Genomic DNA, 144,179 nt, shown 5'->3' on the forward strand with positions numbered 1-144,179 from the left:
CCTGGGGGAAGGGCACCCACCATTGCTGAGGCTTGAGTAGGTAAACAAAGTGTCCGGGAAGCTGGAACTGGGTGGAGCCCACTGCAGCTCAAGGAGGCCTGCCTGCCTCTGTACACTCCACCTCTGGGGGCAGGGCATAGCCAAACAAAAGGCAGCAGAAACCTCTGCAGACTTAAATGTCCCTATCTGACAGCTTTGAAGAGAGTAGTGGTTCTCCCACCACGGAGTTTGAGATCTGAGAAAGGACAGACTGCCTCCTCAAGTGGGTCCCTGACCCCCGAGTAGCTGAACTGGGAGGCACCCCCCAGTAGGGGCAGACTGACACCTCACACGGCCAGGTACCCCTCTGAGATGAAGCTTCCAGAGGAACGATCAGGCAGCAACATTTGCTGTTCAGCAATATTCGCTGTTCTGCAGCCTCTGCTGCTGATACCCAGGCAAACAGGGTCTGGAGTGGACCTCCAGCAAACTCCAACAGACCTGCAGCCGAGGGTCCTGACTGTTAGAAGGAAAACTAACAAACAGAAAGGACATCCACACCAAAACCCCATCTGTACGTCACTATCATCAAAGACCAAAGGCAGATAAAACCACAAAGATGGGGAAAAACCAGAGCAGAAAAACTGAAAATTCTAAAAATCAGAGCCCCTCTCCCCCTCCAAAGGAATGCAGCTCCTCGCCAGCAATGGAACAAAGCTGGACTGAGAATGACTTTGATGAGTTGAGAGAAGAAGGCTTCAGAACATCAAACTTCTCCGAGCCAAAGGAGGAAGTTTGAACCCATTGCAAAGAAGCTAAAAACCTTGAAAAAAGATTAGACGAATGGCTAACTACAATGATCAGTGTAGAGAAGTCCTTAAATGACCTGATGGAGCTGAAAACCATGGCACAAGAACTACGTGACGAATGCACAAGCTTTAGTAGCTGATTCGATCAACGGGAAGAAAGGGTATCCGTGATGGAAGATCAAATGAATGAAATGAAGCTAGAAGAGAAGTTTAGAGAAAAAAGAATAAAAAGAAACAAACGAAGCCTCCAAGAAATATGGGACTATGTGAAAAGACCAAATCTACGTCTGATTGGTGTACCTGAAAGGGACGGGGAGAATGGAAACAAGTTGGAAAACACTCTGCAGGATATTATCCAGGAGAACTTCCCCAATCTAGCAAGACAGGCTGTATTTCCAGCATTCAAATTCAGGAAATACAGAGAACACCACAAAGATACTCCTCAAGAAGAGCAACTCCAAGACACATAATTGTCAGATTCACCAAAGTTGAAATGAAGGAAAAAATGTTAAGGGCAGTCAGAGAGAAAGGTCAGGTTACCCACAAAGGTAAGCCCATCAGACTAACAGCTGATCTCTCAGCAGAAACTCTACAAGCCAGAAGAGAGTGGGGGCCAATATTCAACATTCTTAAAGAAAAGAATTTTCAACCCAGAATTTCATATCCAGCCAAACTAAGCTTCATAAGTGAAGGAGAAATAAAATACTTTACAGACAAGCAAATGCTGAGAGATTTTGTCACCACCAGGCCTGCCCCAAAAGAGCTCCTGAAGGAAGCACTAAACATGGAAAGGAACAACCGGTACCAGCCACTGCAAAAACATGCCAAATTGTAAAGACCATCGAGGCTAGGAAGAAACTGCATCAACTAACGAGCAAATTAACCAGCTAACATCATAATGACAGGATCAAATTCACACATAATGATATTAACCTTAAATGTAAATGGGCTAAGTGCTCCAATTAAAAGACACAGACTGGCAAATTGGATAAAGAGTCAAGACCCATCAGTGTGCTGTATTCAGGAGACCATCTCACATGCAGAGACACACATAGGTTCAAAATAAAGGGATGGAGGAAGATCTACCAAGCAATGGAAAACAAAAAAAGGCAGGGGTTGCAATCCTAGTCTCTGATAAAACAGACTTTAAACCAGCAAAGATCAAAAGAGACAAAGAAGGCCATTACGTAATCGTAAAGAGATCAATTCAACAAGAAGACCTAACTGTCCTAAATATATATGCATCCAATACAGGAGCACCGGATGCATAAAGCAAGACCTTAGAGACCTACAAAGAGACTTAGATTCCCACACAATAATAATGGGAGACTTTAACACCCCACTGTCAACATTACACAGATCAACGAGACAGAAAGTTAAAAAGGATATCCAGGAATTAAACTCAGCTCTGCACCAAGTGGACCTAACAGACATCTACAGAACTCTCCACCCCAAATCAACAGAATATACATTCTTCTTAGCACCACATCACACTTATTCCAAAATTGACCACATAGTTGGAAGTAAAGCACTCCTCAACAAATGTAAAAGAACAGAAATTATAACAAACTGTCTCTCAGACCACAGTGCAATCAAACTAGAACTCAGGATTAAGAAACTCACTCAAAACCGCTCAACTGCATGGGAACTGAACAACCTGCTCCTGAATGACTAGTGGGTACGTAATGAAATGAAGGCAGAAATAAAGATGTTCTTTGAAACCAATGAAAACAAAGACACAACATACCAGAATCTCTGGGACACATTCAAAGCAGTGTGTAGAGGGAAATTTATAGCCCTAAATGCCCACAAGAGAAAGCAGGAAAGATCTAAAATTGTCACCCTAACATCACCATTAAAAGAACTAGAGAAGCAAGAGCAAACACATTCAAAAGCTAGCAGAAGGCAAGAAATAACTAAGATCAAGGCAGAACTGAAGGAGACAGAGACACCCTTCAAAAAATCAATGAATCCAGGAGCTGGTTTTTTGAAAAGATCAACAAAATTGATAGACTGCTGGCAAGATTAATAAAGAAGAAAAGAGAGAAGAATCAAATAGATGCAATAAAAAATGATAAAGGGGATATCACCACCAATCCCACAGAAATACAAACTACCATCAGAGAATACTATAAACACCCCTACACAAATAAACTAGAAAACCTAGAAGAAATGGATAAATTCCTCGACACATACATGGTCCCAAGACTAAACTAGGAAGAAGTTGAATCCCTGAATAGACCAATAACAGGCTCTGAAATTGAGGCAATAATCAATAGCCTACCAGCCAAAAAAAGTCCAGGACTAGATGGATTCACAGCCAAATTCTACCAGAGGTACAAGGAGGAGCTGGTACCATTCCTTCTGAAACTATCCTAATCAATTGAAAAACAGGGAATCTTCCCTAACTCATTTTATGAGGCCAGCATCATCCTGATACCAAAGCCGGGCAGAGACACAACAAAAAAAGAGAATTTTAGACCAATATCCTTGATGAACATCAGTGCAGAAATCCTCAATAAAATACTGGCAAACTGAATCCAGCAGCACATCAAAAAGCTTATCCACTATGATCGAGTGGGCTTCATCCCTGGGATGCAAAGCTGGTTCAGCATATGCAAATCAATAAACGTAATCCAGCATATAAACATAACCAAAGACAAAAACCACATGATTATCTCAATAGATGCAGAAAAGGCCTTTGACAAAATTCAACAACGCTTCATGCTAAAATCTCAATAAATTAGGTATTGATGCGACGTATCTCAAAATAATAAGGGCTATTTATGAAAAACCCACAGTGAATATCATAGTGAATGAGCAAAAACTGGAAGCATTCCTTTGAAAACTGACACAAGACAGGGATGCCCTCTCTCACCACTCCTATAACATAGTGTTGGAAATTTTGGCCAGGACAATCAAGCAGGAGAAAGAAATAAAGAGTATTCAATTAGGAAAAGAGGAAGTCAAATTGTCCCTGTTTGCACATGACATGATTGTATATTTAGAAAACCCCATCGTCTCAGCCCAAAATCTCCTTAAGCTGATAAGCAACTTCAGCAAAGTCTCAGGATACAAACTCAATGTGCAAAACTCACAAGCATTCTTATACACCAATAACAGACAAACAGAGAGCCAAATCATGAGTGAACTCCCATTCACAATTGCTTCAAAGAGAATAAAATACCTAGGAATCAAACTGACAAGGGATGTGAAGGACCTCTTCAAGGAGAACTACAAACCACTGCTCAATGAAATAAAAGAGGACACAAACAAATGGAAGAACATTCCATGCTCATGGATAGGAAGAATCAATATCGTGAAAATGGCCATACTGCCCAAGGTAATTTATAGATTCAATGCCATCCCCATCAAGCTACCAATGACTTTCTTCATAGAATTGGAAAAAACTACTTTAAAGTTCACATGGAACCAAAAACGAGCCTGCATTGCCAAGACAATTCTAAGCCAAAAGAACAAAGCTGGAGGCATCACGCTACCTGACTTCAAACCATTCTACAAGGCTACAGTAACCAAAACAGCATGATACTGGTACCAAAACAGAGATATAGACCAATGGAACAGAACAGAGCCCTCACAAATAATACCACACATCTACAACCATCTGATCTTTGACAAACCTGACAAAAACAAGCAATGGGGAAAGGATTCTCTATTTAACAAATGGTGCTGGGAAAACTGGCTAGCCATATGTAGAAGGCTGAAACTGGATCCTTTCCTTACACCTTATACAAAAATAAATCAAGATGGATTAAAGACTTAAATGTTAGACCTAAAACCATAAAAACTCTAGAAGAAAACCTAGGCAATACCATTCAGGACATAGGCATGCGCAAGGACTTCCTATCTAAAACACCAAAAGCAATGGCAACAAAAGCCAAAACTGACAAATGGGATCTAATTAAACTAAAGAGCTTCTGCACAGCAAAAGAAACTACCATCAGAGTGAACAGGCAACCTACAGAATGGGAGAAAACTTTTGCAATCTACTCATCTGACAAAGGGCTAACATCCAGAATCTACAAAGAACTCAAACAAATTTACAAGAAAAAAACAACCCCATCAACAAGTGGGCGAAGGATATGAACAGACACTTCACAAAAGAAGACATTTACGTAGCCAAAAGACCCATGAAAAAATGCTCATCATCACTGGCCATCAGAGAAATGCAAATCAAAACCACAATGAGATACCATCTCACACCAGTTAGAATGGCGATCATTAAAAAGTCAGGAAACAACAGGTGCTGGAGAGGATGTGGAGAAATAGGAACACTTTTATACTATTGTTGGGACTGTAAACTAGTTCAACCATTGTGGAAGACAGTGTGGCGATTCCTCAAGGATCTAGAACTAGAAATACCATTTGACCCAGCCATCCCATTACTGGGTATATACCCAAAGGATTATAAATCATGCTGCTATAAAGACACATGCACAGGTATGTTTACTGCAGCACTATTCACAATAGCAAAGACTTGGAACCAACCCAAATGTCCAACAATGATAGACTGGATTAAGAAAATGTGGCACATACACCATGGAATACTATGCAGCCAGCCATAAAAAATGATGAGTTCATGTCGTTTGTAGGGACATGGATGAAGCTGGAAACCATCATTCTCAGCAAACTGTCGCAAAGACAAAAAACCAAACACCGCATATTCTCACTCATAGGTGGGAATTGAACAACGAGAACACTTGGACACAGGAAGGGGAAGATCACATACCAGGGCCTGTCGTGGGATGAGGGGACGGGGGAGGGATAGCATTAGGGGATATACCTAATTTAAAAGATGAGTTAATGGGTGCAGCAGACCAACATGGCACATGTATACATATGTAACAAACCTGCACGTTGTGCACGTGTACCCTAGAACTTAAAGTATATAAAAAAAGAATGAGATGATAGAAGACTATTTCAGTCTTTTACGTACCCTATTTTAGGGTAGTAGCCAAAAAAAAAAAAAGGAGATAAAGGGATGAGTGGATGGATGGACAAATGAATGGAGACATAGATGGGTGAATAAATAAACACGAAGATGGATAACATGAAGATGGATAACAAAATGGATATATGGAAAGTCAGTGAATGAGTGGATGATTGCAAGAGCTGTGGAGGTAAGCTCAACACATGAAAGAACTGGAAGAAAGAGGAATTAAATATAACATCCGGTGCTGGAACATCTAGTAAAATCTGACAGCCTTAATGAAGAAAAACACAAGAAAGAACAAGTTGCAAAAAAGTGGGGGAAGAAGTCAGTTCTGTGACACAGAATAAAAAATTTTTATGGGAATTATCTGCTGAAACATTGCTAAATGTGAATATGCTTGAGCACTGGATGATTTGCACAGACAGAGCAGCCTCTTTTTCCCAGAGGTAGGTTTTCCTGCTGGGTATGGACAGGCAAACTGGCTGGCCCTCAGCTTGCATGGAAAAATTTGAGCCAAGACGGTCACAGAAGTCACCATCCTGCTCACATCTGGATTCTGACGGAAGCAGTCAATTAGTGAAAAAAAAATTGGGACATAAATTATTCAAATGCTTGGCAAGCAAAAGAACAGGTTGTTTCTCCTTATAAACTCTGTGTTAGAGTCATGTGAAAACAGATCACCCATAAAGAATGCTTTCTGAGGATTCTGGGGGTGTCTTTCAGTTGGTAAGAATGTTCATTCATATTTGAGGTCCAGTTCCAATGTAAGCTCCTGTCTGAAACCTTCCTCATCTGTATGGACTTGACTGGGTCCACTTAGTTCAAGTAGACTTATGCCTCCTAGAATTTCCTTTCCTACATTGTTTCAAGTTAGCATGGGTCATAGGAGACATTTTGCATGAGTTTTGGAAGGTTGAATTAAAGCAGAAGCCGTAGTTAGTTAACACTCAGAGGGTCAATGAAGGAACACCAAGTGCTATTGTAAACCACGTCCATTGCTACTTATCTGCTTGCAAACCTTGTTGGTCTGGGCCAACAGCCAGACCAGCAGCAATTCCACCTCCCACTGGATCCTTCTTCAGTTTTTTTAACTCCTGACTTGCATGTGAATTTAGTGCATGAAGAGACACCACTTCTTCAGGACTCAAACATTACTAAAGTTAGAAGCTGGAAGACAATGAGAAATTGAGGCAGATTCTAGGCCATTCTCCATCTTTGCAGGCTCCAGTTCATCCTTGCTCTCCCACACTTCATATCAACTTCCTTGCCCAGTTCTCTGTCCTGCTGACTTCAGGCTCTAGAACTAGTAGTGGCAAAGAAGGTCACTACTGCGCAAACTATGACCTGCAGAGCAAATCCAACCCACGGCCTGTTTTTGTAAATGCAATTTTATTGGCATGTAGCCAGACCCATGTGTTTATTAATTGCTTGGGGCTGCTTCTGTGCTACAGAGATCATATGTCTTCCAATGCCTAAAATATTTATTGTCTGCTCCTTTAAAGAAAAGGTTTGCCAAATCTGAGCAAAGACAATAACCATACACAGACTGTTAAACCAACTGCCACAATCATGTAAGGTCAAATCCCTAAATGTGCATGTGCATATATATGTATGTACATTCACGTGTGTATGTATATATGTATGTACATTCACGTGTGTATACATGTATATTATATATACATGTTTGTATGCATGCATAAATGTATATGTTTGTGAATATACATATATTTATCAGTTTTATTTCTCTGATCAAACCTTTATTATCACACAGTCTCTACTCCATTAATATTTGGAAACCAAGAAAACTGAATGCTTCCTTCTCTGTTGCCACAGTATTTTGCTATTAGAGCACTTGCCATATTGAATTATAATTGGTTTGTATCTCTATTTGTGTCTCTTTTACTAAATAATGAAATCTTAGAAGTGCCCTTTCTCCAATGATAGTAAAAAAGAATAACTGAATAAGGAAATGACTAAGCAATGAGTGAATGAATAAATGTAGAAAAAGACAAAGAGATGTTTTTCTTTCCTTCTTTTGGCCTTTCTAGCTTTTGTGCATCCCCATGGCCACATACCAGCACACACAGCCAGAGTTTGGCAGCCTAATGTTTAACTCTGGGCAGCTCCAACTGGGCTACCCTCTGCCTTGATGCTGGCGCAGCCTGCTCAGCATGAGGGACCGTGGAGTCCCTTTCCAGGTTGTATTGTGCTCTATGCCTTGACAGAAACCAAGGCCAGCTTTGGGCAGGCTGTTCTCCACTTTGACAGTGGTGCGGTTGCTGCAGACGGCCTTAAATACCTCCAGTGGCTGTGGCCCCCTGCCAAGGCTGCTGTAGGAGCTGGCAGGTGCTGGAGAGGGGCCTCTGGCATTTGGAAAGCACCTGGACTTTGTCAAGCATTTTCATTCTCATGGACTTAGTTGGAACTTATGAGGGCAAAGGACTTAGAGGAGAACTCAGTGAGAACTGGGGTTCCTCCACGACCTTGGTCAAGTCACGTAAACTGTTTGTGTTTCAGTTTCTCTACCAGCCAAGCTCTGAAGTGCTATGATTTTGTGATTAAGAACTCAGCATCAGACTGATGGCTTGTGGCTCCTACTTATAGAGGTTTTCTGTGTCCCATGTTGCTTCTTAAAAAGAGGCCTCTTCCAGAGGTTGCAGTGAGCCAAGATCACGCCACTGAACTGCAGCCTGGTGGACAAGATTGAGACTCTGTCTCAAAAAAAAAAGACAAAACAAAACCAAAAAAAAAAAAAAACCAGGCCTCTTCAGAGAGGAGAATGGGTAAGAGGTACCTAATAAACTGGAATTTACTATACTGAAAGACGTTTTAAATAAAAATGAGTGTAACTAGCATTTACTGAGAACTTACGTGCCAAAATCTCCACTCAGCATTTTAAGTGTATTACCTTAAGGAAATTAGGATTGGTTGCTACCGCCTTCAGAAGCTGGTGTGTGGTGTGTGTGTATGTCTTAGAATATTCTCCATATGGAGCAGCAACAGTCAATTCAAACAGTGTGTTAAATTGTTTTCACTGTTCTAGGTCATATGTGCCTTTTCTGCATGTATGCATGCATGTCTCCAGTATTCGTTTTTAATAGCAAAAAGAATCACACTATGGTGTATGGAGTACCTGCCACGTACTAGGCACCATGCCAAGCTCTCTACCTTCATACGATTACATTTAATCTTCTAACAACCTTCCATAATGGGTATTATTCCTATGTTACTGTAGAAGAAACTAGGGATCAGAGAAGCTAAGTAATTCACATGAAGTCACACAGCCAGGAAGTGACATCCTAAATTCAAACTCAAGTCTGTTTGACTCAAAAGCAATGTTATTTCTCCTACATTGAGCTGCAGCCCATTGCAATGTGCCTGGAAAAAGTCAGAATATCCTGCTGATATGAACATGCCCCTAAATGCCTCAGCGCTAATCCTATGAGCGAGACCTTTGTGAGCATCTTAATAGGTAGATCTGTGGCTACAACCCATAGCCAGACATTTCAAGAATTGTATTAATTGTCTACAACACAAGAGAAAGATTATTTATTGTCAAAGCTGTGAGGGACTTACTTGGGGAGTAGCACTCATGTTTTTCCAGGTAAGGACACTGAACCTAGAGAAGTGAGCTGCTTGGCCAAGTTCACCTGGAGTTAGAGCTTAAATCTAGGTTTCTCTATCTGTCAGCTCATCTTTCTACTCCACTGCCACTTCCTCCCTTGCACTTCTGCCTTCCTCAGAAATTTTAATTGAGCATTGGAGTGTGAGAGTTTGTGTGTGTGTGTGTGTGTATGTGTGTGTGACAGAGAAAAAAAGACTGCAGGAGAGTGCTGACAGGGAGGAGACCAGGTTGGGAAAGAAATGCAGAAAGACTAGTATATTTTAAAGCCAGATATGGCATTTTTAATGGCAGTATAAGAAAGGCAATCTCTTCCTGATGGCTTCTCATGATAGACTGAAGCAGAAGCCAGCCTTCCAGTGCTTTTCTGAGGCTTTCTGCCACAGCTTTGCAAAACCTAGAATTGAAAAAACCAATTAATGAATGCCCTGGTGCTTTGGAGGTAGCAAAGACAAAGCAATTGTGTCACAGGGAGCTGAAGCTAGGGCTGCCACTTCATTTCCTTTCCCATGGGAAATCGGAGCATTACCAGCTTTGAGGAGCCTCTGTGATCCTCCGAGTCTGTCTCTCTGCCCCCTCTCTTCTGAATGCATTTAGAATCTAATGATTCTTCTCCTGGCATGAATTGAAGTGATCCACTCCACACACCCTGACTCCAGTCAGCAAAGATTTGTCAGTGAACCCCAAAAATGGTAGGCAGTAAGAGCATAGGATACAGGAAGATACCAGGGTGCCCCAGATTCTAACCCTTCAATATAATAAATAACACGTGAGATGGGGCTGGGGGTGGGCAGGGAAAAGATGCATCATTCACTTTCATCGAGGTCACACTGCCCTTCTCTGCTCTTTTCAGAGAAAAGCTTTTCTTTATACATGCACGCCACACTCACTCACACATGCACACTCCCTGCAAGAAGCCAACAGAGCATTTTGGTCATCTATAGGCCACTCAGCTTCTTCAGAGTTGAGTAAGATTAAAAAAGCCCGACATCTCCAATATTCCTCAGCATCGGTTTATGTACCTGTATAAGCAGATGAAAAAAGGGCTTGGGGATGTATTAAAAAACATGCATGTATATGATGGATGGGGAGAGAGAGAGCATGCAAGCATCTGATACAGATTAATGGCTCTCTGTATTTTTGGAGTCTTTTTGTTTCCGGCCTATAGTTGTGGTGCATTGGAAGGGTTCTGGAATTTTAGAACACAAAGTAGCAGTTTTAAATAATGAGAGAAGATTCCACATGGAACGCTCATCTGGCTGTGGCAGCCTGTGACTGAATGAGAGAAAAGTGCCCTAGAAGCTATTCATTACGAATTCACTGGAAGCTCTCAAACGAGGCTGGCAGAAGCTGAAATTGAAGTGGTCTCTGACCTAATTTTCTTCTGCATGAAACATCTGCATCAAGGCTCTCTTTGATGTATTCCACTTGGCTCTGTCTACGGGATTGTATCACATGGACTCGGTGTTGCCTCCTTATTGAAAGACATTTCCAGCCTTTGCAAGGTAATGCGATGTTACTGTTACCCAAGCTAATCACTCAATGTGCTCCTAAAATAGAAACAATAGCAGTTCAGAGACAATGTTGTCTGCTGGCTGTTCCTGCAGCTTGGGCTCCTGGTTTTCCAACTGAAATCTGTGGCATTCGCCTCCTGTAATTCCAAAACAAAGGAGAGGGAGAAGAAGGGCAAAGCTATGCAAGATAATGTTGAAGGACCAGCAGCATTATGTGTGAGAAGCTTCATCTTATTTGGTCCTTCAAGCCATTGGGTAGGATTTTGGCACCATTTAAACTACACAGAGCAATACCATAAGAGGTCTGCCTTAAGAAAGAAAAAAAATCTCTTTATTTGGATGTTGCTTTTATTCCAAATTCTGATTGACACCCTCCGCTGAGAGAGAGAGAGAGAGAGAGAGAGAGAGAGAGAGAGAGATGTGTGTACTGAATGTTGAGTGTTTTGTGATGCTTTAGTGATCTATGAACTACTTTTAAAAATTGTCTTTCCCCTCTTAAGCTCTCCCAACCTAGGTGGAATGCAGGAGTGAATTTTAAAAGGAATAATGATAATAATCTTTTTTAAAAGCAACTGTAATGAGGCATCTTCTTTATCCTGGCAGAACAGCTCTTGCCTTTCTCCATAAAGGTTTGCTGCACCGTCTTCGTTAATGGTATGCTGCTGTTCCCCACCATCCCAGCATTATGTGAATAACGGTTGTGCCTTTTGTGTCCCACCCCCTGAAGAAGAAACCTTTGAAATTCTAAATGACTGTGCTGCAGGTTTTAATGTCTGCTTCTGAGAAAGAATTGAGAAATGCGCACTCACTGAGCAAGATGCAGCATGCCTTTGAAAAGCCTTTCCGCCTGACTCCTCTGTCCCACGAATTTAGATGAATGTACATTCTTGTAGATGCCGTCTAGTTCTCGTTATGCCAGGAGAGAATGACAGATGTGATCAACAGCCTCCTTTTGCCCAAATATTGATACTCCCATGGACAAATATGTAGTCATTCCTTTCTAGTGCTTTCTAATCAAACAAAGCAATGAGATATGAAGCATTTGGGGGCAGTAGAATCTCTGAGGTCGGTGGTGATCTGGTTCTCCAACAAGAAGAGACTATGGGTGCACACTGACCTACTTGTTATGAACCTTCACAGAAGACCCAGGGAAGGTGTTAAGAGTTGGAGCCACCAGGTGGGCATCTTTAATCATCCTCAAGAATTAAAGCAGATATTCGCCTCCTCCAGGATGTCTTCCCTCATTATCCTCCCTGTACTGGGGCCTTTCAGGTATGGAACATGACAGAACAACCGTGTTCTTCTCCTCAATCAAAGCACTGAGAATTGTGTATGGTCTGTCTTCTCTAACAGGCTGTGCTGTCTGGAAGGCAGACACTATTTCTTATCTTTGCAGTCACAATGTCCACCACAAATAGGCTGACCAACTCATCTGAATTTACCCAGCACTTTTCTGGTTTTAGCACAGAAAGTCCAGTGTCCTGGAATTTCCCCTCATTACTGGACAAACCACTGGGTACATATCAAGTGCTCAGTAAATGTGTTAAATGAATTAATATGAAAAATATTGGCCGGGCGTGGTGGCTCACGCCTGTAATCCCAGCACTTTGGGAGGCCGAGGCAGGAGGATCACCTGAGGTCAGGAGTTCGAGACCAGCCTGGGCAACATGGAGAAACCCTGTCTCTACTAAAAATACAAAATTAGCCAGGCATGGTGGCACATGACTATAATTCCAGCTACTCGGGAGGCTGAGGCAGGAGAATCGCTTGAACCAGGGAGTTGGAGGTTGCAGTGAGCCGAGATCGCACCACTGCACTCCAGCCTGGCGACAGAGCAAGACTCTGTCTAAAAATAAATAAATAAATAAAAATAAAAATAAAAATGTTGTATCACCTTTATCCCGTGAATAATAAACTCTAGTGTTAGTTTTAAGAAACCTTCATTACCCATGCTGTCTCTCCAGCCATAAGGTTCAAACCTCAACAGAGCCCAGATCTCCCAGTTGTCACACTCACTCAACAAGCAACAGACCTGCCAAGTCCTACAGTCACAGACTCAGAGTCCTGGACTAAGAAGAGAACTTGATGCTGCCTGATGCAAAATGCTGTTCTATGTTCTGACTTCCATGAGTATTATAAACAAAAAGGAGCTATCTTATCACAGAGGCATGAGTGATAAGGTACAGGGGTGTGAAGAGACAGGAGAGAGAAAGAGACTGTGAAAAGAAGAGGAGAGAAGAAAGACAAAACTCAGAATCACTTTTGCTCAGGTCTTTTGGGGATCCAAGGCTTAACACAGCTTGCAAGGCCTCAGTTTTTCTGTCCCAGCCCTGCTTTCTGCTCTGATCTCCAATCACTGCTCCCACGTTCAGTGATTACTGCTCCAGCCACAGAAGCCTCCCTGCTACTCCTCCAACTGAGAAGCAGGCTACTTCTTGGTCCTTGTACTAAGTACTCCTTGACTTGGAATGTTTTTCCCCGACATAGCCATGGAACTTGCACCCTGTATTCATTCAGTCCCTGGCTCAGAGCGCCTTACCTTAATACCCTGTAAACATGAGCCCTGTCCATCTCTGTTCATCCTCTGACCCTGCTTGGTCTTCACAGCCCTTATCACCAACAGACACATTATAGATTTGTTTATTTTGTATCTAGAGCAATACTAATAGAATGTTTTATGGTAGAGGCAACACTCTATATCTGTACTTTTCAATACAGCAGCTAGTAGACGTATGGTGGCAACAAAAGTACTTCAAACTCAAGTATTTGAGTACTTGAGATCACCTAGTGAAATTGATGAAATGCATTTTTAATTTTAAAACTTTTCTTAATTTCATTTAAATTTACGTAGCCACATGTAGCTAGTGGCTACCATTTGGACCTTGTGGTTATAGATGAATCTTGAAAGCAGTTTTTTTCTACTTCGCCTTCTGACATACCTCTTATGAGCAGTTCCTGGTATATAAAGGGCTTTCAATAAATGTTTTTAAATAAACTTATGATTCTAGGCATGAAACAGGCATCTGTGGCTGGGGAACAACCCAAGGAGTCAGACTAATTCTGAATTCCAATCAACCCACGTCATGAGAGGACCCTTCAGACGTAGAGTCATCAAAGGGATGTTCTCTGGCCAAATTTCATCATCTCCCTAAACCTCATTTTCTTATGTGTTCAATAGGAATATTTACTTACAGTATCTAAGAGATCTGTCAGTGACTTGATGTTCAACACACCTAGTTCTGTGGTGACACAAAAATCCTATGTGTAAGCACATGGCTATATATATAGGAAAGCACTTTGAAGAATGCTAATTTGTGATATTCTTGCCAGTGATTACTATTTTGGAGGAGGGGGATAATTTCTTTGCATTATAAAATAATTCTTTGCCTAACAAAAGAACCTATAACAGGATTCTCTCAAAATAGCTAACGCCATGATGCATTTCAATTAAGAATATATTCTGACAAATCCAGGGTCCTTGCAATTTATTGCACAATGCAAGGCTTACCTGTATTTTCAAGAATGCATTAGGATGTTCCTTTGACTTGCCTGTGTTCTCATAACATCTCTTTTTCTAGGATTTGGTTTGACTTATTAGTTGCAATCTTGGAAGGGTAGAGCATTCATTCCTTTTATTGGTTCAACAAGTATTTATTAAATTCAGTGTAGTGCCAACTACTCTTCTTGACACAGGGAATACTTTCACATAATGAAAAATTGAAAAAGATAATCCATGTAAAGCTTTTAAAATAGTACCCAACACACACTAAGCATTCCATAAATATTAGTTGTTGTTTTTCTTGCTGGTGTTATTATATAGAACTTACAGTCTAGTGGAGGCAAGAGACAAAAAGCAAACATATATATGATCAGAATTATCTCTAATACAAAGTGCTCTGGCAAATATAAAACAAGTTATAACCTGTAGCCTTAGGAGCAGTACCTGAGATCTGAACCCAGATGGTCCTGCGTTCAGCCATTGGGTAGTAGGATTTCTGATTCCAATTACAAAAGTAGTAACATTATATTTCTGGAATTTTGTTGAGTCTGCCTCCTGTGGGCTTTTATAAAAGTGTAGTCAGACCACTTAAAAGAACAGAGAGCTATGATTTCATCTTGCTAGATGAACTATTTTTTAACCTACCAGCTAATAAATATGGTATATTAGTAAATGTCTATAGACATGGCCTTAAAAAAAAAATCAGCTAAATTAAGTGATCAAGAGTTCCTGGAGCAGAAGCCACTTTACATCAGTCAAGGAAGGCTGCTCCTAGGAGGAGGTACTCTCTGAACAGGAGGAGCCAGATCCAGTTGGAAGGGGCACAGGGTAAATTCCATGTAGTAGCATTTACTGAGTAACTGCTTGGTGCAAACATAACACCGATGGCAATGGAAAGACAAGAAGGAGGGAAAGACAAGTATCTGCCTTCAAGAACGTTACAGTTTGCAGAAGAGTTGAAATGAGTCCACTAATGCTAAGAAAGGTAGAGGCCGTAGGAGAAAGCCTGAAAACACTGAGCTGGAATGGAGAAAGGATCTCGCTTCCCCATCTCACTTGGCTGCCTACTCTTTTTCATCTTGCTGCTGCTTCTCCCTTCCCCCTCCAACAATGCCAGAGTTTGCCCTTAGCCTCCCCAAGGACAATAGAGAAGCATCCCTTGATGAGGCTGGAGGATCCTCCTGTCTGCCTCCCAGCACACACTTGCCTTGCTTTGACTTTGCTCTATGGAAAATAAATCACAGACACTCAATTCCCAGTCACCATCCCCAGGGAGCTGAGACCTCACCTCCTCCCTGGAGCCTGCCTGTAACAGGGGATTGTCAGGTACAAAGAGAAAACCTTCAGAGACCCACACCCCATTTGGAGAGCGAAGAGGGTCAATGGGAATAATTGCTAGCAGTTGAATGTGAGCGATTGTAGAGGGATTGGAAGGAAAAGGTTTCAGGAAGGGAAGAAAGAAAAGAAGGGGGGAAAAAAGCCCTCATCCCCCAACCTCCATAGTCTGTGCACAGAGAACTGCATGGTGGTCTGGGTCCTTGTAGAACATTTGTGTGCCGGACAATAGCACAGCCTGGCTTCAGATCATCAGCTGCTGTTTTCTGGTTAGCTCTCCCTTTATGTGAGTGCACAATGCAAGCCTTCAGTCACAGTGACTCTTGAGAAATACATCTGGTTTTTTCTTTCAGACGCTCTGAAAAGGTCAGCCTGTTCGTTTCTTAGACGCGAGACACCACAGATTTTTTTTCTCCCTCTGAACTGGAAAGACAGACCTACACCTTTTCTTGCCTCCTGGTACATAATTAGACATGGTACGGCTCTAGAAGCCAGCTAGCCCATCCTCGGCACTCTTTCAGAGACGTGTCGCCCAGCTTCGTGGCTGCCGAACTTCTGCTCTGATCACAAAGGCTCCAAACAGTCCTCCTTCCCCAGCCCAACACCCTGGGGTTCTCTGCTTGTTGTTTTGTTAATTATGACAATGACTCCCCACAGCCTGCTACCCAAACACGGTTCATGACCCATGATGCTGTCCCTGGCAGAGGGAAGACTTGAGAATTTCTGAAACAAAAACAAAAACAAAAACAAAAAAAACAACAATAACAAGAAAACCCCACATTTTAATCATTTTCACTCCAGTGACGGTAAAGATTCTTCATGCACACTGTAACATAATAATAAATGTGCCCATGAGGAAAGAATGATCAGCAGCTGGTGTCTGACAAATTATCTCATTCCAGACAGGCAAACAGTCCACAGTGGGGAGAGGCTGGAGCCTGAAGAGGCAATTTGGCACACGATTGGGGTTTACCTCTCAGATGATGGAGGTTCAAATGGCCCACTGCGTCTGGGCCTGGGCCTCCGAGGTTTTCTCTGGCTCTCCTATTCTCCCATCACCTCCCGGAGCTCCTGACAGCCATAGAAAGAGGGATTATTCTCTGGGCTTAGCCAGCTCACCTCTTGCCTCTCCTCCAGGGCACTCATATTCCAGCCATAAGAAGCAATTACAGTCCACCCCCCCGCCAGGAGTCGTGCTGTTTCCTCTCCTCATAATGCCCTGGCGCCCACAGCACACTCCTATTCTGTGTTCAAAACCCATCTAGATTCCTTCTCTCCTTTTGCTAACGAGTGTTAGTCATTCTGTCTTCCGGAAGCTTCTAGCACCTTTTCTTAGTACTTTTATTACCCCACTTTGTAGCTATTTGTTTTCTATGGACTTTCTGATGGCAGCTACCATGTGTTTCTAATGAACCTTGAGTGTAAGGTACAATCCTGTGTTTTTCTTCTATTAGCTTGTTTAATCCTCATGACCCGAGCAGGGAGGAACTCTCCCCATTTTACCATGAGGAAACTGAGGATTAATTTATTTTGCACCACTGGCCCCCACATGATCCCTGAAGCAGTGTGGTGGAGGTAGAAAAGCACAACTTCACCTCTGCTCCTGTCTCCTAGCAGCCTGGTGGGGCTTACTGACTTCTCAGGGCTCATCCCCATGTAACATGAAACACCCTGTACCTGCTTCGCTGGATGGCTGTTATGAGGTTTCAAGGTAATATGCTTTGTCTATGTTGTTCTTATCATGGGCCTTGTCTGTGACTTTATTTTTGATAACTATTTTTAATGTCAGTTTCCTTCCAGAATGGAAACTCCAGGAGGGTAAGGACATTGCCTGCCTTGTTTGCACCTATAGTCTCAGTTACTAGAGCACTGCTTGTCACCTGTAGGAGCTCCATACATTTTTTTTTTTAATTGAGATAGTCTCGCTCTGTCACCTGGGTTGGGGTGCAGTGGTGCCATCTCAGCTCACTTCAACCTCCGCCTCCAAGGTTCAAGCAATTCTCCTGCCTCAGCCTTCCAAGTAGCTGGGATTACAGGCATGTGCCACCACACCTGGCTAATTTTTGTATTTTTAGTAGAGACAGGGTTTCACCATGTTGGCCAGGCTGGTCTCAAACTCCTGACTTCAAGTGATCGTTTGCCTCGGCCTCCCAAAGCACTGGGATTACAGGTGTGAGCCACTAGGCCCAGCCAGTGCTTCATACATTTTTTGATGAATGAATTGAGCAATATTAAGATAATAACACAGTCTTATTTTTAACCTGGGTCCCAACAACAGCCCACATCCTGTAAAATAAAGCTCTGGGATAAGATAGCACACACTGAGAGCTAAAAACATTTTAGCAATTATTCCTTGGGTTTCTGACTTAGAGGAACCAACCCAAAGCCCTCCTGAGTATTATTTCCCCTGCTCAGAGTTCCTGTTGGTATGAGCGGCAACATCACGTAGCATTCCCATCATTGTGGGAGAAAATGGAAGTTGCTGGCATCTGTCTCTTAACGTAGGCTTTTAGAAATGGGTCTAAGAAGTGGCTATTCGGCAGCGATGACTTGCGTCTCTACTATCTATGCTAGGCAATTACAGAAAGTGAGAAAATTGTCCCATGTGTGAGTATGCAGACCATGTCTCCCCCAACCAATCTCCATGTGAGCACAATATGATTATCCTCATTTTACAGATAAGTAAAACTAAGTCTCAGAATGACTATACAACCTGCCCAAGATCTCACAGCTTTTAAGGCAGAGATCAGAAACTCAATTGCCTGTAATACAAATAAGAAACTTGAACGCTAAGGTCAGAACATGATATGAATTCTGTGAAAAACTGTCCAATGGGCCTGGCATGGTGACTCATGCCTGTAATCCCAGTTTTGGGAAGCTGAGGCAGGCAGATCCCTTGAGCCTAGGAGTTGGAGACCAGCCTGGGCAACATGGTGAAAACCCATCTCTACAAAAAAAAAATTTTTTTTTTAAATTAGCCAGCTGTGGTGGCACATGCCTGTAGTTCCTGCTACTCAGGAGGCTGAGGTGAGAGGATTGTGTGAGCCTTGGAGGTCGAGGTTGCAGTGAGTTGTAATCGTACCACTGCACTCCAGCCTGGGTGACAGAATGAGACCCTATCTCATAAACAAACAAACAAACAAACAAAAAACCCTATGAAATAGAAAGTTTGCAAATCTCAGTAACTTATGTTGATGAGCGTAATTAGAAAACCATATGTTTGTATCTGTACCTTTGAAAAACAGAACAAAGAAGAAAAATAATAGGTTGCAGACATCTTCAATGGTCAATACAAACAAGGGTTTGCTCATAGTTGAATCAGGCAACTGTAATACATATGCTTACAGCAAGTGCCCAGAGATGGGGACTAGCCCCTACCTGGAGTATTCCCCTGTTAAACCTATAAGGAAAAAAGGTATCTCAGTTGAGTTACCTCTAGAGAGAATCTAAAAGAATTTAGTCTGTTATGTTGTATCTCACAGTTGAGAGCTAAGATCTGGCTTTTCGGTTTCATTCTGTAATAGCTTCCTTTAGTTTGTATTTATGTTACACATATAAAAGACTCACAGTCTCTCCCAGGTTTAAAAATGGCCACATCTTCCACTCTTATATTGCAATTTGGAAACAGTGAAGACTAAAGACCAAGAAGAGAATAGTTTCTGGTATTAGATTGCTTGATTGGTTTAAAACAAATATTATTATATTTTTAAATAAAAACCCAAGGGAACTCAGCTTGGTCTATAGCCACAATCACTGTAAATAGTAACTCTAGGACACAGAAGGAGTAGTTGAAATCCTCACTAAATCCCCACTATGGGAGTAAACCGCACTTACATGGTTACCCTGATGGCTTGATGTGTGCATTTCCTTTTGGAATGCTGGGTTTGCAAAGATCTTATTTAAATTCAGACTCCTTTTTATACTGAGTTTTGAAAAATTGGGATTTCTTTTAAGTGGACAGGAATGTTAATAGGCCCTGAAGCATCTCTTGCTTAGATCGGCCTGGTTGAAGCCACATTCTGTAAGAGGGACAGCTCACTTTTTTCAGACACTCTGGTCTGTGGAATTTTATCTGAGGCAGAACCAAGTTGAGATGGAGAGCCATGGGAATACCCGAAGAGAGTCCTTCAAGTGGAGCTTAATGAAGCCTGCAAAAGGATTCACTGAGCATCACAGAAGGCCTGGTCTGTGCAGAACTAATTAGTTTGTTAAGTATAACCTGTTGTATTCAATATACGCAGTGCCTTATGTGATACACAGATAACAATGGATTTTTCATGAGAACTTTCCATTCCTCCTCTAAAACTAAAAATATCCTTAGACAAAGATGGCAAAAGAGGAAAAAGTCTCTGGCTGGCCTGGCCTGGATTTCCCATGTACAACTTGCTCACCAAGTGGTTGTTTGTGTTACCATGGGCTACTAACATTGGCCTGTTTCCTCTGGTTCCAACTACAATTGCTCAAAGTTCACTTGGAGTATCTAGATTTCATCAACAATAATCTTAAGACACTTTTCTCCCTCAAATACTCTCCAATGTTGTCTAGACTGGGTATATTGATTATTATTCTGGATAGGATTTCTCTTTCTGTTTGCTCCTAATTACAACTCTGAAACTCTAATCTCGTTCTGTTCTACAGAAATATAATGAGAACTACAAATATAAACCACATATGTATTTCAAATTTTCTAGTAGCTACATTAAAAAGAAAGGTAAAATTAATTTAATAATATATTTTGTGGAACTATATATAGTATCAAACATATTATATCAGCATGTAATCAATACACAAAAACCATTAATGGGATGTTTTACATTCTTTTTTCCCTGTCAGACTAAGTTTCCAAAATCTGGTATATATTTCATACTTGCAGCACATCTGAATCTGGACTGGTCACATTACATGTGCCCAAAAGCCACATGTCACTAGTGGCTACCAAATTGAACAGCACAGCACAAATCTGTTCTAGGGGCCTTGGATTCTAACCAACTGCTTGTGGTAACAGAGAGATTTTCATGTTGCTCACATTTCAGTGGGATATATAACTTCCTGAGTCAGATCAACCTGAAAATAACTCCCTACTTGCCCACCAAGGAGATGCCCCATGACAATGCCTGTTGATTAAACTCCACAACTTTGTTCACCCCAACTTCCTTGCATTATTCTTGTTTAATCACTGCATTGGTAATTACCATGTTGAAGACAGTAATGCAAAAAGTATTTCCAATTTCATAGCTTTGACTGCATCATACTGTGTTGTTGTTGTTTGTTTTTACTTAAGTAGGGTGAGAATGTCAGGATAAAAGGATTCTTTTACTTTACTGTTTCACTTCACTATTTCCTTTTCCTCTTTCTTTGTTTCCTGTGTGTTGAAAATGTTGTCAACTTCCTTATTCCATGGTTTATGGAGTTTCATGCCTCCTCTTCTTTCTGGAGGTCTTTGCATGCAGAATGTCGAGTAGATCATGTCTGAGGTCTCTTTCAGCCCCTCTGGAGCCTGCTTCCTGTCCACAAGTAGGGTAAGAGAAGAGAGGCTAGACAGGGACTCAGGGCTGAAGGCAGTGATGTGAGGAATACCAGGGGGTAGAAAGCAAGGATAGGGAAGCATGATGGGGTAGGAGGAGAAGGGAAGACAGACAGAAAGGAGTCAAGTATGTGTAAAGCATAGAAAATGGCTGGCGATTACATAGAGAAGGGTATTCTAAAGCTGGTGGGACGATCAAAATATACGAATTGTAAAGGTTAAGCGAAATGTTTATTTTATTCCTTTCTCGTCTTCAGTCAGCCTGACTGAATACGATTAACAGGCACACTGCGCTAGCTGCATACTAAAATTAGGTGTTAGTTCGACTTCTCACTCACAGCATTAATGCACAGAGGGCTCTTACACATAAATGCCTTTCTCACCAGGCTCAGGCACCTCACATCCTTCCTCAAAGTTGTACGTTAAAAAGGAAACATGGAGCTTTTGTTCAGTTGGCCTGCCTGTGTCAGTCAGTGCCTTGTGCTGGAGAGAAAAACATAGCAGAGTGGAGCATCAGACCTGATTGAGGTCAAATCCTGGCTCAACAACATCCTAGCATTGCAACCTTGGGCAAGAATATTTACCTCGCTTAGGCACAGCTTTCTTATCTACTCAAGGGACATACACATTTCTCTTTCACCTGCCTTACAAGGATTTGGGAGAAAATTAATAAGATAATGCATAGGGAAGTATTTAAAATTTCTTAAATCTTACACAAAAGGACTAATATAATTGTGTCTATGTTGACCATTATGTCTAAACATTTGCCAAGTTGCTCCCAGTTTACAAATAGAGCAAGAAAGGCTCAGACAAGTAACATTGGCTCACTCAGTATATCCCAGAAACCAGTGATAAGAGATGAAAACCTAGTCCGCTACCTTCCAGCCACAGCCTGTGTTCTTCAACCATGTTGCCTTTTTTTTTTTTTAATTACTATACTTTAAGTTTTAGGGTACATGTGCACAATGGGCAGGTTAGTTACATATGTATACATGTGCCATGCTGGTGTGCTGCACCCATTAACTCGCCATTTAGCATTAGGTATATCTCCTAATATCCCTCCCCCCTCCCCCCACCCCACAACAGGCCCCAGAGTGTGATGTTCCCCTTCCTGTGTCCATGTGTTCTCATTGTTCAATTCCCATCTATGAGTGAGAACATGCGGTGTTTGGTTTTTTGTCCTTGAGATAGTTTACTGAGAATGATGATTTCCAATTTCATCCATGTCCCTACAAAGGACATGAACTCATCGTTTTTTATGGCTACATAGTATTCCATGGTGTACATGTGCCACATTTTCTTAATCCAGTCTATCGTTGTTGGACATTTGGGTTGGTTCCAAGTCTTTGCTATTGTGAATAGTGTCGCAAGAAACATACGTGTGCATGTGTCTTTATAGCAGCATGATTTATAGTCCTTTGGGTATATACCCAGTAATGGGATGGCTGGGTCAAATGGTATTTCTAGTTCTAGATCCCTGAGGAATCGCCACACTGACTTCCACGATGGTTGAACTAGTTTACAGTCCCACCAACAGTGTAAAAGTGTTCCTATTTCTCCACATCCTCTCCAGCACCTGTTGTTTCCTGACTTTTTAATGATCGCCATTCTAACTGGTGTGAGATGGTATCTCGTCGTGGTTTTGATTTGCATTTCTCATGTTGCCTTTTTGAGAAAAATATTCCTCACCTCAACTCCATTCTAATATAATGTCTGTTCAGCCATCAAGAGAGAAAAGACCAAAGGTATTTTTCAGAATTTTTTAAAAAAACTGTCTTTAATAACTCTTTGAAAGATTGATGTCGAAATCATTTTCTTTCTGAAATTTCTTTATCTTCTCCATCATTTATATATATTACTTTGTGCCTACTTATAAAAGCTGAAATACATGGAATTTTTAGCCTAATGATAATTGAAACATGTGTCCTTGGGTTTTTTTCCCTTTGTTAAGTATACTTACCCCAAAAATATATGAGTTTTTCACTTGTTCAACAGTCTCACAAATAAACACTTCTTAATGAATTAGTTTTCAGAAACAATTTATTTCAATTCCCTGATAGCTTACATATACAAAGCCAATGACCAAGTTTATGTTCACATTCACTGTGTACAAAAAAGCAGCTAATACTGCTTAAATATGTGTTCCTTGTATTAATACTTGATCTCATTAGGTGACATGCAGTAATGACAACACTGCTGAGCTTCAGAGCTGGTTCAAGCCCCAGAAATGCTTCCAGCTAAGACCTTAGGCTTATCCTATTCCCCCTTGAACCTCAGTTTCATCATCAGTAAAGTGGAAATAATATCACACCTGTGTCACACAATTCTTGGGAGAAATAAAAGACGTACTTTTTATGGAACAGTTTTATGAAATTCAAAGTCTTGTAGAGAATTTATTTTTTCTCCGTGTAATTCTTTCAAGCGATAGCTATATGAGGCAAGAATATTCAATCTGTGCTGTGCTGTTCCCCAAGGGTCATGTTTCCATTGTGTTGATTACCGATAAGGAAGGATAAAAGCCTATGACATGAAAGAGGGTGGGAATCTGAGAGGGTGGAACAATCATCCTAAGAAATATGGCCTATAATTCCTGGAATTAAAGGACCTTAGAGATGATCTAGTCTAGCTCCTAATTTCTCAGTTAAGAAAACAGGACAGGTGGTGTGGAAAAGATGGGCTTCATTTTCAGCAGTGCAAGAATAAAGACCAAACCAAAAGCACAGAAAATGCTTTATTTTTCTGGAGCTAGCTATTTCCCTACACTGTGTTGTCTCATTTATAAGGACCAAATATCACATTCTCTGGGTGATGGCAGGGCACCCGTGGATGATGCAGCCTTGGAGAAGTCACTCAGGGACTCTCAGAAATAGAAGGGTGATATAGTTTGGACATGTGTCCCCTCTAAATCTCATGTTAAATTGTAATCTGCAATGTTGGAGATGGGAAGTGAATGGCTCATGGGGATGGATTTCTCATGAATGGTTTAGCATCATCCTCTTGATGCTGTCCTCGCAATAGTGAGTTCTCACAAGATCTGGTTGTTTAAAAGTGTGTGGCAGGCCGGGCACAGTGGCTCATACCTGTAATCCCAGCACTTTGGGAGGCCAAAGTGGGCGGATCACGAGGTTAGGAGATCAAGACCATCCTGGCTAACACGGTGAAACCCCGTCTCTAGTAAAAAAAAAAAAAAAAATACAAAAAATTAGACGGTCGTGGTGGCATCTGCCTATAGTCCCAGCTACTCAGGAGGCTGAAGCAGGAGAATTGCTTGAACCCAGGAGGCAGAGGCTGCAGTGAGCTGAGATCGCACCACTGTGCTCCAGCCTGGGTGACAAAGTGAGACTCCGTAGTTAAAAAAAAAAAAAAAAACAGTGTGTGGCATCTCCCCATCTCTCTCTTCCTCCTATTTTCACCATGTGATGTGCCTGCTCCTGTTGTACTTCCCACCATGAGTAAAAGCTCCTCAAGGATTGAGGACTTCCCAGAAGCCAAGCAAATGCTGGCACCGTGTTTCCTCTACAGCCCGGAGAACTGTGAGCCAGTCAAACCTCTTTTCTTGATAAATTATCCAGTCTCTGGTATTTGTTTATAGCAATGTGAGTACTATACAACTGGCTCTGTAATCAAACCTGTTATACTGACTCCCTTACAAAATCCCCACCAAGTGTCCACTATCCTCTCTATACCTCTGGCGATGGCACACTCAATGCCCATCTAGACCATCCTGACCTCATTTTCAAACACATTTTTTTAATGAGAATGGATGCATGTTTGCTGTTGGCCTCTGTCTACCCTCTCTCCTACTCGGCTGAGACCCAGGCTGCTAGGATAGATTCATCCAGCCAATATATTCACACCTGCCTGGGGCTGGACTTGGGGATACCCTGGAAAGCAAAACAAATGGCAAGCCTGTGAAAAGGGACAAGCATCAAATAAGTCATTGCAGAATTAGTTACTTCATTGAAGTTGCAATGGGAGTTCTAAAAGAAAAGAACTAGATGCCATACATGAATGTAACAAAGGGATCAAATATAGGCTTGGGGTCAGAACAGAGTTCCTCAAGAATGTGGTGATCGAGCAGACCTTGGTCCAGTGAAGTTAGATGAGTGTGAAAAGGGAGTTCCAAGCTAAGAAAATTGCTGCTGTGAAGGCCTTGAAGGAAAAGAGCCCAGAGAGTTCTGGGCAAGGAAGGAAGGCCAACGTGGATGGAGGAGAGTGCAGAAGGTGGGATGGGGAGAGAGGTCAGGAAAGCTACCCCACACATCACTCAAACACTTTACAAGGACTTGCTCCTTAGTTTTTCAAGTTTGTCTATAATCCCCTTAAGCAGGTTCCCTGAAAAGAGCATAAGGGTTATGAACACCAACTGTATTTCAGACTGCGTAGATACAAATTCTGGCTCCATGAATTGCTAGCTGTGAGACTTTAAAGTGGTTCTGTATTTTTCTCTGTATCTTCACCTATAACTGGTCCTAATAGTTGTACTCACTCCCAATGTCTTGAGAATTAAATTAGTTCATATACACAAAGTTTCTAGAACAGCGTCTGGCATATAAGTGTTGCCTAAGACCTACTTATTACTATAATGGGGCAATGGCCTGACTCCTATTTTTCTCTAGCTTTTTAGTCTATGTCAATTCAGGTTCTCTGGGGAGCAGACAGACTGGGTAGGGAGAGCTTCTGGTGCAATATCCATCTGAGGAAGTCTTAGAGGACCCACTCAGAAGCTCTAGAACAGGTTCCCTGAGCAGAAAAAGTCGGGTTCTAGTAATGCTGCCATGTTTAGTATGCTGAACATAAAGATGAAATTTAAAAGTTGAAGTTTGAAAGCTGGTTTTACCAGAGGTTATGGTTTGAATGTTTATGTACCCCTGAAATTCACATGTTGAAATCTTAGCCTCCAAGGTGATGGTATTAGGAGGTGAAGCTTTGTGGATGGTGATTAGGAATGGGATTAGGGCTCTTGGGTCTTGGGCCTAAGGGAGTGTTCCTCCTTTTCATTATGTGAGGGCACAGCAAAAAGGTGCCATCTATGAGCCAGAAAATGGATGTTTACCAGACCCCAAATCTGCCTATGTCTTTATTATGGAATTTCCAGCACCTAGAACTGTGAGAAATAAATTTCTGTTGTTTATGAGGTACCCAGTCTATGCTATTTTATTATAGCAGCTCAAAGGGAGTAAGACAGAGTCCAAGGAGTGCACATATCGCTGTTATAGCTTCTAACTCATTGAGTAGCTCCCCCCAGCTCCATGACCCTCCTTTGAATCTCCCAGACTCTCAGCCGAATTACACTGTCTACTGTCCCCTGGCCCTCCTGGCCTATTTGCCTTGAATAATCCCAAAACCATCCCCCCATACTGATCCATGGAAAAATTCTCTTTCACAAAACTGGTCCCTAGTGCCAAAAAGGTTAGGGACCACTGTTGAAAGCCTTTTTCACACCTAGCAAAGCTAAGTTATCATTATTTATTTAATAAATAATGTGTGTTTTTACATGTGCACATGTATGCATGTTTAATACAAGCAAAGGTATTTTGGGTAAATAATGGTTTACCATGGTTTGGGTATATTTGGGTAAATAATGATTTTCAGGTCAACTGAAAGGGATATTTGTGTGTGTGCATGTATGTGTGTGTGAGAGAATAAATAGCATATTGACAAAGTCACCTGGGCCAAATCACAGAATACCTGATAAGCAGTGTGAGCCATTGGATAATATTTCATATGCAATGATGGAGTGAAGAGTCAACGGCTTTATTCATGATCCAAGAACTAGGGTCATGAGAAGGCAACCAGGACCAGAGTAGGGAGATCATGAGAAAATCCCAAAGCCACAGTCCACAGTGGGGCCCAGACCTTAAGAACCAAAAAACTTGTCCTAAAGACACAGAAACAGAAATGGAGCCTTGTGTTAGGCTTGATCCTGTCAACAATGGGGCATCAGTGAAGGCACTAGAGAGTGATGGTCACATATATGATGGAGAAAGAGCCCAGCGAAAATGAACCTAGACAGAATGGGGAAGGGAGAAGCTGAATCTGGGAGACCAGCTTGGCATTTATAGTAACAATCTATGCTGGAGGAAGATGACAGTCTTTGAGGAAACATAATGAGTTCATTATAGGACAAACTATACAAGACTCATTAGAGTGTGAGTGAATTGTAGGACATGCTGAAATGCTGACTTCAAAGGACTGGGAGATGGAAAAAGAGAGGGTGCAATCAGGGAGGAAGGAGAAAGCAAATGACCAAGAGAGGAGTGTCAAAATGCAGAAATGTTTGATCTCTTCAACATGATGGAGAAGATGAGCAAAGTTTGCACTGAAAAAAAGCATGCAAGATTTGGAATTGTGTTGGTCCCTGGTGATCATGGATAGAGCAATTTTATAGAAGGTGGTGGGGCCAGACCATATTGTGGGTGGATGATGCATTAGTGGGAGGTAAGGATGTGAAAGCAGATATGTGATGTGGAGTGCAGTGGAAACCATGGCTGGGCTTTGATTTCCTCCAGCCATGTTTGCTTAACCTTTTCTAGTCTTCTTCATACTTTCTAACAGTTTCACTACATCCTGAATTTTCTCTACAATCCTTCTTCATGTTGTCCTTTGATATATGGTCTCTATTGTATCTTTGCTACAGCCCTTTTTACTCCTGGACTCCTTCCCTCTTGGGATCCTCTACAGGTTTAGTCAGAGCTGACTGTTTGATTGTTGCTTCACCTTCTCTTTCCACTTTCCCTGCTCTGAGTGGCATGTTGTAGAAACATAGCTGGTCATTCTCTGAAATTCTTAAATCAGCTTTTCCAAAGTCCAGGGACATACCTTGAGTTTCGTCAGCCACACACATAACCTTACTTTCAGAAGACTTCCTGCTAGCATTCCTGAGAATGTCTGTCATGCAGAACAAGTGGGGTCTTGCCTATGTCCCTTTGCTAGTTAATCTTTATACAAGAGTATATAAAGATACCTATGTATCAAACCTGCACGTTGTGCACATGTACCCTAGAACTTAAAGTATAATAATAAAAAAAATAGAAATAATTAACAAAAGATACATTTGTGGCAATTATCATATTAAAATCAGCATATAAAATAACATTAAATCTGTAGACCACATAGGGATGACAGGTCATTTCAGTCTGTGAATGCCTATCTTGTTCGACCATGGATTCTAAGAAAGAGAGAACTCTCCTCCCTTCCTTTCTCCACTTGCAATGTCTCTGAAATTAGTACCGCTCACACAATCCCAAAAAACTCATAGAACTCTTTCTTGCTGGGAACACAAGCTCTGCATGCTACTTCAGGTCTCACTAAGATTTTTGCTACATGCCAACCTCTAGTCTATAGCATACACTTAGTATTAAAGTGGATAATGTAACAAAAACTTGGACCCACTCAGAGAACTACCATACTTTTTTTTGGTTATTACTTCTTGCTTAGTCATTATTTCTCCAATCTGATAACAAATGTATTAGGTTGGTGCAAAAGTAATTGCAGTTCTTGCCATTGAAAGTCATGGCAAAACCCACAAGTTACTTTTCTGCACCAATATAATACAATTACCAGGATTAGCTGGATGCCCAGATTCCTCATCTAGAATGGCATGGTAGCTTTCTCCCAGATCTCTGTGTGAGTATATCCTGTGTTGATCAAGATATAAAATGAAGTTTGATAAGGATGCCAAGACCATTTAAAAATGAAAGGATAGCCTTTTAAACAAATGCTCCTGGATAAACTGGATATCTGCATGCAGAAGAATAAAGTTGGACTTCTATATCACACCATATACTGTACAAAAATTAACTCCAAATGGGCAAAAGACCTAAATGTAAAGGCTAAAGCTATAAAACTCTTAGAAGAAAATATGAGAGTTAATCTTCATGACCTTGAATTAAGCAAGCCTTATTAGGTATGATACCAAAAGCACAAGCAACTAAAGAAAAAAATAAAGTGGACTTTATCAAAATGAAAAATATATGTGCTTTAAATAATACCATCAGGTACATGAAAAGACAATTCACAGATTAGAAGATATTTGCAAATCATCTGTCTGATAAGAGACTTGTATCTACAATATAGAAAGAAGTCTTAGAACTCAATAATAAAAACAAAAACCCCATTAAAAAATTGACAAAGGATTCCAATAGACATTTCTCCAATGAAGATATACAAATAGATAATAAGTCACATGTAAAAATGTTCATCATTAGCCATTAAGGAAATGCAAATCAAAGCTACAGATAAATACAACTTCATACCCATTAGGATGGCTTTAATTTAAACAACAGACAGGAACAATTGTTGGTGAAGATGAGTAGCAACTGGAATCCTCTTACATCGCTGGTGAGAATGCAAAAAGATGTGGCTGCTTTGAAAAACAGTCTGGTAGTTTCTCAAATGTTAAACATAGAGTTGCCATACAACTCAGCAATTCAACTCATAGATATATACCCAAGATAAATAAAAAATATATGTTCACACAAAAAGCTGTATACAAATGGTTATAGAAGCATTATTCACAATAGGCATAGAGTGGAAATAATCCAAATGTCCTTCATCTGATAAATGGATAATCAAATTGTGATATGTTTTATTCAGCCATACAAAGAGATGAAGTGCTGATACATGCTAAAATATGGATAAGCCTTGAAAATACTATGCTAAGTGAAAAAATCAGACAGAAAAAAAAAACATGCAATGTGTAATTCTACTGATACAAATCTCCAGAATAGGGAAATCCATAAAGACAAATTAGTTTTTGTTTAGGGCAGAGATGAGGAGCTTAGAGAGTGATAGCTAAAAGCTATGGGCTTTTTTTTTTTATGGGGGAGGGTGTGGTGAGGAAAAAAATGTTCTGGAACTAGACAGAGCTGATAGTTGCACAACTGTATTATTAATACACTAAAAACACTGAATTGCAAAATTTAAAATGATGAGTTTCACGTATCATTCATCTGTGATGTCAATTACACCTCAATTTTAAAATGTTAAGGTGGAGGAGAAGAAAGGGGAAGAGAAGCAAGAGGGGAGAGGAAGGGAAAGGATAGGAAGAATAAGAAGGAGAAGAAGAGGGAGGAATTAGAGGAAGAAAAAGAGGAGAAGGAGGAGGAGGAGAAGAAGTAGTAAAGTGAGCAGGACAATAACTTCCAATTTTGCAGAAAAAGTTCCAGGAGGCAAGTTAACTACTTTGCCAGTAAAGATTAGATTCATTAAAACTCCAGATTTGACAGATCCTTTCAACCTACCAACAAGTAGCAGGGGCTATCTTATGCTGTCCCCATCAGGTGTAACATCATTACTAACGTATTAACATTGAGCTTTTGAGCTATAGATGCTGTACATTACATTTGGACAGATACTCCATGTGCCCAAGACCAGGTGATGTGTGCTGCACAGATTTTTTTAAATTATAATTCAAATCTGGAAAGGATTTTAAAGATTGTTATAATCATGATCAATAACAACTAAATTTGATACAGTATAAAATAAATATTTATTTGATGGGGGTGCCCTCTCTGTCTCTTTGAATTTCTGTAACCTTGAATTTTACCTGTCTTGTGGCCCTTATTTCACCCTATCTTGTTGTATACTGTTTTCATGTCTGTATTATCTCACTGATAGATTATCAATTCTTTAGTGCAGTATCATCTCTGTAACCCTCATACCTAGCACAGGGCTAGCCAACAGTATCCTGGACTCAGTTGATGTTTGTTGGTAAATGTATCAATGAACCTCTAATTCCATTTGGAACTGGACAGAGTACACATATAAGGGAATTTTCTCAAAAATAATTTCAACTTTCATTTTAGATTCAGAGCAGGTTTGTTACATGGGTATATTGCATGCTGCTGAGGTTTGGGATATGAATGATCCTGTCACCTAGATAGTGAGCATAGTATCCAACAGTTCATTTTTAAAATCTTGCCCCACTCCCTCCCCCCTCTATTAGTTCTAACAGTGTCTATTGTTGCCATCTTTATATCCATGAGGACCCAATATTTAGTTCCCACTTATAAGAGAACATGTAGTATTTGTTTTTCTGCTCCTGCATTAATTTGCTTGGAATAATGGTCTCTAGCTCCATCCGTGTTGCTGCAAAGGATATAATTTTGTTCTTTTTTATGACTGCATAGTATTCCATGGTATATATGTATATTCTGTTTATCCAATACACAATTACTGGGCACCTAGGTTGATTCCGTGTCTTTGATATTGTGAGTAATGCTGTGATAAACATATACATGCATATGTCTTTTTGGTAGAACAATTTGTTTTCTTTTTGATACACATATAAGGGATTTAAAAAAATAATATAAGAATGTTGTTATATTGGGGGTAGAAGGACTATTGCCTATACCCACTCCCTAAATTAGGCTCAGTTTCCCCAGTGACACAGCCTCCAACTCTATCCTATGTTGAAATGACTTCTATTAATGTTTTTGAGCAGCCATTTCATGATGTACAACTGGAACATGGTTCCCCTTTATAACACTAGTTAGATTTTGGGAATTGTAGAAAACTTTGGCTGGGGTTACCATTTAACTATCTGGGAGCAGTTGCGTTCTTTTATAGATGTTCTTTGAAATATAGATGAATCCAAAATTCAGAATGCAGATCAGTAATTTTCTTTCTGGATCTCCTGTGGCCACCTCAAGAGCGCCCCTTATGAGGCCACTACAAACCCCAGTGTCAGAGCTCTTCCTGGTTCCGAAGAGCAGGCACTTTCAAGGGAGTCCTGTGGGGAGTGAGTTGTTCAAGGGGAAAGCAAGGCATTGTTCAGGATTTAAAGAGCCCCAGAGATCTGTGAAGACCTTCTGCTACTGATGTCTTCATAGGCTTTGGTACGATTTGCTTTCTCATCCCATAGCAGCTGGAAAATATTTTCAGAAATTTTGTTTCAATACAAAATTTTTATTTAGATTTTGTTTTTTTGAAGAAGGGAATTCAGAATTTTGTGAAAGATTTAAAATATATGCAATGTGTTTTTGATATCTTTAGACTTTTAATGCCTATTAAGTTTTAGAAATAATTGTGGCTTTGACAGAATTTGGTTTGCTCATAATTTATCACATTTGATGCTTTTCTTTAATTACAATAATATATGCAACCACCTTCAGGCTTATAAAGTGCTTTTTCAGTCTGCCCTCATCACAAGATGACTAGGAACCTCATTTTATGGATGAAAACATTGAGCTTAAGAGAGGTGCCGTGATGTGCCAAGCTCACACAGGTAGTAGCAGAACCAAGACTTCAAAGTCAGGCATCAGGCTCTAGATTTTATCTTTTTCAGCACCTCACCTTATCCTATTCATATTCAGATATGCGAAGACTAGACCTCAGAGGAAGTCAAACAGAATTTGAGGGCATACAGTCCAAAATTAACATGGACAGAAAAAAGTAAGCCAAGCCTCAAGATACAGACAAGATGCATCTTACGGGTTTTAGTCTCTCTTTTTGATTCAGAATCACATCTCCTTTCTTAACACAATGCAGACATTAGGTTTTCCCCAGACTGAATTTACAGATAATAAGAATCCCAGCTCTTAGGTCTGGGATTCAGACATTCTCCGAAGGCAAAGGTTCAGTGCCTTACGTACTGGTATAAATGGAAATGCTATAACATTCCCGTATGCAAACAACTTGCCAAAACAGTGTAGTGTTTCAAAAGCCATGTACTGAATGGAGACAGGATTTCTGTACAAGCTGTGGGAGCAGGGTGAATTTATGAAGCAGAAAGTATGGGCTGAGGAAGAGATCAGCCCAGTAACAGTTTACTGGCCTTGCCGTTCTCTTAAGAGGCACTAATGGTAGTGGACTGGTGCAATGGAAGTAAACCCAGCTTCATTTAAGGCAGTAGCATGAAATTGGTTGCAATAAAATTATGCATTAAGTGTGCATTATGTTTAATAAGACTGGATTGCACTTCCCATGTTTACTCTGTGACTACTGAGGCTGATCCAATTTTCTAAAGTTCTCCAATTGGTTGACGATCGAGTTTTCGGCCAGAAGGTCAAATTTCCCTCGCTGTTATTATATGTCTCTATTACTTTACTATGGCATTTACACTTTATATTCATTACTTTTTTTCTGTCTCCTGAACCTTTCCCATTCCAAAATGTTCCCTGTAGATGGCCCGTTTGACACAAATTAGAACAACCTGGATAGCTGTCAACTGGAGACTATCTGAGAACAAAAGGACATTATTGCAAACCAGCAATGGAGGTAATTTCGTGCTTTCTCTGAAGACTTCTTAATGGCCTTTGAGAAATAACACAATTCAGATCTGCAACCAGGAGGCAGGGTAGATGTTGGACAGCATGGGAAACATGTGACTTGGACTTTAGATCCTACCATCTAGGGGTTAGGAGTATTATCATTAGAAAACAGAAATATCTATTTTTCATTTCACACATATTAATTAATTCATCTAATTAGAAACACTCATTGGGAACCTACTATGTGCCAGATAGTGTGAATCTGGTGAGGATACACCAATGAATAAGACATGGTCCTGTTGTGATTTTATAGTATAATAGGGATGGGAAGTAGGGATGGTGATACATTAAAATATACTTTCAATTCACTGAGATATATGAAATAGCAGAGGAAGAATTTAGAAAGTATAATTAGTATTTCTGGTGGAGAATAGACAACCTTTGCAGAAAAGGTGAAAGAGCTTTCTAAAGAAAAAAAAAGGAAAGAAAAGAAGGAATAAAAGGCATTCCAGGCGGAGAGAATGGCATATGCAAGACATAGAGGTGTGAAAGAGGATGATATATTTAGGAAATCACAAGTAGATCACTGGGGGCCATAAATGGTATGGGGACTAGAGTGGAATATGAAATGGCAGGAAATGAGGCCAGAGTGTGAGGATTGCTCAACATAAATCTGTCAGGGGTTTAGACATTATCCTGTAGTCATGAAGGCATCATCGAAAAATTCTCCCAAACAAAGATTTTTAATCTTTTACTTCTACAGATTGGTTCAAGTTGGGTGAAGAATAAATATGACCCCTTTGAAACATCTTTCTGAAAGAATACATTGAGGGAAGTGTAAAACAATGCATTGGTATACATATGTGTGTGTATGTGAATAAACATATATCATACATACATATATGCATATCACATACTATATCATGTATATAGTATGTATACATATTATATGCGTATAACATATATGCATATGTATCTGTATAGATAGACAGATATGGCAATACTTTCTTGTAACCTTTTACGATAGTCATGGACTTTAGCCATGTTGAATTAACGTGCATCATTCTTACACTTACCTATCATTGCAAGCAACTCTAAAAGAAGATAAAAGTACATGAAGAAATCGTTTTCAGGCACTGGACAAAAAAGAGTGCAAAGCTATAATCTTGAGAGCAGGAAACACACAAGGTAAGCTCCACATTCATATTGTGTTCCTACATGAGAATATTTTAAAATATTTTATATAAGTAGACCCCAAACAGAAAGCATCAGTCTCACTAGAGAAAGGAAACAGAGATCAGAATTCAGACTGCTGTGGCAGCTAGAATTTATAAGGCAAGGTACTAGAAATAAGAGAACTGTACCAAAAAGACCTCCAGAAATTTCCATTGAATCTCTTTAAGTCTTTGCCCAAATACTAATCTGTATGTGAATATGGCAAGATTTGGTCGGGCACAGTGGCTTACACCTGTAATCCCAGCACTTTGGGAGTCCGAGGTGGGCGGATCACCTAAGGTCAGGGATTTGAGATCTGCCTGACCAACATGGTGAAACCCATCTCTACTAAAAAAAAAAAAAATACAAAAATCAGCAAGGCATGGTGGCCCGTGCCTGTAATCCCAGCTATTCAGGAGCCTGAGACAGGAGAATCACTTGAACTTGGGAGGTGGAGGTTGCATTAAGCCCAGATTGTGCCACTGCACTTCAGCCTGAGTGACAGAGTTTTGCAAAAAAAAAAAAAAAAAAAAAGCAAGATTCAACAAAGACTGGCATGGAATAACTACATGCCAACTGTGAGCTGATGAGCGATCACAGAGGTCACACAGTACAAACGGAGATCGGATTTCCAGAGTAGATTGTCCTCAGTGAACACCTCTGCCACGAATGTAAGTCTTCAGAAAAGATACGTGTTGGGAGCAGTACTACTACTTTAATCATGGAGTAAGAATTAATTGAAAGCCTGATGCATCTGAACTAACATCAAGCCTTGACAAGACCAAGCTGATCTGCTTGTGTGTAAATTAGCTGAAATGCAGACAGACAGACAGACAGACAGACAGACACACACACACACACACACACACAGAGGGAGAGAAAGAGGGAGAGAGAAAGAGAGGGAGGGAGGAAGGGAGGGAGGGAGAGGCTGATAGAAGCTTTAAAGGGAAACAGCAAAACCCAGACTGTCAACAATGTAGGAACCACAAAATCTAAATAACCAAAACTTACTAGCCATGTAGAGGATCCAGAAGATATAAACCACAAATGAAGGGAGGCGAAAAGTAAACAGAAAAAGAAAATAGACTACACATATATTGGATTGAGTAGATACGGACTTTAAAGTAGCTAGAATAAATGTACTCAAAGCTGTAAAGTACAAGATGAGCATGCTGAATAAACAGATGAGGAATCTCGGCCAATCAAAATAATTATTTTTTTAAAGGGAGCTAAAGGAAAATAAAATTCTAGAAATAAAGAATACGGTATCTGTAATTAAAATTTAATTGAAAAGTTTACTGAATGACCTTCATAACATATTAAATACCACAGAAGGAAAGATCAGCAAGCTTGATGAGAGATTAATAGAAAACATCCAAACTGAATAACTAAGAATGAAAAATACTTTAAAAAATGGATCCTCTGTAATCTGCAGGAAAATATCAAGTGGATTCTTATTGTAAGTGTACCTGGAGTCTTAGAAGAATATAAGAGAAGAAAAATAAATTTTTTAAATGGCCAAAAATTTTACAAAAGCAAATGAAAATATCAACCACAGATCCAAGAGATTCAGTGAATGTCTGGAAGAATAAACACACACACAAAAAAACATACCTAGGACAAAATTGTCAAATTGCTGAAAATCAAAGATAAAAATAAAAATCTTAACAGCAATGAGAATAAAATAACACATTATTTAGAAGGTAACAATGATAAGATTCACTGCTGACTTCACATCAGAAATAATACAAGCCAGAAAATAAGAAAAAGGTATATTTAAACTAGTAAAACAGAACAAAACCTATTAATCTAGAATTAGATATGCTTCAAAAATAAAGATGAGATAAAGACATCTTCAGGTAAGTTAGAGCTAGGAAAATATGGTGCCAGTAGGTATGCATTACAAAAAAAATGTTAAAAAGATTTCAAGCTAATGCCAAATTAATGCCAAATTGAAATGCAAACCTACAAGAAGAAATGAAAAGCATTGTAAATGATAAATATGTCGATAAATACAAAATACTACTTTTTCTTTGAATTGCTTTAAAATACTTTTTAAAAGAAAGACAATAGGTGGCTCACGGCTATAATCCCAGCACTTTGGGAGGCCAAGGCACATGGATCACCTGAGGTCAGGAGTTCAAGACCAGCCTGGCCAACATGGTGAAACCCTGTCTCTACTAAAAATACAAAAATTAGCTGGGCATAGTGGCAGGTGCCTGTAATCCCAGCTGCTTGGGAGGCTGAGGCAGGAGAATCGCTTGAACGCGGGAGGCGAGGTTGAAGTGAGCAGAGATCACACCACTGCACTCCAGCCCGAGTGACAGAGTGAGACTCTGTCTCAAAAAAAAGAAACAAAGAAAGATGACAGTATATTGTGGGTTTTAACACATATGTAGATGTAAAAGATACGACAACAGTAGCAGAAATGATGGAATGGTAAATGTAATTACATTTGTTACAAGTTTCTTACGTTTCAGTGAAATGATAAAAATTATTTTAAATGGGTATAAATAAAAGGCAATAAATTAAGTATGATAGATATCTGAAAAATATTCAAATATTTGTGAATTCAACACACTTCATAAACAAGCCATGAGTCAAAGATATCACAAGGGAAATGAGAAAGTATATTGAACTGAATGATATGAAAAACACAACTTACCAACATTTGCAGAATAGAGATAAAGCATTGCTTAGAGGGAAATGTATAGCTTTAAATGAATACATTATAAAATATGAAAATTTGATAATTAAAGCTCTAGAATTTCATTCTGAGAAACTCAAAGAAAGAGAGAAAATTAAAGAGAGTGAAAGAATGAAATAATAAAGAAAAATGGAAATCCATGAAATAGGAGGTGGTTAAATAATAGAGAAAAATCACTAACTGCAAAAATATATTTGAAATAAATAAATAAAGTTGATAAACCCCTAGGTAGATTAATCCAGGAAAAAATACTAATATCCAATATCAAGAAAATATTATCTTCAATAAAAGAGATTACCAATATCAGAACAAAGGAAAGACATCACTGTAGATTCTACAAATAATGAAATATTATGATCATGCCAATAAATTTAATAACTTAAAATGCCAAAAGCACGAACCATGAAAGAAAACATTAATAAGTTGTATTTATCAAAATTAAACTTGCTGCTCATAAAAAGTCATTGTTAAGAAAATTAACATGCAAACCGGAAGGAAATATTTACAATACAGATTCCGACAAAGGACTTGTATCCAGAGTATAAAAAGAATTCATACAAGTCAATAAAAACAACAAAAACAAAGTGTGCCTCCAGATGCCAAAATAGGATTAGAAGTGCTAGAGATGTATTGGTTGAAGTATCTGTGAAGATAAACTGATGGGGGAGTGGTGGCACACAAACAAGGAAAGACATCTATCCCCAGGGCAATTCTGATACCTGTCCAAGATAAGAAAGAAAGAAAAATTGGCTAGGAAGGGCCTCAAATTGCAACACACTCTGAGAATATTTTAATCAGGCTGATGAATAATCTTTAAGCAAAAGTTGCCCTTTAGAGGAATCCTTGTTAGGTGGGCATAGGTTAGACTCACATTCCCCAGTGCTTAGGCACTGGTTGAAAGCAGCAATGGGGAACTGTCAATCAATTATATTTCCCAAAATAAGCTTTCTCAAAGGAGATCTGAGCCGCACACTCCTATGGATGTCAAATCACACAATTTAAAGAAATAGGCAAAAGAATTAAACAGACATTTCACAAAGGATGATATATGAATGGCCAAAAAGAACATAAAAAATTGCTCTACATCATTAGTCGTGAGGAAATTACAAGTCAAAACCACAATAAGATACCACTGCACACCCATTAGAATGGCTGTAAATAAGAATGTTGACAACATCAAATACTAGTGAGGATATAGAGCAGCAATAACCCTCATGTATTACTTGTGGGAGTATAAAGTGGTAAAACCAGTTTGGAAAATTGTTTGTCAGTTTTCTATAAAGCCAAATGTATACTGACTCTATGATCTAGCAATTTCGCTTCTAGGTATTTACCCAAGAGAAATAAAAACAAATGTCCATAGAAAATGTTTGCTTAAGAATGTTCGCAGCAACTTTATTCATAATAGTCTAAAATGGAAACAACTCAAACATCCATTAATGGAATATTACTCAGCAATAAAAAGGAATGAACTATTTATATACACAATAACATGGATAGAGCTCAAAAACATTTTGCTAAGCAAAAGAAGTCAGACACACGAGTACAAAGTGTGTGATTCACTTACATGAAATGATAAACAACATTTTTTGTAATGATGAGAAATAGATCAGTGCCTCAGATAAGAGGGTACAGTAGTAGTTCACTGAGGAGCGGCATGAAGAAACTTTCTTGAGTAGTGGAAATGTTTTGTGTCTTGATAAGAGTTTCTGTATTCTTTGGAAGTCATAAAATGCACATGAAGAGAACTGTGAATGTATATATATACACATACATATACACACACACATACACACACACACGTATGTATTATCCACCAATTTAAAAAAAAATTAGGTACAACCCTAACCATAAACATCTAGTAGAGTCAAAAGTTCGCATATTACACTAAAATATTCTAGGAAAATATAAGTTCTTTGTCTCATGATCTGTTCTTTCTCAAGAATTCCCCTCCTATAGCTCTCTAGGTAGCTGGGAAACCTAGAACTGGACATTTACAATATCTCAATCTTTTTTCCACTTTAGTCTCTTTTCACATAAAATGTTGGATATATTTTAAGTTCACCTTCCTCTTAGAGATGGCTTAAAGTTTTCCTTATTTCTGGCTGCTCTTTTACTTTAGGTAAGTGTTTCATCTTATAGTGTCCTGAACCCTCCCTGTACTTTATCCTGAGATGATTTCTGGATCTGATGACAAGGCTTCTTTGCATACTCTCGAAGCAGACAGAAAAGGCGTAAGTTCCAGCAGGTGTCCTTGGATCCTCTCTTATCTTTACTGGGAAGCGTCTGGTCTGTTCTGATACCTGGACTGATCACTGCTGAGGTGTTATTGGCCCCATCTAGAGCAAGGTGCTGCTGTTGAAAACTGGAATCCACGGTTCTGGTCATATGTCCCTGTTTGGAAAGCCCCTAAACACTGTGCTGTCTCTCAGCTCCTCAGTGTCTCCTCAGCGAGGCTCATGGAAAGTTCTGGATCGATTACCTGACATAGCTACAGACAGCCCTGTCTTTCACCTATTTATTTCCTCCCCAGTCATCCCTGCTGTGTATAACCCCACACCATATTGAAAGTAGCCTTGTGAGGAGACTTCTCCCAAAAGCATATGACCTTCCTCTACTATCCCCAAGGTTGCTGGTGACTGTCTCCTCTCTACATCCTCCCACCATATTTTTAAATTCTTTCATGTCTATCTGGATATTTCTGACTCATCTCCACCCACATCTTCTATTTTCTAACTGCTGTGTGTCCCCTATGTCATATCCTGAGTTCTTTCTACTCCCTTTGTTCTAATTGTCTAGGACTGACACTAGTTATGAAAGGCACAAGCCAACCTGGAACAAGAGCTCACCGTGAAAAAAAAAAAAAAATGCTGCACATTGCCCTAGTATCATCAAAATATTGTCCCATTACACACAAAATATTTAGTTCGGAGTCTATCTTTTTAAGTTGGACAGTCAAACTAGTTTTAATGGGTTTTATTTCTCTTCTATTTTTCTGGCCAGTTCTCCTCCAGGCTTGCTAGTTTTTTTTTTTTTTTTTTTTTTTTTTTTTTTTTTTTTTTTGAGACAGAGTCTCGCTTTGTCGCCCAGGCTGGAGTGCAGTGGCACGATCTCGGCTCACTACACGCTCCGCCTCCCGGGTTCACGCCATTCTCCTGCCTCAGCCTCCTGAGTAGCTGGGACTACAGGTGCCTGCCACCAAGCCTGGCTAATTTTTTGTATATTTAGTAGAGACAGGGTTTCACCATGTTAACCAGGATGGTCTCGATCTCCTGACCTCGTGATCCGCCCGCCTCGGCCTCCCAAAGTGCTGGGATTACAGGCGTGAGCCACCGCGCCTGTAAAGGCTTGCTAGCTCTTTAACCAGTAGCAGACACGGTGGCAAAAAGTGCCATAATGTAAATCCCAGCAGCGCAGCACCTTCTAGGCAATGTGATGCCCATACTAGTCTGATTAGGCTGGCAAAGTTGTGACTCAAAGTCTTTTAAAAAATGGAGGAGGGAGAAGAGGAGTACTAGGCATGATTATACAAACATAAAGTAGGAAATTAAATTCACCAGCATCAAGTAAAAAAATCTCAAAATGCTTAAAGATTGAAAATAGAGACATTTTTATTATAACAGTTACCTGAGAATACTCTCCTTATAGAGAGAGGGGCTTACTGGACAGAACCGACTAATCTGTGTTCTCCTCACCCCATCAACATCATATAACACCATCCCAAGGTACCATCATACTGTTCTGATATCCCCAAGGAAAATTAATCAAAAAATTATAATAATCAAAATTAATATAAAACATCGAAAGTACAAAATTTCAACTACTTGCCCTGTGAAATTTTGACCAAGGCTCTATTTGTTGTGTAACAATTTAAAGATCACATATTTTTCATCATGATGTAATATAAATACCAAGAAAAGCCATATCCCCACCTTCCTTGTTTTAGCAGACAGTCATTGGCATTTCATTGTGGTACATTTCACAGCCCTAATGCAATCACAACCAGGAGCCGTTTATGAATTAAATTACTCTGGCATTGCCTAAATTTCTGCGAGAAAGCAGATTTACCCCCCTTGAATGTTATTAGTGCAATCCTGGAATTATTTGTGTTTTCAACTAGTGAGACCGAATATAACCTTTCTGCTAAAATTCTGGTAAAAAGACACAGCAATATATCTAACTTACACATGTGTGTTCATGTTCAATGCAAATGCCTTGGCAAGGAAACTTAAGTCAGAGGCTCCAATCAATCACTGGGATTTGAGATTTTGACTGGACTCTGCAATAGGAACTCATTTGTGGCCTGAACCCTCTTTATTAGACATGTCTGCATAATACCAAGCAATGCCCCATTTGATCAGTTGAAGCAACTGACCAGGTCAGATTGTTGTTTCTTGTCTTGCTTCTGTTTGTTTAAATAAAAGAACTATAGCACTGCAGATAAAGTTGAAGCCCCTTTTGTTACCCTTCACGGGAGCATTTATTTCTCTTCCTCTCTCCCTGAGCTACCACACTCAGGAATTTACTGTGTATCCTATTTCATATGTTTATAATTTTATTACATCTATATGTGTCCCCAATACATTTTTAAATGCTGTCATATAGTCTGTAAGATTCTGCAACTTTTCATCCATTCAACATAATGTTTATGAGATACACCCATGTTGATACATGCGGACTTAGTTCATTTTAACAGCTACATTTGAATTCCATCACAAGCATATAGTGCAATTTACATATCCATTCTCCTATTAATGGACATTTCAGTTGTTTCTAATTCTCCTCTATTACAGACAATGCTGCAATGAATGTCCTTGTTCAGGTCTCCTTGGTGTACATGGGCAGGAACTTCGGTAGGGGATCGCTAAAGGCAGAATTTCTGGGTCCTAGAGCATATGGATTTTCTCCTTTCTTAGTGGATATTGACAAATTAATTTAAATTCAAGTAAAATAGGATCTTTACTATAGCTTATACAGCCCACTCCCTTTTTTTTATTTTTTCATCTGGGTGTGTAATTTGTATCCCAAATAACATGGGCAGAACAGGACTATTTTTCCATATCTTACGCTGCAATCAAATTGTTCATTCCCTAGGCTTTTCCATTTTCATGGATGATACAACCATCCATCAGCTCAACTGCTCAAGCCTAGAACCAGGTGACATACTTAACTCCGAACTTCCTCTCACCTCCCACATCCCTTTCATTTCTCCCCACCACCACCATCAACACCAGTGTCCCATCATCATTCCTGTCTAAGTCACCATCATCTCTTGTGGACCTCTGTGCTAGCCCTTGACATTCTTCAGAATTTCATTCTGCCTCTCAACACTTAGCAGCCAGAGTGAGTTTTTTTGAAACATAAATCTGAGCCTGTCTTCTTCCTTGTTTAAAATCACCCATTGTTCTTGGAACAAAATCCATACTTCTTAGCCTGTAAGGCCCTACATCATTTGAGCTTGTTCCCCTCTCCTAATCCACCTAGGCCCACTCTCCCACTCCACTGCTCTCAGTCCATGCTGGTCCTCTATGCTCACACCTGCCAAGCCAACTCCTGCCTATGGATTACTATAATATTTCCTTATTATTTTATTTTTAATTTATACATAATAGTGGTATATATTTATGGGATATATAGTGATGTTTCAATACATATACTGTATAATGGTTAGATCAAGGTATTAGCATATCCATTGTCTTAAACATATATCATTTAACATTCAATATTCTCCTTCTAGCTATTTGAAACTATATATTATTGTTAACTATAGTTATCCTACAATGCTATAGAGCACTACAACTTATTGCTCCTATCTAGCTATAATTTTGTTTACTTTAACAAATTTCTCCCTACCCCCTCTTCCTCCAATCCTTCCCAGCCTCTGGTATCCTCTGTTCTAGTTTTGATTTCTATGAGATCAACACTCTTAGCTTCCACATATGAGTGTGAGCATGTGGTGTTTAACTTTCCGTTCCCAGCTTCTGTCACTCAACATAATGCCCTACAGTTCCACTCATGTTGTTGCAAATGACAGTATTTCATTCTTTTTATGGCTGAATAGTATTCCATTGTGTATATACCATTTCCTAGAATGTTCTAAATTTTTGCTGGGCTGGCTTCTTCTTGTCCTATAGGTCTCGACGTAAATATCATTTCATTGAGAGGCTGTTCCTAATCACTTAACCTATAGTAGTTATATTGCAATATCCCACTTTAATTTTGTCAGAGTTATCATATTTTCTTGTGTTTTGACTTGATTTATAGTAATTTTCTTATTCTTCCTTTTAGAAAGTAAACTCCATTAGAAAGGAAACTTGTCTGCCCAAGGTTTCATCTGTATCATCTACAGTAGCACATGGCATATAGAAGATTCTTGGTGATTATCTGGTCTGTGAGTGAGTGAGTAGTAATTCAAGAGAATTTTTCATTTTTCTATGGCTTAGAGTTGTCTGTACACAGACAAATATTTGATGGACATGGTTAGGATACTTTCATATGATAAATTTGGAGAACATATAATGTCCCTTGTTTTCTCCTTTAACTGATTTTTAAATTCAACTTTCTCAAGCTTCTTTAGCCAGAATAGGGTATCCTTCTGTGGTATCCTGAAGCATTTTAATAGCCATTCTTAATACCTTCTATGGTACTGCATTGTGGTAATTTATTCAAATGTCTGTTTTTCATACTGTGCTGAGAGTTCCTTGAGATAGGCACAGTGCTGGGTCCATTTCTGTATCCCCAGAGCTCAGTGACTTGAGTGAATGAATGATGGCTAAATGGGTGGATAGATGAAAAATGTCTGCCCAATTTTGCCATGACGGTCAGAACCAAAACTATAAAAAATAAAAAGGAGACAGACCTACAGTACTCTCCAAAAGAGGGAGCAATAGAGTTATTATCACCTGGATAGTTCTCAAGATCTGCAAATCGAGCAAAGCCAGGAAACTCAAATTTTCGCCAGATAAGCCCTTGGCTTGCCAAACATATTTCTGTTTAAATCATTTATGAATCTGCTTATAGTACATGATAAACTTTTTGTTTTATACATCTCTTATTTTAGCATTCCATATTCTTATAAACATTTACAAAATCTTTCTTTCTGTGCTATGGATATTGTGTTGTGATTCTGCTGCTAAATTTGCTACTTTTTAATTAAATCAGTTTGGTTGTCATCTTACTAAGTCACTTCTTTCCATTTTTCTCCTCAACATTTATTACTAAATTTTCAAGCACACAGAAAAGTTGGAAAAATTGTACAATTAGCATTCACATATTCACCATCTGAATTCAATAATTATCTTGCCATATCTATTTTATATCTCTATATACATATATACACATGTATTTATATTTTTGCTATAAGTAAATTATAGGAATTATGATACTTCACCACTAAATATTTCAACCTACATCTCCTAAAAACAAAAGCTTTAATTTACATAATCTCAGTAGCATTATTTTATCCAGAAAATTAATAGCAATTCCCTACATCCGTTAATAACTAGCCCATATTTAGATTTTCCCCAATTGACCCCAAATTATATTTTATAGATTTTTTTTTTCAAACTAGGATCCATGAAGGCTCACATATTTTTCTTGATTTTTATGTCTCATGTCTCTTTTACTCTACAAAAGCCCCTCTCACAATTTTTGTTGTTGTTGTTGTTGTTGTTGTCATTACACTGACTTTTTGAAGAGACCTGATCAGTTGCCTTCTAATAGATCTACATTCTGGATTTGCTTCAGGATTTCTCTGTGACGTCATTTAGCTGTTTTCTCAGCTACCTGTGTTTCCTCTTATTTAGAAATTAAGAATAGAAGCTTGACTGGATTCAGGGTAAATATGTTTTTTGTAAGAATACTTTAATGGTGATGCTAAGTATTCCGTATCTTTACAGAAAGCACATAATGTCAAGCTGTTCTATGATTACTGATGTTAAATTTGATCACTCCATTATAAATCTAACATTTTGCTTTTACAATGAACAATTAGTTGCAACATAAGCACTTAATAGAGCTGTCATCAGTGAAATGCCCACTATGTCCAGGTGCAGTGCTAACAACCCTTCATAACAATCCTAGAAGGAAGAATAACTTCACTTAAAGATGAAGAAACTGCATATGGCTAGCCAGTTTTCCCAGCACCATTTATTAAATAGGGAATCCTTTCCCCATTTCTTGTTTTTGTCAGGTTTATAAAAGATCAGATAGTTGTAGATATGCGGCATTATTTCTGAGGGCTCTGTTCTATTCCATTGATCTATATCTCTGTTTTGGTACCAGTACCATGCTGTTTTGGTTACTGTAGCCTTGTAGTATAGTTTGAAGTCAGGTAGCATGATGCCTCTAGCTTTGTTCTTTTGGCTTAGGATTGTCTTGGCAATGCGGGCTCTTTTGTGATTCCATATGAACTTTAAAGTAGTTTTTTTTCCAATTCTGTAACTGGATCCCTTCCTTACACCTTATACAAAAATTAATTCAACATGGATTAAAGACTTAAATGTTAGACCTAAAACCATAAAAACCCTAGAAGAAAACCTAGGCAATACCATTCAGGACATAGGCATGGGCAAGGACTTCATGTCTAAAACACCAAAAGCAATGGCAACAAAAGCCAAAATTGACAAATGGGATCTAATTCAACTAAGGAGTTTCTGCACAGCAAAAGAAACTACCATCAGAGTGAACAAGCAACCTACAGAATGGGAGAAAATTTTTGCAATCTAGTTATCTGACAAAGGGCTAATATCCAGAATCTACAATGAACTCAAACAAATTTACAAGAAAAAAAACAAACAACCCCATCAACAAGTGGGCAAAGGATATCAACAGACACTTCTCAAAAGAAGACATTTATGCAGCCAAAAGACACATCAAACAATGCTCATCATCACTGGCCATCAGAAAAATGCAAATCAAAACCACAATGAGATACCATCTCACACCAGTTAGAATGACGATCATTAAAAAGTCAGGGAACAACAGGTGCTGGAGAAGATGTGGAGAAATAGGAACACTTTTACACTGTTGACGGGACTGTAAACTAGTTCAACCATTGTGGAAGACAGTGTGGCGATTCCTCAGGGATCTAGAACTAGAAATACCATTTGATCCAGCCATCTCATTACTGGGTATATACCCAAAGGATTATAAAACATGCTGCTATAAAGACACATGCACACGTATGTTTATTGCGGCACTACTCACAATAGCAAAGATTTGAAACCAACCCAAATGTGCAACAATGATAGACTGGATTAAGAAAATGTGGCACATATACACCATGGAATACTATGCAGCCATAAAAAATGATGAGTTCATGTCCTTTGTAGGGACATGGATGAAGCTGGAAACCATCATTCTCAGCAAACTATCGCAAGGACAAAAAACCAAACACCGCATGTTCTCACTGATAGGTGCGAATTGAACAATGAGAACACATGGACACAGGAAGGGGAACATCACACACGGGGGCCTGTTGTGGGGTGGGGGTCGCAGGGAGGGATAGCATTAGGAGATATACCTAATGTTAAATGACGAGTTAATGGGTGCAGCATACCAACATGGCATATGTATACATATGTAACAAACCTGCATGTTGTGCACATGTACCCTAAAACTTAAAGTATAATAAAAAAAAAGATGAAGAAACTGAGGCTCCAATAGGAGAGAATCTGCTCTCAAAGCTATATCCCCTACAACACTAATGGATGTATATGGAGGAGGCAATGCAGTATTTTCTGGTTCCTAGTCCGTTTCCTTGGTTTACCTAAGAACAACCATGGTAAGACATGGTCAGAAAATAGTAATTATTCTTTTTCTGAAATGAGTAGTTGAGTCTTTTTAACTAAAAACTCTTTAAAACTAACTTTAGATATTTTAATTCGTATTTCAGCACTTTCTACATACAAGTGTTTACTTCCAAGCACTTGAATGCATGATTGTTTGTTTATTCATTTATTGATTTTATTTTTTGGGGGTGTGTGGGGGGTGTGGAGTTTCACTCTTGTTGCCCAGGCTGGAGTGCAATGGCACGATCTTGGCTCATTGCAACCTCCGCCTACTGGGTTAAATCGATTCTCCTGCCTCAGCCTCCGGAGTAGCTGGGATTACAGACATGTGCCACCATACCTGGCTAATTTTGTATTTTTAGCAGAGAGGTGGTTTTGCCATGTTGGTCAGGCTGGTCTTGAACTCCCGACCTCAGGTGATCCGCCCACCTCAGCCTCCCAAAGTGCTGGGATTACAGGCATGAGCCACCATGCCTGGCTGATTGTTTATTGATAGAAGTAGAAATTAACATTTTGTCTTACATAGTTATTCACATTAAACCACAATTGTGGAAACCCATTTTCCTACTTGAATTTGGTAGACGGGAAATCAGGAACATAAGTGATACTATCTTCCCGTTACAGCTGTGAGAATTATAGAAATCACAGGAAAATCTATCTCAGGTTTCAATGATAATAAAAGTATTAATTACTACAATTATATAAGCATTCTCTTCCATCTTTAGGGGGAAAGGAGACACTCAACATTTCAGATGCAAACTTTTCCTTTCCTTTTCCCTCACACAGAGTCAACCTAAAAAAAAGAGCCTTCCCAGCCGGGCACCATAGCTCACACCTGTAATCCCAGCACTTTGGGAGGGCAAGGCGGGAGGATCACAAGGCCAGGAGATCGAGACCATCTTGGCTAACACGTGAAACCCTGTCTCTACTAAAAATACAAAACTTACCTGGGTGTGGTGGCATGCACCTGTAATCCCAGCTACTTGGGAGTCTGAGGCAGGAGAATCACTTGAACCCAGGAGGTGGAGGTTGCAGTGAGCCAAGATCGCGCCACTGCACTCCAGCCTGGGTGACACAGCGAGACTCTGTCTCAAAAAAAAAAAAAAAAAAAAAAAAAAAAGCCACCCCATGAGTTGTAGCCTCTGAGCTGTAAATATCTGGAGTCCTGACAGAACATACAGGGTTGAAGGTAGAGAAGTTGCAAGGGGCAACTGTTGGCTGAACAAATCAAGGAATAATTTCTATTATGTGAGAATTTACATACTTACATTTTTTTTAAAAAGTCCTTATACTTAGAAAGGTTGGGAAATACCAGACTGGTCTATACTCAATGTCTTCATCTCTTACTCAATTCCAGACAGTCTGGCTTCTGCCCCTATCAACTTCACTTACAATTGTTGAGTCCTTATATTACTTGCCTTTTCTGTAACCTTTAATTATGTTGCATGCTCTTTACTTGGATCCTGCTCTCTGTCTTCTTTTGGCATTCCAACATGTTCTACTCTCTTGGCCTTTCTCCTATTTTTCTGACCATTCTTTCTATAACTCCTTTGCCAGAATTCTTTTTCTCTGCCCATATTGCACACACTGGTATTCCCTGGGGTCATGTTCTTGGCCATCTTCTCAGTTTGCATGTTTTTCCTGAATGATCTCACCCCTGCTGTGGCTTCAACCATGGCTTGTGCCTGGATAAATCCCAACTCTACCTTAGGGATACAAATTTCCATACTTCTCTCATGGGCAACAGACTCATAAGCATAACTTTCTATGGTACATATCCACTCTGGAACCCCAAGGAAGTTTAGCATGCCCCAAACTAAACTAAACACACTCCCTCCTTCCATCCTACAAGTTGCTCCTTCTCCCTTTTTTTTTTTTTTTTTTTGACAGAGTTTCGCTCTTATCACCCAGGCTGGAGTGCAGTGGCACGATCTCAGTTCACTGCAACCTTCGCCTCCCAGGTTCAAGCAACTCTCTTTCCTCAGCCTCCCAAGTAGCTGGGATTACAGGCATGTTCCACAATGCCTGGCTAAATTTTTTTGTATTTTTAGTAGAGACGGGGTTTCGCCATGTTGGCCGGGCTGGTCTTGAACTTCTGACCTCAGGTGATCTGCCCATCTCGGCCTCCCAAAGTGCTGAGATAATGGGTGTGAGCCACTGTGCCCGGCCTCCTTTTTCCTTTATTTGCTTGAATGTACCACTTTTCTCATATTCCCCCAAGCCACACATATGGGATTCATCTTTGAACCCTCTACTCTCTACCTATGAAGCATCAGAGCCTATGAGATGATGATTGAAATTCTTATTTCGCCCTTCTCTTTCTCTTCCTACCTATAACCCATTGCCTTACTCCATTTGGGGGCTGGGTTTCTACAAATTTTCTAACTGGTCTCCCTGTCCCAGTCTGTGTTCTCTCCCATCTCCAACAACTAGCTTTCTATGGTGAGGGTGTCTACATAAACCACAAATCCGATTATGCTACTGAATTTGAATTGGCCTCCTGTTGCCCTTGGATAAAGTTTGAGTTCTTTTGCATAGCATAAAAGGTTCTTCATGATCCGCCTCCTGCCTCCCTTCTAGTGTCATGCCTCAGCACAACCTCCTTCTGTCATATTGAACTACATATTCTTGGAATGGGGAGTGTCCTTTTTTGTTTTTGTGCTTCTGCACATACTTCTCACTTTTGCTGAAGTGGCTTTCCCAACTTTTCATGCCTAACTCACACATGTCCTCCAAGATTAAGTTCAGTTGTCACCATATCCAAGAAGCTTAGCAAATAATCTATTTTGGCCATTGTCTCATCTACAGATTTGTCCGGATACAAGTAAGGAAACATTCCCCTTTTTAGCAATGATTGATCTACCATCTAAAATGTTGGGTTCTTATAATACATGTATTTACTTAGTGTATATAAAGGAATTTTGACTCTCTTCCCTCATTATCACTTTACTTCTTGTTGGTAACAGAGTCCAGCTCTCAACCTAAAAGGCTTGGCTGAGTCCTGGTACCTTGCTAGCTCTAGTCTACACCCATCCCTGAAAAGCTAAATGCTGCCCACATTTTACAATCATTTTCCAGGCAAAACTGCCACATAAAATTGTGTAGTTTGTGCACTACATACATTCACAACAGAACCTGTATGGAGATCCTCTTTCAAGCCCTTTCTTTGTAGCAAATGATCACCTGAATTTAGAATGCCACAATATACCACTGAAGCTTCAGCCACATTAAATGAATTGGGCCCTCTTGCATGATGAGATTGTTCAGTTTTAAGCCTTGTTGGTATTTCTTTAGAAAATTATATTTTGATTAAATAGTTGGCTAGCCCTCTCAAGGATGAGCCTATGGCCAGCAAGATACAGCAATGTGTGTTAAAACAAACAAACAAACAAAAACAACTTGCGTTTTGAAGTCAGCCAGATCTGGGTTTGAATTTTTGTTCTGCTAATTGTGTAGCCCTAGGCAAGCTTCTTAATCTCTTTGATCCTCATTTAACTTCTTCATTGGACAGTAAAACTTAACTTACAGAGAGATCATAGTATTAAATAAGTTAATATATGTAGACCACCCAGCACTGACCCTGACTGGTTTATGTTTGCTCTTCCTCCTCATTGTGGAGGAACAGCACAAGGTGCTCTGTACCACAAGGTGCCATACATTAAGGTGCAACAAACACATATCATCTATTTACTTGACAATTCTATGTACTCATCTCATCTAGGCATCTATGACATCCAGGGCATCAAAGAGGACATTGGTTATAAATTTTCTAGTGATATGTCCTAGGTTCAAAGGAAGAGGAGCTTCAGGCTAAAATTATTGCCATTTACATTTTTTGGTTTTGCTGCAATATTCTCTTGCTTACTTACTGCTTTCATTGTGTAAGTTCTTAGCAAACGTTTGATTTCTCTCAGCTGCCACTGTTTCTCTCACTGCCATTGCTACTATAAATACTGGGACTAATTGATTGGAGGAATGAGAGGCTTTAGGATTCTCTTGTCTGTAATAATTCATATTATTTTTTAAAAAACACAAAGCAAGGCAGCCCAGACTAGAGATTCTTGAAGACACAGGGTCCACAGGATCAAAAATGGCATTTGGGAACAGTAAGGGACAATGTTTCAGGGTTTTGTGAGCAAGCTGGTGGTAGAGCTGGAAGGATGTTTCAGTGGCAGATGGAATGTGTTTCCTCTGTGGAGAGAATAACTATCATTCCTTTGAACTAGTGTTCCAGGTAAATCTTTGAACAATTCATCTGAGAAAACATAACAAGGTTTTTAATAGTTAAACCGTCTCAGAAGAGCCCCGTCCAGTGTTTTCCTGCCAGACCACACTGCCACATGAAAGGGGAAACTAACTTATGTTAATGTCCAAAAGGCTGGGCTCTGGGAAAATAAAAGAAACCAAAAGACGAAAAGATGAGTGTCAAGAAATCCATGAAGGATTTTTCCAGCTAGTTGAATTGCTTATGCCAACTTCAGTCCTGATTCCATACTTAGCATGAAGAGGCAATGAACTCAGTGGGAAGGACATGAATTTGCTGTGACAGGAGTAATGAGTTGGAATCCCACCCCCCAGCACTATGGCAGTCACTAAGGCTGTGCACAGATAGTCTAGTTCTCGCTCCTGGGCTGCAGCCTAAGTTTGACCAATGAAATGTGAACACAGTAAGGCGAGTCACTTCTGAATGGCAGATTTAAGAGCAGATGCATCCTCTTTCTTTTGCTGTTATGATACCCAATATGCCAATTCTTGCTTCCCTGTTAGCTTGGGCCCCAGGGTGTGGAACATGATGATGCAGAGCCAGCCTCCCAGGAACTCTCAATCCCACATTCAAGTAGCATAAGAGGGAAGTAAACTTTTATTATTTGGTGTCCCAAAGACTTTGGGGTTGTTTGTTACTGCCACATAATTTAGTCTACCCTGATGAATACACACACTTTCTGCAGATTATTGAGCATAACTCTTGTTCCTTTAAACATCAGGTTTCTCATTTCTAAAATGGCAATATCTGTAAAAATAGCTACACTCATCCAAGGGTCTAAAATTTGCACATAAACAGTAAATCCTTTTAACAATGGCAATTCTTTCCCTTGCCAGATCTCCATTAAAAAGAATGGAAGAATTTGTCTTCCCAAAGTGACTTCAGAACATATTTCCTTCACAAAGGCTAGCCTTGGATGATAAGAATAGTACCAAAGATAACAAAAATCTCCAATGAACTTTATCATCAGGCTTTCATTAAGGAGCAGAATCCACTGCTTAAACATTAGCTGGTAAAATCTGAGGCTTAAAACTAAAGAATTTTATAGTTGAAAGGTGTCATATCCAAGAGATTTGCATCTCAATGACCAGCCGAGTAGGAGCTAATAGAGCAGCAGAACATCTGGCCAGAGTACTTTCCTGTTCCCAAACCTGAGAGGACGTCTTGCTACCTGCAAGGCTCTGTGAGCCAGAGTACAACCAGGAAGCTTGAACCTTCCATCTGGCACTATTAAATATCAGTCCTCACTGCTCCCCACTATTGGATTTCATTCTTTGCATTATATGTGTATGTCTGTGTCCCTTAGTAGACTAAATTTCCAGACCACCTTCTTTTCCTACGGGCAGTTCCTATTACAGCATCTATCACGGATGGTCACTAGGTCAGACTTTAAGCATTTCCTGTGAATGGGGACCTTACTGCATCCCAAGACTTTTCTATCTATGAAAAGAGTCCTCTTATTTTACATACCAGGACAGACCTCTTTAGAATACTCCCCTACTTCAAGTCCCATCTCCTAAAATAAAACAGAATACTTCTGCACTCTCTTCTAGGGACATTAGGAAGACAATTATCATGTTGACCTTTAATCTTCAACTCTCTTCATGGGATCTAATGTCTAGACATCTTATCACTTTTATCAGGTGTAGACTCTAGTTTTCACAGTCTCTCTTAAAATATGGTGCATAGACCTAGTCTGTCAAGTAACGTGCAATTACTTTAGTGCAGAAATAGCATCTATTATGGTAATGGTTAATTCCTCAATGACTGACAAGATTTCTGGCTCATTACAGAGACTCAACAAATAAAACTAAATAAATGCATAAGTATAAACAGTACCCTCTGACGTGGTCTATGCCAGTTCATCTGAGACCACATCTTTTTATCATGACCACAGACCTCTCTCCCACCAGTTTTCACTGCACTTCCTTTTCCATGTGTGACCACACAGGAAAACATCTGACTGTTCTGTGTCTTATCAAGCAGTAGACTGCATGTGAGGCTACCCTCAAGATCATCTTCCTAAGCACTCTATGCAGCTGCTTTGCTGGCCTCCTCCCTGCTGTCATAACCTAGGAACTATCTCAGGACCTGCCACATCCCTGGGCAACCAAAGTGGAAAGTAGGGTCTTTCCCTGGCCTAAAAACTCCTATGAGGTCTGTTCCCTGCCTCCTCTAGACTCATCTCATTTCATCCACACACCTCCACCCTGCAGCTGTGCTCCAATCATACTGCTGTCTTCTGGCTCCTCGAAGATGCCATGTTTCTTTCTGCCTCAGGGCCTTTGCACATGCTGTTCCTGCTGCCTGAAAAATTCTCTCTCTCCCCTTCTACTCCCCTTCATCTAGTTAACCCTTGCACACATCTGCACTCAAACATCATTTTCTCAGAATAGTCATGCCAAACCACCACTCTAGGGCTGGGTGTTATTTGGTCTTCCTAGCACTGTATACTTCTTTTTCAGAGAATTAATCATAGTTCATAATTATGCAGTTTCTATGTTCCTCTCGAAGTTTTGTGAGTGCAGAAACTTTACTTATCTTGATCATTGTGTGGTACTCAGTGTCTAAAAGAGCACCAGACATGTAGTAGATACTCAAGAACTATGTGTTAAAAGAATGTGTCTGCAACTTTCTCCTTAACTCAACTTGCAAGCTGCATGAGGGTGGATAGTGTTATTTTTGCAGATCATTGTGTGCCTTAGAGAGGACCTACACAGTAGCTGGCACAAAGTGGGTACTCAATAAGGTAAATAAATAAAGAAGGAAGGCAAGATGAGGGGAAGGAAGAACAGGATGGAGAGACATAACCAGTAATAACACCTCCTTTACTCTCAGAAGTGTCTCAGTTTGGACAATAAATTACATGGTCACTGTATTTATGTCTTATTAATGTTTTGAAGATATTTTTTAGGTCAGAGAGCAAGGTATGTGAAATAAATTAGGACTTGGAAATATGCCTTATCTCTACAGAGGAGTTACAAGGCAGTCAGGAAGCCAGATAGGACAATTCCATTTCTTATGGTCCCTAAGAAGTCACAGGAGTCTTACGGGTGTTCTGAGTCTCAAAATGGGCTGTCTCTATCCACCTGCTTGTGGAAGCTCAGATCTGAACTTGATTTCTTTTTTATATTAGTGGAAAACCAACATATCTCCAAAACATTTCCCTACCCTATAACATACACACACACACCACACACACAGATGAAAGATGTCTTGGCTCGGCTCAGTGGATCATGCCTGTAATCCTAGCACTTTGGGAGGCCAAGGCGGGTGGATCACCTGAGGTAAGAAGTTCAAGACCAGCCTGGCCAACATGGTAAAACCCCATCTCTACTAAAAATACAAAAATTAGCTGGGCGTGGTGGTGGGCACCTGTAATCCCAGCTACTCAGGAGGCTGAGGCAGGAGAATTGCTTGAACCTGGGAGGCAGAGGTTGCAGGTTGCAGTGAGCTGAGGTTATGCCACTGTACTCCAGCCTGCAGGATGGGAGTGAGACTCCATCAAAAAAAAAAAAAAAAAAAAAAAAAAAAACAGAAAGAAAAAGAAAAAGAAAGATGTGTGAGTCCATCTGGGCTGCTATAACGAAATAACATAGACTAGGAGGCCTATAAATAACAGGTTTATTTCTCACAGTTCTGGAGTCTGGGAAGTCCTAGATGAAGGCACTTGCAGATTTGGTTTCTTGTCTGTGCCTTCTTGCTGTGTCTTCACATGGTGGAAGGGGTGAGGGATCTCTCTTGAGATCTGTTTTTTTTAACTGTTTTTTTGAGACGGAGTCTCGCCCAGGCTGGAGTGCCATGGCGTGATCTGGGCTCACTGCAGGCTCCGCCTCCCAAGTTCACGCCATTCTCCTGCCTCAGCCTCCCAAGTAGCTGGGACTACAGGTGCCCGCCACCGCGCCGGGCTAATTTTTTGTATTTTTAGTAGAGACAGGGTTTCACCGTGATCTCGATCTCCTGACCTCGTGATCTGCCCGCCTCGGCCTCCCAAAGTGCTGGGATTACAGGCGTGAGCCACCGCGCCCAGCAGAGACCTCTTTTATAAGTATCCTACTCCTGTTCATGAAGGCAGGGCCCTTATGACGTAAAGGCCCCACCTCCAAATGCCATCACATGAGGGATTAGGTTTCAAAATATGAATTTTATTTTATTTTATTTAGACAGTTTCACTCTTGTCGCCCAAGCTGGAGTGCAATGGCACAATCTCGGCTCACTGTAACCTCCACTTCCCAGGTTCAAGAGATTCTCCTGCCTCAGCCTCCTGAGAAGATGGGATTACAGGCGCCCTCCACCACACCTGGCTAATTTTTTTATTTTTAGTAGAGACGGGGTTTCACCATGTTAGCCCAAAGTGCTGGGATTAGGCATGAGCCACCGCGCCCAGCCAACATATGAATTTTGAGGGGGCACAAACATCCAGTCAATAACAGGGGAAAGCAGAGAAGAGAAATATGTGACTTTTATGTTTTCACCAATCTCCAAAAGTCATGGCTTATGACCTGAAACTTTCCCTGTAAGGCTAGTTCATATTCCCTAGGACGAGACTGATGAAAATCATGAAAGAGAGAGGTATGTTTGAGCCCAGATCTAAAGAAATGAAAACTATTCTGTCTTGTCCCTCTCCCTCACCTTATAGTAAAGCTTTCAGAGCTGAAGTTCTCAACTAGTTTGTTATCAAGTTTAATAGAGAACAGAGTTCATTCCTGACACTTAAGTTCTGGGAACCAACATAGTTCTCAGAGTCCAAAATCTATCTCCCAGTGTCCAGTGTAGTTTTTTTTCCCCAAAACTTCTTGCTACCTTGGACTTATCTCTCTATGTACTATAGTGATAGTTTACTGTAGCTAGGGTGCCCAGGGAGTCACTTAGACCCACTCCTTTCACATTTCAGTGTGAGTTACTGAGCATATTCAACAGGAGCAGATACTTTCCACACACAAACACACACATGCACACACACACAGCCCTTACCAATGTGTCTCAGTTCCTTCGAATATTAACACATATATGCTTACATTTAACTATAGGAATGTTTATAGGAATAAATGTTGCCACTCATGATATATAGACGTGGTTCGGCAAACATATATATCTACATTTTATTCATATATATCAATTCATTCATTCATTCAACACATATATACTAAGTGTTTTCTGAACCTAGCTCTGTTCTAGTTGCTTAGAACATTAGTGAACAAACATAGTTTGTTTCATGAACAAACCAGAAAAATAGCCCTGTCCCTCCTAGAGTTTACATTTCAGCTAGGGGGGGTTGAGGGAAGGGGAGGAGAGTAATAATAAAAAGTAAACGTAATAAATAAGTAAATTATATGATATCTTATAAGGTAATAGGTGCTAGAATAAAGTAATTCAGATAAGCGCATGGGCTGGAATGAGTGGGCTGCAATTTTAAATAGAATGATTGAGTGGTCATATAGATTTCATTGAGAAGCTAATATTTGAACAGAGACTTAAAAGAAGTGATAAAATAGTCCTCATGATATCTCATGGCTTTGGTGTCTTCTCCGGTATCATGACCTAAGATCCACAGTCTGGTGGATCTGGGATGGGTATTTCATTTACAGGGAACAACCAGTACAAAAAACTCTAAGGTGAGAATGTACTTGACATTTGTGGGACAGCAGGGAATAGTTTGGAATATAACGATGGAGGGAGAAATATTACAGTCATAGGGGAAATAATCAGGGATGATGGGGACCAGATCATGTAACTCACATGGCTATAATATATAGATGCTGTGTGTGTATGTATGGTACACATACCTGGATATGTTTGTATTTTTACTCTTAAATGTATTTTTAGCTTACATGTATTTTCATATAAATGCCTATTGTAAATGTATAGAGAAATATAGTATGTTATATTTGCATGACACCATCTATTAGATTATGCAGATATATGCTTTATCTTGCTAATAGATGTTCACTTATGTATCTATTGTGCGATTGAGTGCACATGTGAATTTATGGAATATGAGTAGCATCCTGTATGCATGTGTGCATGTGTACTTATATACTATATTACTGTACCTGTCTACTAATAGCCTGCATCATTTCAAATGACAGAAAAGTCTCATGGGTGTGAAATTTTGTGAAATATCCATGCATTCATGGTTTCTCTCTGCAGACACTTGGCAGGAGACAGAAACCCATGTCATTCCTCCTGACCATTGCTCCTCCAGAGAGAACCTTGTTCCCTGGCAGAAAGCTTCAGTGCTAAAACTAGCAAATACCAACGGGTTTCAAAGACTATGGACCTTAAGTCATCAGACTGGAGAAGACACCAAAGCCATGACCATTTGATTCTGGAAGAACATGCAAGGGTTCTATGACATCGATAAACCATTGGCCTCATTCTGGTGTTTGGCCATTTATCACAGTAGTTAAAAGTGCCAGCCTGTTCTTTGTTACATCCTATAAGATAATTTCTTTTCTTTTCTTTTTTATCCTTTTTCTTCAACTTGTTGCTGGCAAATAAATTGCTGATACATTCAGATTTCAATTTGAGATTTTATTCTTAAAAAGCTTTGTGTTATAGGGTGAGATATGAGATTGCTTTTTTTCATTTTCCATACTTGCCAAAGTTGTAAACCTAAGGCCAAGTTAATTAAAGTCAATGGAGAATGTATTTTTTTTATTAAACTTTCTCTTTTTATTGATTTTTTCCTCTCATACAAATAGTACAGACTTAGCTCTCGAAATCAAAAACACTGTAGAGCAAAGAAACGGAATAATTGGGCTCCCAAGATGATTTACAAACTCTGACATAGGATTTCAGAGATGGCTAAGATTTCAGAGTGGCTAAACTGGCAAGATGGTGAGAAGGTCAGCTAAGGACAGACAGACCCAGCTGTGTGCCAGCGAAGGTTTGTGAGGCCAAATTCCCAGGTATATTTGGCTTATAAAAGCTGTGTTGGTTTCTCCATGGTGCAAACATGTGGACCATTGCAACAGCCTCCTAGTTTTTCTTTCCACTTTTATTCAATTCCCTCAAATCCATTTTCTATCCAGTAGCTGGATGTATCTTCCCAAGGAATAATTCCGATGACGCCATTTTTAGGGTCAAAGTCTTCAATGGCTTCCTTTAGTCGAGGGTCAGCAAACTACAGCCCATAAGCCAAATCCAGCTCAATGCCTATTTTTGTAAATAAAGTTATACTGGAACTATAAGGAAGAGCTTTCTCTCTCTCTCTCTCTCTCTCTTCTCTCTCATCAGTATGAACTCAAGGATTCCTATTTTATGCAACGAGTGGTTGCATAAAATGTTACAATCATTATTTATTTTGATGGTTAAATTGTCCTAGATTTGGCCAGCAGGAGCCCTTCAACCTTACTCTTATTTCCTTTGACTTGTTACCATAATCTTTGAACATTTTTCTATTTTCCTACTTTCTGGTGCCAAAAATGTATTGAGCTCATCTTACACTTTTCCTGCCTCAGCCTTGGAATCAACCCTTTTTCCATGGGACCTTGTTTCCTTTTAGCGAAAAATTATATTTGGAAAGCAAGATATGGGAGCCGGGTGTGCACGTTGCTACTGGAATGGCATTGTTTTTAGGTCCTTTCAGCAGTAAGAAATATATGCATATGTATATACATACATTAACACACATGCATATACATACATACATATATATACACATCTATGTCTATTTCTACATCTATGTGTGTGTGTATATATATATATATATATACATATTTTAAAACAAAGCTATGAGTTTACTCCTATATCTCCAGTTTCAATCTAACACTTCAGGTTTCTCTCTAGACTTCCCCTTTCCATATTTATAAATCTCTTCTCCAATTATGCTCAATATTGACTCTGATATTTTAACAAACTTAAGAGCAACGATCTTTTCTTGCCTTTGCATTCACCAGAGAGCTGCCAATGTGTTCAAAATTCAGGGACTCGATAAATCAGTGCTATTCTTTAGTGCCTGGGCCAGGGGCAACCTTGGCTTTAGAAACAAAACTACAGACTGGAGAATTTTCAAGAAATCCGGAGGCTAGTTGTGTGCCTCACTGTCTGCATGTGACAAGAGATCTCTTTAACTGACGTTACGGGCTTCTTAAAATGAGAAATGAAAAAAATATTCTCAAAGTCTCTCTGAGACTCTCCAGAGACAGGTGCTGTATAAATTTAAAGTGTAATCATTGTTGCTGTGTGGAAAAAATGTTCTCCATCCATCTTTTTCTACAATAGATGGAGAATGTTCTCCAGGATCACTGCTCTTCTCAGGCTTCTAAACAGGTAAAACAGCTAAATATTGCATTAGATGTGATGGCATCAGTCAAAATGAATTATAAACAACACTCAACTCTCGTATTTTTAAAATTTATTTTACTTAAAAAAATGCAGCACAACATAGGGAATACACATGAACCTATCTTGTTACTTAAAGTAGGGAATGCTTTCAGCTCAGGTCAGATGGGGCATGCTCTCTAGGGTGAAGCAATAGACAATAAGCTAGAAGTGTCCAGGTGGCCTCAACCAAAGATAACTCTGTCTTTTCTTCAGTTTGCAGCGTCACAGAAAATGATGCTCTCTCCTGCCAAGTCCCATCTTTTGGGAGGAGGAAATTGATTAGGTCCTGGAGCTTTTCGTAAATGCATCAAGTGACTTTCTCAGCATCATCTGACACAGTAAGTGAAGAATAAAGACTCAAAGAATGCTACCCTCTCCATTTACCTAACAGCTGCTTTCTGGCCTCCAGATGTAGGTTTCTTAGAGCATGATTATTTATTGCTGGCTATATTTCAGTCCATTAAACTTAGAGACTCATATAGACGTAATCTCAGTTTCAAGCCCTGCCTAGGGTCAGACAGAATAGCCAACATAGAAGGACCTTTAGGAAACTTCTTGTCTAGTTGCATCTCTTTATACATGAGAACATTTTATAGATAAGACTTGTCCAAAACAAGTTCCGCTCTACCATGCTTTACTTCCGTCTCCCTTGTGATTTGTCCTCCTGATTTAAAAGCTGTATCTTGGTTAGAGGTCAGCTCTGGGTTTAGCTACTTTTCAAGATATCACAGTTCCTCAAAATAATTTTTGATTAACAGAAAATGATATACTAAGATTTTGCTCTCAGTCTCAAACTGCATGCTTGGCATAAATGGAAAATGCATTAAAATGACTCTTATTCTAACACTGCCACCAACCAGTTGAGTGATCCTAACCTTTCTGAACCTTAGTTTCCACATCTTTGAAATGACGGTATTGGATTAAAATATCCACTCATTCCCCAAAAACATATTGAACAAAATAGAAATCCTTCCCCCACCTACTTTATTTGGCACCGGACCTTGGGCAAATTACTAAACCTATCTGTAACTCAGTTTTCTCATCTGTATAATGAGGAATAATAGAAGTACCTACTTCATTGCTTTGTTGTGAGGATTGAATGAGATGCCCACACAAAGCACTTACAACAGCAATTAGTGTATATGGCAAGTGCTCAATAATTGCTTGCTGCTATTATTATTATAGTTATCGTTATTATTATTACTACTACTCTTTCCCTGCTCCTATTCTTGGCTCGTGCTGTTTCCTCTGCCTGAGTTGATCTTACTCTCATCTGCACGTCCAAATCCTACCTGCCCTTCAGGGCCCAGTTCAAGTACTCTCCCAAGAAACCCTCCCTGATTCTCACCAGCTTCTTCCCTGGAACACCCACCCATGGTACACTGACATCACCATCTCATTTAAATATCATGTATACTCATCTATTATCTGTCCTTCAAGGCTTCTTGATGGCAGGGTTTCCATCTGACTCATCTTTGAGTTCAAGTGGCTGGTGCAGAACCCAGCAACTTGTAGGGAATTAGTAAATATTGGTTGAATGAATGACGTATAACATTGCTAAAATAGTATGTCTACATTGGTTGTATAAATGGTTATATCAATCCAACCAAGAGACATTTTTTTCTAAATGTTGTCAATTAAAAGCTGAGGATATAGAACCCCCCCCCCCCAAAAAAAGAAATCTACATTACTGATCCTAAATGCTAGTCCTTAGACCAGTTCAATCCGAATCATCTTTGGAGTTCTTTAAATATGTGAAAACCTGGTACCCATCTCCCAAACATTCTCATTCAGTAGGTTTTTGTAGGAATGGAGGTGACTCAAAAATCTTTATTTTTAAAAGGCTTCACAAGGGATTGTGATGTACAGACAAAATGAGGATGCTCAAGTGTATATTATGTCTAACAACTTTAAGGTTTCCTCCCCCAAATGACTGATTAATTTTAATACGTAACCATAAAGTCTGAGAATTTTTTGCTCTTTTTATGTTGTCATAATCAATAGGTTTTTTTTTCCAGATTGAAGATCCTAAAAAAATGATAGCAGCTTTTAAGAGGGATTATAGTGGAACAAGCAATATTCTAAGTGACAAGAGACATAGATTCTAGAATAAACTTAGCCAAATATGTATGAACTTGAACAATCTCCTTTGCCTCTCCAGGTTTTAATTTCCCTATCTTTAAAACGGGAGCAATGACAACAGCAGCATGCAGCTAGTTTGGAGATTTTGAAGTCAGATTGGCTATTTAGCATTAACCCACCATGGTGCTGGTTGATCTTGCTAGATACAAATCTGTCGTAAGTGAAAGCATCTTGACGGTGTCTTGGAAGCTGACTGGGAAAATACTGCTTTTAGCAGTACCTTTAAAGCAACAGGAGCTTTTCTGCATTGCATAGAGACAGAATGAGCTTTGTGTAAACTGTGCTGTAGCCACATTATTCTGCAAGCCCATTGGGAAGATGCCAATAGTAATTCAGCTCAAATAATCTCTATTAGCCATAACCCTTTTGGTTGCAAGAGACAAAAACATGACTGAATTATTTTTGGCTAGAAGGATCGAGGAGACTTGCAGCATAGCTTTGAGAACAGCTGAAATTAAAGACATGAATGCTGCAAGTGTCTCTGCTGTTCTTCGTGTATTAACTTTATGTGCTCAGCCTGGCTTCCTCCACACTGCAAGGGATATGGCTGTTGCTTATATTTTCATCTCCATCTTTGCCACCAGAGAGGGACTGCCTTTTGTCTTGTTCCAATTTGGGAATTCCTGGGGAAGGACTACTCTGGCTTGGGTCACATGTCCACACCCTGAATCAAACATCTGAGGTCATGGAGAAGAAGTATACTAATTGGAAGATCCTGCTAATATTAAAAAGTTTGAGGAAGAGAAGAAGCAATTGCCTCTATAAAGGGATGCTACTCCTAGAAAAATGATGGGTGCTAAGAAGGCCAAATGATCAGTGCCTACTGAACTGTCCCATAGGTATTTAGGTAGATATGGGTAATAAAGTTCTTGTGAACTAGCCCACTACATGGAATGCAATGTAAGGAAACACAGCTTGGTGCTGACACCAACTAGCTTTGTGACCTTGGATCTCATCATTTGTCTCTCTGCATTTTGATTACTTGTATAAACAACTGTCTTCCCCCTCACCCCGCCTTGAGTAGGGCTCTTTGAGATTGGACAGAAGGTATTCCTTATATTTACATCTGTAGAACTGAGTACAAAGTATAGCCCTTAATTAGTACCCCATGATGTGGGTGTTTTTTAAGTTAATATCCAAGCAAAGTTTTTGATGTTGCTTACTGAGATACTTGTAACAACTAGATTTTTTTAATGAAGAAAAGGGTGAATGGAAAATAAACAAGACAAAGCCAAGTGCGTACCATAAAGTATTGTTAGAAAACAATGATGATATATTTGCCTTTAAGCTTCCTAACCGTCAGAGCAAAGATGGGAGATGAAAAGACACGCTATAATTAGAGTTGCCAGATATAGAAAAATAATAACAGAAAGCCAAGTTAAATTTGAATTTCTGATTAAAATGAATAATTTTAGTATTCTATATTTATGCTGTATTAAGGATACATTTATACTAAAAAAATTATTTAGTGTCTATCAAAAATTTAGCTTTATCTGGATGTCCTGTATTTTATCTGGCAGCGCAATCTATAATCAGGTTTTCCATACCCAAAAGACAAGGACCAAACGAGTTGTTCAGGTGAAGTTGAGTTTTTCCTAACACCAGATTTCTCCTAATGAAAGAATAATGGGATGCCTAATAATACTTGGTTAACTGAGCTTTCCTAGACTCTTGGTTTTCTCCTCTGTACAATGAAGGGGTTTGAATCAACAGCCTATAAGTCTCCTCCTTGTACCAATGTCCTGTGATTGTTTGTGATTTTTCATACCCTTGGATTACGCTTTTTGACTAGATGGCTCTGCTGCAGCCAAAAACTACCAGCTGGAGTACTTTCATTTAGCTGAATTATTTACTTCACTCAAGGTGGTGATGTAGCCATGCTCTGATTCCCCAAACCTTTTGTGCCAGTTCTGGCTGGTGGCTCTTGTGCCCAACCCAAAAGGACTAGAGAGAGTTGCTTTCCCTCTGTCACTCATTATACATATGCATTTTACTGCTAACCTCCTAGGCCCAGCAGGAGCAGTGGTGACTGTAGCTTTCCTGAAGGAAGTTAAACTGAGGGCTGGAGTGTAAGTACTGCCCAGGAAACAAAAGGAGACTCAGGGAAACAAAGCAACTAATCCTGGGTGGTTTGGCCAGTAAGTCATTGAGTGCTGACTTATATCCAAATTCTACAGCCTTTCCACTATGTAACACTGTCTCATAAAGAAGCTGAAGCCCAGAGCCTTGGAAAAATTTGTTAGTTTACTACAGTAGGACCCAAGTGAAGCATTTATTGCCCTAGTGAAGCTCTCTGAGTTTAGATTCTTTTCTTTAACTTATTTTTTTTAATTATTTTTAAAAGCCTGCATGTTTGAGAAAAGAGAGTCTGGAAAATACTTTCTGCTCTCTGAAATCAAAAGTTTTTTTGTTTCATGGACCAAACTGGTAATATTTCAATGAAAAGATGTCAGGCTTACAAGATCAGGCCTCTAGACCACACTTCCAACCTTCTCACTTGGTTTCTGTCTGCCCTGAGATGTCCTAATTCAGTAGTCAGACAACTGTTTGCATTTCCCTGAAGATACCACATCCTCCCAAGCCTTTGAGCCTCTCCTTACCTTTTCCAAGACCCAGCTCAAGAATCACAGCTTCTGAGAAATCTCTCCTAGTTCTCTCAAGCAGAGCAAGGCATTGTCAATCAGCTCTGAGTGCCTACAACTCTTACTACATAAGATTATGATTCTTCGTTTACACATCCTTTGTCCACTAAATCATAAGGTCCTTATAAAAATTTTTGCTTTTTTATCTGTTTATTTTATATCTACATACCGCCGGCATTGTAGCACCTAGCATAAAGTTCAAGCTCAGTAACTATTTGCTGAAGGGAAAAAAGAGGAAAAGGAGGAATGAAAGGAGGGAGGCAGGAATGAAGAAAGAGTATTTGTATTAGAGTTCTTCAGAGAAAACCAAGAGAATCTCTCTCTCTCTCTCTCTCTCTCTCTCTGTGTGTGTGTGTGTAGCGAGAGAGAGAGAGAAAGATTACGAAGTATTGGCCAACATTCATCGATGACATAGGCCAGGTAGTCCCATGATCTGCCCACTGTGAACTGAAAAACCAGGAAAGTTGGTGGTGTAATTTGAAGGCCTAAGAGCTGGAGAGATGATGGTATCAATTCCCATCTGGGTTTGAAGGCCTGAGACAGGATCGTCAAGGCAAGGAGAAGATCGATGCTCCAGTTCAAGCAGACAGGCAGAGAGGGTGAATCCTCCCTTCCTTTACATTTTTGTTCTATTCAAATCCTTAATGAATGGGATGATTCCCAGCCACACTGGAGAGGGCAATCCACTTCACTCAGTCCACCAATTCAAATGCTAAACTCTGGTAGAAACTCCCTCACACATAGATACACTCAGAAATATTGCTCGGGCAGACATCTGTGCATCCCATGGACCGGTCAAGTTGACACGTACATTAACCTATCACAGTATCTGTGCAGTCTGCAGAAGAAAGGAAGCCCACTGATGTTTTGTTTGTTTCTTCTATTATTATTCTCTCAGTGACTTCTTTTAACAGTTTTATTTGTTTGTGGGCTTTATACATAACCAATTTTTAATAAGTCCGCACCGTTTTTTAATATCGAACCATTAGGATTAGGACTTACAGTTGTCTGGACTGTGCCACAAGGTCTGAATCAAGGCTTGAGATACATTGAGAGGAAATCTGTCATTATCTACCTCAGTTTTTTCTTTGGTTTGCGTCTTCTCTCTCTGTACTTTCAGGCATAGGCTCAGTTAGTTGCTCATAATATAAGGATAAATGCAATGAAAGCAATTTGCCAGTGCCATTCACTTGCACATCCAGTCATGTCACTAAGTGCTGCCAATTTTCCTTCATAAATATTTTCCATATCTGCTTCATCTTCTCTAAACACCCTGCCACTGCGTTGGGCCAAGCTTTCCACCTCTCTCTTCTGAAGGATTGCCACAGCCTCATGGTGTTCAACTAGCCTCTCCACTTCCCTACCTCTGATCTATCCTCTATCCAACCACCAGAATGAGTTTGCTAAAACTCAGCTCTCAATTGCTTAATTGTCTTTACTTATCTTCTATTAGTCTTCAACAAAAAGAACTGGTTTCTCTGAGAATAACAGCGTTCGCATTGGATGAGGGTCTACCCTAATAACTTCATTTTAAATTGATTGCCTCTTTTAGGACCCTATCTTCAAATAAGGTGACATTCTGAGGTACTGAGGATTAGGAGTCCACCATATGAATGTTGGAGGGGCATGGTTTAACTCATAACATCACCCATCCAGCCCCTTTCATACCTCCTTGTTTTTACACACATTGGTTCATTTGCTTGAGATTCTTTTCCTCCCAGCTCCTAAGCGCCACAGGTAGATTTGAATAATTAAAATCTTCTATTTTCTCTTCATCTTGTTCATCATTTTCTTGTATTCCTCTTCTATTATAACCTTTCTTTCAATGAATAATATCTATTGGTTTCCATGTCTATCTCTCTAATTTGCCATTTTGTTCCTAGTGCCTAACAGTTTTTGGCATAGTGTGGATAATTAGATGGGTTAGAATAAATAAATTAGAAGGGATGAGACACAGAAATTGACACATAAAGTGAGCCCCCCAAAAAGCTTTAAAAAGTTATCCAAATGAAGAAAATGAGGAAGAGCTTTCCAGGCCTGTCCAGAGAAGTGACACAATATGATGTGTTTATGGAACTATTAGTATATAAATTAGTGAGTTAGAAATTATAGGAAGTGTGACTAGAAATGTAGGCAGAGACATATTATAAAGGGCCTTGTGAGCCAAGGAGTGTGGTCGGTATCTTACACTCATTCATTCATTTTATACACACACACACACACACACACATTTACTGACTTCCTAGCACATCATGTTAAATCATTGAAAAGTCCCAAGAAAGGAAATGACATGGCCACATTTGTTTATTAGAATATTATTAGTTTTGGTAGCAAAGTAAAGACAGATTGAAGAGAGTCAAGACTGGAAACGGGGGCCATTGAAGAAGTTGTTGCCCTGGCCCAGGCCTGAGATGATAAATAAACCAGCACAGATATTACAGAGATTGGGGCGTGGGGCAGGGGGGAATCACAGTAATACTTAGAAAATAAAAGCAAATAAATTTGATGGCTGATGAAACAAGAGACATAAGAGAAGTTAAGGAGGAAAAGATAAATCCCGTGTTTGGCTGGGTGATTGGTTGGATGATAGAGCCATTCCTAGACACTTCAAAGATAGAAGAGAATCCAGCTGGAATGCATTTAGAGGTGGGATGGAGTAGAGGATAAAATACAGAGGAAGATAAAAGTTGAGTTGAGTTGCAAGTGCTCAAGAAATATCCCATGGGAGATAGCAGGTAGATGGCCATCTCTACCAGTCTGAAACTTGAGAGAGGTTTTGGCTAGAGATGTGGATACTGTAGTCATCTATATAGAGAATATAACTGAAGTCATGGTAATAGATCCATATTTCAGAGAAAATGGATATAGTGAGAGGAAGTCAGGACTAACTATCAAACTCTAGGCTTAGTAGCAGTAATCCACCAGCTTTGGCTTTGTCCTATTTGTTGGTAACACACATATTTGGAAGACTACAGACTTTGTAGGTTCATATTGAATATTGTCATCTAGGAATACATTAGTTTATGAAAACAAATACAATCAAATCCATGACTTTGAAGAGTGACAACCAGAAAAAAAGCCTCTGGTGATCTCATTTTATTTTGTTCATTTATTTTGCTGGGTTTTTTTTATTTCGAGTAATGCAATGTATTAAAAATATAGTCATTATTCATAAACCAAATCTCCCCAAGGAATTCATTCAAAGTTATAATTGCAATAATTAAGTTAGATAAAACAGGTAAGGGTTATCTAACCTCTCTTTTCACCTCCATGAAAGAAAACATAGAAGTACATGAAAGTAAAAAAATCTTTACCTGGCAGGGACCTTATTCAATCATCACACAAAATGGGAGGGCTGGAATCCCTCACTTTGAGGGATGAAAACCTAGCTATCAATAATGGGCATGTCACAATTGATCTTTACTAGTAGAGTCAGCCATTTGCAGATTCTATTCTGTCAAGCTACATAACCATGTTCTCTCCCTTCAACATCTTGTTTTGTTTCCACTGTCCCAGTGCAGCCATCCAGCCCAGAACACAACAAGAATAGAGTTGATGAGCCCTCTTTTCCTCAACAAACACCTGTGGTAAGCGAAGGCTGTGTCTACTTCTTGACTATTGTATTAATATTTGTCTATTCTTAAATAGTCTCTCCAAATTCTCCAATGGAAATTGTACTGATTTTTCTACCTAATACTCTTGCATTACAAACTACCTTTGGGTATGACTGTTTTCCCTCTAGTAAAATCATTGATAGCATTTTTTCTGGCAGGTTAAGCCTTTCTAATTCCTTGGTTGTGGTATCACAATACCCTTGACATAAAAACCCCACTTCTCCACATTATATTGAGAAAATAATCCAAAAGGAAGAGTAAATTTTGTGCCATAAACATTCTTTGAAATATTATCTATCGTAGAAAGATGATATCTCACAACAGGAGATTAATTAAGTAAATATTCACTTAACAGAATTGTATGCAGCTCTTAAAATGGCATATTTATGAAGAAAGAACTAAGAGGTGAAAAGATAAAGGTGATAGCCACTTATATTTCTATAATAATCATAGCTATATGAAAATGATTTAGTCATTTAGGCAAGGACTTTAAGAGGACATTCATAAATGAATTTTTAAAAGTCAAATTCTAATAATCTTGTGGTCATCCCTGCTATTTCCATTTAACGGAAGAGGAAACTGGACTCAGGACTTGCCCAAGACCAGTTTTAATATGTTGAAGTAGCAGTATTGTGAGTGGACTGTTTTCTTGTCATTGTGTCTTCCATTAATGATGGAATGGTTTTATGCAATTTTTGTTTTAATATTTGGATGATTTTATGCAATTTTTGTTTTAATATTTGCTAGAAAGAAGACTGGGATAATGAGTTCCATCTTGTAATAGGTAAACAACGTGTTCATTTTTAATTCTGCAATTAGAAGTATAAACTTTAGAACTGGGCAGGCTCCGTATTCCTTTGCTATTGTGGAAAATGCCTCACAATCATTTTGGAGGTGAGTTCCTCCCACTCTCCATGTCCTGGGTGCTCAAATGGAAAGGTCTATTCACCCCCCTCCTTTGTCTTTTCCCATAATCACTCATGACAGTGGCTGAGAATCTCTGTTGATCATTAATTGGATCAAAGAAATAGGCTTGAGCCATCTCTTTAAATGAAATTGTACCATTGTGGTGAGCCCTATGGCTCTCTCGCTCTCTCTAGCTTGGCTGCAGCCCCTTTAAGACTGCTCATGCAAGCTAGCTCAGCACATCGCTGAGAGAAAACTTGAAGACTCACTTAAATGATTGACCTATTTCTGGGCTCTCTGTTGTTGCAAATTACAAGAATATACTGTGTGCATTTTCAGGTAATTTGATACTATTACCTTAAAACTCACTGGTTCCGCCTCCCCCTTCCCTCCTCTGTTCAGATGGAATATCTGACCTTTTCCCTTGGCAGGCTGCTTCTCTTTTCCAGGTAACTGATGATGATTTTATACCCTGGATGATAATCAATATGTAGAAGCTGTCTTTATTGATTTGGATAAAACCACCAATTATGGCTATTTTGAGCAGAGCTCAATGGGATTAGATGTGATTACATGGCAATGGGGTGTGAGCCCATCAGCAACTCAGGGGCTGCTGTGAGGCTATTTAATTGTTACAGATGAAATGCAAATGGGTGCTTATAACCACTTCCCACTCAGAAGACATACCTGCACACTTCACAGGGCAGAACCTCCAGGCTGGACCACACCTGGCCATGCACTTAGGACTCTGAGTCTGGTTCACAGACAGCACAGATAAAATGGTTCAAGGAGAACCAATGGCCTTCATTAATCCTGTTTACTCCAGTCTCAGCTGTGTCATTTATCCAGAAATCAGAGGCAGCAACATTTCCAAGAATATATGGATTTCAGGCAGATCAGTAAGAATGTCAGGCAGCAGGAAGAGAGAACACAGCAGGCTTTAGCTCAGGCAGTATCCTTAGCTTGGAATGTTGGAGTGTCCTTCCCAGAATCCCCATCCTGATAGTCCCAGATTCTCTGCTGCCTCCTCTGAAATCTTTCCTTGTCATCTTTTCTGGAAGATGATTCTATATCCTAGTCATTAGGAACATAGATCTTGAAGTTTCCCTGTTACTTCTTAGCCAAGTAACTTTACACAAGTTACCAAACTTTTCTATGAACAATTTGTACAATAGGGAAAATACTGAAATACTTAAAACTATACTTGGCCCTCATCCCCAGCCTTCCATTTGCAATGAAAAGAGTTGGAGTCAGAGATTCCAGTGCACATCTCTGCTCTCTATACTTCTCAGCTATGTAACTATGCCTACATTTCCTCATCTGCAGTAGTTACATGATTTAGCATGTGCAATGGCCTCAGCCTACCGAAGGTGTGCTCTCTCCCTGATTATTATTTTTCTCCTCTCAGTCAGTTACTGAGTGGATTTTCTGGATCTTAGACATCTAGGACCACACATTTCCTCCAGTCACTGAGGGCTTGGTAGCACAATATGATCATAATAATAATAACAACACAGTCCTATTCCATTCATTGATTCATTTATCCATCCATTCATTCAAGAGGTGTTTATTGAGCATTTATTAAAGGAGGGACTATTATGAGCACTGGGTTATATGGCGCTGAGCAAAACAAATGAGGTGTCTGAAACAATGGAGCCTACATGCCAATGGAAGGGGAGAGATACTAAATATATGGAAACAAATAAATGGAACAAGATAATTTAAGTGCTGTGGAAATATAAATCAGGGTTATGTGACCAAGAGTGACTCGGACATGAGCATTGGGAAAAGGCTGTTGATTTGATTAGACAATGCCTCTCTAAAGGGATGACATCAAAACTATGACCTGGAGGCCACAAAGGATCCTTTCAGGTGAGTTCTGGGAAGAGTTGCAACAAGGTCATTAGGCGGAAACAGACTGGTATGTTTAAGGAATATCAAAGGCAATCTGGACAGTCCATAGCAAGCAATGGGGAAATCTCCTTGAGCAAAAATGCAGGTGCTCCTGGTCCACTGAAGTCATTAGCTCCTATTTATTTCAGGATTCCTGCACTGACTCAGGAACAATCATGACTCAACTCCTGGCTCCCTTATGGTGACTCTCCAGAGTCACACTGAATGTGGGGCCTGGGCTTTTTGTTCCTGCAGTTTCTGCTATGCCATTTGATATCACCAGTGTTGACAGAGTTCTAGCCACTGCCCTGTTCTCCTTCATAATCACCACACTAGAGCAAGGACAGAGATGCGTGTTTGGGGAACAGAATATTTCTTCTTATGTGTATTGCACTCAAGATTTAGACCACAGAGCAGACTTGTGATTAGTTCTCTTGCCAGCCCTAATTGAGTAGAATCTATTTATATGATCTTGTCTTCAGTTCATTCAGACTACCCTAGAAGTGGCATCCTAGAATGCTTTTACTAATTTGGTAGTTCAAGACATTTAAAACGTATGGAATCATGCTCTATTCCACATAACTCTTCTCTTTTCTAGTATACTTAGTGGACAGGAGCCCAGACGTGGAGTCAGACGGACCTGGGTTCAAGCCCCTTTTCCACTGATTGAGTGAACCTGAGCAAGGGAAATAATCTCCCTGTGCCTCATCTTCCTCTTCTGTAAAATAGGGAGAGTAATAATAACTGCATCATAGCTTATAAAACACCAGTACAGGACCTATCATATAAAAAGACACAATAGTTTTTCTTCAGTGTTGTTACTTTTGGACCAAGATGTGCACCTCCTTGACCTTCTACTTTTTTTTTTCTTCTTTTTTTTTTTTTTTTCTTTGAGATGGAGTGCAGTGGTGCAATCTCGGCTTACTGCAACCTCAACCTCCAGGGTTCAAGTGATTCTCCTGCCTCAGCCTCCCAAATAGCTGGAATTACAGGAACCCACCACCACGCCTGGCTAATTTTTGTATTTTTAGTAGAGACAGGGTTTCACCATGTTGGCCAGGCTGGTCTCGAACTCCTGACCTCAGATGATCCACCCACCTTGGCCTCCCAAAGTGCTGGGATTACAGGTGTGAGCCACTACACCCGGCCCTAACTTTCTTCTTTTAAGAAGAGTTCCTTCCCATTTCCTGTGACACTAAGATGTGATTTTTATTCTCCATGGTTGGGACAAAAATGAAACACACCCATTAGCTGGTTTGTTGAGTTACTGATTTCTTAATTACTGAGTTACTGATCCCTCCAAAGAGGATCCCCAGACCCTCATATAAGTAAAACTCTTCTCAGCAGTGCCTGAATTTATAGGAGATAACACAGCTGAGTTCCTTTTTTGGAGTTCCTTAAAACTGCAAAAAACAAAACCCAGAGCTCAGACTATACTAGCTACTCTGATTTGTGCAGACACCTGGACATGCATTAAATTCACGGTGTCAGAAAACAAGCATGGAAGATCCACTGAAGCACCAATCCATTTTTTCCTCTCTTGCTTTTCATGTGCTTTTGAGTAACCAAAGAACATTCTTGTTTAAAGTAAAAAACAAACAAACAAACAAACAAACAAAAAAACTAGTATAGTTTGCTTTTGGAGAGAACTCGTTATAAAAGCTGCAGGCTTTTGGGGGGCTGAAAAACAGAACAATTGGAAACTCCAAGTGTGACTTCTGGCCCTATCATTTAAGGCTGAATTCTTCTGAGATACAGTGATGGTTCCCACTGCATAATTTAGACTCTCGCCATGCACTTAAGTCCTATTCACAGGAAGAGTAGCTCACTCAGCCTGCAGCAAAGGTAGAATATGCAATAGTTCTGTGGTGTTGTTGGAACAGGGCTGACGAGAGAGAATTTTCCTGCTAATCCTCTATCCATTCTGACACTAGCCTGGCATTTGGGAAGTGGAAGGGAGATAAAGATTAGGACTATGTAGGGTGAGCAGAGACATGTAGCAGCCTATATGCAAGTGTCGCTTCTCAAATACGAAACTGAGAAATAGATCACATTTTACACTGAAATTTTGCACTGCTTCTGAGCATCTTGCCAAGAGCTATTCGAAAGACAGCAAATATTTTAGGATTAAGGGTCTCCAAATCTGAGCAGTATAGGCCCAGCCGTGGAGTAGGTCAGCACTTCTGAGGCAGTTGCTTTCACTTTTCATGGACATGTTTGTATCCATGTCATGACTGAGTCAAGAAACCCGCCTGTTCTGTTTTGTTTTGTTTTACCAGTTTTGGTTGTTTGACCATCAGATTATACAATCGCTGAGACTCAACATGCTACAACTCAACTTGGCTGCAAAGATAGCAAAACATAGCATTTTTAAAAATCTGCCAGTCTTTAGAGAGTTGAATTGCATAATGTCTGTAGCTTACCAAGTGTTTTTCCATCTTCAGTCTGATACAACCAAACTGAACAGTCTTGACAAGGTGATGTCTATGGTTGCTAAGACAGAAAACAATTCCCACCTTAAGCCCTGTTCCCTCTTCCCTCTGCTTGCTCCCTGGGTGACTTCCTTCTTTCCTTTATTTAGTCATTCAATTGGTTTAAACTTCATTTTAACAAATGAATTCATTCCAATATGCATGTGGTTTTAGCCACCACCTGATGCTGACAGCAGCCTGCTCCCTCTTGTCATCCACAAGTGAGTACTACTATCTGCTGCATGCACATTTCCACCTGGCTGCCTCATGAACACTTCTGCTCACCCTACATAGTCCCAAACTCTGCATTCCTCACACTTAAATGTAAAGCTTAACTCATTCTCTTTCCTCCTTCTTCTTCTGAATTTCTAATTGATGGAAAGCTATGAGCACATTTTGCCCAAGCCAGAATACTAGGTATAACTATTGATCCAGCTCCCTCACCAATCTTATACAATTGATTAATAAAACTTGCCCACTCTGCTTGTTAATATCCCTGAATTCTGTGCCTTTTCCTGTTGTCCTGTAGCTCAAGCCAACATCATTTCTTACTGGGATCACTGCATCAGCCTCCCATCATTTCTTCCCACCTCTATTCTTGTCCAATTTCAATAGATTCTATGCAAGTAAGAGTGATCTTTCTGAAATGCTTATTTGACTATGTTACTCACTACTAAAATCTTTCAGTGGCTCTCCGTGGCCCTCAGCCCAAGCTCCTTTGTTTGGCTTAAAAGTTTTCCATACCTTAACCCTTTCCTACCTATATAGCCCTGTTTTCTACTGCCATCTGCCTACTTCTACCCTCCAACTCTCCCCCAGTCTCTCTACCCCACTCCCCAGCCTCCTTTCTCTCTCTCACTTCCCTGCATAGATGTATGGAGCCCTTGCTTCTTAAACAGCACTCCTTCTCTTCTCTGCCTACTTCTTTCCTTTTACCCGTAAGTTAGCTAGTGGAACATCCTCCAGGAAGAATTCTCTCATCACCCTCCTCCCTTATTAAACTGTGACCTCCTTAAAGATAGGGCCCATGTCTTCTTCACTTCTGAAAGTCGATTTCTAGCAGAGGGCCTCCCACATGGTGCTTCATAAAAACTCAAAGGTTGAGTGAGAATTTCCATCTCAATGTATGACTGACAGTCTAAATTCAGCTCTCAGCCCAACATATTACCCAGAAGGCCTCAAGGACCTAATGAAGAGTGACTCCCTGTGTCGCTGTGGGTTTTCCCTGCATCCTGAAGTGGGCACACAATTAAATGGCCAGCACTTACAGTTAAAAGCCAAGCAAACCTTCCACACCTTTCTGGAAGTTCACAGTAGCTGTGTTTTCATTTTGCAGATGAGAACATTGAGGCAAGGGAACAGGTGGCCAAAAATACCCTCATAGCCTTGAGAAAGTCCATCTTGATGTTATCCAGTGAAACTTAGTGGCAACACAGGAGCCAGGGAGCCTGCTTTATTTTGGAAATGAAAATGTCAGTATAGTTGATGAGAATTTGAAGAGAAAAGACACAACAAAGTAGAAGGCTAACACCAATTCCAAACAATTGTAAAGAATCATAATAAAGTTACTATGAATCAAAATATCTCATATTTATCTCATTTATTTCTCACAATAATCTTTTTATTCCTGTTTGTTATAGGAAGAAATTAAAGCTCAGAGAAGTTCGATAACTTGCCCAGAATCTCACACACACTAGTGAGCAGCATAGTCAACATTTGAACACCAGTTTGCCTGATTTCAAAGTCTACATTCTTGAATGTGAGGGTGATCTGGCTGTGACATCTGCCACCCATTGATCACCAGAGTTGATTCAGCTGATCTGGCTGGCTGGGCAGATGTCCCCTTCTTCCCTCACCACTCCATGTGTGTCCCTCCCAAAGCTGCATGCTCGGTTGAAGAGGACGACCATCCCCAATAGAGGAGGGCCAGTCTTCAGCGAAGGGTATACGAGTAGCTGTGCTCCACTGCTAGAACCTCCAAACAAGCTCTCAAAGTCTACATTCTTCATCATCAAGTGATATTGCCTCTCTAAAGAGAAAATTGAAAAATTCAGGAAGACTGCTCCTTATGTGTGGCCAGGGCCATATATAGTAAACATTCCTTAACTATCTCTTAAATGAAAATGAGTGAGTGAAAAATTTATCTAGAATCTTCTGTTGGTTTATTTTCAGATTTCTTCCATTTACAGAACAGACTTCCCAGGAGTCCTCAGGCCAAGTCAGACAGTATCTCTTGAGTTTTTTTTTTTTTTAATGGAGTTTCACTCTTGTCACCCAGGCTGGAGTGCAATGGCACAATCTGGGCTCACTGCAAACTCCACCTCCTGGGTTCAAGCAATTCTCCTGCCTCAGCCTCCCAAGTAGCTGGGATTACAGGCACCCGCCACAATGCCCAGCTAATTTTTTTGGTATTTTTAGTAGAGACAGGGTTTTGCCATGTTGGCCAGGCTTGTCTCGAGCTCCTGACCTCAGGTGATCCATGTGCCTTGGACTCCCAAACTGCTGGGATTATAGGCATGAGCCAACATGCCCGGCTGAGATTTTTTCAAAGAGAAAAATCTAACCATTGACCATATTGGACATGAACAAGATGCCAACATCTTGAGCAGCATTGTCCAACAGAGCTTTCTGTGACTAAGGAAACGTTCTAGAACTGCATTGTACTATCTAGAGGTAGCCACCTGTGGCTGTTCAGTACATGACATGTGGCTTGTGTGACTGAGAAACTGAATTTTAATTTAATTTTAATTAATATTAATTGAAATAGTCATATGTGGCCATTAGATGGCAAAGACATTTCATTCAACAATTATTTATTGAGCACCAATCTAGATGATGTTAAGCACTGAACTAGGTGATAAGTGAGGTAAAAACTAAAACAATTCCTTGTCCTCATGGAGCTACAGTCTCATGAAGCTAGATATCAATCAAATAATTATACCAATAAAAATAAGATTGCAATAATGGTGATTGTTATGAATGAAGGTTATAGAGTCTATTGAGATCTGGATTAATCTGAGTGTCTCATGGAAGTTTCCTGAAGAAGGAATATTGGGGTCTGATCTGATGGATGTTAACGAGGTGAGAACCTTCCGTGTAGAGGCAAATTGTAGGAGAAGTCCTGAGACAGTTGGCAGAATGAGAACTAAAAGGGGGCGGAGAGGCTGGAATGCTAAGGTCATGGGGGCAGTGTAGGGATGGCCTGGGTCACACCGCATCAGGTCTTATAAAGCCACGTTAAGGCCTCTATCTCTGTACCAAGCATAATGTGAATCTATTGAACTGGTTTTGGCTGGATAAGGGGATGCAGGGAAACCAGTGAGGAAACTGCCTGGTAGTGATAGACTCAGTGAACAAGGAAGCTCAACAATAGGCATATACTAGAATCTCCCAGGTACAATACAACTTCTATCTCATCCTTCTCTAGAGCCAGCCTTCCTACAGTTACATGCATGCCTAATTGCAGGGCTGGGTAGGAAGCCCCTCCCACTTCTACTCTCTGCCACGGCTGGCACATCTCACAGGTTCTCATGCTGAAATCTCCTCTTCTACCATCTACTACAAGTCTGCCCACAATACTAAGGGTGCTGCTTGGCTGTTTTAGGCTCATGGCTCCTTAGAATGAACTGTGAAGGTTATGAGAAGAAGAACATTTAATAAGCTTAGTGAGCCTCTTCTCATTGCTTTCTTCTTTCCTCCCAAATAACATTGCTGTCTCACTTCTCCCTTCGCATGGGACAGTCATTTATTCTTTTCTCTGGTGGTTACTCTTTCCAGCCAACCTCTGACAATGTACCTTTCTGATGCCTCTTGCCAAAGGCATCTTACAATCTCAAGGGAGGGATGAAGGTTCACATACATAACATAATACAAGATGGCAGGTACTGAGTACCATCTTCATGGAACAAGTAACAATGAGCACTTAGACAATAATAAATCAAGAGAGGCTTCACGAAGGGATGATATTGGGCTATATCTTTAAAAATGTGTGCACACAGGAGCAGGAAGCCTTTCTAAGAGATAAAAATGTACAGGCAAAGGTCAAGGGCAGGGAAAGGCAAGAACTGCAACTAGAATTGTTTGGTTAGAGCCCTGAGGGAAGCAAGGCAGGCCAGACAAATTGAAGCCAGATGGCAAGGGGCCTTGAGTGTCACATAAAGCTATTTGAGCTGTTTTCATTAGGTAACAGCCACTGGAAATATGGGGAGGCCTGAGCTAATCTGAGCAGCATCTCACAAAGATGGATCTTAGAGTCATGTATGGAAGAATTTCATTGGATAAGAGACCAAAGTCAAAGAAACCCGAACAAAAGATTTTGAATGGCCTTGCTTGGGCTTTCTAAGGCTTCACACTTTCTAAGTGTGCTGACTCTTTCTAAGTGCCTGACTCTTTATTGTACACCTGTTTTTGTTTTAATGTATTTATTAAACACTTACTAGACATTTACCAGGCATGTCCAATGCCAGACAACAAAGTTGACCTCCATCCTAACACTATGTTTTATTCATCCTGCATCCATAAACTCTAGCAGAACTCAAGTTAAGTAGTAGGCACTTAACAGATATTTATTGAAGGTCTGATCAACTTTGGTTGCTAAACCATTGTAGCAACAAAGATAACAACAATAACAATAGCATTAGTAATGTCAGAGGTGTTTGAACCAGTGTGCCTCCATCTTGAATAGGGGCTGGGTATAATAAGGCTGAGACCTACTGGGCTGCATTCCCAGACAATTAGGCATTCTAAATCACAGGATGAGATAAGAGGTCGGCACAAGATATAGGTCATAAAGACCTTGCTGATAAAACAGGTTGCAATAAAGAAGCCAGCCAAAACCCAGTAAAACCAAGATGGTGATGAGAGTGACTTATGTTCATCCCCACTGCTACATTTCCACCAGCACCATGACAGTTTACAAATGCCATGGCAAAGTCTGGAAGTTACCCTATGTGGTCTAAAAAGGGGAGGAACCCTCAGCTCTGGGAACTGCCCACGCCCTTCCTGGGAAACTCATAAATAATCCACTTCTTGTTTAGCATGTAATCAAGAAATAACCATAAAAATAGGCAACCAGCAGGCCAGGCTGCTACTCTGCCTATGGAGTAGCCATTCTCTATTCCTTCACTATCTTAATAAACTTGCTTTCGCTTTGCACTGTGGACTCACCCTGAATTCTTTCTTGTGCAAGATGCAAGAACCCTCTCTTGGGGTCTGGATGGGGACCCCTTTCAGGTAACAGTAATAAGAGTGACATCAGGGTGTCACTCTGTCCCAGACAATGGTATAAGTGCTTCACACAAATCAATTAATTTAATCCTCACAATTACCTTATGAGATAAGCATATTACTGTCCCCGTTTTACAGCTAGGCAAACTGAGACCCTTAAGAGAAAGGTCTTGCCCAAGACATCACAGATATTAAGTAACAGAGCTGGATCGCAAACCATAGCAACAGATCCGAGCCTATGTTCTCACTCAATATCTCACACCTCCTTTCATGGGGCTGTCTACTGATTTCTGGACTCTTCACCTTCCGCATTCTGCTTTATGTCTAGAATAGCAAGAAGCAGAGACACTCTCCAAGTAAAAGTTCATCCAGACAGCCCACTTAAGAATTTCTGGAAGGGAGGATTTCCCTCCCTCCCACCTCTGTGGTCATTATGGTCACTGTCAGCTAAGAGAGGCCATTCAGAGGTACATCCTGAGACAACATGCAGGATCTTTGTGGGAAAAAAGCAGAAGAGATGATGCAGGTGGCCTCCTGGGAAAGTGAAGGGAACCTGAAATTGGATAATGGGGTCTACCCTACACTGGGCATGAGGTAAGGAATTTTACCTTCTCACAATTCTCGCAACCTGTGATGGAAGTATTATTATTCTCAAATAAATTGTCTAATGTTGCACCACTAACAAGGAGCAGGGCAAGTCTGTCTGAACTCTTTCTATCTCACCTCTCTGCCTCTGCCTCTACAATAATGGTGAAATTGGGGTGGGGACAAGGAGGAGGGAAGTGAGGGGGCATTTGTACCCCTCACCAACAAATGAAAAAGCAGACATTTGGAGAAGAATCATTTATATTCCATGGGCATCATCATTAGGGTTTCGTGGGGAAGTGGCGGTTGTTCTGTGTTTTTGTTTTTGGCGTGAAAACTAAATCTACCACATATTTTATCAAAATGACATAGCTATTCCTTGTTATAAGAAAACTCACCACACCAAACCATTGCCATTACAAAGTGCATTAAAGTAGCAAATTATTTTTATTCTGCCTAAGTATATAAATTACTAAATTTTTCAGGTTTCTCTAGTAAGTGTCATGCCAATGCTATTATCTTGTCCTGGTTCAATGAGCCTTATCTTGAATATCACCTAGTGTTCATAATGGAAATTTTAAAACAAAAATCTGAGGTCAAACAATACGTATTGAAAGCAGACACCTGGCCTGAATGACACAACCTCAGGTCGTTCAGTGATTCTCCTTATTATCTGTATTTTTGAATAGAAGAAAATGGTTTTTCAGATTTGTGTTTAAATTTCAAAATAACAGTAGGAGAGGCAAATCTCCAAGGCCTGATATTGTCTTAGATCCACAGTTTTTAGTATTTTTCCTTCAACTCCTCAGTAGGATAAAATCATTACAAAAGTCCCCTTAAGATCTCATTAAGAGGAGACCCCATGAAGCTGACCCCACAGGGAGATATAGGTAGGATACAGCCATCCTATCTCATAAAGAAAGAACAAGCCCTTCTGATGAATCTCAAACTGTCTTCATCTTAGTCCAAATGTAGGAGTTACATGTGAACCAAGCAATCGACATCTCACTCCTTATAACTAACAGTGCCTGCAGAGGCTGTTCTTGGGCTCTTTCTGAGGTGTTGACTGAAGTCCTAAGATGCAGAGTCTCTGGTTTCTTCCCAGAGTCCCTGGGCTTGGTGGAGGTCCTGGAATCCAAGCCATGGTGAACTCATGATCCAAGGGTTTACTCAATGGTTCATGCAACAGGAAGAGAGGCCCAGCTCACCTGGGGCTGGTTTGGAGGGTCTAGAAAATATAAAAAGTGAAGCTCTCCTGGCCCACAGGGAAAAGGTAAGAAAGTGTGTCTGGGGAACAGGAAGACACTCATTAGGATACGGAGCATCTCCTAGGGGCAGAATGATTTTGATTCCGGTTAAGACTGTAACAGCTCCTGGCATCATGCAAATGAAAGCACCAAGGAGTCTTTCTTCCAAGAAAATGGGGCAAGTTGCCCTTTTTTTTTCCAAGTAGCTAAGCAACAAAAAATATAAATTACATCACAGAATGGTTGCCTAGAAAGAAGAGAAACTATTTGGGCTTTAAAAATGACCTTTCTTTTTGAGAAATATTTAATTGTGTCTAAAAAGTGATAGAAAACAAAAGGTAATGAAATGGCCCTAAATCACCTTAGGGTTAAAAATGAGTAAAAACAGTTCTGGCTGAGTTTAACAGTGAGTGTGAGTAAGAGTGTGCATGTGTGTGTGTCTGTGTGTGTGTGTGTGAACATGTATAAATCTGTCTTCTGCCTAGATTGAAAATCATTTGAAGACAGAGACTATGATATTTGGGCTGAATTGAAATCAAATAAATTTCTAATGATAAATTTTGATCTACTCCTCTCCCAGTCTTTTCTTTAAAATGGCACTATTTTCCCCTTGTCTACATATGAGAAACTCCCATTAACTATAAACTCCTGGAAAATAGAGACCACTTACTTATCTCTTTTGGTTACCTAATTCCATAACACTCACCTAGTTATCTCTCTCTCTGTCTCACACACACACACACACACACACACCACATTCAAATACTTCATAAGGAAGTCTAGGAAGAGCTAATCAATACATATTTACTGAAACACTTTTGAGTACGTACAATGTGCATGGAAGTTATGAGAATTTGTAAGAGCTGCACCAAGAAATGAAATGGTTGAATTCTGATTGTGGATTCCTACACCATAGAAAATACTCATAAAAAAATTATAGCACAACTGTTTCATTGTTATAAAAAGAGAAACATAATCTGTGCTGGCTGTTTTCCTACTTCTAAGTGTGTCTATATGTTTTCTTTATTTCATGCAAACAAACACACATTGAGCACCTATATAAAACACTACTGTAAGAAAGACAGTAAAGGGTCAGATAGGTGTCTGCCCTTAACATGTTCAGGAAGAGAAGAATAAGACAATATGGTTGGCAGAAGAGGTGGGAGTGTCAAGACAGGAGAATGTGTCCATATTTTGCCACTTTCTTGCTGCGTGACCTCAGATAAGTAGCTTAACATTCCTGAGCTTTAGTTTTCTCTTCTGTAAAACAGGGATAACAGTAACTCGAGGTTTTCACAAAACTCATATAAAATCATGAAAGTGATATGCAATCTATAAAGTACTATTAAATGTTAACTAAAATATAATTTCACAGATAATAAACATATCTACTATATTCACTGAATGGTTGAAACTGGAATTCTGGCCATCCTGGGGTTAAACCTGGCTTGCATTGTGTGTTTTTAAAACTTTGAAAGAGTCTCAACACTTAAAACTCAAATTCAGATTCCATTAAATAAAAGTCTGAAAAATCTTACAGCATTGGACCCACATTATTAATAACAATAATGGGCTAAAATTGAGTAGCAATGCTACTTTTAGATGGAAGAGTTATCTTTTAGTTAGCCACAGTCTCCACTATTCCCTTTTGGCTTATGTAAGTTAAAAATCACTATAATAAAAGAGAGACAGTGGTAAGTGCAACAAAAGAAGGGGAACTGGCAGGGAGAAGGGACTTCTGCATATTCAAGAGAACACTGGCAACTGGAAGGGCTGGGAGAGCTGCCTGGTAAAGGTGATATTTGAGGATGTGAGAATGAGGGGAGTTTAAAAGAAGAACAGTTTGAAAGAAGGTACAGTGGCATGGGAATTGGTAGTGATAACCACTATCAAATTAAGAGAAGGGTATGTGGAGAGTACTCATTTATTTATCCAATGTGTATTGAGAATCTAAGTGCCAGGCTCTGGACATCAAGAAACAATAGACAGATACTTGAACCTGCCTTCTCTGGAGCTCATAGCCTAGTGAGGAAGACAGAAAAGTGGAGGTAACAAAGTTGAACAAAATCCCTTTGGGGGTCTTTGATGACAACCAGGAAAAAATCACAGTATTCCTCAATCTTTACCAATTAGACATGCTATTCAGGAGTTAGGATCATGAACCATAGACAAGAGTCCAATTTTACCATTAATCCCCTGTATACCCATCAGCGGCTGGCCATGCTCATACACACCACTCTTTCCTAACTCTTACAAATAGAGATAAAACCAATATCAGCTACTTCCCAGTTCCTTTTGGATGACAATAATAGAAAATAGAAGTGCAGATGCTTCTTCACATGTGATGGGATTACATCCCAATAAACCCATCATCATAAATCAAAAATATCCTGTTGAAAATGTATTTAATACCCCCAGTAAACTCATTGAAAAGTCAAAAAATCATAAGTTGAACTATCATAAGTCATGGACCACCTGTAAAATTATTTGCAATGTAAAATACGTTATGTAAGTGTATGTTGTTAGCATTACCATTTCTCTGGTCTCCAGGGATCACTTACAGCATAGGCAGTAGGGACAATCTCCTATCAGGGAAACAGCAAGAGTAATGCTTCATAACTATTCATGGGTAATGGAAGACAAGGGCAGAATGAATGTGAGCACAAGCCTTTAAACTACACAGACTTGAATTCAAATCCTGTCTTCACCATTTGTTACCTGAATAACTGGGCCTGTTTCCTCACTTATAAATTATATCTAATAATATCTCTTTCCTAAGGCTGTCTTGAGAATAAAATTAGAGTTAGCACAGTGCCCGGTTCATAGTAATTATTTGATAAATGGCAATAAAAATTGTTTTACTTACAGCTCAACTATCTCAAGATGATAGAGGTAGCATTGCAGAATCAAGGAATCATAGAACTAGAATGACCTCAAAAATTGTATTTTTTCTTTCTGAGACTATGGTCTTTCACATCTTGTTCTAGCATTTCTTGCTCCAAAAGGTGTGATCCAAATTATTCATTCCAAGAATTCATCCTCCTAAATGTAAGCCCATTTTTTCTTATTTTATTCCTCTGTAGAATAACAGGGCTAGAGAAAAAATCAGGATAAGACCAAGATCTAAAATGACCAAATGTTATGGTTTGCCTGGAACCAAGGAGTTTCCCAGGACACTGCACTTTCCATGCTAAAATAAGGACAGTCCTGGGGAAACAGACAGTTGGTCACTGTACCTCAGTTAGTGGTGCCATGTTTTGATCTCTGGTTAAGCTAGAAAAGCCAAAAACTGTACAACTCAGTACATTCTATTTCTTACTGTATACAAATACTGACAACTCGAAGTGGTAAGAAAACTAGAAAGCAAATGCCCCAGGTGGACCAGTGTATGCACTGCCACCTTTCTCCCTTAATTAAACCTGGTATTTACATTGCCAGGACTCTCTGGTGTGGTAGTTATAGTCACCGTGGAAGAAATGTGGCCTTCCTGTTGTAGCTATATATCTGATGCTATCTCAGAATCTCACAACTTGATGCGAAGTGATTTTTGAATGAACGGTGTCTATAGTGAAAGGCTTGTTTTTGTGTCTTGTCTTATGCAACCTGGATCAGAACAAAAACATGGCACCTTTTTTACTTCAGTGACTGTATGTGACCTTTCTCTCCACTGATTTAGGCCAAAGTTGAGTTCTTTTGTCAATGTATTTGTCTGTCTGATTAACGGCAGTCCTCTCTTTGGCTAGGATGCCAAAAGCACATTACTGAGTGGCTTGTGAACCAAATAACGATGGCTGAAGGTATGAGCTCTCTGATAAATTTGCACATATCAGACAAAATGGGCTTACATTACATATATCAGAAAAAATGGGCTTACATTTAGGAGGAGGAATTCTTGTAATGAATAAGTAGGATCACAACTTGCAGCTGTTTAACTTTATTTTTCATGAACTTAAAATAACTTAGGAAACTTTTTTGCTTTGGAATTGTCTTTAGTTTTTCTCTCAGAGTCAAAGCCTTGAAGTCAGTCAGGACAATGTCTGAATACAGAGAGAATGAGAAACATTCCCTCTACGATGCCCCCAATTCCTTTGAGGGTTATAGGAAATAAGCCAATAATTTCCAGTGGTCAGTCAGTTTTTCCAGTAATTTAAATGACTCACAGTGGTATAAACCAGGTCCTGTTGAGAAGCATTACACCATCCCATTGTGATGATAAGCAGAAGCTCTTTAGTGAAGTTGTACAAACTCAACTTTCAGCAGCATCAGCCACATAATCAGATAATCTTGAAGAGCTATTTTGATTTTTAAAACATTGAAAAATAGGTCTTTAAAAAACATGGAAGATTTGACAAATGACAAGCTGGAAAAATAAATTGTAACACATATGACCTACAAGTGATCTGGTTTCCTTAGTATATAAAAAGCTCTTATAATTCAATAAGAAAAAGCAGATTAACCATCCAATAGAAAAATGGATAAAGATCACAAGCAGGATTCTTCTTAGAATATACAAATGGCTTATAAGATTTTGAAAAAGATGTTCAACTTCATTAAAAGCAAATGTTCAAAACCTATAATAAAGCAATAGTATAAATTTACTTTATTATGATAAATTACATTGAAACATTTTGAGATAGCAGAAGAATAAACACATATTAAATGTTCATCAGTTTGAAACTGAACTGGTACAAGAATGGAGATTCAGTATTCCTTCCTTATGAGGATCCTCTCAAAACCCTTTCTTGTTGTAGGAACAGACTTTCACGGACCATTGGTTGGAGTAGTGATGTTTCCTTATTTGACCTCCAGAGCTGCTAAATAGGATGACAAAGGTCTGTGTTTGGAGACAGGACAATATTGTTGGCAGGAATGCTGAAGTGTCAAAGACTAGAGGATGAATCTAGGTTCTGCATTTTCTTGCTCTGTGACTTGTGAACAAGTCACTTAACATTCCTGAACTTAAGGTTTCTCCTTTGCAAAATAGGGATAACAGCACCTCACAGGGTTTTCATGAGACTCTGATAAAATCATGAAAGTGACTTGCAAACTGTAAAGCACTATAACATGTAAATTTAAAAAATTTCACAACTAGCATATCTACTTGTACTAATGGGATTGTTAATTCTGCCAGACTTTATAGATCATCCATGGCTATCCTGGGATCAAATCTGGCCTGCACCATGTCTTTAAAGCTTTGAATTATCAACATTTCAAACTCAAATTTCAGGGTTTTAAAAAGTCTGGAAGATCTGGCAACATACTGCCCACATTCTAGCATGGCAATAATAGACTAGAATTGAGTGGTGGAGCCTCTTTTAGATGGGATGTTTATCGTCCACTTGGCCGCAAGTCATCACTACTCCCTTTTATCTTACGCTTCACTCATTTACACCTCCTGTCTGTAGGCCTTTGAATTGCAACCCTGCAGTTAGTTTGTCACCATAGTTTGCAAAAGAAATCACTGCAGACCAGGAAAGTAGGGTCTTGGTCACCCTCACCCAGCAAGCACTGAAATCCACCAGAAGAATCTTTACGGCCACTTACTCTTTAATTCATGTGTGCCTCACACACCACAACTCTGAAGCTCTGAGCCCATAATCAAGCTCATTTATTTTTTACAAAACAAGAGAGAAGATCCTCTGTTTGTCCTGTAGCTGATCTGGGCTCCCTCTTACTAGCTCCCTCTTGAAAAGCTAGATTTCAAATGAGAATAATCTTCAGTTAAAACCCTGTCTTGATTTCCCTTTTTAGCTTGGCCACTCTTGCCCACCCCAGTGTCCATTAGGCAGTTCCTCTGCTGCAGTTTCTATGGGACTGTGTACTCACAGACCTAGTCACTTTATAAGAAACTTCACTTCAGCAGGATGTGACCACCACAGGGGAAACGGTCTGGCAAAATTTATCCTGCTAACAGTATTAAAACTGGTTCAGCAGAAATAGCATTTGACCATTGACCAATAGGATTACTGGGTATATACCCAAAGGAATATAAATCATTCTGTTACAAAGATACACGCATGCGTATGCTCACTGCAGCACTATTCACAATAGCAAAGACATGGAATCAACCCAAATGCCCATCAATGATAGACTGGATAAAGAAAATGTGGTACAAATACACTATGAAATACTATGCAGCCATAAAAATCAATGAGATCGTATCTTTTGCAGAGACATGGATAGAGCTGGAAGCCATTATCCTCAGTAACTAACGCAGGAACAGAAAACCAAACACTGCATGTTCTCACTTATAAGCGGGAGCTGGACAATGAGAACACATGGACACAGGGAGGGGAACAACACATACTGGGACCTGTCGGGGAAGGGGAGTGTGGGAGGGAGGGAGCACATCAGGAAAATTAGCTAATGCATGCTGGGCTTAATACCTAGGTGATGGGTTGATAGGTGCAGCAAACCACCATGGCACACATTTACTTATGTAACAAACCTGTACATCCTGCATATGCACCCCAGAACTTAAAATTTTTAAAGAAACAACAAAAAACCGGTTCAGGCTCTGAGTGAGCTTCAAGATACTCCTAGATGAAATTCTTCTCTATCCCATGGAAGCCAACAGACCCACAAGAGAAAGAACTCGTGTGTGTGTGTGTGTGTGTGTGTGTGATTTATGAATAAGAATTACACAATAAGTAAGCAAATTAAACCATATCTGGACAACTCTTTTGCCTGAGAAGTATGATGTTAACAGATAAATGGGTTGACTCAACACTGAAAATGAAAGTCGGTGATTTATGAATGCATTCATTTTCTTCTTCATGCATTCAACATTAACTGGGTGCCTGTTACATTCCTGGCATTTGCTAAGATTCCTGGATAAAAAAACAAGCCTAGTTCTTGGTCCCAACAATCTTACTTGACCGTACCATTAACCACCTGTCCAGTTAAACAACTTAACCTCTCTTTTTTTCTCAATTCCTTTACTTTTATAATGGGCATAATAATACTCAATTCGAGAGATTCTGTTAGCCTAAATGAGGTTTGTATAGGTTACAGTAGCTTAAAATAGATCAACTAACTGCAGAGATTTAATAAATTCTGATCCAAGCAGAGCCCATCACTTTACAGATAAGCCTATGAAGTCCAGAGGAATCAGATTACTAGCTCAGGTGGACAGCAAGTTGTTGACTGAGCCAGTTCCCAACACTACCACAGTCACTACCATCACCAGAGCCCAGCAGTTCTGTTGATACCCTAAGCTACACTAGGATGCCTATTCTGATTTCAGTCCAATCACCCTATAAATGACTATAGCACAATTTTGTGTTTTTTAAACATAATTTTGATAACTTTAAGATAAATGCTTTTCCTTGTTATCCTATGTATTTTATTTTTATCCATTTAAAAACATTAATTTGAGAAAGAGTTAACTATCTTCTCCAGATTGCCAAAGAAGTCCATTGCACCAAAATTTGTAAGAAATTATTGCCTTTGAGCAGTGGTTTTGAACTGGAAACAGTTTTGCTTCTGGCCCCTGGGGACATTTGACCATGTCTAGGAAGAGTTGCTACTGGCATGTAGCAACCAGGGATACTGCTAAACATTTGACAATGCACAGGACAGCTCCTTCATAACAAAGAATTATCGTACCCCAAATGTCAATCATGCTGAGCTTCAGAAACCCTGTTTTGAAGCAGTATACAGCAAAAGGCCAAAAAGTTGCTAGACTTTGTATTCTCACCTAATTTCCAAGTATGTTCATCTTTTTTGATCCGCTTGATCTCCCTATGACTATTCACACAAGTGAAGTGGTTTTATATGTTTTTGTTTATAATTCTTGCACCTACCCCAATTCGAGCAAGTATTACAAGTTCCCCTGGATCTGGGAGCCAGAAGCTCTGTGCAAGGCAGAGTTATGAGTGCTGCTGAATTTATTGGGCTAACTTCTTGGAAATGTAAGTGAGAAATCTGTCTCATAGGCAAAAGCAAGATGGTCCATGAACCCTTTGTTTAGCTAGCCAGGCCTTGCATGGACTGCACGGCTATTTCAGTGGTTTCCCTTAGGGTGGCCTCACTTAAAGTGTAGAACTCCTTTTCAAGGCTAAAAGAGCAGCAGGAAAGGAGGAGGAGGTAAGGGGATAAAAACATTTTCTCCACCTGGGGACCAATAATAGCAACACAAGGTACATATGAACCATCTTCTTCTTTCTTCTTTCCTCTTAGTAATATATTCATCTTCAAAGGAAAGTCTTTCATGTGTTGATTCTCTTTTTTTTTTTTTTTTTTTCCAGATGAAGCTTCACTCTTGTCATCCAGGCTTGAGTGCAATGGCACGATCTTGGTTCCGTGCAACCTGTGCCTCCCAGGTTCAAGCGATTCTCCTGCCTCAACCACCCAAGTAGCTTGGATTACAGGTGCCCACCACCCCCGGCTAATTTTTGTATTTTTAGTAGAGACAGAGTTTCACCATGTTGGCCAGGCTGGTCTCGAACTCCTGACCTCAGGTGATCCACCCGCCTCGGCCTCCCAAAGTTCTGGGATTACAGGCATGAGCCACCATGCGTGGCCAGGTGTTGACTCTTAAAAATGAATTACTCAAATAGAAAGAACAAAGGTTGAAAACGCCAGGAATTTTTTCTAAAGCAGAACAAAGGGTAGAAGCCAAAATAGCATTTTTAAAATTCTTGTAGGAGAAGCCTTGACAAATAGCTTGTCTTTTCTTAGCACATTTTACGTTTCCCATCCAGGCTGTGAGTGACATTCCTTTCTGCTTGGAGGTTCTGAAAAACATCTGGCCTGGTCTGGCACAGACCCGGCTTGCTGGTGAATCTTTCTTCCTATGTAATAGCAAAAATAGGATAAGTAACTGATGTTCCAGGATGATATAGGTGCAAGAGTGGATCAGGGATTTCCAATGAGTAAAGAATTCAATTCCAAGTGAGCTGGTTAACTCCTGAATTCCCAGTCAACAGTACAATACTTAGCACTGGGAGGATATTTAATAAATATTGTTAAATGTATGAATTCACTAATGGATTAAAAAAATCACAACTACCCTTTGAGGAAAGATGTATTTCTCATTTGCAGATAAAACAAAAACTCAAAGAATTTAACTATGGTTGCCTCAAATTATAGAATTGCCAATAGACTAAGCCAGGATATGGGCTCCTAGTCATTTGACTGGAAACACCTTATTCTAGACACTATTTTTTTTCTCTTAGAGCTTACCTAAGAGGGATTTAGTTTCAGTATACCTTACATGGGCTAAAGAATAATCTGGCTGGAATATCAGTCTTACCACTGACCATTAGCCCTGATGACAATAGACAATTTGGAAAATACTACATTAGGCAATATTAAACAGGTTTCTTTATTACAGGGCTTATTAGAGCTTCTAATATGCCAATATATGGCAGAAATAGACTGCAACATTTCCTAAACCTAACCAAGCAGTGCATTTTAGACATAGCGTAGCACCAATGTTGCACAGTACTTTTGAGAAATATGGGATAACCATTTTGCCTGTCTTATCTTTGCTACCTGATTGGATGGTGGCCAAAATTGAGAAATTATCTCACTTCATCTTCGGAACAACTAACCTAGTGAGGCAGCTGTTCACCACCATCTGAGTATGAGATATCAATTTAGAGCACTTCAGAATGAAGACCCAGCCCTGTGGTTATTTAGCTATTTAACCATTAGCTAAAACAAAATAAAACAACAAACAAAAGCCTGTGCTTGTTTCAAACCTACTCAGGAATTGAGCAGCTCACTGAAAGTTTGTGCAATGCCAGAATGCGTGTTCATCTTTGCTTTCTGACTGCTGGTGTAACTTGAGCCAAAAAAAACCTTGATAAGATACATATGAACAAATTAAAGTTAAAATAATCTCCTATCCTGCCCTCAATGAATAAATGTGACATGTAGTACATTCAAGATGTTGTCCAGATGATCATCTATAGGACCTTGTTGGGGTACACGTGCGGATTGTTTTTGGTCGAATTATTTTGTCTTTGTTGTATATACAGGTCATCTTTTAAGAGATACGAAAATGAAACTGATATAATGATATCAGTTAATTGATAAGGTAACTGATACAGTGACTTTCTGCCTAACTACTTGGTTCTAGGACTTTCAAGAAAATAAAAGTGACATTCCATGACATATGTATCAACTCAGAAAAGAAAAAAAATCCAATAAATGTTATATATAGACCAAACTATTATATAGGTTCTATTTTTTTTCTCTTCTTATTATAAAACGGGATTGAAAGTTATATCACTTCGCCGCTAGAACTCCAATGCACTATCCATTGCTCAACAGAGCTACCCAAAAGTTACATCACTTCAGAGTATAGACTTTCTTTAGTTGTCATGTCACGGTGCTGTATAGCTTTTGGAGGCAAATATTTGAGAAATGGGTATCCAGCTGCCTAAGGCAAAGCTGAAAATGCCCCCAAATACACAAATCCACTGCAGGGGAAGAGTAATAATCAAAAGTAGCATTAAGTAGATATTTTAGAGTATGAAGAGGTTGTAAAATTCAAACTGCTCATTTAAGCATGCTTAGTGTAGTATGGTGGTTAAGAGCTCAGATCAGGGAGCTAAACTCCCAGGTTTGAAACACAGTTCTGTTCTTATAACCTTGAACAAGTTATTTAAACTTTATATGTCTCAATTTTCTCTCTGCAAAATGGAATAAGAGTAGAACCTACCTTACATTATTATGAAGACTCAGTATGTGTTAAGCGCATAGAACGAGGTTTGGTGCAAAGTAAGCTTTCAATTAATATTAGCAATAACGCCAGGCTTGGTGGCTCATTCCTGTAATCCTAGCACTTTGGGAGGCAGAGGTGGATGGATCACGAGGTCAGGAGTTCAAGAACAGCCTGGTCAACATGGTGAAACCCCATCTCTACTAAAAATACAAAAATTAGCTGGGTGTGGTGGCTTGTGCCTGTAATCCCAGCTACTGGGGAGGCTAAGGCAGGAGAATTGCTTGGACCCAGGAGGCAGAGGTTGCAGTGAGCTGAGCTCACACCACTGCACTCCAGCCTGAGCTACAGAGCAAGACTCCATCTTGAAAAAAAAAAAAAATAGCAATAACTAGGATTACTAGCTGTGTGTCCACAAGAAGTCAGTTCACTCCTGTAGGTCTTATTTTCTCCATCTATAAAATTCAGATCCTCATAATAACATTGCAGTACTATAGGAAAGATCAAGTAAGACAAAGGAGAGAAGCTAAAGTGTAAAACCTCCCTTCACAAACATTAGGAAATTATTTTCTTTCCTGATATGATATGATCTTTATTCATCTCAGTGAATGGTATTTCCTCTTCATCTGCAGGCCTTACTTTTCCTCTCTGGACACTGCTGTTTCTAGTGTACAAAGCGGTATGCACTTGCTGTGTGTGCTAAGGCAGGAACCCCTGGTCCGTCATCAGCACTTTGCTTCTCAGAGAATGGCACCATTTGCTATCCAGGAGTCGGAGCCAGAGTGCCTGCATCCAGTTGATGGGCACTTCCTTTTGGGTCCACCCCCAACGTAGAGACCTAATCCCTCTACTTCTCCATGTCCTCAGCCATTATTGTAATTCATGCCATCATCATTTCTTGTCAGTAATAGCCTCCTATACTCCAACTTCCATACTTATCCAGTCAAATCCATTCCATTCTCCCCAATAGAAAGGGAGAATTTTTTAAAAATATAATTTTACTTGTGTCCCCTTCCAGCTCAAAGTCCTCCAATGGCTTCCTATTCTCATATCCCTGACCAGAACACGTTCCTTACAAGGCTTTGCATGATTGGAACCCTGCCTATTTCTTCAAGTTTATCTCACACCATTCCAATCTCCCCAACTTCCTCTCCCCGCTATATTACTGTCTACACCCCTGTCCCATAGCTCTGTTCTCAGTGATGTGAATACCCTTAAGCTCTTCCCTACCTCAGGACCTTTGTACTTGCTGTTCCTTTCCCCTGGCTCTTTGAATGGCTGCTGACTCCTTTGTGTCTTTCATACCTCAGCTCAGATTTTACTTCCTTAGTGAGGTCCTTCCTGACGGCCCCCAAATGCTTGTTTTCATAGTATTTACTGCATAGTTCTTATGAGGTTTAAATGAGAAATGCCTTTAGAACAGTGCTTGGCACATAAGAACTGCTCATTAAAAATTGTGACAATTATCATCATCATATCGTCCTCCTTCTCTGCCACAGTAGCCTATTAAATTGCATGGAGAACACTAACAGGAGTGTGACTGTGATGTGTGTTTACTTCCTTTCTTTTTGTCTATCTGATTATTAGTTCCCTAAGGGATAGATCTTGTTTCTCATTCCCCCCGGTGTGGTGTACCCTCGCCTAGCCTCGCAGCAAACTGCCAGTCACGGAGCCGGCTCTCAAACATTTATTGAAGGAATGAATGAAAGTGAGTGCCTCTTGGCTGTCAAAGGAGTTCAAATTGCTAAAACCCCACAAAGGCCCAGGGCAGTTTCACCATTAGGGCAGACCCGCACCTGGTTCCAGAGAACAGCACTGCATATGCTCCCAGGCAATTGCATTTGCATGTCTCAAACACTTGCCTGAAACTGGTACAGAATTTCATCTGATTTCTGATGACTCCCATCCCTCCTTCTTCCCTCCCACCCCTTGATTTCCCTCTCATTTTCCTGTTTGTATTCAACGCATCCCTGCTTGTGCGAGAAAAGCAAAGAATCCCACAAAACTCTTTTCTTTATCCTCTTTCCAGAAAAATGGGCCAATTCACAGCTGCAATCGTTGGGAGAATTTCCTGTCTGGGAGTCTGGAAACTGCCAAGAGTGGAAAGCTGCAGCCAGCCAGCGAGGCCTCTGTTGTCACTGGCCCAAACAACAACAAAAACAACCGCAACAACAACAACAACAACAAAACATGCCACGTGTGCACTGGCATATACAAACACGCCCACAGAACCAAACCAAGCGGACAAGGCTTCAAGGAGAGCTTCTGGGCGGCTCATTCCCGCGGCGAGGCATATCCCTTGGCATGGTGCCACTGCAGCCCAGCTCCCAGCCCCCCCGCCATCTGTCATCAGCGCTCTGCCTACTGTAAGTGTGCCGACACAGTACACGGAGGCTAACAAGTAGCAAATGGAGGGGAAGAAAAAACAAAGCCACTGCAGTCAGTGGGAGAGGTGGCTAGGGCTTTGACATAAACTGACAAAAAGCTGGGAAATTTAAACTGAAAGTTTGCCCTCAAGACTTTCAGCTGTGAGGGTTGGGCTGGGGAGGAGGGAAGGGTGTACGGTGAGGGAGGCTGGCAGGGAGCAGTAAGTGAGATAGAGTTAAGTAGGCCGGCTTTTTCCAGACTCTATGAATAATATGAGACATTACTTAAAATCCATTCTGACTGTTCATAGATTGCCCAAGAAGGCTCTCCCTTACAAGAAAAAAAAAAAAAAAGGAACTAAAAAAAAAATGCAAAACTTTTTCCAATAGAACTTCTGAAGGAAACATTTAATCAGGACATTGCGTGTAATATAATATAGGTTGCTAAATTTCCTATCAAATAATCACCTCCAGAACAATTAGGATAAATTGCCCTTACCTTATTGTTAAATTAGTTGTCAGCTTTCTGTTGTCATTTAAGGAATCGTTGGAGAAAAATCAGGGTATTTGTTATTTTTCAATGTTTTGAAACCATAACAAAAAATATTTTTTAAAACCTAATTGTCTACCAAAAATCTACAGCAGCAAAAGAACCTAAATCGGCTAAGATTCCTGCTAAAATGTGTCTAGATCTTTTGTGTGAGTGGCACAGACTGTCTGCATGCACTTGGATGGATGATTGTCTTGTGGTTTTCATTCCTTGTCATTAAATGCAGAGACTCTTTTCCTTAAAATCTTAAATATAAGGACCCAGATTACCAGGCATTTGATGATCCTCTCACAAGCTTGGCATTGCTCTATGTTAGAGACGGAGAAACTAAGGCTAAGAGAGTTGAAAATTACTCAAAGTTAAAATGGCAGAACCTCAGGATCTTTGGACTTGAGGCCCTACCCTTTTGTTTTAGACAATGAGATTCTGCTAAGCTGCTACTATTTCACTTTGCCCTTTTAGTTCTCGCCACAAAGCCACAAATGCTATAAATTCTAATTCCCACTATTCAAAAAATATTAATTAAGCAAGCAAAATTGCAGTAAGTTTTAACTAATACGGCCAGCAACAAACCAGCTCTCATTTTGTTTGTTTGTCAGTTAAGTGTTACTATTTGATCATTTTAATAGTTGATTACTAAAAAAATTAAACTCTGCAAAAGAAGTTTCAATCCCCAAACAATTCTGATTGACAGCATGGTAGCTCAGCTCATTATCCCTAATCAACAGAGTAAACATGTATTTACAAATAAAAACATATACCAGATGTATTTTCATCTACAAGGTGATGCTGTCAACTAAAATAGAGAATGTGCACCAATGTACAGCATCCACCATTTTCAAGACAGGTTTGCCACAAACCCTCCTGCTTCGTGATTCACAGATGAAAGCCTGTATGTATGCAGGTGGTTGTGATATTACCATGTTTACAAAAAAAGGTGAGGTACTTGAAAAGCACCAGTTCTAAAGTCAGAAGAATGCTCTTTGAGTGCAGGTGCTACCATTTCCAGGCTTATACTGTTATGCCTCAGTGTCTTCATCTGTAATATGGTAATAATAATGGCACCTACACGATTGTTTTAGGTATTAAATGAGATAGCAGATAGGAAGGTGTTTTACGTATAGTAATATACTAATGTAGTTCCTTTTTCAGTATTCCTCCATTTCCTTCAAATAACCTTCTATTTCTCCCAGATTGATGAGAGTTTAAGAGGAGATATTTTATCTCCCTCTTCCCATGCTCCCTTCAGAAGGTAAAAGTCCATTTAAAAGGACTCATAATATTCTAGAGACCAGCCTAGCACTTTACATCAAAAACCCATTTTGAGTTTCACCTGAGAGGAGAGGAGGACATAGAAATAGCTTTTATTTCCCTTTCCTGTGGAATTGAACAGAATTTTCAAAAACCCTACACAAAGCTCTGCTAGGAGCATAATGATTCTGCAGGAAATTTCCAAACTGTGCTCCATAGATGTCTATGAGTGAACAATGTAAATTAATATCTTATATCAACGCTCATAACATTCATCCATTTGTTCATTAAACTCATATATTGAGTGCCTATTTGTACAGGACAGTTTGTCAGGGACTTGGGTGATAACAGGGAACAAATGTACTCCATGTGAGCAAGTTACATGGTGGTCCTTTCAGTAGGCTTTCCTACTGTGTTAGGAATAACCTAAGTTTTTAGAAGTGTTATTGAATTTTGAGAATATTGTTTAAATGTTAGAGGAATGCATTCTTGTAACAGAGCAAAAAAAATAAGAGTTTAGGAACCCACTTCTCTTCCTGACTTTATCAACATATGAGGCCTTGAATAAATCACTCTCCTGCTTTGGGTAGCTCCTGTACTTTCCTGACATTTAAGGCTTTTCAAGCTCCTCTCGCTTTGTTTTCAGAGATAGTACAGTAGTTTCACCATGAAATATTTGACTAAGGGTTAAATCTGGAACCAGCATTTGTTTCACTCTTTTAGTTTGTCTTTATCAAATAGAGTGTCATGGCAGGAAGCTGGGTGAAGATACAGTCCAACACAGGTCTTTGGAGAGGTAAAATGAAGCAGGACTTAAAAAATAGTCTACCAAATCCTTTACTAAGCTGAAGTGTCCACAAGGGCAAGGTTTTAGGATGCTTCAATTCACCACTATTACCTTCTCTCTCATCTCTACAATGGTGCTGGTCCATGGCCAACTCTCACAAGTATTTGTAGAACAAACACATGAATGAATCAGCTTATGATGACAAATAATATCATAGCATAAAACAGCTGATATAAAGTAAAATATCAGCTGATGATAAATCCTCCCAACTGCTTTATCAAACCTTTTGGAAACTTCCCTGAAAAGATGACCATGATTCTACATGGATACAGTTGCCCTTTATGCTGAAGCAGCATCTCAAATCCCCTCAATGGTCTCCATTCATAAATTAGAAGATTGGGATAGGGTTGAAAAGGTACTTTCTAGAAGCTTCAGATCTTGGATTCTGACCCTGGCTTTTCCCTAGCTAGCTGTGTGGCCTTGAGCAAATCATCTACTTCTCATGACCTAAGTTTTCTCATCTATAAACAAGAGGCTTGGGTTTCTAAGACTCCTTCCAGCATTAGGAATTTAGAAAGAAAGTGGAAAATTATACACATGTGGGCATTTTAAAATTAGAGTTTCACCATCCAAAATGCCTCTGTTACTTTATTAACTCCATTCCTGTTTTAAACTTGGAAAATTGGCAAAACGAATGCAACTGTTTCAGAAGTTAATGTTGTGTTGGATCAACATAGCAAATAGACACTTGCCTAGAGAGTAATACGTTTGCCAGAAATGGGCTGGCGCTGAAAAACATTGCCCTGAAAAGTCCTCTCCAGCCCACCACTCACATCTTTTTCTTCCCACAGCTCAACACCCAAAGGCCAACTTGAACCAAGGTTAGAGGTACAAAGCAGCAGTAGCCTCTCACCTTAGGACTAAACATTGAGTCATCTCCATTGATAGTCCAACCATAACCTGGAATTCAGTGTGAATAACTGATCTTCAGCCTTAATCCTTCATACTGAGTCTGGGGAAAATTGGAAAGAGTGGTTTATTCATGCATGCATCCCCAAGTACTTACTGAGTTTCCAGGAAGTGCCATCTCCCCAACTCATTCCTGACTTGCACTGGACTCCTTCCCACTTACTTTCCCATGCCTCCATGCTGTCCTCACACACTCACCTATTACTCAACTCCACTCTTCTCAACAATAAACCTTCTGTTGGCTGCTTCACACAGAAACCTTGACTGCATGTAGATGACCTGGCCCTCCAAGTTTGAAAACATAGAAATGTCCAAGACCTTGTTAATATGATTTCTTTGGGCCAAGTGAGTTGGGCTTGCCACCTGCAGGAAAAGGCCAGGTAGAAAGAGTCCAGCCCCAGTAGGCACTAAGCCACAGACTAAGGATCATGATTGCATTTTGCATTTCTTCAGAGATTACAAACTGCCCAAAGTATGTCTCACAGTGGCAAGGATTCGTTATCTGAAATGCAACTATTATGGTCCTGTAAGTACAGATGCTGACATGTTAATGTTTTCTAATAGGTGTTACTATTATGGGCTAACAGGATCCCTGGAGCCACTAGAACCTTAACCTTTTTAGACCTGACATAGTTTGGCTGTGTCCCCACCCAAATCTCATCTTGAATTGTAGTTCCCATAATTCCCATATGTTGTGGGAGGGACCTGGTGGGAGGTAACCGAATCATGGGGGTGGTTACTTTCATGCTGTTCTTGTGATAGTGAGTGAGTTCTCACGAGATCTGATGGTTTTACAGGTGGCATTTCCCTCTTTGCTCAGCACTTCTCCTTATTGCCGTCATATGAAAAAGGAGGTGTTTGATTCCCCTTCCACCATGATTGTAAGTTTCCTGAGGCCTCCCCAGCCATGCTGAAATGTGAGTTAATTAAACCTCTTTCCTTTATAAATTACCCAGTCTTCAGTATGTCTTTATTAGCAGTGTGAGAACAGACTAATACAGAACCCTCATCCCCATCAGGAATGAAAGCCAAACCTTGAACTCTTGCCAGTAGCTACTTGACATCATTGATTCCTACTGCACACCTAGATTTTGGAATATCACCTACGCCTGTGTTCCCTGCTCATCCATCAGAAACTCCATTAAAATCTTCTTAGACCTCTGATTCTAACTGGCTCCTATTTTACCTAGTATTGATTATCATGTTCAAGAGCTACTCAAGGAAGCCAGCTAAAACTGGCTAAGCATCATGCCCAGAGTAGCACAGCTCACATGGATAGAGTCCAAGGCCAGTTTCAAGCAGGCACACCTAAAGTAGTGTATCTGCATGAAATGAAATCTTGTGGCAGTCCTGCTGGGACCACGGTACCCACCATCAAATCCAAAGAGCAGAGCAAATACAGGAACAAGTGAATAAACACTGAGGTTAGTAGCAGGATGAATCCACAGCAAAACAGAGCACACATCAATGAATAATTCAGAGTAAGTGGTGAGAACTAAAACTGTAGACCTAAGTGAAAGATGTTCCCTTGTGAACCATATAGTACATGGGACAGGCAGGGAAGCTTTAAAAAAGACCATGATGTTTGTAACACAAAGGATAAATGCTTGCTGAAATAGATACTCCATCTTCCATGATGTGGTTATTACACATTGCATGCTGGAATCAGAACATCTCATGTGCCCCAAAAATATATATACCTACTATGTACCCCCAAAAATTAAAAAAAAATTTTTAAAACCTTGAGATTTGGACCTGCATATTCTTCGGGCCTTGCTTTTTTTTTATGTGAGACTGAACTTTCTTAGAGCATCTGTAGATATGGCCTCCATTTCATCCAGGCTGTTCTATTTCATTGCTAAGCCAGGCTAAAATTTTACTTATTTCATACTGATAATGTATTTGGTTTGAATTTGTTTCACTTTTATGAAACAAAATTTAAGATAATCATTAGAAACCCCAATTAGGGTTTGATAATACTGTACGTATTTATTTGTATTTCAGGAGATGGGGTAAAAAAATGTTTTCATCTACCAATAATGTAATCTAGAGAAACTAAGGCTTTGTTTCATAGGCTCATTCTAAGTGAGAAACAAAATAGTACAGAGTATTTGCCTCCCCAATCCCCTTACAAATGAGGAATAGAGAGAATAAGGCAGAAAAGCTAACAATTTGCCCTAGGTCACACAGGTAGCTAGTGTTGGAGTTAAGAAAGTTCATTTCACATGGCTCCAAGATAAGCAGGAAAAGGCTTTCCCAATTAGCATTGTTTCTCTGGTTTACTTGGGCAAGCTAGTCAGTGGTCTTTGTTTCCAGAAACATTTGTGCAAAGCATATCATCCAGTCTCAAACGCAGCCAGATTCAGCAAGATCAAAGACAAAGTTAAAGGAGGACATGCCACACAAAGAAAACGAAGTCAGCCTAGTGATTTTACCTCCGCAGAGACTCATCACAGCCCCAGCTGCTTCTTGGTCAACCAGAGACTCTGGACTTCAGGAAGCCACACCCCCCAAAAAAGAGCAATTCTGCTACACGTGTACAGCCCTGTGACTTAAAGCTGGTGAAATCACACTGCTTGGTTGAGTGGGTTTGTCAGTTTGTGCCCCAGCTTTCTCTATGCTTTGGTTTCTTCTTCCAGTCCCTAGCTGCAAAGAACCATAATGCAATTTTGCAGAAACTAAGCAAAAAGGAATACATTAGTCTAGTCACTTGGAACTGCTGCCAAAGGAATAGTATCTTCAACTGATTGCCAGCCAAGTCCCTTATGAGATTGTGTAGACTCTTACAATATTGCTCGGGGAGCGAAACAAACGGGAAGAGAAAGAGAAGAGCCGTGCTTATTATAATTTATAGTCCATTGTTATGGGAAGCTTCTTATGTTACCAGAAAGCTGGTGTCTGGGGTTTTCCTCTGCCCCAAAGGAGATGAAAATGGGAGGAGGGAGGGGAAGGTTATCTTACGAACTTTTTACAGCCAAAATCATCAAGGCCAAAATTCCTTCCTAGAAAAGTCAGTGGCAAGATTCAGACAATTCCCACCAGTCCAACAGCTCCCAGACCTGGGTGATTAGCATCATCCCTGACATTGAACAATAAGAGTCACTCCACACACCCCCAGGGAGCAGAGAAATCTCAGGACCTCTGGCTTTAAAAATATTCTGATGAGAGGCATCAAGGAAGAAAACCGAAGTGTTAAATATTTGTCTAGAGGATTGGAGCACCTTGGTTGCTGTGGTTTCCAACTAATTTAATTCTCCTTGTTCCTCATCTTAGAGAATAAAGAGTTTCAGGTATACCTGTTAAAATTTTCTTTTATATATATATTTATTATACTTTAAGCTCTAGGGTACATGTGCACAACGTGCAAGTTTGTTACATATGTATACATGTGCCATGTTGGTGTGCTGCACCCATTAACTCGTCATTTACATTAGGTATATCTCCTAATGCTATCCTCCCTCTCCCCCCACCTCACAACAGGCCCTAGTGTGTGATGTTCCCCTTCCTGTGTCCAAGTGCTCTCATTGTTCAATTCCCACCTATGAGTGAGAACATGCAGTATTTGGTTTTTAGTCCTTGCAATAGTTTGCTGAGCATGATGGTTTCCAGCTTCATCCATGTCCCTACAAAGGACATGAACTCATCATTTTTTATGGCTGCATAGTATTCCATGGTGTATATGTGCCACATTTTCTTAATCCAGTCTATCATTGCTGGACATCTGGGTTGGTTCCAAGTCTTTGCTATTGTGAATAGTGCCGCAATAAACATACGTGTTCATGTGTCTTTATAGCAGCATCCTGTTAAAGTTTTCTAACTCAGCTGTCTTTACCATTCTCTCCTGTAGGAAGAACCAATGGATTGTATGTTAAGCAATCTTCTCCAAAGGCTATGACTTCTGCTAACCTTCCTTGATTACATTCTCTCATTAAATTAGGGTTCTTAGTCAAACAAAATGTGATGCCAGAAGTCACAGTGCTCATCATTGGTGGCTTCATCCCTTTCCTCCTCTCTGTGTGGGTTCCATGACACAGAAGCCTGATGCAGACTAATGGGTATCCTGAATGGATTGCTCTGAGGGCAAGAACCTTGTCTTATGCATCTTTGACTCCATATTCCACAGCCTAGTTCATGGTACAAAAGACAGCGTGGAATGAATGTCACTGTGAAGCATGAAAGAAAGGTTTACCTTTGCTTGTGAGCTCCTCTTTGCTTGTTAGCTCAAAACTCACAAACTGAAAGAAATGTGTCGATGAGTCTCTACGGAGGTAAAATCTGTAACCCATGTCCTGGCATATAAATATATGGGTTGTTTCTAAAAAATGAGTCAATAGAAAGGAGCATGCTTATATAATAAAGTTGCTCTGGAGAAAAAAAGTAAAGGAAGCAAGTGCTGACCCTCTGCATAGGAAAATATTGTCACAATGAAGATGCACCAGTGAGGATGTCTTAACACTAAGGTGTGGACCTTCAGGTGACCTGACCAACTCATCCAATCGTCTACTCTCCAGAGGATGATCTTCACAGTCATATTCATCTGCAGATGAGTACCACCCCATGACTCTCAAACATGTGACCCCGTTCACCTGTATGAAACACCTTCAAGAGCAAATGTAAGTTTATCCCAATTCTCCACCCACTAGCTTTCACTAGAGAAAGCACATGGGTCTAAGAATGATATAATTCATAAAAAGACACCCTTGAAGTCAGTCTTATGTTCATTTATAAATTCTAGAATGTTAAATTATATTAACAACAAATCTTATGAATTTTTTATTCATTCATTTACTCCCTTCACAACTTTTTTTTTTTTTTTTTTGAGATGGAATTTTGCTCTTGTTGTCCAAACTGGAGTGCAATGGCTCAATCTTGCCTCACTGCAACCTCCACCTCCTGGGTTCAAGTGATTCTCCTGCCTCAGCCTCCCAAGTAGATGAGATTATAGGCACGCCACCACGCCCTGATAATTTTTTGTATTTTTAGTAGAAATGGGGTTTCCCCATGTTAGCCAGGCTGGTCTCAAACTCCTGACCTCAGGTGATCCTCCCACCTCAGCTTTCCAAAGTAGTAGGATTACAGGCGTGAGCCACTGCACCTGGCCTCCCTTCACAACTCTTTTGACTTGTGACTCTTACCTGTCTTGACCCTGTGAGTCTCAAGAGTCCCGTAAGTAAAAAATCCTGTTCCCTCATATACTCTGTTTTTATCTTCCTCCTATCCAGCTTGGGGGCCTTGGCTCTGTTTTCCACTTCTGGTATAGTTCCTACCTCTTGGAATATTTCATAGATTATTGTCATTTCCCCCACGGAAATTTCAGAACTTCCCAAAAATCTTGGCCTGAACTCACTTTCTGGTACTTGTTATTCTTGTTTTTTTTTTTTTAAATATATATATATGATTCTTCTCCATCCAATAACCTCCACCTGCCCACCCACACACCCCACCAGATCTATACCCTCAGGAACTAAACTTAATCACCAGTGTCAGAGGTGGAGGTGGGGGCAATGGGAGGGTGGGGAAGGTACCCCAAGGGCCTCAGGTGACCTAGAAGAAGCAGGGTTTGGATGTTGCAGATGTCACAGGACAACTGATATTTCATTCTTCTGCCAGTGTATGTTCAAATCTCAGGAGTCAATGGAACTTGAAAGTTCATCCATGTCTCCTCCTCTACACCAAAATATTAGCCATTAAGAAAAGATTAGCATTCCATGGTGTCCTCAGAGATCTCTGAAGTGGATTCCATCAACTCCCTTAGTAATGCATTCCAGAGGCTCATCTCACTCAGAGATATTTTCTTCATGCTGAACCTAAGTCCTGCTGGAAGCAATTTAAACCATCCCCCTTTGGCCTGTCTTTGTGTGGAAAAAAAAGAAAGCTCTTTGCCACTGTCCTTGCAGGGTCCCTTCATAGATTCTTTGGCTTCTCCAGGCACTTCATGTATTAGTTAAAATGAGAGCAAAAAGGAGACTGGGAGAGCAAGAGATGGAGAGAGAGAGGTCACACAGCAATGCTCGTCTCGCCCTCTCTGGTCAACGTTTCAGAAGCACCAAGGCCCTGGGTTTGACCCTGCTCTCCCTTCTCATTTCTTTGGCTAAGTCACATTCTCTTTTCACTGCCTGATGACCTACTTTTATCGCAAACAAGGTTCTCCCCTTGAAAAGTGTACATAACATGTAGCCCAACCCAGAGTGAATCAGCTGAGCTGCACAGCTGCTGTGACCTTTTCCTTCATCTCCTGGTAACATGAAGGAAGGAATAAAGATGATCAAGTTTTCTGCTGGCCAAACCTGCTTCGCTTTCCTGGCAAAAGGACATGAAGAGATAAAGTATATTCTTCTACCCGAGACAGTAAATAAAAGAAAGAATGTTGTGGGTGTACAGGACATTTGGAACATTTCATTTTTGTAATTGTGCATTCTGAGCTAAGAGCCACCACAAAAGATTGGTCTTTGGAAATTGAGGGGGTTTGTGGTTGTATTTCGGGGTTGCAGACCAATCAGGATTCTGTTTCAATTTTCCCTATTAGTCCTCAAGTTCTAGATTGAGGCCCCCAAAACCCTGGGACATCTGACCAGAGACAGCTGCCAACATTTTCCCATGATGAGCAATGGAATGTGTATTGGCCGAGCACATTGATTTGCAAGGTGTTTATAAAGTTTCTTGATCCTTTTTTCCACCTGGTTTGCTTCCGGGACCCAGTTGGTATATGGACTGCAGTGTGCCACTGGGAGCAAAGAAAAGGAATAAACATCATACTCTCTTCCCTGGAAGCTGCCTTTGCATAATTTTATTTTCAAAATTATTTTGCTTTCTTTACTTTCTTTTCCTTTTTTTCTTTCCTCCCCACCCCCTACCCTGCCTCTGGTGTCTCTGTTTACACGGTTTAGACACTGGGAACACGTTGGTAGTTTTCCAGCTGCTTATGCACAAGTGTAATTGAGTCATTTATTTTTAGTGATGTCAAGACTTTGAGAACAGAAATAAAAGAAACATTACACACTGACTAACTAAAATGTAAGAGAGTCTTCATCTGGAGGATGAAGATACAGTGGATGTGATTATTTTCAGATTGTAGGTTCTTCACTCTTCATTTCAAAACCAGATTTGGAACATAATTTGCTTTATTTTCAGCTGGTGGGGTCTCCGATCTCAAGTGAAATTATCCCGAGCTTTTTCATGGTTGATGGCTGACTGGCAGCTCCTCATTTTCTTCCCCTTTAAGTGAGAGACCAACTTGGATTAGTTCCTGGATGGAAAAGATGAGGCTTAAAGACATGTGGGACATCCTGAGATCCTTATAGAAAAAGGTAATTGGAACATTATCTGTCATTTAAAATGGAACAATTAAATAAGTGCAACAACCTAAGTGTTTGATGACCAGCACATTCCAAGTATATTGTTACCTCACTTTCTATGCACCCACATTTATTTTGGGTGTAAATCAAACTTGGAATAGAAGCATTCTTTGTTCTTTACAAAGCTATCATGAAGTGCTAATGACATTGACACAGGTATTCCTTAAGTTCTTTCAATTCTCCCACCCCTAACATTCCCTAAAAATATAACAACTATTAAAATCTTGACACAATATAACACAGGATATTTGAAAATAAAATTCTGATTAATAAAATTGGTTAATATTAATTGAGTGCACATGATACGCCAGGCATTATTTCAAGCAGAGTACATATTGGGAAGATAGAACTATAGATAAAGAAAGACATGAACAAAGATATTAAGTAATCTACCTAAGGATACACAGCTATTGTTCTGTAATCCCAGAGAGTCTCTAGTGTCTTCATTTATGATCACTGTATTATACGCTGCTTATAGCAATGGAAAGGCAACCAAAAATGGGAGAAATATATGCAAGCTAGAAGGCAAAGAAATAATATTCTTTACATACAAAGAACTGTTGCAAAACAATATGAAAAAAGGTCAGATGCCTCAGTAGAAAAATGGGCAAAAGATAAGAATAGGCAACTCATACATAGAAAGTGCAAAAATGGTTATAAACTTTTAAATTATGAAAGTACATTAAAATTAATGAAACATAAATGCAAACAATGATATGTGCTTGTTTTCTACTAGGCGAATTAGATTAGAAGAAAAAAATGCTGCTCAGTTTTGACAATGGTGTGAGGAACAGCCCCTCTTAAACACTGTTAGTGTGGAGTATAGATTGTTGCAACATTTATGGAAAGAAAATTCTCAGTATATAAAGTCTTTAAAATGAGTTTAGTAATTTCTCTTCTAGATATTTATACTAACTAAATAGTCAAGAGTGAAAACAAACATTCAGCTATAAAGCTATCAACCTCAGCATTATTTAAAATAATGGTACATCTTTATTGTAGAATACCAAACCATCATCAAAATTCATGCCCTTAAAAATTAATATAAATGTAAGATTTCCATGATGTTATTAAATGAAAGAGGGGTTTGTATAAAGATATGGACAATTTGATTCCAACATTATGAAAAGTATATCTATGCATAAAAGAAACACTGGAAGACTGGAGTGTAACCAAGTATTATTCCTGATGATCAGACAACTCATGATTCTCACTTTTTCTGAAACTTCCTCTTCAATGAAAACATATTCTCTTATAATCAAAAAAATTTAAGTAATATTGGAGTAAATATAGGAAAACATAGATGTGCCCAGACATCTATAATGAATAAGCTCTTGCAAATTACATTTGAGCACAGACTTTAGCTCTGAAAGTCCTGGCAGAGGAAGCAAAGGAGAAATAAAGTACATATTGTCATTTTTAATAGAAAGAATACAAATTTCTCTTTCAAAAACACTTTTTCCCTGATGTTAAATTAAAAGTGAATCGTATTGACTGTAAGGGACCTTAGGTAACATATTGGACAATGTCCTCACTTTGTCCCTGTGAAAGACACAGAAACTTTGTTTAAATGTACAAGCTTCACAGTGGCCCACTAAAAAGGGTAAACGCTAAGGAAGTAACAGTAAATAACAACTCAGAAAAGACATTTTTACAGGGGAGTAAGGTAAAGTAGTAATCAAAATTTTTCCCTTGGAGTACCTAACCTCTTAATCCAGGGTTAGAGCTTAGAGGACCCTGAGGAACACTCTTGGGTCAAATGCCCAATGTTTTATCTTCAAAGTCATTTAGAGTGAACTGTGTTAATTCAATAAACAATACTGTAGGCATACAAACAACTCCAGGTTAAATAGGATAAAAGTTACAGGACCTTGGGCCTCTAAGAATTCTCTACTGTAGTAAAAAGTGTTTCTCCATAACATAGAGTTAGCCTCAGATTAAAGTGAAGAAAGTATAATTTAAAGGGATTTGTGCCAATTCTTCTCTCTGTAATATTTCCTATATAAGACTTACTACAAAGATAGAAAATCAGTGAATGATAACATTTCAAACTTGAGAAGTTTTAGAGTTTCTGTCATCCACAGGCAATTAACTTTTGGAAAGCCATGAACACTTTGTAGATTGAACTCTCAAAAACTGTGGAGTCTTGCCCCAGAAATATACATACATGTGCCAAAATTGAAGAAGTTTAAGAATTCCCTCATGTTCATCCATAATTCCCTAGGATAGGAACACCTGAATTAGTTTAACCTTGTTTTCCTGAGAAAACCTTACAGCAAGATACATTATTCTACCTAATTGAACAATATTTCTTACTTTTGCAAAATTAGTCCCATCACACGAGTGAAGTAACTCATCCAAGATTATAAAGCAAATTAAATGGCAGATCCAGGATAAAAATCAGGTCTTCTAATTCCCAGGACAACCTTTCTTCTCCCACATCCTTTGTTCACTTAGGTTTTAAAACCTGCTCAGTTTCCCACAATCCTGGTAGAAAGGAGGATCTCTATAACACACTTAGGCAAATCCCACGGAGGACTGAGGTATCTCCTGGGAATGCAACAATGAGAAAACCCTTGGAGTAAAGTTAGGTTAAAAGGGATATGCTCTGATGGTAGTTTCTTTTGCTGTGCAGAAGCTCTTCAGTTTAATTAGATCCCATTTGTCAATTTTGGCTTTTGTTGCCATTGCTTTTGGTGTTTTAGACATGAAGTCCTTGCCCATGCCTATGTCCTGAATGGTATTGCCTAGGTCTTTTTCTAGGGTTTTTATGGTTTTAGGTCTAACGTTTAAGTCTTTAATCCATCTTGAATTGATTTTTGTATAAGGTGTAAGGAAGGGATCCAGTTTCAGCTTTCTACATATGGCTAGCCAGTTTTCCCAGCACCATTTATTAAATAGGGAATCCTTTCCCCATTGCTTGTTTTTCTCAGGTTTGTCAAAGATCAGATAGTTGTAGATATGTGGCGTTATTTCTGAGGGCTCTGTTCTGTTCCATTGATCTATATCTCTGTTTTGGTATCAGTACCTGCTGTTTTGGTTACTGTGGCCTTTTAGTATAGTTTGAAGTCAGGTAGTGTGATGCCTCCAGCTTTGTTCTTTTGGCTTAGCAACCTACAAAATGGGAGAAAATTTTTGCAACCTACTCATCTGACAAAGGGCTAATATCCAGAATCTACAATGAACTCAAACAAATTTACAAGAAAAAAACAAACAACCCCATCAAAAAGTGGGCAAAGGACATGAACAGACACTTCTCAAAAGAAGACATATATGCAGCCAAAAAACACATGAAAAAATGCTCACCATCACTGGCCATCAGAGAAATGCAAATCAAAACCACAATGAGATACCATCTCACACCAGTTAGAATGGCAATCATTAAAAAGTCAGGAAACAACAGGTGCTGGAGCGATGTGGAGAAATAGGAACACTTTTACACTGTTGGTGGGACTGTAAACTAGTTCAACCATTGTGGAAGTCAGTGTGGCGATTCCTCAGGGATCTAGAACTAGAAATTCCATTTGACCCAGCCATCCAATTACTGGGTATATACTCAAAGGACTATAAATCATGCTGCTATAAAGACACATGCACATGTATGTTTATTGCAGCATTATTCACAATAGCAAAGACTTGGAACCAACCCAAATGTCCAACAATGATAGATTGGATTAAGAAAATGTGGCACATATACACCATGGAATACTATGCAGCCATAAAAAATGATGAGTTCATGTCCTTTGTAGGGACATGGATGAAACTGGAAATCATCATTCTCAGTAAACTATCGCAAGAACAAAAAACCAAACACCGCATATTCTCACTCATAGGTGGGAACTGAACAATGAGAACACATGGACACAGGAAGGGGAACATCATGCTCTGGGGACTGTTGTGGGGTGGGGGGAGGGGGGAGGGATAGCATTGGGAGATATACCTAATGCTAGATGACGAGTTAGTGGGTGCAGCGCACCAGCGTGGCACATGTATACATATGTAACTAACCTGCACATTGCGCACATGTACCCTAAAACCTAAAGTATAATAATAATAAATAAGTTAAAAAAAAAAAGGGATATGCTAAGTCCCCAACACCAGTTTTTCAATGGACAAGAGTTCATGTCAGCATCATATCCAGTTTGGGCAGTTCTTCTTTAATTAATCTTGGGCTGGTTTCTGATTATGGTCAAAACATATGAAAGTCAAGACATTATAATGTCTTACTCTGGTCTGGGAAGCAGTGATGAATCAAAGCCCTCTAGCAACCTCAGAAATAAGGGTGATGATATGTCTGAAAATAAGAAGGGTGAGGCATAAAGATCAACAATATCGAGCCCTGCAACTTATTTTCATGGTATTAATAGTAAGTAATCATTATTTTCTTTATTTGTCAGGAGGAATCTGTGACTCATGAGCAAAAGAGAACTATAGGATGCTTCTGTGTCTGAAAACACAGACAGAAAATTTAGATCTTTCTGGTTATTTAACAAAACAACTAGGTTGAATAGTCCTATCAGCAGACCACATGGTTGTTTGTACACTGGTTTTGGCTGGAAAGTCCCCCATAACTACCCTGTTTATGGGAGTCCTACTCATCCACCTAGGTCCATCTCACATCTCATGCTACCCAGAGCCACTGCCCCGAGTATCCCAGCCCAGGCTCATCTCATTCTTCTGAGCAGCCCCTATGGTACTTTTATGTAGGTCATAATTCAACAATATTTACCTACTGCTTAATAGATCTCACTAACTGCTTCATGAATCTTGTTTCTCCAGATTATAAGGTATTCAAAGGCCAGAATCATGTTCCCAGTGCTGCTTCCTACAGTGCACTCTGATGGTATTCAAAACTTGTTTGTTGATTGACTGATTAAAATGAGAATATGGCCACTGTCCTGCCTGAATCTGGTTCAGCAGCATTCTCTTCAGAACAGAGTTAAGCTTTCCTGCCTGATGAACCTCTGCTGATGCTTCAAGATCTGGCTCAAAATGCTACGTCCTCTGCAACAGCCCCCCACTAACAGAAAAGTTCTGATAATTCCTCGTCATACCAAAGATCATGATATTTCTAAGGAGATGATGCCCAGAAGAACAGATCTCCCCACTCTTAAAATGATTGTTTTAATCCAAAAGTACATTTTAAATGGTAATCAACATTATCGTACTATCATCTTTACCTGAGAGCTAAGAAAGCCAGTGAAAATTTTCAGAGTAATAAGTTGAGAAGAACTTTAAACATCATTTTAGTTAAATTATGGTCTAGCTATATAATAGAATACCATAAAGCCATTCAAAATAAGATAGAAATATATGAAATGATGTCTAAAATATAATTTTACATGGTTAAAAAAACAAGTTGTAATTAAACAATACTGATAATATAATTACATTTTTATTTTTAAAATGTGTGCATGAATGCACATATACATGCATTCATATGTATTATATATGCGGAGAAAATACATGGAAGGATCCCTGAAAAAAAAATCATCATTCATGGTTCTCTCTGGCAGTGGAATTTGGAGCCTGGAAAAAGGAGGAGATCTAGGCGTTGAACATCTCACTTTAGGCAATTTAGTACTGTTTTTCAGATATTGTAGTAAGCATTACCTTTATTACTTATGTCATGTTAGAATCGATTTTTTTTAATTTTCAAAAAAATTACCAGTCCAACTCTTTAACAATGTAACCTCATCTACCTCTCGCTGCTCCTCCACACATTTGGGACCTCAGACAACCCATGTGACAGATGTTTCCTCCATGCTACTTTGACTAGTCCTCTTTCCTCATCCAGGAATGACCATCCCTCTCTGCTTTCTGTGGTGAACCCCTACTTGTCCGTCAAAGCCACTAAAAATCTCATCTCCTCTGTGATGCTCCCAGGATGAATTGTTTGCATTTCTATGTCCTCACAGAACTTTCCACATATCTCCGCTAGAACAGAGATGTATGTATATATGTGTAAAACTACATACACGCCTGTAATCCCAGCACTTTGGGAGGCCGAGGTGGGTGGATCACGAGGTCAGGAGATCGAGACCATCCTGGCTAACATGGTGAAACCCCATCTCTACTAAAAATACAAAAAATTAGCCAGGCGTGGTGGCGGGCACCTGTAGTCCCAGCTACTCGGGAGGCTGAGGCAGGAGAAAGGCATGAACCTGGGAGGCAGAGGTTGCAGTGAGCAGAGATCGCGCCACGGCACTCCAGCCTGGGTGACAAAGCGAGACGCCGTCTCAAAAAAAAAAAAAAAAAAAAAAAAAAATTGTATCTGTCTTCCTCACTACAGTGAATTCCTTCAGGCCAGATCTGTCTTCATTTTGTTCATTTTTGGCACTATCTTTTGCAACTCATTTGGAGCTTGGGACACAGTACTTACAGAAATGTTTGATGAATACAAAAACTGCACGTCTGGGTTTAACAATTGGGTGGAGCCAAGATGGCCGAATAGGAACAACTCCGGTCTACAGCTCCCAGCATGAGCAACGCAGAAGATAGGTGATTTCTGCATTTCCATCTGAGGTACCGGGTTCATCTCACTAGGGAGTGCCAGACAGTGGGTGCAGGACAGTGGGTGCGGCGCACCGTCTGCGAGCTGAAGCAGGGCAAGGCGCTGCCTCACTCGGGAAGCGCAAGGGGTCAGGAAGTTCCCTTTCCTAGTCAAAGAAAGGGGTGACAGACCGCACCTGGAAAATCGGGTCACTCCCACCCGAATACTGTGCTTTTCCAATGGGCTTAAAAAATGGCACACCAGGAGATTATATCCCGCACCTGGCTCACGGAGTCTCACTGATAGCTAGCACAGCAGTCTGAGATCAAACTGCAAGGTGGCAGTGAGGCTGGGGGAGGGGCGCCCGCCATTGCTCAGGCTTGAGTAGGTAAATAAAGCAGCTGGGAAGCTCGAACTGGGTGGAGCCCACCACAGCTCAAGGAGGCCTACCTGACTCTGTAGGCTCCACCTCTGGGGGCAGGGCACAGACAAACAAAAAGACAGCAGTAACCTCTGCAGACTTAAATGTCCCTGTCTGACAGCTTTGAAGAGAGTAGTGGTTCTCCCAACACGCAACTGGAGATCTGAGAACGGGCAGACTGCCTCCTCAAGTGGGTCCCTGACCCCCGAGCAGCCTAACTGGGTGGCACCCCCCAGTAGGGGCAGACTGACACCTCACACGGCCGGCTACTCCTCTGAGACAAAATTTCCAGAGGAACGATCAGGCAGCAGCATTTGCGGGTCACCAAAATCCGCTGTTCTACAGCCAATGCTGTTCTGCAGCCACCACTGTTCTGCAGCCATCGCTGCTGAAACCCAGGCAAAAAGGGTCTGGAGTGGACTTCCAGCAAACTCCAACAGACCTGCAGCTGAGGGTCCTGTCTGTTAGAAGGAAAACTAACAAACTGAAAGGACATCCACACCAAAACCCATGTGTACGTCACCATCATCAAAGACCAAAAGTAGATAAAACCACAAAGATGGGGAAAAAACAGAGCAGAAAAACTGGAAACTCCAAAAAGCAGAGCGACTCTCCTCCTCCAAAGGAATGCAGCTCCTCACCAGCAACGGAACAAAGCTGGACAGAGAATGACTTTCACAAGTTGAGAGAAGAAGGCTTCAGACAATCAAACAACTCCCAGCTACAGGAGGAAATTCAAACCAATGGCAAAGAAGTTAGAAACCTTGAAAAAAAATTAGACGAATGGATAACTAGAATAACCAATGCAGAGAAGTCCTTAAAGGAGCTGATGGAGCTGAAAGCCAAAGCTCGAGAACTACGTGAAGAATGCAGAAGCCTCAGGAGCCGAAGCAATCAACTGGAAGAAAGGGTATCAGTGATGGAAGATGAAATGAATGAAATGAAGTGAGAAGGGAAGTCAGGAGAAAAAAGAATAAAAAGAAACGAACAAAGCCTCCAAGAAATCAGGGACTATGTGAAAAGACCAAATCTACATCTGATTGGTGTACCTCAAAGTGATGGGGAGAATGGAAACAAGTTGGAAAACACTCTGCAGGATATAATCCAGGAGAACTTCCCTAATCTAGCAAGGCAGGCCAACATTCAGATTCAGGAAATAAAGAGAACGCCACAAAGATACTCCTCAAGAAGAGCAACTCCAACACACATAATTGTCAGATTCACCAAAGTTGAAATGAAGGAAAAAATGTTAGGGGCAGTCAGAGAAAGGTCGGGTTACCCACAAAGGGAAGCCCATCAGACTAACAGCAGATCTCTCAGCAGAAACTCTACAAGCCAGAAGAGAATGGGGGCCAACATTCAACATTCTTAAAGAAAATAATTTTCAACCCAGAATTTCATATCCAGACAAACTAAGCTTCATAAGTCAAGAAGAAATAAAATACTTTACAGACAAGCAAATGCTGAGAGATTTTGTCACCACCAGGCCTGCCCTAAAAGAGCTCCTGAAGGAAGCACTAAACATGACAACTGGTACCAGCCACTGCAAAAACATGCCAAATTGTAAAGACCATCGAGGCTAGGAAGAAACTGCATCAACTAACGAGCTAAATAACCAGCTAACATCATAATGACAGGATCAAATTCACACATAACAATATTAACCTTAAATGTAAATGGGCTAAATGTGCCAATTAAAAGACACAGACTGGCAAATTGGATAAAGAGTCAAGACCCATCAGTGTGCTGTATTCAGGAAACCCATCTCACATGCAGAGACACACATAGGCTCAAAATAAAGGGATGGAGGAAGATCTACCAAGCAAATGGAAAACAAAAAAAGGCAGGGGTTGCAATCCTAGTCTCTGATAAAACAGACTTTAACCCAACAAAGATCAAAAGAGACAAAGAAGGCCATTACATAATGGTAAAGGGATCAATTCAACAAGAAGAGCTAACTATCCTAAATATATATGCACCCAATACAGGAGCACCCAGATTCATAAAGCAAGTCCTTAGTGACCTACAAAGAGACTTACACTCCCACACAATAATAATGGGAGACTTTAATACCCTACTGTCAACATTAGACAGATCAACGAGACAGAAAGTCAACAAGGATACCCAGGAATTGAACTCAGCTCTGCACCAAGCAGACTTAATAGACATCTACAGAACTCTCCACCCCAAATCAACAGAATATACATTTTTTTCAGCACCACACCACACCTATTCCAAAATTGACCACATACTTGGAAGTAAAGCACTCCTTAACAAATGTAAAAGAACAGAAATTATAACAAACTGTCTCTCAGACCACAGTGCAATCAAACTAGAACTCAGGATTAAGAAACTCACTCAAAACCACTCAACTACATGGAAACTGAACAACCTGCTCCTGAATGACTACTGGGTACATAACGAAATGAAGGCAGAAATAAAGATGTTCTTTGAAACCAATGAGAACAAACACACAACATACCAGAATCTCTGGGACGCATTCAAAGCAGTGTGTAGAGGGAAATTTATAGCACTAAATGCCCACAAGAGAAAGCAGGAAAGATCCAAAATTGACACCCTAACATCACAATTAAAAGAACTAGAAAAGCAAGAGCAAACACATTCAAAAGCTAGCAGAAGGCAAGAAATAACTAAAATCAGAGCAGAACTGAAGGAGATAGAGACACAAAAAAACCCTTCAAAAACTTAATGAATCCAGGAGCTGGTTTTTTTGAAAAGATCTACAAAATTGATAGACCGCTAACAAGACTAATAAAGAAGAAAAGAGAGAAGAATCAAATAGACGCAATAAAAAATGATAAAGGGGATATCACCACCGATCCCACAGAAATGCAATCTACCATCAGAGAATACTACAAACACCTCTACGCAAATAAACTAGAAAATCTAGAAGAAATGGATAAATTCCTCAACACATACACCCTCCCAAGACTAAACCAGGAAGAAGTTGAATCTCTGCATAGACCAATAACAGGAGCTGAAATTGTGGCAATAATCAACAGCTTACCAACCAAAAAAAGTCCAGGACCAGATGGATTCACAGCCGAATTCTACCAGAGGTACAAGGAGGAGCTGGTACCATTCCTTCTGAAACTATTCCAATCAATAGAAAAAGAGGGAATCCTCCCTAACTCATTTTATGAGGCCAGCATCATCCTGATGCCAAAGCTGGGCAGAGACACAACCAAAAAAGAGAATTTTAGACCAATATCCTTGATGAACATTGATGCAAAAATCCTCAACAAAATACTGGCAAACCGAATCCAGCAGCACATCCAAAAGCTTATCCACCATGATCAAGTGGGCTTCATCCCTGGGATGCAAGGCTGGTTCAATATACGCAAATCAATAAATGTAATGCAGCATATAAACAGAACCAAAGACAAAAACCACACGATTATCTCAATAGATGCAGAAAAGCCCTTTGACAAAATTCAACAACCCTTCATGCTAAAAACTCTCAATAAATTAGGTATTGATGGGATGTATCTCAAAATAATAAGAGCTATCTATGACAAACCCACACCCAATATCATACTGAATGGGCAAAAACTGGAAGCATTCCCTTTGAAAACTGACACAAGACAGGGATGCCCTCTCTCACCACTCCTATTCAACAGTGTTGGAAGTTCTGGCCAGGGCAATTAGGCAGGAGAAGGAAATAAAGGCTATTCAATCAGGAAAAGGGGAAGTCAAATTGTCCCTGTTTGCAGATGACATGATTGTATATCTAGAAAACCCCATTGTCTCAGCCCAAAATCTCCTTAAGCTGATAAGCAACTTCAGCAAAGTCTCAGGATGCAAAATCAATGTACAAAAATCACAAGCATTCTTAAACACCAATAACAGACAAACAGAGAGGCAAATCTTAAGTGAACTCCCATTCACAATTGCTACAAAGAGAATAAAATACTTAGGAATCCAATTTACAAGGGATGTGAAGGATGTCTTCAAGGAGAACTACAAACCACTGCTCAATGAAATAAGAGGACACAAACAAATGGAAGAACATTCCATGCTCATGGATAGAAAGAATCAATATCATGAAAATGGCCATACTGCCCAAGATAATTTATAGATTCAATGCCATCCCCATCAAGTTACCAATGACTTTCTTCATAGAATTGGAAAAAACTAGTTTAAAGTTCATATGGAACCAAAAAAGAGCCCGCATCACCAAGACAATCCTAAGCAAAAACAATGAAGCTGGAGGCATCGCACTACCTGACTTCAAACTATACTACAAGGCTACAGTTAACAAAACAGCATGGTACTGGTACCAAAACAGAGATATAGACCGATGGAACAGAACAGAGGCCTCAGAAATAATACCACACATCTACAACCATCTGATCTTTGACAAACCTGACAAAAACAAGCAATGGGGAAAAGATTCCCTATTTAATAAATGGTGCTGGGAAAACTGGCTAGCCACATGTAGAAAGCTGAAAATGGATCCCTTCCTTACACCTTATACAAAAATTAATTCAAGATAGATTAAAGACTTACATGTTAGACCTAAAACCATAATAACCCTAGAAGAAAACCTAGGCAATACCATTCAGGACGTAGGCATGGGCAAGGGCTTCATGTCTAAAACACCAAAAGCAATGGCAACAAAAGCCAAAATTGACAAATGGGATCTAATTAAGCTAAAGAGCTTCTGCACAGCAAAAGAAACTACCATCAGGGTGAACAGGCAACCTACAAAATGGGAGAAAATTTTTGCAACCTACTCATCTGACAAAGGGCTAATATCCAGAATCTACAATGAACTCAAACAAATTTACAAGAAAAAAACAAACAACCCCATCAAAAAGTGGGCAAAGGATATGAACAGACACTTCTCAAAAGAAGACATTTATGCAGCCAAAAAACACAAGAAAAAATGTTCATCATCACTGGCCATCAGAGAAATGCAAATCAAAACCACAATGAGATACCATCTCACACCAGTTAGAATGGCGATCATTAAAGAGTCAGGAAACAACAGGTGCTGGAGAGGATGTGGAGAAATAGGAACACTTTTACACTGTTGGTGGGACTGTAAACTAGTTCAACCATTGTGGAAGTCAGTGTGGTGATTCCTCAGGGATCTAGAACTAGAAATACCATTTGACCCAGCCATCCCATTACTGGGTATATACCCAAAGGATTATAAATCATGCTGCTATAAAGACACATGCACACGTATGTTTATTGCAGCACTATTCACAATAGCAAAGACTTGGAACCAACCCAAATGTCCAACAACGATAGACTGGATTAAGAAAATGTGGCACATATACACCATGGAATACTATGCAGCCATAAAAAATGATGAGTTCATGTCCTTTGTAGGGACATGAATGAAACTAGAAACCATCATTGTCAGCAAACTATCACAAGGACAAAAAACCAAACACCGCATGTTCTCACTCATAGGTGGGAATTGAACAATGAGAACACATGGACACAGGAAGGGGAACATCATAATCCAGGGCCTATTGTGGGGTGGGGGGAGGGGGGAGGGATAGCATTAGGAGATATACCTAATGTTAAATGAGGAGTTAATGGGTGCAGCACACCAACATGGCACATGTATACATATGTAACAAACCTGCACATTGTGCACATGTACCCTAAAACTTAAAGTGTAATAATAATAAAAAAATTTAAAAAAAAAAAAGAAATGTTTAGCAAAAAAAAAAAAAAAAACTGCACGTCTTATCCTGAGATCCCTTCTCTGCAACCTTGGACATTCCAAATACCCAGTCAATTCTAGGCAACAACCCAGTTGTTGGTATTCTCAATAAAATGTAGCTTTGGACTCCTAGCCAAAAGATAAAACATCCACTTGTATCCTGTGTATTGACTTCAGATAATTTGATATCACAGCCTACTATCAGTCAACTCAAGGGAACCCTTTTGATTGAATTAATGAAATACAATAAAAATAGACGTTCCTATAGAAAACTTCATGCAGAGGATCTCAGGCAGGCTTCTTGGATCAACTTGACATAAAATTAGGGTGTCGTTTCCATTCAGTCCATATGTAACAAATTTTCTTTCCATGTTGATATTCAATAACTGACCTGATTTGTATGACCTCCCTGTTGTCAATTACACATTGCTTCTGTGTGAGAACTTCATGTCCACTAGCTTCCATTACTGTTTACTGGACAGAAAAATGAAATCCAGGAGTCTCACCACCAACATAAACTGAAATAAAACCAATAACTACAACATTGTAGAAATGGCTCTACATACCTTATCATATTTAACTCTCATAAATGTTTCAAGAGGTAGGAATTTTTAACCCTACCTATGAAGAAGAAAACTGAGGGCCAGGGAATTTAGGTAATTTATATCAGGTCACAGTGCTACTAAATGGTAAGGCCCAGATTAGACTCCATTCCCTCAGCTCTTCTCATTAAGATACATGCATATGTCATGTTATTAAGCCACATGACTTCCATCTAAAAGATGTGTACCCATCCAATTTCAAATGAGAGACCTTTCATAGTCATTAAAACACCAAAAATGGAGGATTTGTTTTTTCTGTGGCAGTCACAGATTTTCTTCCTTTTCTATCTTCCTCATGATCTTTTTTATCTATGTATGACTATCTAGCCATACATGTATCTATTCATTCAACATTCAATGAGCACCCACTATTAACCAGACATTGTAGCAAGCAATTGGAGTGAACCCGAAAAGATAAATATGGGTTTCTGTGTCCCCAAGGCAAGCTCATTGATATCTAATGATTAGAACTCATTATCAGGTATAGTTAATTTTATCTGAGTAATTTCCTATTAAAATTGCTATGAATATGTGAATATTAATAGCCAACATTTATTAAGGCCTTACTTATCTTCTAGGCACTGTTCTAAGAGTTTTACATGTAACTCATTTAATACTCACTGTAACTCCATACATTTGGTGATTTTTATTAATCCCACTTTAAAAATAAGGAAACTGAAGTACAGAGAAATGTGATACCCAAGGTCAGACAGCTAAGAAATGGCAAAGCTAGGATTAAAGCCCAGGCTGTCTGAACACAGAATGCTTGACCAATTATTTTATACAGTCTCTCCATTTAATATATTGGGCACTGACTCTGGGGTCACCAGGATGAAAAAGGCATCATTCTTATCCTCAAGGAGTTAATGAAAAAAGCAGGCAAATAAACACCTAGAACAATACAGAGTAATTGTAAGTGGGATGTAAGAGTAAAGGTAAGTGGGATGATAGGACGGGTGTGCAGGGAGGTGCAGGCACACAGAGAAGAGGTCCTGACAGCGTTTGCAATAATCCATCTACTATCCTCATGTGGACATAGCCCAGACTCTTCTCCTATGTCCAGGATTCATTCAGTGCTCAGAGATCTTGGTAAAGGAGAAAGATGGGAGAGGGAGAGACAAGAGGAACGATCAAGGAAAAGAGGGAGAAAAATCTTGAGAAAGGAGGCACATAAAAACGTTGCTTGCCCAACCATAGTGTTTTGTCTTTGTGAGGCATTCCTATCCCTCAGAAATGCATACATGCTTAGAAGAAAATGAGTAACTCTGGTCCTAATTGTTTCCCTACTCTTCTCCATGGTAGCACAAGAAACAGAAACGTTCTCCCCGCTTCGTGCCCCTCAGTTATACTGAGAGGTAATATGATGAAAATTAGGGATCCTAGGAAAGAAAATGGGCAAGTCCCTGCTACTCCAATATGTGGATGCACTCCCGATAAATCATGTAAATTATTTGCTCAGCCTTTTACATTGAATTTTCAGGTTGTCTTTAGTTTTCTGCAATTATAAAAGATGCTAGATTGGATATTTTTATACTTGCATTTTTGTACACCTTTTGACCATTTCCTAGAAAAGATCACAGAATGGAATTACAAATTCAAAGGGTATATTCTTTTTTTAAACTCTTAATCCATATGGCAAAAACACTTCCCAAAAAGTAGTGACAAATTATATCCCACGGAGTATATTTGGGAATGCTTATCCAATCACACTTTCCCCAGCATTACTATACTTTTAAAATCTTTATTTTATTATGAAAAAAATGTAAGTTTTTCATTTAACTTTCATTTTTGGATTGCCAGTGAGGTTAAACATAGTTTATAAGTTTATTAATCAACAGTATTAATTAAAATGATGCATATAAACCTAGTAGATGCTCAATAAAGCAAGATTATTTTTTAATAATGAGTTCGAACATGATTTCACAGTTTCTGGCTATGTACATTTCTTCTTCGAGTTTTAAATTTATTTATTTTTCTCATTTCCCTATTTGAAGTTTAGTGGTTTCTCTCAGTGAGCTTTTTATATATTAGGTATATCGATCCTTTGTTTTGAAGAAATGTCCAGGTTTTGAAGGATTATTGTCACTTATGGAACAATGCTATATAAAGGCATTATGCTTTACAAAGATGACACTTTTTATTTGTCTCACTGATAAGGAAACAGAGGCTTAAAATATGTATGTGTTTCCTCTTTTTTAGGTAAAACTTTTTATACAGTCAAATGCGTAAATCTTACAGGTACCATTTCATGAATTCTGACAAATGTATGCACCTGTGTCACACAAGTTTTTATTAAAATGTAGAATACTGTATCACTCTGAAAAATTCTTTTGCATGCTTTTCTAATCAATGTTGCCTTTGCCCTATCCCATCCTTGAGAGGAAACCATTGTCCTGGTTTAGAACTTCATATAAATGGAATCATATAACATGTATTCTTTTTTTATTCTGGTTTTTTGCACCCAGCATCATGCCTTGGAGATTTATTCATGCTGTTGTATCTGTCAATGGTATGGGATATTAAAAGTAATGGCAAAAACTGAAATTACTTTTGCACCAAACCTATGCAATGACATGAGTGGTTGTGGCAGAGTAGTATTCCATTGTATGAATATACCAATTTGTTCATCCATTCACCTGTTGATGGATATCTGAGCTACTTCCAATTTTTTACTATAACAAATAAAGCTGACATAACATTCTTGTACAAGTATTTTGTGAATAAATGTTTTATTTCCTCTTGGACTTTATACATAGGATGGAATTGTTGAGTCATAGGGTATGTGCATGTGTAGTTTAATAAATAAGTGCCAGATCTTTTTCCAAAGTTGTACTCATTTTCCCTCTTTTAACAACACAGGAAAATGTGCAAATATTATTAAATTATTTTTAAAAGCAGTATAAGAAACCACATGTATAGTATAAGCTTGTTAACCTTATTATGTACTCTCTCTCTCTCTCTATATATATATATATGCAAAAGGCTAGACAAATCTTTTCAAGTGTTAATAGAAATAGTCTCTGAATACTAGGTTACAAATAATTCTCACTTTTTTTCTTGCATTTTTCTAACTTGCAGCATCATGTATTACTTTAAGACAATACAAATTTGTTTTTCTAACTACAGGAAAAAGAAATGTCAGTAGAATACGGGATCAAAATACTCTCTTCTATCCAAAAAGGCCAAAAGATGCAAAGGATTAATCATGAACCCAGTTGCCCAGAGGTGGAAAAAAAAAATCTGCTGTGGTAGACTGAAGAAGCAAGAAGTTATATGGTAAGGTTCATTCATAATTCACAAAACTGTTCATTGTGCAGGTCTTTTCTTGAATGCTTGAATTTGTGGTTAGGTAGAAGGACTTCTCTTCCCCTGCCTTTATTTATTCTCTGTGTTTATGTTGTGTTCCAGAGCTTTCTGCCTAGACAATAAGTCCTGTGTCTTGTTATTCTGAGGCAAGAACATAATAGATGCTCACTGTGTTTGTGGAAATAATGGACACTTCGTGGAAAGTGCATTTGACATGGTGGCCGTGTCTAAAACATAGTCATATCATTAATATCAATAAGGTAGAAATTAAAGATACAATGGAATGTTCTGCACAACATGAAAAATACCCAGTTACACATTGCATTGGAATGCAACTCCCCACTGCAGGCACAAGGAGGCTACTTAAACTTGAGAAACTACTTGGAAGCCATTCTCAGTGTGATTATTCTTTATCTTCAAACAGAAACTCAGATTACAAGGAGTAACTCTTCCCTCAAGGAACAGTATCAAAAAATTTTAAGTAGACCATATGGCATTTGTCAAATGAGAGGGGGAAGAAAATCTCCCACTTCTGAGGGATATTTATTTTACCTGTCAGGTCTTTAAAGGAGAGATTATATATAATATCTCTTTTAATCTTCACACGCAAAAAGGTGTTCAATCTGCCTACCTGTCTCTGTGGAAGTGTGAACCTAGGCAATAAAATTACTTTTCTCCCACAGCATAGCATAGCATAGTTAGATACTTTTTATGAAGCTACTCTAAAGCAGGATGTTGAGAACCATGTGCAGGGATTTCAAAGTTTACTTCTTCTTCTAACTGGAATGCTGTAAAATCAGAAACTTGTTAAACAGAAATAATATGGTAAAAAGAAGGCAGATTCTGGAGCCAGAATCCTGCTTTGCTTCTTACTAACAATATGTCCTAGTACAAATCACTTAGCCTCTCTGTGATTTAGCTTCTTCATCAGTAAAATATTATCAAAATTGTAATTACTTCATATAGTTTCTGTGAAGACTGAGGGAGTAAAACTTTGTAAATGAGTGAATTCTTGCTTAACACCATGCCCAGCACATAGTACTTTTAACCAAAGTAAGTTATTATTATTATATTTCTTTAGTACATGTCATTCAGATGTTCAGAGAAGTATGATTCATTCAGAATGATTAAGGAAAAATCTGCTTGAATGAAAAATGTAGATTATAAAATCTTTTTTTTTAAAATCCATTATGTTACTTTCAAAAAGATACAGATATTTAAACTAAAGTAACTAAAAAGTATTAATGCTGAAAGTTTCATAAGGGGCATACTTCAAAAAATGGGTAAGTTAACAGTTTGCTTATAAATGAACACGTCCTTTGAAAAGTGTCTTCTATTAAGTAGGGTAAGTATTCCATCACATCACACTATTTGCTTGGCTCCAGAACAATCATTTCCTCTGCAGAAAGCAATTTCATAAAGTAAAAAAGCATCTTTAGGATAATTGATGCTAATCTCCCTCTTAATCAGGAAACCCTCACACCACCCAGGACTTGGTGTCACATGGATTCAGTGAAGAAAACTTACACTTACATTTCAGTCCAGTCCATCTTTAGAAAGTGCTTCCTTAGATTAGGCTGAACTCTTCTTAAAATGTCCACTCTCTGTCACTGTTTTGTGGAGTTCCACTGAATGAATCATTCCTCTTTGTTTTGATAACTGTTCAAGAATTTGAAGACAGCTGTTGTATGCTTCCCTGAAATCTTCTCCAAGTGTAACAGCCTCATTTTTTTTTACTATTTTTCATTGGCATGACTTTAGATGCATGATCTACCTTGGTCCTTTCCTTCTGGACTCTCTCCTGTTTGACCTTTTTCCTCCTATATTGGGGTTACCAGAACTGAACATGAAACTCTGGGCATATTCTGATTAAAGCCTTGCTTGTTCTGGACCCAAGATTGATCTTGATGTTTTGGTAGTCATATGACTATCTTGACTTATACCAAGGTTAGCAGTACCACCCCCTCTTTTTTGTAGGGGTAAGGGGTATGTATTAGGGTTCTCCAGAGAAACAAAATCAATAGGGTGTGTATGTGTGTGTGTGTGTGTGTACAGAAAGAAAGATTGAGAGGCATAGTAATTTACAGGAATTGGCTTACACAACTATGGAGGTTGAGAAGTCTGGACCGGGAATTGCTGATTGCACAGTTCCATCTGGGTCTGAAGGCTTGAAAAGCAAGAAAACTGAGTGCAAGTCCCATCCGAGTCTCCGTCAGAAAACTAGGAGAGCCATTGGTGTAAGTCCCAATATAAGTCTGAGTCTGCAGGCAGAAGAAGAATGATGCCCCAACTTAAAGACAGCCAGGCAAAGAGATTTTTTTTTTTTTTTTTTTTTTTTTGAGATAGTGTCTCTCTCTGTCGCCTAGGCTGGAGTGCAGTGGCGCGATCTCTGCTCACTGCAAGCTCCGCCTCCCGGGTTCACGTCGTTCTCCTGCCTCAGCCTCTGGAGTAGCTGGAACTACAGGCGCCGGCCATCACTCCCGGCTAACTTTTTGTATTTTTAGTACAGACGGGGTTTCATGGTGTTAGCCAGGATGGTCTCGATCTCCTGACCTCGTGATCCACCCGCCTCAGCCTCCCAAAGTGCTAGGATTACAGGCGTGAGCCACCATGCCCGACCTTTTTTTTTTTTTTTTTTTTTAACTCAGCCTTTTATTTTATTCAGGCTTCCAACAAACCAGATAAGGTCCTCCCACATTGAGAAGAGCAAAAATCTGCTTTACATAGTTTACCAATTCAAATATTAATCTCATCTAGAAAAACCCAGAAATGTTTAACCAAATATGTGGTCACTCCATGGCCCACTCAAGTTGACACAAAATTAACCATCACAGGGTGCTGTGTGCTGTGTCAGCTATATCTTTCCTACATTCTACCTTAAATATTTTTACTGATCTATTACTGTTACAAGTATATTCATGTACTGTTACATGCATATGCATTTTACATCTACCTCTATTAGATTTTTTAAAATATTTTCCCCAGAGATTCATGTTTTGGGGATCTCAGATACTAGTTCCCTTATCATCATATTGGGTAGCATTGTGGAATTTCCAAGTATAATATGGCTCAATGAGTCTTCTTCTAATACAAAATATGAAACTGGGAACTACCAAGAAGACTATCATATAGAAAGAATGCTTGGTTTCCATCCATCCATTAATCAGTTGTTACTGAGGTGGTCATTCATTAGTTATTATCTATCTAATTGTAGCACCAGTTGCCATCATATTCATAAGGTCTTAAAGATCTGGAATAAAATTTTGTCATACATTCTTCTATTTGTAAGATTTTATAATCTTTAGTCAAGTACAGACACATTGGAAACACTGAAATGTGACTATACTATGTCTTTAGCATTTCCCTTGTTGACTAGTTTTGCAACGTTACTGAAAAAGAAGTTAGTCTGGCATGACCAGTTCTCAGTGGACCCACTCTAGCCTCTAAGATTCATAATCTATTTCTTTAATGATATTTTTGAGATTTTTGCCTAGGAACAAACTTTTAAGCCTATAATTAGTAGAATTTGCCCTCTTTCCTATAAATATCTATGTAATGCCTAATCAAGTCATAAGTGGATTAATTCATCATTTGTCTTCCCAAAGTTAAATCATACAGTTTATTAAAGCTTCATTATTGATCAAAGAATATTACTTCTTCATGTCTTTGGGTGAATTAATTTATCTGCCCATGATTTTAGATTTGAGATTTCTTGGATATTAACTCAACCATGTAATGTATTTGTTATCACTACCAGATTGGAAAAAAAAATGGGGAGGGAAAATTAAAATGCCTCTTTTACCTAAAGGCAAAGGACTGAAGGAAAGAGTCTTGATTTTCTTTTTGTATAAGGTCTGTATAGCTCAGGAGTCTTCATTAAAACACTTGTGTGGGACCATTTTAAGTCTTCCCTACTCTGTAATCCCACCATGATAGACTTAAACCTCACCAATATTCACATGTGTAAATCTGATTTTTCAGGATAGTAAGATTTGAAAGATATGCTGCATCAACAAATTAGAAAACTGGATTTCACAAACACACAAAATTGCTTTCATCAGGAGGTTTCTAAAACTGTTAGAAACCAAAAATGCAGAACAAGAAGGAGCTTCAAAATATGACTGTAACCACAAGTTTATGTGCAGAAACAACTTGCCCTTTGGGACCCTTTGGCCATGTCTCTTGACTACAATTCTCTTCCTGTTTTGGGACTGATTTCAAGACTCCCTATTCTTCCTGTTCTTGCTTGGTTAAACGTTCTCATCACCCTGGTCTATTTCCTTGATTTCCTAGTTGATTATTTTCTGGCTCATGATGCAGACTTCCCTAAATTGGATTCTGGTCAAATTAACTTTTCTCCTCCAAACTTTGGTAGTGATCTTCCACTAGGAAGAAAAACATTTCCTCTCCTGGCTCAGAACAATCAATAATGCTCCCTCCCAGAAAATGAATGTCAATGGCTGTCCTACTCTCCCTGCTGATGGCTCTCATACTTATTAGTCCATCTCACATTTTAAGCCTTTATTCTACAAACGAATTGGCAAAAACCAAGTCACTTTACATAAAAATGAGAATTACAGTAAAATTCAGCTTCTCTAATCTCAGCCCATTCAATCCATCTAGATGCACTACAATAGGACTAACTGTGTGATGATTTAGAAGAACCAAGTTTTGTTTCTCTTTTTGTTTTTATTGTCCTTTGCCCTTAGTGAAGCTGTAGTATAGTAATCTAGACAGCTCAATGGCAAGCACTGAGGCAAAGGCTAATTTGTGCTGTGTTAAATTCAGCCCCTCTTCCAGATACTGTTTGGCTTTCGACTGTGCATATCACTGTGTCGACTACTATGGTCTTCATAACACTAAATAGCCAATCACGGTATTCAAAAGACACCAAAAAGTAGTCTCTTATGCAAAGTTTGTGAGTGGTGAGGAGATGGTCTCTGCCTCAACAGTCAGTCAGCTAAAACTGTGGAATGTAGGGAAATCATACTCCCTCCCTATGTTCCTTCAAGGGTCATATCAATGAAAAAAACTTTGTAGATCTGGCTTCCAATGGAGATTATATAGCTTGTGGAAGTGAGAATAACTCTCTCTACCTGTACTATAAAGGACTTTCTAAGACCTTGCTAACTTTTAAGTTTGATACAGTCAAAAGTGTTCTGGACAAAGACCAAAAAGGAGATGATACAAATGAATACGTTAGTGCTGTGTGCTGGAGGGCACTACCAGATGGAGATTCCAATGTGCTGATTGCTGCTATCAGGGTACAATTAAGGTGCTAGAATTGGTATGAAGGGTTAACTCAAGTCAAATTGTACTTGATCCTGCTGAAATACATCTGCAGCTGACAATGAGAGAAGAAACAGAAAATGTCATGTAATGTCTCTCCCTAAAGTCATCAGGGTTTTGGGTTTGTTTTGAATATTTTTTCTTTTTCTTTTTTCCCTCCTTTATGACCTTTGGGACCTTGGAAATACCCAGCCAACTCTCCATCATCAATGTAACTCCATGGACATTGCTGCTCGTGGTGGTGTGGTCATCTAATTTTTGTGGTAGAGAAACAAATTATTTTGAATAAAATTAAATAACAACAAAAAATAAAAGTTCATTGAGAAAAAAAAAAAAAAGAAAAGCCATGTTAACTAAAGATCAGATCTCTGGAATTAAACCTAGTTGTACTCTCTGAGTCCATGACAAACCATGTCTTCTCTTCAAGCCTCAGTTTTTCAATCTGTCTAAAAGTATGGTTTGACCAGAAGGTTCTCAAGGTCCCCATTAACTTTCAAGTTCTTTGGATCTATGGATCTATTTTAAAGTTGTTCATTATTGATTAATAACATTCATGTGATAGCCTGATCCAAATATTAGCAGTATAGAGATGTAATCGCACCTTTGGAGGCAATGAAAGAATAGCAGTTCTTAAAGTAATCAAACCAATTTTTTTCTCTCTGTTTTTCCAGTTCCCCAAATCTTAATGTATTATGGTGAAGGAGGCACCCTTTCCTAATGTTAATGGCAGTAAAGACTACTGCAAAATGTCATAACAATGCCTGTCCTCAACTGATCCAGTCTACATTTGCAGATGCAGGAGCTTGAGATAGTCATCCTAAATTCTGGATGCCTGTCCAAACCAAACCTCTAAGTTCTTGGACTTGGGCCCTTCTTTTAAGCTGAAATAAAGACTTGCACTTTCTTCCTGTCTACAAAGATCTTCAAACTTTTGGGTAAAACCAACCCATAAATGCAAATAGACATCCTTTCACACGCAATGTACACCTGTACATAGGCTTATACATGTGCCAGTAACTAGAAACTTCATCATACTTTCATCCACCCTTCCAAAACATCAATGGAAGGCCAATTTTCTAGAATGTGAGGATGTCAATTTAAAATGAGCTACATTAATGAGGTTTCCAGGAGGCTTCTAAGCTGTTCCAGTGATGGCTTTGGCTAGAGTGACCCACTGCATAGTTTTGCCCATGATCTGATCACAGAAAGTTGTCTTTATTTATGTGCTGTGTTTGAACAGTGGAGACAGTTTGGCAGAGTTATGGATAAGAGATTTAACTGCCACATATCTTTAAATGCTAACAGCTTTTAACATTTTTTTCTATATAACATGCTGTATTTATGAGACAATGAAGGGGTAGGGGTCTGAGGAAATAAAAATGAAGAGAGAATAAAGGAAGAGAACAGTAGGGAACTCTGGCCTTGATGGGACTGAAAATATTTTAGAACTCTCAATTCCATTCTGCTCTGAAAGCACCAGTTAGCTTTCCAAAAGTTTCCATTCATTACGCTCCAGAGTTTGATATAATCCAAAGTTTAAACAATATGTTCATTATATCTCTATTTACACACTCATTCAATCAGTAAACATACTTATTGAAAGTGTATTCTATCCAGGGCATCATATTAAGCACTGTAGAAAGTTTAAAGGTATAGAGGGCATAGCTCTATCTTTTGACATCTGACTGTCTAATGAGGAGATATAATAGATATGCATATGACTACAATACATCACTCTGCATTGGCAATTAATTATAGAAGAGGCATTTTTAAATACACATTAGGATGTAAGAGAATGGAATCCCAGGAAGAGAGAAAAGCATGAGCAAAAATGTGGAGGCAAAAAGTACCAGGCTATTTTAAGGAATGACTGAATCACTGTGTTTGGGTGTTAGAGGAATTGAGGGGGAAAGTCTTGAAAAAGTATAAGCAGGCTGGGATGAGATATGAATGACTTTAAATCTTACACTGACGAGTCTGGCCTTTTTTTACTAGAAATGAGAAATTAGTGATATTTAGAGCAGGGAAGAGCATGAGCAGAGTGTTGCTTTCAGAAGGAAGACTGATCTCAAGGCAAGGTGAAGGACTGGTTGGAGTAAGAAAGCTTAGCACCATAGTGACCAGTGAAGAGGCCCTTTTGGTTGACTCAGTGCGGGTAATAATGGCATCATCTAGGTGGATAAATATTTGAAGGCAAAAAAAATTAATAACTACAAGAACAGACATAGGCCAATCAAACACCATATATGTAGAATGAGAGAGGAGTTATAGAAGACTCTGGAATTTTAAATGGGATGACAGGAACGATGTAGATCCGTTGAGGGACAACTAATAAGTGAGGGATGTTGATAGTCTTAATTTTAAACACGTAGGGAATTAGACAATATTTCTATATGTGCCTATAAGACATCTCCATTTTCAAACTTAGACTTGAGTTGGGAAATAAGAAAGTCTGGGGATAACTTCTATTGTTTGTTTATAAACCCATTCTGAATTCCAAACAAGAAGGAAAATAGATGCACTTTGTGTTTTCTTTTTCTAGTCACCAATTAAACTGATGATCCAACACCATTTACTTCCATTGCCTTATCCACATTGCTGATGATAATAAAAACAGAGCCCAAAATGAGTCCATGAAGCATATCCCACCTCTGCTTGTACAAGACTGCAAGTGATAGCTTGAGAACAACCGGCAATGGAAGAAAACATACCCAGTATGGATTGAGAAGGCTAGTATCAAACCCAGAAAAGGACTTTCTATTATCAGTGAGGATGAGAATAAATGGCTCCCTAAGGAAATGGTATATTCTCTTAATAGCTCACAAATTTTCCAGGTTAGTTTGATCAAGTGAAGCAGAGCTAGCAGGGATACAAATTATTGAAATGGTGGCAAAGATAAAGCTTCTATGTAAAATAAAATTTAAGATGCAAAGGAGATTAACAACTAGCTTTTTTAAGAGAATGAAGGAGGGGGCTTACAACTTGAAATATATCTGTTTATGTTCTTACTCCATTCCAGTATCCAATTCCTGAAGATCAGAAATAGGGAGGATTTGATAAAACCCCCAGTCTCCATTTTCTATCTAGCGTGCCCCTGTGTTAATCTTTCACCCAGACTTCTTAATCCATACATCCACTGGGAGAAAAGCGTGTTAGAACAAATTGAGGAAGCCTGAGAGCTTCTCCTCACTTTCTGGCTGCCCTTCAGCAAATAGGGTTCTGCTAGGGACAGAAGCATGCACTCTATCTCCTATTTGGAGTTGGCTGTAGGAAAGAATCTGCACACATAGGCAAACTGCAACTCCAGCACACAGCTCTGGTTTGGTTCCAACTGAAGTCAGTTGTCCCATATCCTCTGATTGCAACACATTGTAGGGAAACCATCAGTGCTCTTCACTCAGATGTTGTCAGCCAAGACTGATCCCAAAATAACCATGATGGTCCCAGAGGGTGAATGGAACCCACACTTCCCTTGGTTTTCCAGTGACATTTAGGAAAGTTTTCCTCCAGCTTCAATAGGTGACTTATCTAAGCAATGACTGGAGCGACTTCAAATTAATTAATGTTCATAGTTATTAACACCATAATTAAAAAGTTGGTCATTTGTTCCATTAATATGATATTAATGACACTGGTGATTCATAGCATGAATCCCAATTTATATTTGCATCCCAGTTTATGGTGGACAGCTCACTTCCACAGACACTGTCAACCCCATTTGCCAACTCAATTCTCTGTTTATGTTATCTCCATCTTCAGAGGAGAAGACCCAGTCTCAGAGAGGTTAAATGATTGTCCCAAAGTTTCACAGTTGCTAAGAGGCAGAACTGGGGCTTCAACCCAACTCTTCTAACTCTGAATCCCTTGCATTTTTTTCTCACTGCACCACAGAGTAATTATAGGGCATGTATATCAATTGGTGTGTGCACCAAGACGAAAATCTCATTTAATTTCTAATTGTTCCAAACACACACTCACCACTGGGCTAGTTCTGTTGGGGGGAAAAAAATCAGTGAGTCTGGTGGATTTTTTGTGGTGGTTGTATTAGTCAGGGTTCCCTCGAGGGACAGAACTAATGGAGCATATATATATATATATATATATCCCATCTCTCACTCTTTCTATATATATATATATGTATATATATAGACAGGGAGAGAGAGAGAGAAGTTTGTTAAGTATTAACTCACACAATCACAAGGTCCCACAATAGGCCATCTGCAGGCTGAGGAGCAAGGAGAGCCAGCCTGAATTCCAAAACTGAAGAATTTAGAGTCCAACGTTCGAGGGCAGGAAGCATCCAGCATGGGAGAAAGATGTAGGCTGGGAGGCTAGGCTAGTCTCTCATTTCACATTTTTCTGCCTGCTTATATTCTAGCTGCGCTGGCAGCTGATTAGATGGTGCCCACCCAGATTAAGGATTGGTCTACCTTTCCCAGCCCACTAACTCAAATGTTAACCTCCTTTGGTAAAACCCTCACAGGCACACCCAGGGTCAATACTTCGTATCCTTCAGTCCAATCAAGCTGACACCCAGTATTAACCATCACAGTAGTTGTTTTTTTCATAATATAGTCAAAATGCCCAGTTGAGTCAGTAAGGTTTTTCCACCTTGAGTGGATTACTTGGCCATGTGTTCATTCACTATAAAACAAATATTTACTGAATGCCTACTATGTTTTACACATAATGCTAAAATTTTCACACAGTTTTCTCTCTGTGACTTAGGTTAAGTAATTCATGCAAATTGAAAATGTTATACACTTCTTTTTGTACTTATTTTCTAGTGTGATAAAGTCATTTTTAGGCTAGTAAACCTTCCTCATTTCTCCTCAGGAGAAAAAAAAATAATGTATTTGCATTTAAGGAGGTTCCCCCTCATTTTTCAGTTATGTTCATCTCTATGACCCACTTATTTAGGTTCTTTGGAAAAGGAGAATTCACCCTCTGTGGGTCACCACATTAATTACTATTACAAGGAGCTGATTTATGGCCACAGAGCCCTTGCAGGTGTTTGAGAATGGTGCTCCACAATGGGAAATGGAAACAGGGTAATCAATAACCACCCTGAGACTCCTGCTTTAAGGCTGTCCTTGAAGGTATGCTGTGGATCTTTTTCCAGCATGTCTGATGAGCAATCCTTTTGCCAGCAAGGAGCCCTATGGGAGGAGAAGTAAATATTGTCTTTAGATATGGCACAAGGACCAAAGACACTGCCAAGACATCAATACTGAGACATCACAGAGGGCTTGTTGGTGGAGGAGGGAGGCTGGACACAGGCGGGAAGGTGAGATTTCTTCTTTTGACTGCTGAGACCACTGGACTTGCAGTCAGAAGATCTGGGCTCCAGAGCTGGCTCTATCCTTTATCAGAAAAGTAACCTTGGACACGTTACTTAATCTGTCCAAGTGTCAGTTTTTGCCTCTGTAAAATAAGCATACTGATAGTATCTATACAATGTAGAGATTAGTTGAGATAGTCAAAGTTCTTTCTGTTCCAGGAAGTGCTTTCATAGAGTCTTAATGATGCTTTTGCTCCCATTCTCTCCTTCTCATGTGAACTATGACTTTGGTGAGGGCAGGACCGTGCCATATATAATGCTGTCTTTAGGCCTTAGCACAGGGACTGGCACACTGCAGGTGATGAAAGGTCTTTGTGAAGGATTGCATGCATCTTCCCTTCCCTTGTCTTCCTTCTACTTGCTTTCCACTTCGCCCCCTCTTAATTATCCCCAAATACATATTGAATTTATGAGGGAGCAGCAAGGAGGCCCACTTTGGAGAGGATCATTACTCCACTCCCTTTCACTGCATGGCCTTTTCCCTAGGCTAGTCAGAGAGCTGTCTGAGCTAGTTAGGTATAAGACCACTGAGTAAGAATGTTGACTTCCAACCAGGCAGCAATATCCCAGTTTTTTAGCTTAAAAGTGGCTATTGCAGTGCCTTAAATAAGTATAAATCCTGACCAAAAGAGAGCAAAAAGTTTAGCCTGGCTGAATTTTGAATCCAACCATAAACTAGAAAAAGAAGGAGCGGGAAGACTCACCACGAGGCTGTATCAATAGCCCCAGTGTGAGAAGGCTCAAAGAGTCTGGCCTGAAGCTTGAGCTACCACAGCAGTGAGATGATTTCTAATTTTAGAAATATTAAATAACTGATAATGATATGACCTTGTTAAAGAACCATGTTAGGAAAAAAAGGGACATTGTTAAAAATAGCATACACTTTCCCTGCTGAAGGTTCCAGGTAAAACGTGGGTTCACAACCATAATGTAGGTTCCAGATGATGAGACACCCCACATTGCTGACAAATGTGGCAAGGCCAAGACTCCCGTGTGTCCTGGAAGATATGCATTTTCAGCAACCAGCAGGGCAGCTCTTACATCCTTACCATGTGAGAGAAGTATAAGCACTGGGAAATCAAAGAAATAGGACTGAGTCCTTGTTCTCAAGGGGTGTGAAGTCTAGTCACCAGCCTAATGGTGACTCCAAGATATCCTAATTTTAATATGTGAAGTTGTGCTGCAGTGCCCAAGACCTAACTGGGGAAAAGCAGCCTCATGCAATGCCTAGAAATGTCTGAAACATTGCTGCTGGCATCCTATAAAACAGGAATCTGAAATGCAAAATCTAAATAAAACCAGCAGGCCTCACTCTGGGAGGACAGAGAAATGGAAGATGCAGTAACCCTGGAAGGCTAACAGAACCCTGGATAGCTTCCCCATCCTGCCCAGTGCCGCAGATAAGCACCTCTAAAGCTTGGCTACCTCAAGGATCATTAAATGCTTTTAGCAAAGCTGTCTCTGAGGAGCAACCAGCTTTGAAAGCCAAACTGAAAAATGTCCATCTGATCTTGTAATTGGAGAGAAAGTAGGATCTGTGCCATGATAACACATTAGAGTCATTTGCAGATGAGAGAAAGGAAGGGGTGGTCTCATAATTAGCAGGGGCCTGAGAGTTCAGAGAGGGGATGTTTCTGGAGTCAACACTGGAATTCACTTGGCATCAGATGCCATCAGTCCCTCCCTATGTGACTCTAAACACATGAAGAATTTGCTGAGTACACCTAGGCTAAATCTTATCTGAGTTTCTTCATGTCAACAATACTTCCAACCATATGGTTTAAAACTGGTTCTCCACAGGGGGCAGTTTTGTCCCCCAGGGACATTTGACAATGTCTGGGGACATGTTTGATAGTCCCCAGTTGGAAGAGATTTTCTACTGGCATCCAGTGAGTAGAGGCCAGGGAAGCTATTAAACTATTGTAAGACAGCCCTTCACAAAAAAGAATTATTCAGCTAAAATGTCAACAGTGCCGAGGTTGAGAAGCCATAGTTGAGAATAATGAATATTTTCTGAACTGCCATCATGTTCAGGATTCTTTTAGTTTTACACCTTGAAAACAAAGGAATTGGCTTACCTATCATCACTACAGTGATAGAAAAGTCCCAACAATTAAGATGCTCCAATGATGTTTACTCTTTTTTTTTTTTTTTTTTTTTTTTTTTTGCAGGGCGGTTGTGGGAGTCTTATAAACAGAGACCTTGGACAAGAGGTGAAGGGACTTCTGCAATAGTGTCAGAGTCAAATACCTTGAGATTTCACTTTGTTCCCACATCTGAGGCCATCAGCCCTCGCCAGACCTCACAGCCTGAAATAATGTTTTGGAAAAGCCAAATATAAAGATACATGATTTTTTAATCTGCTGGGAGTGGGTGGGACCACACTACTGTTGAGAAAGATCTTTCCAAATAGTAGATTGGATTCTGTGACTCTCTTCTTGAAGCTTTCAATGACTGCCCACAGGATAATATATTGCACTGTTCTTCTCCATCTGGCTCTTACCATATCTCTAACCATCTCATCTTCTGGATTTTCCCAGCTCACATCATTTACCCCAGTTATACTGGATATCTTGTCTTCCCCAGGATGCAACTGTCCCATCACACTTTTCTTGTTTTTAAACATGGGAGTGTTCCCCTGCCCACAAGGTCCTCCACCCTATTTTCCAACGAACTCCTAGCTGCCTGCTAAGAATGATCTCAAATGTCCACCACTTCTAAAACCATTTTCTCACCTGGCCCCTGCTCCTTCCTAATACCCTGGCCTAAGTCTGCTGCCCTTCCCAGAAAAATCTCTATATGCCTCCAATATAATACCTACTGTCCTGAATTTCAACTAATTGTACATCATCTCTAGGCACTTTGAAGAGAAATGGTTTCCTGTTCATCTCTGTATGTACATCAACCCTCCGGGTATGGTGCAGGGCTGTAGTCCCTAACAGGCTTTCAACTACTATTTGGGAAAGAATAGAAGAAAAGTACGGGGTGGGAAGGAGGGAAACAGAAGACAAGAAAGGAATGATGATGGAGGGAAGAAAGTGGGAAGTGAGAAAAGGAAAGAAAAGGCAGGAGGGAAGCAAGTAGACTGGGAAGGAGAAAAGAGAAAGAAGGAGGAAAGGGGAGATGGGAAGAGAGGGAAAGACAAAGAAGGAAGAAGGAAGGGAGAAGGAAAAAGACCAAAAAGAGAGAAGGAAGAACTCTGCTAATATCTCTTGCTGAGAAAAGATTTATTCTGCTCTCTGTGACTTGAGTCGAATCCCTGCATTAACTATCTTCAAGAACCACATAACTCTCTGTCATAGCACTTTCCCCATTTGTAATTATAGATATATATCTGTGTGATTATTTACTACAATGCTGCAGCCTCCATGAGGTTGGCTTCTACATTTGCCTTCACTGTTATAGCTTCAGTACATATTGTGCCTGCAAAAATTATTTGCTAAATAAATGAAAAAGTGGGCAGACTGGTGGAGCAGAACCAGCAGCTAATTTCATTAGTAAAAAGTCAGCCCCTCTGTTTTTTATAAACCAGTCTGGGAACTTAGATTTGGTCTTGTTTAACTTTCACCTAAATTTTTCCATATTAAAAAACTTCTTCTGCTTCTAGAAAGAATTGTTCTAAAGCATTCAAGACAGTAGCAAATACATTCTCACTTTAAAAATCAATCCCAGGAGCAATTTATTACAGGGAAATTTCCTGGACTCCAAGAAGCACCTTGAAGTCAGGAGATGATTAATTTGATATAACTGAAGAGCTGCAAACATCTGCTCCCCGTTGACATCTGCCTCTCATTAAGTTACAGCCCTCTGTCTCCCTCTGCACTGGGGGCTGGCTTGTGTGTTGATCTGGTAACTCTAATTATATGGTAAGCCCAGTGCTCAAGGCCCTTGTGCCAGCCACCTGGTGGGGGCTCAATAAAAACTTGCTCTATTGCATTGTACTCCAGATCCACCCTGAGCACTTTGTAAGTCCTCCATCACTCCTAAATAATAGAAATAAAAAACAGTAATGAGGTTGGTGGACACATTGTCATCCTGTAGCTCTGGCTAAGGCTGAATCCAGATAGAATCAAACCCTTGTTGAGTCACATAAACAAACAAATTAAATCCACGAAAAATCTTCCAAATCTGTTATTTGGCATCAGGTTTTGCAATAACTCTTTAATTATTATCCCTTACCCTGTGATCGCCTTTCCCACCGATGCCGCTATCAATGTAATTGTCTTAAAACACACTCTGATACTGAGCCATCCTATTCAGAAACTTCAGAGGCTCTGCTCTGCCCACGAACACGTACCACCTTCCTAACCTTGACTGTTAAGCCTTCCACTTCTTTGAATAAACCTAACCTCTGTGCCAGTACTTCCCTTCAGACAGCCCTGTTTTTAGTTATATGGTGTGATTTCTTGCTTCCCAATTCTGCTAGTGCTCTACCACTTTCATGCCTTAGCAAATGTAATTCACATAAAGCCCACATGCCATATGGCACCATCTTGATTCAGTATGTGTCATAGGTATATCAACCCTGACCCAAATAGACATACAAATAATTTAATCTTTACTGTAGTCTTTCATAAACATACCCAAAGAGAGAACATAGAAAAACTTCCTAAAACCTCTCTTCTCCCATTTCTTTCCTTCCTTTCCCCCAATATGTCTAGGCTCACCTAAAGTCTCTCTTCTCCCCAGCTCTAAGCTCCCACTCTAAGATATTCTTCAAGCCCACATTCAGGTTCTTTTGTCTCCCTTCGTAAGCTCTTCATATCTATATCATTTCAGCCTCCCTGGCTTCTTAGAACTTTCCTGTAAGAGCCCTGGAGCTAACTCAACAAACAAAAAAAAATTCTTCCAGTCTAGGACATAGGGTAAGGGAAAAAAATTGAAAAAATAAATTATTTTAGTTTGTCTTATTCCTGTCACATTTACAGTGTACACTCTGCATGGAATACTCTTGGCCCATTTCTAACATCAATACCCCACTCAATAGCTAAAGCCCAGAACAAAAGATCCTCGAAACATTCCATGATGCCCTCTTAGAGAACTTTGCACATTCTATCTTTTCTTACAGCTTTTGGTGTAAATGTCTCATTTCTACTTTTGAAAATTGAGACTCAAGGTCATCTGTAAAACCCTTATTTGCCCTTCAACACTCACCTAAATATCACTTCTAGGGCAAAGAGTTTCCTCAATACTCACCCAAAAATTTTTTTCCAGAGCAACGGCTTCCCCCACTTTCTTTCTGGCCTTGGCTTGGTTATTTCTTTGATGCCACAGCAACTGGCACTAACCTGATATATCATAATGAAATTCTGTGGATTATTTACGTGTCTATATTGCCTTCTCTCACCCCGAACACTTATACTTTGAAAACAGAGAAATCTCTTATTCATCCCCAAACTTATCCCAGTACTCAGCCAAAATATGTTCTCAGAAAATGTGTGTGTACAATGTCATGTTTATGAAGTTATGTATTCTCCACAATATCTGTTTCTATACCGTACTCATTGTAGATTCTCAAAAAGTGTTTTTGGAATTGAATTGAACATATATGAAACATTCAGCTTGACTGATTCTCTTCTTTGACATAACTTTATCTGTTTGGTGGTCTAAAAAGGTTTTCAAAGTGACAAACTGGTGGAGAGAAAACAAAGGATTAAAAATAAACTAGTTTGACCAGTTTCTTTCCCTGTGGATATAAAGCCAAACTTGGAGCTTTGTCTAAGGAAATCACACTGCCAGGCAAAAGATAACAGGCTGAGAGTGGGTCCTTCTTTTGCAACCTGCAAGGCTGCAAGACCTTTCATTTCTGTATTAGAATATTCTGTTATACTAGGCTCATGTGGCTCCTTTGGTTAATGGTGACAGAAAATGTCACTCCAGGGCCACATAACTGCAAATACTACTGGCCTAGAAGCTGAAACAGATTGATACTATTGGCAAACCACACCTAGGTGGCTTTTTATAAGAGGGGGGAGAAAATAGAGTGATTAAACATAATCACTCTTATGCATTGTGCAACTAATCTCCAACATCCCTGGACTGCTCTCCAGGCTCCATAACTTACACCCAATCCATGGAGGTGGGCCCATTGACTATGTTTCCAGTACATAAAGGAGTCTACAAACAAAAATTCATTAATTCTTTTAAAATTCAGTCCTTCTCCTGTGGAGCCGGAGCTTGGAGGAAAAAGGATTTTTTTTGGCAAAGCTTTTGAGTCAGAAATTCAAGGTAGAGGCAGCCTGGGGAAGAAAAATACTGTTGGTGCCTATGCTCCCTGCTAGCTCCAGCCCCAGGAGTGGGTTATGAACCCATTCCCCTTGAACAGACATTGGTTTGGATGGTGGTATGGTTGTAATTCCAGCCAATGAGGTATGAGCTGGAGAACCGTGGGAAGGGATTTCTTTTCAAAAAAAAAAAAAAGACACATAAGAAAAGCTGGTCTCTTCTTTTCCTGTGGACATAGTCTTGTCTGGCTGTGTTATATACAACTGCAGCAGCCATTTTGCAACCAAGAGAGAATTGTAGGCTGAGAATAAAGACAACAGTGGCAGATGTGAAAGAAAAAAAGACCCTAATTCTTGATACTACCATCTCACTACTGAATAACCAACACTGGAGACCCCTTACTTTTGAATTTCTTGTAATATGAAATAATACATTTCCTTATTGTATTAGCCACTTAGAATTAGGTTTTGTTTTTTGTTTTGTTTTGTTTTGTTTTTTGAGATGGAGTCTCACTCCTGTCGCCCAGTGGTGCAAACTTGGCTTACTGTAACCTCTGCCTCCCAGGTTCAAGTGATTCTTCTGCTTCAGTCTCCCGACTAGCTAGGACAACAGGCACGCGCCACACTTTCATTACTTGAGGCCAAAATAATCTTAATACATTTGGATTACTGAATTAGTTAAAACTTTTGAGGATTATTTTTTTTTAAGCATAGCTCTTGCACCTACTCCATCACAACAAACAGGTGAGAACCAGTACCTGTCTCAGCCACTTCCTCTTCATATCCCAGACCCCACGCTCTGCTGTGGACCATGTTACTGGTCTTCATCCTCGGCTGAGTGACCCATTGATTTACTGGATTAGGTCAAGACTGAACTATTGATTCTATTAATATATAGTCCCTTAATTACATGCCCAGATCACATACCACCCCTTCCCTACTCCTTTAGACTTATAGAACACTCACTTGATAAGCCAGCCTCCTGACACCTGTTGCAAGAAAGGGAATTTAGAACACATGCAGGCAGAGGCAAACTATATGATCTACTCCATGTTCTTGCACTGCATTTATTATGTTTCTGTCCATAGCCAGCACTTGGTTAAGCTCTCAGTGAATTAAAGGACAAGTTACCTAACCTCTGAGGGAACCTCAAGCTCTGAAACGCCATTCCTCAAGCAACTACCTGGATAGTCCTGTTTTTGAATGCATGAGTTTATTTATTTAATTTATTAAGGATTTAGTGAGCAGTTAATCTAGGCCCCATGCATTCTGCTAAAGACTGGGGATACAACAGTGAATGAACCTTTTATTCATTCAACAAACATATAATGAGTTTTTACTATATGACAGAGAACCATTAGGGCCTAACCTATACAGGAAAAAATATGCAGAGATTGCCCAGAAGGAGGGCACAGCAGGGACAGACGTTGTATGGTAGAGACAGACCTTTATCATATACTTATCCAAACACTAGGTAAAGAGTAAGAGTAAGGCAAGAGAGAACATTCCAGACCAAGGAAACTGCAAGTACAAAAGCACTGAGGCAGGAAGAGGAATGGCACAATTCAGAAAACCAAAAGCTAGTGTTACTGGAGCACAAGAACAAGGGGAAGCTATTTCAAGAGGTGGCTGTGAGAAACAGGAGGCAATGGCTCGATCACAAGACATCCTTTATACCATGTCAAGGAATTTGGACCTTTTCCTAAAGCTCCATTGGAAAATTTTAAGCAGGGTTACAAACTGACCAGACTTTTGCTGGAAGGGAGGGCCAAGCCTGGAGTCAGAACGACTAGTAGAAAAATAAACATGAAATAAGGAACAACTTAACAAAGACGGTGGCAATTGGGAATAGAGAAGAGAAGATGAAAGAGCCATCAAGTCAGTGGAATCAGTGGAAGATAACTGCCAACAGGCTATTTTAAAAGCAGGGGAGGAAGAAGGACAAGGAGGAGATGATTCCCAGGTTTCAGGGGAAGGCAGTTTGAGAAGGAGTGGAATTAGACTGCATTTAGTTAACAACCTATTGTGTCCAATGTGGGGCGTCCAAGTTAAGCATTAAAGACATACAAGAGAAAAATCTGGGCTTGAAAAAAATAAATTTGGGTTCCACAGCAAACTGTGGGTATTTAAAAACATGAGAATGGATGAGTTCACCCTGAGAAGTGATATGTAGTGAAAAGAGAGGAGTCCTACTGGAGATCCCTGAAGATGGTCTATGTTTGAGGGGCTTTGGGCAAGAGTACCAATGGAAAGCAATACATCAAACCAAAAGGCTGTTAAGTAAAATGTTTAATCCTCCTGCTTTTAAAAATATACCTTTATGGCCAGACATGGTGGCTCACGCCTGTAATCCTGACACTTTGGGAGGCTGAGGTGGGTGGATCACCTGAGGTCAGGAGTTCAAGACCAGCCTGGCCAACATGGTGAAACCCTGTCTCTACAAAAATATAAAAATTAGCCGGGCATGATGGGGGTTGCCTGTAATCCCAGCCACTTAGGAGGCTGAGGCTTGACCCAGAAAGTGGAGGTTGCAGTGAGCCGAGATCATGCCATTGCATGCCAGCCTGGGTGACAGAGTGAGACTCTGTCTCAAAAAAAAAAAAAAACTCTCTCTCTCTATATATACATAGATAGATAGATAGACAGATAGATATCTTTATAATAATACAAGTTTGAGTGTATAAAATGATGGTTTTTATATGTCTAAAATTTGGCAAAAATTAATAGGATGACTGAGTTCAATTATTATTTTGAATGTCTGCATGCTCTGTTGATTGCCCAGCAATGTGCAAATGAGGGATAAAAAAAGACGTGCACAGTTCATGAGTTATTATAAATTTATCCCATGAAATTTATCTTCTTGTCTTCTTTTCAACAAAATCACTAATTATGTTGTTGTAATCAAGATTCTTATATAGTCATGTTCTTTTCACGGTAGTGACAAAATAGAAAACTGAGGCAGTACCAACCGGAGATGTCAACAAAATTGTTAAAGCAACATTTCAATTCAGAAATGAACCATTAATTTTATAACTGTGTTCAACTTTTGTAATATACAGAACATAGGGAAAATATTGCAAAATATTTAACCTTCATTATCTCTTAGAGTAGTATCTAAATCTATAGAGTAATATAGAGATTCAGTGTCATACCTCACATTCATTACATCTAAACCTGTGTATATACAAATTTAAGAGCAATATGAGTTGTTTTATATTGCAAAGGTTTTCCTACATCTATGTGCCACTACTGCAAATCCCACATTAATTCATGAGTATTTCAAAAACTAAAAATCAAAAAGTAAAGAGAAGCAAGAAAATGGGCACTTGGTGCTCTGGAGAAATGATACTTTATTATGCAAGAATGTATTGCATTCATGATATCTGAGAAGAAAGATTTGACACATTGATTTGTCTTTTCTCTTACCTAAGCACTTCTGTCTCTCCAATCTTCCCTGCACTCCAAAGTGGTGCCCAGTCTTTGACTTCTGCAACAGCATAGCCCGTGCTCCTTTATGGAACTTGGTCTTAGACATCTTGTGTTTAGAAGACATGGGTCAACAGATGTAGAGAAGGATTTCCCCATGCCTGAACAGCGTTAGTCACGAGAGCAGTTATTTAAGGTTATGAGACATACAGTCCCGGTACTGAGTACTGGATCCCAATTGTAGTGGTGTCCTTTTGTCCTTTAATAAATGTACTGGGAGATTGTGACATGTGGGGCCTTCAAGAAGATGCTCCAGGCAGGGCTTCCTATTGCTGAGTCTAAAGATGCATCTGAGGAGCATCAAGAGTTAAACAGTGGGTGGAAGAAGAGAATCCCATGACAGAGTTTGAAGTATCGTAGCCAGAGAAATTAGAGCAAAACCAAAAGTGGTATTATAAAAATCAAGGGAGAAGAATTTCTAAGTAGTTATCAACAAAGGCAAACATTTCAGAGAGGTGAAAAAAGCAGGACATTGAATAAACGAAATGTGGCATATTCATACAATGGAATGTTATTCAGCAATGGGAAGGGATAAGTTCTGAAATATGCTACAATGTGGCTGAATCTCAAAAACAGTCTGCTAAGTAAAAGAAATCAGTCACAAAAGACCATGTATTGTATAATACAACTTATATGTAATGACCAGTATAGGCAATTCCATAGCAACAGAAAGTGTTTTAGCAATTGTTGGGGGATGGCAGAGTAGAGGGAAATGGCAGTGACTGCTAATGAATATGGAGTTTCTTTTTGAGGTGATGAAAATATCCCAAATTTAGATTATGCTGATGGCTGCACAACTCTGTGCCATTGAACTGGACACGTTCTATGACTAACTCTATGGTATGTAAATTACATCTTAATAGAGCTGTTTAAAAAAAAATAAAAGAAAAAATAGGAAGATATATCTGCTGTTTCTAAGATCAAACCACTCTATACAATCACACCAAACATTGTCCATCTAACTATGAAAAATCAAGTCTTGGGAGTCGTCAGATGTTTAAGACTAAACTATCTTCCATGATGATTGGCCCATTGCCTTTGACCAAAAAAAAAAAACCGTCTATTTTTTGAGAAACAAGGGAATGAGATAAAGGGACCATTTCATAATAAAGGTATTTCACACTAAAGTAAACTTGAAAACAGAGAACATTTATGCAAAAAAAAAAAAATCCATTTACTATGTCAGTAATTTTCAGCATTTCCCCTGCTGTTATTGTAGATAATTGAGTAAAAGCTTTTCCTTCTCTACATAAAGCATCAGTTTCCAACTGATTCTCTTAGAAATTTAGTTTTGAGATCTCACTTCAAGATCATGACTGTAGAGTTTATGGGAAATGCATATGTGTTTGAGTAAATAGAACTATTTCCTTTTCTTGAGGCAAATACTTGCAACAACTGGAAAAAAACAGAAGAGGGAAAGAAAGAAGTAAAACCTCCCACCAAGCTTATCAACACAGAGTCACAGCTACTCTTTTGTAATCTCCAGGCAACTATATATCTAGGCTATGAATCCACATCTTTCTCACCCAACTCACTATTCAAGATTTATGTGATTCAGGGTATTAAATGCTAATATATTTCTGTTGCTCAAATTTTTAATGTACACATTAGTTCTGAAGTCCATCAGCTGGTTAATATCCTCATTCTGGCTAATGTGTAGTGTTGAATTTGTACCTTCTAAGAATTTTTTTAGACTACAATTTGGGGATATAATACCCACAGGCAAGCAAAATGTAATGGGGAGCTCAATAACTTATAAGAAATCTTATCACTCTAACAATAACAAACACAATAGGATAATTAACATATTTTTTACAGTTTATACAACACAGTCATATATAATACTTTGATTTTCATGAAATAGGTAGATCGGGTATTACTATCATCTCCATTTTTAGCTGGATAAACTAAGGTTGGTCAAAACCATTAAATGACTTGGGTACATACCCTTGCTCACTGTTTCCAGAGCCCCCTGTCTGTAACACTCACTTGTGTCTGATTACTTGACGTGTGTCTTCCTCTCTAAGTTTAATGGAAACAAGGTCCTAGCACAGCATCTGATGTGCAGTATGTGCTCCATAACCATTTGTTGAATTGAATTGGTCAAGTTCCCACAACTAGTGAGGCATGGAGACATGATGTCAGATGTCCACGTCACTTGTTCTTTTAAAGCCTTAGCTGTGTTTTATTTACCTATTGTTACTGTTGGCTCATAAAAATTAGAAGAAGATGCCAAGTGAGACAGGTAGACTGGGAATGTTTATTTCCATACCATAAAATATTTATTTTTATACCTAAAACCACCTGTGTGAAACAGCGCTTTGGCATACGGCTTAGTGATCATATGGCTTTACGGCCAGATAGCTCAGTGGTTGCATAGCCCAGTGGTCATAAGCCTCAGTGGTCATATGTCTCCATGGTCATGTAACTCGGTAGTGAGCTCAGTGATCATATAGCTCAGTAGCTATAGAGATCTATGAACAGATAGCTCAGTTGTGATATATATAGGCCAGTGGTCACATAGCTTATTGGTCATATAACTCAGAAGTCATATATCTCAATGACCTTAATGGTTATATAGCTTAATTGTTTAAAGTCAGAGGGCATATAATCAGGTCTTTTCCCAAAACTTCACTCTATCCTCTCCCAGATGTCAGTTTTTTAGCACACCACTAAACCTTCCCAAGCTGCAGTTTCCTCATCTGCAAAATGGAGATAAAAATTAAAATCTCCCAAGATTATTTTCATGGCAAAATGAAATCAGATCTGTAAACCGTGCAGCACAATGTCTGGCACTTAAAAAGCATTGATTGTATATCATTATCATCATCGTTATTATTACTCTTATTATTATTGTGTCCCTAAAGAGAAAGAAGAAAGT

At 39.5% G+C, this 144,179-nt stretch overlaps 1 pseudogene; it reads left to right on the forward strand.

Moving 5' to 3' along the window:
- The first annotated feature begins 123,063 nt into the window (after positions 1–123,063).
- Positions 123,064–126,356, forward strand: LOC129043532 (E3 ubiquitin-protein ligase COP1-like; annotated as a pseudogene).
- Positions 126,357–144,179: the final 17,823 nt, after the last annotated feature.

Source organism: Pongo pygmaeus, chromosome 13 (genome assembly GCF_028885625.2).
Source record: "Pongo pygmaeus isolate AG05252 chromosome 13, NHGRI_mPonPyg2-v2.0_pri, whole genome shotgun sequence".
In the NCBI taxonomy this organism is placed as follows: Eukaryota; Metazoa; Chordata; class Mammalia; order Primates; family Hominidae; genus Pongo; species Pongo pygmaeus.